Source organism: Archocentrus centrarchus, chromosome 8, assembly GCF_007364275.1.
Source record: "Archocentrus centrarchus isolate MPI-CPG fArcCen1 chromosome 8, fArcCen1, whole genome shotgun sequence".
NCBI lineage: Eukaryota > Metazoa > Chordata > Actinopteri > Cichliformes > Cichlidae > Archocentrus > Archocentrus centrarchus.
The window spans coordinates 4,903,004-5,047,182 of record NC_044353.1 but is presented as its reverse complement, the minus strand read 5'-3'; the positions used below and the strand labels follow the sequence as shown (position 1 = coordinate 5,047,182).

At 40.6% G+C, this 144,179-nt stretch overlaps 3 protein-coding genes across 3 annotated transcripts; all 3 read left to right on the top strand.

Moving 5' to 3' along the window:
- Positions 1-15,389: 15,389 nt before the first annotated feature.
- Positions 15,390-34,064, top strand: LOC115784263 (protein shisa-6-like). The gene is made up of 5 exons (XM_030735424.1): positions 15,390-16,069; positions 20,697-20,854; positions 27,533-27,628; positions 28,071-28,139; positions 33,904-34,064. Exons 1-5 carry the CDS (start codon positions 15,501-15,503, stop codon positions 34,062-34,064), a joined length of 1,053 nt encoding a protein of 350 aa, XP_030591284.1. The 5' UTR covers positions 15,390-15,500.
- A 21,729-nt stretch (positions 34,065-55,793) lies between these two features.
- On the top strand, positions 55,794-120,541 carry LOC115784262 (protein shisa-6-like). The gene is made up of 7 exons (XM_030735422.1): positions 55,794-55,896; positions 82,372-82,434; positions 83,343-83,363; positions 85,808-85,936; positions 91,823-92,418; positions 119,948-120,023; positions 120,279-120,541. Exons 1-7 carry the CDS (start codon positions 55,794-55,796, stop codon positions 120,539-120,541), a joined length of 1,251 nt encoding a protein of 416 aa, XP_030591282.1.
- A 9,720-nt stretch (positions 120,542-130,261) lies between these two features.
- Positions 130,262-131,524, top strand: pirt (phosphoinositide interacting regulator of transient receptor potential channels). The gene is given in 4 exon segments (XM_030736276.1): positions 130,262-130,487; positions 130,983-131,131; positions 131,133-131,328; positions 131,331-131,524. Coding segments are annotated over 4 exon segments (459 nt in total). The 5' UTR covers positions 130,262-130,447; the 3' UTR covers positions 131,405-131,524.
- Positions 131,525-144,179: the final 12,655 nt, after the last annotated feature.

Here is a 144,179-nt window from a genome sequence, read left to right as displayed (position 1 = left end):
GCAGAGAAGTGAAAGAGCCTGTATAATAAAACACAATAAGAGCAGCTGCAATGGAAGCAGCTGAGCTTGGAGAACGACTGCGGTGAATTCTGTACATTAGCGCCTGCAGAATTATACACTAGAGCATCTCAGTGCAGAGAAAAACCTCTGAGCCAAATGTCTCCCACCACATGCTGCGTGCTGCTTCACAGTATTTCTTAATGAATCCTCTGTGATGTCCTGAACTGACAGCATAGAACTGTGCAGTTAAGCTATGTGCTGTAAGCAGAAGCAATGTTTGCAGAGAAGTTTGCAAAAGAGAGAATCATTGCTTAAACTGAACACTGTTTTGCAGTGGGTGCCTAGAAAGCATGATGAAGTCAGCTGGGCATAATGTATTGTGTAAAAACGTATAAAATGTATATATATAAAAAAAAAACACAACCCTCCACCCCACCCCCCTCCCCCCACCCGGGGGGCTCAGGAGCTGCACAGCCCTCTTTAAACGTTCTCTTTAAAGAGAAAAGAAATAACACCCTGTGATCAGAGCTACACAAGGCTGCATCCAGGTGACATTATAGTGAGACAATATTACATAAACTGAGTTACACAGCTGCACTGTTTTGCAGCCCGAGACGGGCTATAACATTTTTGAATGATGTCAAAGAAATGACTCAGACTGAGCATCAGTCGTATCTTTAAAGAAAATGACCAGAAAAAAGGCTTAAGAGATTCCTCTTCTCATAATACGCGTCAAGTCCTTATTGCCTCTAGGTTATTAAAAGTAAATGTTATATTGACATTTCAATCACTCAGCCTTATTGCTTTCTCCAAGACACTGACGGCGAACACTTGCATCGGAGGACATTTTCTCTGGACTTTTGTTTCAGTTACATGCAAAGCTTCTGCTGTCTAAGCAAAGGTCATGTGCAGAGTTGTTGAATGTTGCTGTAAAACCTCCTTTGCCACGAATAACTAGGTTTTCGTGATGACTAGTTCTTTCCCTCTGGACTGTCTTTTCAGATTAAAGCGGCCTGCTGTAAATTCCAGCTGCTGGTTTTACTGCACATGTACGGCATTGAAAAGTTTAATGCAACAATGTGGGCAGTGAATTTTTCATTTCCTATTTTCTGCCACTGCGTAACACATCCAATTGCAAGATGAGAGTTTAATTGGAAATATGTCACTTTTTTCACCAGCAAGAATCTGTTTATGAAACCTTGAGCATCTATGCCATCCTTAATAAACCACCAGTTCCTCTCAGTCTCTGCCCAGTGACTGTTTCCAAAGCTGTGACATTTATATCCAAATGGTAATTGATTCAGAGGAAGCTGTTAGTATGCAGCTACAATTTAACAACTCTCCTTTTTGGGGGGGGGGGGGGGGGGGGGATCAAGCCCTGGAAAGCAAAGAAAGGGTCCTTTTTTTAAAAGCTATTTTAGGTTGTTGTTTTCTGTGTTTAAGTCAGCCTACCCACCCACCATCTCCACCCAGACCCCTGAGAAGGCAGAGAAGACTGGAAAGAGAGAGGTGGCTTGTTTTCCACATTTTGCTTCCTAACTTGACACACACATACACACAGATCGTGCGGAGGGATGCTGCTGAGGTTGTTATTGATTGGATGCCACCGACAGAATGGACTTTGTCACAGGCAGTACTCCCCACTCAGGCTGCAGGCTGTGTTTACTGGTGCGTCTTACCGGCGAAGTCGAGGCACCAACACCAACAACAACAACAACAACAGCAACACAAGGGACAGACAAGCAGCAGTAATCCTCCCCCGATATGGTAAAGCTTGCTGAACAGAAATAATGGCATCGCATCCAGCGTGCTGACTGCATCCAAGCCCTGCAAAATTGCCAGAGCTGTCACTCATGATTACCACTCCTGAGCACTAGCTACGGACAGTTACAATTATGACACACTTAACGAGAACAAATGAAGCGATGATTGGCCGTATAATGTGACCTCTAGCAACTGCTGGCAGAGTTCATTGTGCGTCCTGGCCGTGCGTTTTCATTCAGCAGCTGCTAACACAGATGAAAGTAATTACTTATCATGAGCTGGGCTGTTAACAACAAACACCAAAAAACTTGGGTGCATCTGTGGCCCTTCTCGCACTCCCAGGGACATTTCCCTTCATCACTATCCAAGGGCTTCGAAACGAGCAGTCGCTGACCAATTTGAGGTCAGGTTAGAACAGAGGGAAAATGAGTTTAACACTATAATCTTGGCTAAACAAGACAAATGAATTATAATCTTCAGTTTACTCCATCTAATTTACCCGCCCCCCCATTCATTAGTGTTGCATGAGTGATGAAAAGAAGGAAATCATCAGCTCTCTAAGTTGTAAGGTCTCTGTTTCCTCGGGCTTCTTTTATTACGCTCCATTTTCTCTCAGAATCAGACGACAAATGTTGTTCAAAATGAGGAAACGTGCTCTGCTTGTGCTTGGTCATGAAAATGGGAGCAAAGGTCGTTGCCTTCTAACACTCAGAGTTTGTTATTAACCCAAACCACAACTTTTCCCTGAACCGGACCTGGCAGTCAGATGCTTTCCAAATGCTTTTGCGTGGTGGTCAAAATCTTCTGATACTCTTCTGTGTTCATAATTCCATAAATTCTGATCCACAGCGGTACCGGCTAAAATGTAGCCCCAAAGCCTCCACTGTGTTTTAAAGATAACTGTAGATGCTCGTTGTTCCTCCTGAACTCGTCCGTTTAATTTGATCCAGAAATTTCAAAATGGGACCCGTCACTCTATCAGACCTGTTACCACCTATTTTCAGTGCAGTTCTTATGCAATTTGGCACACCTCAGCCTTTTCTCTCCTTTTCCCTTCCTGACAGTCTCCCATCCACTGAGACCATTTCTGATGAGGCTTCATTGAATTGGAGCGCTGTATCTCTCAGGTCCTGTGTCTGGTCTATGCTGGATTTCTTCCAGCTTCTTAAGGACGCAGCTTTCAGATGCCTTTTGTCTGCTGTAAATAGCTTTTTAGGTCTGCTGCTTTTTTTTTCTTTTGTCTTTCACTTGTTTCCTCAATTTTTTTAAGGACACATTGCACACCATGCCAAAATATAGCAAGTTTTCAGCTAATAACTCTTTGGGAATCACTTTGTTAGTGGAAAAATAATATTTTATGCCTGTCAAACTCTGTTATCTTTTGTATTAACCTTTTTTGGGGGCATTTTTTATAGATTCAAATGAAGAAATAAAATTAAAAATGTGTATTTTTGTCACAGGCTGCTAGTAACAAAGTGCCCAATGATACAATTTATAATTAGATCTTTGGTAATTTTTCTGTTATTTGTAGACCCAACACTGGTTCATCCCTTGAGTTAGGTGTTGGTTCTTTATGCATGAACTGAATGATTCATAGGTCAGTGTCAGTGGCTCAATAATCAGAACATTGGTCAAGTTCAAAGACTGGACTGAAAATGAGTAAAAAAGCAGCCAATGTATGTAAAGTCTGTCTGCTTGGAAGCAAAATTTAAAGAAATGAGTGGTGGCTCTAGACTTTTGCATAGTAATATATAGTTCATTATGGTCTTCAAGAGTACAACAGTACCCTTTAATTACATTAATATTTGTTTCTGTGTGGAGCAGAGGTATATTAGTGTGTTCCTCTTGCAGACTGGACTGCTCGATGTTAGAACTGCACTTTATTTTCCCACCAGCTGATGGCCAGATGTTGTCTCATAAATACTCATTTGATTGTCACAAAACAGCTGCGACAGTGTGATGCACACACTCACATGCACACACACGCACAGCTGCTTCTTGACTTCGTGTTTTGATTTTGACTTTGCAATCATCGATCTCGCCTGAGAAAAATCTCAGCGCGGTTTTCTCTCCTTCCCTTCCCGCATGTGTTTTTCAGATGTTAGAAAAGCAGGTTTGGACTTAAGGTAAAGAGCAAAACAGAGGCTAAAAGTTTTAATTTCCCTCGACCCTACTTTGCATTCTTTAGGAATTCATTAAGTATTCTTTAAGGTGTGACTCATCCAGTCGCTGAGGTCCAAATTAGAAGTTTTAGTATAGCTTATAATCCCCTTCTATGCATCATAGAGCAGTGAGATGTGTCAAATTGAAACAAATTGCAAGAATCAGTGCACCAAGAAGTCTCTCTGGCCGTGCAGCTTTACTTAATTTGATGAAAAAAGATGGAAACGCACTTCTTAAATGTTCTTTCTACTGTTCTTTGTGTTGGCTGCTCCTGCTCTGTAGAAAAACTCATGGAAGCGTGGAGCTCCCGTTAAAGAAAAAATTAACACTCATTTAACCTTTTACAAACACTGTTATGCTATAACTAGTTTTACAGAAAGGTATTAAATCTATCTGTTAAGGTCAATGTCATTATCGTCACTTGCTTAAGGCTTTTTTTGTGTGGTGAAAAATTATTCTAGCTAAATGCTCCTGTGGGGCCCCAAAAAACGCCCACACAGGTCTCACTCCTGATTGGTTACATTTAGAAAAAGTACCATTTTTTCATTGTTTACATGTCCTATCACACCCCAACAGAGGTGCAGGTCTGTTTACATCCTCCATCGAGTGTTGTCAGAAAATGTAAAGCTCTTGTATTTAATTGGCTTCAGCTGAGTAGATGTTCCTCGGGTATAACTTTGAATGCCATGAGCAAAACGTGGCATGTTCTGTCTTCCATGTTTGTGTAAGTCAAAGCAAGGACATAATTAACCATGTTTTGTCCCAGTTTCAAAATAATTAAAGTGCCTGAACTGAACTCTGCTGTGTTCTTTTGACTTAAATAAGATGTTCAGTCATTCTTTTTTGGATCCACGTGCTATCAAACAAGATGAAGAAGGCTGCTTCTCTCTCACATACTCCGTTCCCTTGTTGTTGTCCTTTTGATCTGACATAACACATTATCATTGAAATTGCAAAAGCATTAAAACCTTACTGGGTTGCTGAAACCTACAATGTTATAGAAACTGAAACGGCCAATCAGAGGGCAGCTTCTCTAAACACTAATTCCACTGTATGCTTGTCCAGAGTTCCTCAAATGGGTCTAATGATCCGAATTATTGATTTCATTTCCTTGCCAGGGTGTTAAAATAGTTCAGCTGTTTAGCTTTTTTTTAAACCATGCATCTATGAAGTGGTTTAACAGTGGAAAGAAAAAAGAGGCTTGGTAGGCTAACATCCAATGCCCTGTATAATTTTCAAGGTCAAGCATCTCTCCGTCTCAGGCTGTGCTAAACCAATCCCTCGTCATCAATCTGTTTGTGCTTTCCATGGATTGGCTCCAGCTGAATAACCTCTCAGTGGTATCTGATTTTTTTCCCCAATATTGTGATTGCTATTGCTTTCCCCACCAGAGTGTGACCTCTGATGGCCTGCAGCCAAGTGTAAAGCAGTAACCTTTTGCCCTTTCCTTATTGTATTCTCTTGACCAACCATAACAAATTTGATCAGTCTAGATTTTCAGGTAATTTCTCCTGGAAGACACTCTTAGTGCTGCAGCTGCTTGTTCATGTGAAAAAATGACCAAAACAGTCGTGTCAACAATGAAAAAAGACAGCGAGGGAGAGCAGTTAAAAACCCCGCCCCCTTTCTAACACCTGGCTGATTGTTCATTGGTCGTGAAAATTGGTTTGCTGGGTTTGGAAAACTGAAGAAATAGTTGGACACGGTACTGGAACTGTTTGTGGATCCATTTAATTATGGAACAATCCTTTTTGAAAGACTGTATTACAAGCGCAATCCATTTAGCAACACTGGTTCCTTCACTCCTTCTGACATGGGAACATCCCTTCAATCTGAAAAATGATGGGATTGTACATCTGCAGTTTTTTAAATGCCCTATTCACCCTCTACCTCATTCCCCCTACACCCCACCCACTGTCTCATTTATTTGGGACTATGCAGTTTAACCATGACTAAACAGCATAGCTGAGCAACAAGGAGAAGTCCTCTGTATAGTTTTTTTTTTTTTTTCTGGAGGTAGCCCCAGAATTTGGTATGGTTCGATGGTTCCATTATTTAACTGAAAAAAGTCACTCCTAATAGAGCCTTTTGGAACACCTGTTTGGTCCACAAGGACTACAGTAGTCCTTAAGGACATCCTTGCTACGTGTTGCAATTACAGAGACAATTTATTTATCTACAGAGTTGCTGCTGAGTGCAAACCTGGTTTCATAATTTCCATAACATCTATTGGATATGAAAGGTTCATGAAGGAAAGATGGAGACTGACAGGAAGCAGTGATGGTGAGGTGAAAGTTGAACATACCAACTGATAAAATCCATCCCTCACATACAAGTTTTTACCAAAATAAAATGGATTTCGTCTTGAGGACAGGAGATTCTGAGAGATATTTATTCCATACCAAATCTTAATATGCTGACTTAACTAAAAATCATTACTCAACAGTAATGTGCAAAAGTCTTGAGTAACTCTTCTTTATAGTTTGCTAGAAATGTAGGACATGGATGCAGTGATTTATTGAAACATCTGCAAACATACATGGAAATACAATATAGAAGACAAAAGGTGTGTACAGTTCTAATGAGCTTCAGTGTCAATATTTACAGTATTTGACCACCTTTATTCTTCAACACAGTCTGAGCTCTCTGAGGCAGCTTTCTTGTCATTTTTATAAGCAGTGTTCAGGAATAGTTCTCCAGGCTTCTTGAAGGACATTCAAAGCTCTTCTTCGGATGTCGGCTGCCTGTTGTTCCATTCATTGTCGAGATGATCCCACACAGCTTCAGTTATGTTTAGCTCTGGGCTCTGGGGAGGCCAGTCCATGAGCGATAGTGTTCCTCTGTGTGTTTCTCTGCAGGTATGCTTTTACTGCATTGGCAGTGTGTTTGGGATTGTTGTCATGTTGAAAAATGAAGCCGTTGCCAATCAGATCCTTTCCAGAGGGTATTACATTGCAGATCAAAATCTGATGGTACTCTTCAATGTTCATAATTTCCTCAGTTTTGACAAGATCTTAAACACCACCAAATGACATGCAGACACAAACCATGACAGATAGGTTCTATAGATGGCTGTAGACACTCACTGTGGTGCCTCTGTCCTGACATACCGACGATGATTGGAACCAGAAATTCTAATCAAATTGGGATTTATCTCTCCATCAGACCTGTTAGCACTGATTTCAGTCCAGTTCTTATGTAATTTCAGCTCCCTGTTTGCCATCCTGCCACTGAGGCCTGATGAGGCTTCAGTGAACAGTAGACGGATCAGCTGAAGATCCAGATCTCTCACTTCTTTCGTTGCCCTCAACTTGTCCACTTTCCTCAGATTTTAGAGGATGCACTGCACACTGTGCCAATCACAAAAAAGAAATCACAAGAAAGTCTGACTCCTCAGAAGCTAAATTTAAAAAAATGATGGGTTAGCTATCTACACATTACACAAATGATCTGCTGGGCCATGGAGACCAGTGGAAACCCATGGAAACCAATGCCATGAAACTCTTGGCACTCAGCTTTTGTGCAGATGTTAATGCCAGAGGAGGTTTGGAGTTCTGCAGCTGTTGAATCAGCTGAGCGTTGGTGACTTTTTACGCACTGTGTCTCAGCACTCAGTGACCCCATGTCTGAACTTTGTCACTTTGTGGCTGAGTTGCTTCCACTTTGCAATAAGACCACTTACAGTTGACAGTGGTATAGCCAGGAGAGAAGAAATTTCACAAATGTATTACGGCACCATGCTCCAATTCAGAGAGCACTTTAGAGCAGACTATTCTTTCACAAATGTTTGTAAAATCAGAGCTCGGTGATGATGTTATACACCTGTGGCAACTGGACTGGAAACACCTGGATTCAAGGATGAAGAGGTGTGGTCCAATACTTTTCTCCCTGTAGTATATGTATGAGGACCAACAACTACACCAAGAAAACTTCATCAGTTTTCTCAAATTGATGTATTCCCTGCAGGGCAGAAGGAGCACTAGTTATGAAAAAAGGGCAAAAAAAACTTCTGTATTCCTCATTTGCATAATATTTGGTAAATAATTCATCAGATCATCAGGATCTCTTCCACATGGGAACAAAAGTTTTGATGACAGTGTGTCGATGCTCTCTGACTGAGCTCACCCCACCTGTCATCAACATTATCTGTTAACTGCACTGTTTTATTCTGCAGAGGAAAGGAAAAATGTATTATTATTTTTTTTACTGTTCATCTACTGATTATAAAGCTACAGTGTGTATCATAATTGTTGCATATTTCATCAAAAATACATCACGTCTTCAGTTCAAGCAAATGTTTAGTGAGATGAAATAAAAAGTTAAAAAAAGAAATGTATTTTTATTTGAGAAAAGCTTAAAGAAAGACATTAGGAAATATGCCACTGTAAAATAAAACTGTCTTTTTATTCATATATTATTTAGTAATATACATCATGAGATAAAATTAACTTGATTAGTTAATAATTTACTTATTTACCAACACTTTGAAGCATCACATCAGCATTTTTTATATTAACTGACTGAATATAAGGAGTGAAATTTTCAGTATAAACTGATGACTTCAAATTTGTGGATATTTCTAATTATTACATTTGAAGCTGTTTTATGGAAACTCAAACACCTGCCAGGTGGGTACATACGAGCAGCCGGCTCTTTGGTGACACACATCAAAACAGCTTTTAAGTGTTTGCTTCACATCCGGTGTGGAGCTTTTGAAACATGTTGGGGCTGCCTGGCTCATTAACAAAGGCAACAGAATGGACCCTCGAACAGGGCCGATGTCAAAGGAGAGCAATTCCCCTCTGCGCCAGAACTGGGGCAGACATTTTGGATGGTGCTCTGATCTCAGTCAAATGAAGACCCACATAAAATCCCCTGATTGAAAGACAAAATATAGACCAGCTTGATGCTAGAGAGTGAATATGGAGCAAATATCTGTGATGCTAATCAACATAACAATTACAAGGTGAGTGCTTTCAAGATGATTTCTCCTTTGGGGTGAAAGGCAATAATTTTTACAGTGTGATTGTTTAGTGCTCCTCAGGAGCTGACTCTGAGCTTGAGATCTCTTCTGTGTCATTTATTATTTCATTTGTCTGTAGAAATATGGTCTCATTATTTTTCAGCCAATTCCGACCCGATCGTTACCTGTCAGCACTTTTTGCCGAAACTAGCTTCGCACACTAGAAGCTGTTTAACGCTAATGGACAATCCCTCTTCCTATTGTGCTCAACATGCCATCTGATGTGCCATTTTGACTGACAGAGGAATGGAGGGCCAATTTGCAAATGCCGTCTTCCAGAGCATCCACTGCGGAAAGACATTCATCAAAAGCTCGGTGCCCTTTTTCTTGTCTTCTTGTCATATTATCTGTACAGTGCTGTCAGGGGCACGGTGGAGTTGATCATACTATATATCAAAGCCCTGCATGGGCAGATCACTTGAATGATGTAAAGTATGGGTGGGCAATTAATGTCCACTTCCTCTTCTTTTTTTCCCTCTTTCATCTGGAACTTGGAGTTAGCAGTTTGAGATAAAGTGCTTCAGACAACTGTTAAGTCAAGTAAGGGCAGGGAACTGGGAACCACCACTAACACAGTGTCCACACTAAAGCAAACTTTCAGTAGTTTTAATACCTGCTCAGGTGTCTTTGTAGAAGACACAGCCGAGTGGCTCATTTTATCATAAGGTGTATTTAGGTGTAATCAAACAAGAAAGCAAGCGGCAACTTTTTGGTTTCATCCCGACATTTAAATTTCAACAATATCATTAAAAAAAACTTCAAATTAAACAAATATCATGGAGCGGAAAATGTATTGTTGTTCTTTCCTAACTTGTTCAGAGCATGTCACAACAGATTTATCTGTCAACAATAAAAACAGGTGACTTATAAAACAATGAAACTCCTGCAGTTTTCATGGGTGTGTGTTTTGGGGGATGAGGATATGATTCGCTTTTGGAGCAAGTCTCAGGTGACCGATTGAGCAATGGCAGTATTTTGGCACAGCTAATTTTTTTATGATGATGCTGCATTATTGTCTAATTTACTCTAAAGTCCATCACACTGTAGTTTACAAATAAACATCATATTATATTAAAGAAGACTTGAAGCCAGCAAATGAGATCATAAACTCAGGAAAGTGTTTACTGAGGTCACAGATCAAGTGATCAGTAAGGCCATTTTCTCATAAACTTGTGTACAATTGTGTTTCTTTTTGCGATCAGAAGAGCTGCCCTCTGCTGGCCATCAGAAAGAATGCAGGGTTCAGGTGCTTCACTGATATCATGCAAATCTTACGTACTTGTACAGCTCATGAAAAACTTGTGAAAAGTTCTTTTTTTTTAAAGAATGTAATTCTATTCATTACATATAAAGTGAAATATTAATAAATATATATACCTGCTAACATTTCCTTGGTCCACCATGTGAATTAATCTGATGCTCGAAATATGCTCCGCATGACTTTTCTCTCAGGTCGTTCGTGCCCCACCTGTCATGACCCTGTACCCCACAGTTTGAGAAACACTGTTGTGGGGGAATTTTGTCCCACCCTTCTTAACAGTGTTGCTTCAGTTCATTGAATTTAGCAGGCATTTGTTTATGCACATCTATCTTGAGGTCCCAACACAGTATTTCAGTCAGGTTGAGGTCTTGACTTTGTCTGGGCCGTTGCAACTTCCTCGATTATTTTCTTTTTCAGAAATCCTGATTTGCTGCTGTTCTCAAGATCATTGTCCTGTTGCACGACCCAGTTTGGGTCAAGCTTTAGCTGTCAGACAGATGGCCTCACATCTGACTCTACAATACTTTGGTATAAAGAGGAGTTCATGGTCAACTCAGTGACTGCAAGATGCAGCCCAAATCATCAGCCCTCCACCACCGTGCTGACAGTTGGTAGGAGGTGTTTGTGCTGACATGCTGTTTGATTTTGGCTGAATGTGCCACTGTGCATTACAGACAAACAGCTCCATTGTTAGGGAAGTCTTGTGGTTCTTTTCCAAACAAGCCATACGTGTCCAATCTTTTTCTAATTTTTCTGTCACGAACTTTTTAACATCCTAACTGAGGCCTGTGGGGCTCCTGGGTTTTTTTCAGTTTCTCTGGCCTGCCCTTGGGGTGAATTAGCTGGGCCGTCCACACCTGGGAAGATTGACAACTGTCTTGAATGTTTTCTGTTTGTGAATAATCTTTCTCACTGTTGAATGATGGACTTCAAATTGTTTGGAAATGGCCTTAATACCCTTCCCAGAGTGACGGGCAACAACAATTGCTTATTTAAGATTGCGATGGCTAAATGCTCCAGACCTGCACACTGTGACATTTATAGAGGTGCTCACATTTACTACTGATCAGTTAGTCAAGTGCATTTGATTAGCAGCACCTGGCTGCTGCTTATCCTCTTTGTTCTCATGGAAGCAGTAAGGGGATACTTAGATTTTTACACATTGTGTACATTTTGGCTTAATTTTTGTTAAATAAATAATAACACTGGGTAATATGTCGTGTTTTATTGCTCAAAAGGTTATAGTAACCTGATTTTAAGACCTGCTGAGGACCAGATGATTTTTATTATGTCCTTATATGTAAAACCTTACAAAAGGGTGTGCTACTTAACTTTATATGTAATGAATACAGAATATTTTTATCTTTTAAATTATGAAGGAAGTATTACTTTGATGAAATAACTTTCAGAGATGGTGTAGTCCATGAAAACACATTAAAAACTGTATTGTTTTGTTACATTTGATCACTTGAACAGTCCAAATATGTCAAATTTAACCTGCTAATCTCTTTGATTACCTCGTTAATAAAGCCTTTAATGAAACATGTCACCATTTAACAACTGTTTGTTGTGTGTTCACCTTACAATGGAACCTAACAAGTAATGCATGGTGATAATAATACTACTAAAAAAGCACCAGCGAGATCAGTTTCATAACTTAAGTGCATTAAATGTTGCAAAGGACCCCATAAATATCATCAGCTTGTTATGTGAAATCTCTCTGCTATAAAAGTAATAACAGCAGACCTTGGTCAAACAGCATTCACCTTGATCAAATGGCACTCAAGCTGGCTGAAACAAATAAATCTTGGCAGTAGTTTTTGTCTGCACACCAGATGGATGAGCTTTGACATGCAGGATAATAACTGAGTGAATCAGGACAGCAGACTTCATGCAATGACAGTAGAGTATTTGAAAGTCAATTTAATACGGTTTTCTTTTACTGTCAAATTACCTGTCTGGATGTTTTAATGTGGTAATGCTCCCCATCTGCTGTGTCAGATTTGGCCACAATAAAGCACATTTTTAAAATGATTAAACCTTTGAGAAATTGAAAGAGGCTGTGTTTTCTTTTCTTTTTTTAATGCTATTAACCATCCCCCACTCCCAATATTTCTCCTTTCTGTGATCTGTAGACACAAAATGTTGGCTAAATAAACTTCCATTTATGACAAAAGAAGACATTTGTAGTGTATTTGTAATAGAAACCTGCCATTAGCACATGTAGTACAAGTAAAATCCATTAACTGTATATAAAAGATGGGCATGGCCACTGTAACAGTACCCACCGATTAGTAAAGTCTCACTGTGTGTTGGTGTTTTTAAACTAGACAGAACCAGACACAGGAAGGATCTTACTGAGGGGCACTGTATGGTCCACTGTTTTCTATGGCAAAGGGGGCAATAAAAGAAGTGGAGAGGTGCTTTTCTTTAGTTTTAAGAGCTCTTATTATGGCTGCCACTAATACTTCTAGGGAACCTCACCCATTTAGGAACCTTCTTAAGCAAAATTGACCATCTGACCAGAAATGGGGACGAAAGTGGTACCCTCAAAACACAGAAAGTGGTGCATGATTAGATGTTATAACTTAAACCATGATCTTTACCTAACACATTTTGGTGCCTAATCCTGTAACATTATGTGAAAATTAAATTCACACTAGGTAAAAGTTAAACTATCACCCCTTTGGCCTCCTTGAAGAAAAACAAATCCAGAGAAGAAATTCATAATCTGAAACTAATCTTACAGAAAAGCTAAAATTTATAGACCAAAACCAGAATTTTGATAGTAAATTTCTAATTTGGTGAAATAAAGCAGAAAACCTATATATGTGATATGTGAAAAATCTGGAATTAAATTCATGAAGCCAAAGTCAAATGTATGAAAAGTTTCTTGACTTTCATTTACGCAGAATTTTGAAAATAAATGAGGAAAAATAGTTGCTTTTTAGGAAAATCTCAGCCTGAAATCATAATTCAACAAGTTCTATTTTTTAAAACATTCTCAAGTCTGACTTTTAAATCATAATTGACAAACCTGTAAGACAGATTGTGAAATGATAGTTTGCATTTATAGATAATATTTTCTTGGAGCTACGGTGAACTAAGAAAATATCATCTTAAACAACCCTTTTATTTTGCTGTAAACTGAAAACATTTGGGTTTGACATCAAGCCTAAGCTGTGACATCACCTCCACTGTGTTTCACAGATGAAATCGTATGTTTGGGATCATGAGCAGATTCTTTCTTCAAACTTTAGCCTTTCCATCACCTTGGTAAAGGTTCATCTTTGTCTCATCAGTCCATAAAACTTGTCCCAGAGCTTCTCTCTTTCTCAGTAAATTCCAGCCTGGCCTTCCAGCTCTTCTATCTAATTAGTGGTTTGCATCTTCTGATGAAGCCTCCGCACTTAAATTTATAAAGTCTTCTGTGAACAGTAGGTTGTGATCCCTTCACTCCTGCCCTCTGGAGGTTATTGCTGATGTCACTAACAGTTGTTTTAGGGTCTTTCTTCACAGCACTTACAATATTTCTGTCATCAGCTGCTGTTGTTTTTCTTGGTCTTCCTGCTCAACATCTGTCACTTAGAACACCAGTGACAACATTCTTCTTCAGGACTTTCCAAATGATTGTTGTATGGCCAATGTTTGTGCAATGGCTCTGATTGATTTTCCATCTTCTCTCAGCTTCACAGTTGTTTGTTTCTCACCCACAGACAGCTCTCTGGTTTTCATGTTGGTCACTCCTCTAACTATAAATTCACAGTCTGCACAGGCAAAACCCAAATCTGAAACTGAGCGCAGACATTCAGCGTTATTTATTGTTTGAATAATCAATGTAACAGGACACAGCTGGGCAACAAAACACACCTAAATGCAGTCCTTTCCCTACATTCAAATTTTACTGAACGTCAAATCAAAACTTCCTCCCTGGTCCAAGATATTTCTACAGTGCCTGAATCCTTTTCACCTCCCCCGCCACGTGGATGGGCTTTGATTTATAATGCTAAAGTAAACCAGCTGGGGCATGTTTGCATAGACACACACACACACACACACACACACACACACACACACACACACACACACACACACACACACACACACACACACACACACACACACACACACACACACACACACACAGAGCTTGTGTGTGCACTGATGCGTGAATATACACCAACAGCAGCATTGCCTCTACAGACAACTTCTAATACACTGTTATCTTGGTGTTTTTTCCAACTCGAGACTTATCGAGTGCAGCTGGAGGCATATGACCAAAGAAGCGGGGAGCAGAGATGATTGATAATTAAGTGAAGTACCTGTATCGGTGACGTGGGTGGATGAGTGAGAGAGAGAGAGCGAGAGAGAGAGAGAGGAAAGGAGGCGGGCCGGAGAGGAGAGCGAGGTCTTGCCTCTTGTCTTGCCGAGGCTCTTTGATTCAGTGGCAGTGGCTGAGACATCCCTGTTACCGGCCACTGTGAACCGGGTAAGTCCTCATGTTCTTCTTATCTCTCTTTAAATCTGAGCATTTACCCTTTGTCTCGTTTTAGAAATTAGTAGAAGTTACTTCTTAGCTCTGGGAGTCGAAAGAAATAAAGTTGAGGCATAAGATGGAAACAGATGAGGCGACAAAAGGCACCACAGCCGCATATTTGAGATCTCCGTGGAAGTCGAGATTAAGAATGAGCTTTTTTTTTTTAACCAGAGTGACCAAAATTGGTGTTTTAAATTATATGAATATAGAAATATTTTGTACTTTCCCGATGCTGAGGCGCTCCAACAAGCCAAACGGAAACTTGGGCGCTGTCCATGGTACTGAAAGTGTTCGCGTGTTTAAAGTCGATCCAGTTGTTGCAGCTTATCTCTATCTGTATTGACAAACTTTCTCATGGATAATCCTTCTCTTCTCCACAGTGTAACTAAGAGCCCTGATCATGCTCGAGATCAGCAGCTCGTGGCAAAGAAAAGACAGATTCCCCTGAAGGACTGAAGTGTCTTTATCGTGTTTCTGTGTCCAGAAATTAAACGAGACTTTTGGTCAAATCGAACTTTCATAAGAAAATAAGCTCTTTATTTGAATGACCACAACGTGTGAAGATGCACTGTGTGCCCGTTGAGCTCAAAATCTGGCAGTCAAAGTCCGTGATCAAGAGCTCGGCACAAACAGGAGTACCCGCGATGAAGAAACCCGCACGAAGCTCCACTCGGTAAGAAGTGGAAGAGTGTTATTCACTGAAGAACGAGAAGAGAGTGGGGGCCAGCAAACAAACACCAGCGCGTCATCAAATGATGGGGATAAAACACCTTCTGCTTCTTTTGATTTACTTAGACCCTCTGAATGTCCTGTGCACCGCCACCGCCAACAAAAAGAGCAAACATCCGCCGAAGAGGAACTCAAAGGTGAAGGAGGTCAACGACAATACCACCGCGGTCCCCCTGGCCGCAGCCGTCCCGGGGAAGATCACCCAGGTCCAGGCTCCCTCGGTAGGCGCGTTCCAGCACGACACCTGCATGGGCTACTACGACGTGAGCGGGCAGTACGACAAAGAGTTCGCCTGCAACAATACCGACCACCGCTTCTGCTGCGGCAGCTGCTTCCTGCGCTTCTGCTGCGCGGACCGGGGGAAGCGGCTGGAGCAGAAGAGCTGTACCAACTACAATACCCCGGACTGGATCAAAACTCAGCCGCCGTCACCCGCGCCAACGGGTGACACTTACGACCCCGAGCTGGACCAGACCAATACCACGGTGTACATCACCTGCGGGGTCATTGCGCTCATCATTGCCATTGGGATTTCTGCAAAAGTTGCCTACGATAAAGCCACGAAGCCCCCTCAGGAAATGAATGTGCACAGGTGAGATCTTTTTGTTTTTTTTAATGTTTCCCCACGCTAATGTGGGGAAATGAGAAAGTTTGAAAAAAAAAAGTCCTTAATGTAATTTCAGTTTTACATTTGTGTACCTCTCTGTACTTGTTTGAGGACGTTTACTATGTATATATATATATATATATATATATATATATATATATATATATATATATATATATATATATATATATATATATATATATATATATATATATATATATATATATATATACCTGAACCTGTGTTTCATGTAGAATTTTGTTGAATAAGAATTTTAGAACAATTCTTAAAACCAGTTTACGGGTTATCTATGATCAAATATTTTAAAGACTGACAAACTCCAGTCCACATTCAGACTTTTTGTTGTCAATTCCCTCCAATAGCTTTAAAAGAAAATCTATAAGGCTGTTCTCATGGGGAATCAATTAATCCATAGCAACCTACATAACTTACAGCTGCAATATCATGGGTTCAATCTACCCCATGACCTTTTAACATGTGCCATTACTCTCTTTCCCAGAGCCTTGCTTTAAAAAAAATGTCATAGCTATCTTTACAGAGCACACATCCCATTCTGTGGCAATCCTTGAGGGGCAGTGATGGTATTTTATGTCTATCAAACCTCCAGGGAATAAGCCAAATGCCACAGAAACCATTATAAGTGATCACGTTCATCCTGATGGGAGTGGCCTCTTCTGCGATCACAATTTATCTGAATACTCAAAGCACCAGTAGTTGTCACTGAATTGCTCAGTGAATCTTAAAGCCACCTAAAAACACATCCTGTAGCCATTTCAGTCACAAGCTGAACAAATTGCTGTATGATGCAGAAACAGGCCGAAGGCAATGTTTGTTTTCCCCTGATCATCATCAGAAAGCCAATTATTTGATATTTCCCATGCAAATAACTGCTGTTTCCAACCCTTATGTTCTGAATCAGACCTCTTAGACAGTTTTTTCAACTTCTAAGTTGTCTTTGTTGCCTAAAAATAATTCAGCTTACTAAATAATGGGCATAATTGAGCATTTGGAAGAGTGCTGTGGTTTAGATAGCTTTGTAAAATCTTGCAATTTTCTTGATAACCTGAAGTATTCATGAAAATCTGCTTAAAAGTGATGGAAGAAAACTTTCTTAGATTATTTCAGTTAGACCTTTAATAAATTATAAAGAATAACTGTTTTTTTCAGGGCTGTATTGACTGCAGCCTGGAAGCAGCCACGTAACTATGGATAGATTCATATTAGAGTACATGTCCGCAGGATACGTCATTTCAACACTTTCCATTTATTTTCTATGCAGTGCATTCTGGTAGCACTGCATTGCATTTTAAGTGAGAGAGCATGCAGGGCCCTGCTCACTATTTGTATGAAATTGAGTTACTTTAAGTAAATCACACACACAATCTCACACCTTTCACAATTTCTTATTTTAATTCAGCATTATAGCTTTGGCATGCATTGTAGTGAAACTAAACATAAAGGGATTTTCCTGCTTTCACGGGAACATTGGCATTAAAAATAAAAGCAATAAACTCATTCTTCTGTTCCTCAGATTCAAGCAAAAGATAACTTGGCCTGCTCTGCTCGCAGCTGAAACCTTTTAGAGTTAGCAGAAGAAGACCTGATTAGGCAGACATGGTGACTTTGCTGAGGTCATGGTACAGGGTGGTGATTGTATAGCTATGACATCATAATGTTACAGAAGTTTTTATAGCTTTATATATGAACAGTTTTTTTTTTTATTTCAGCTGTGTGCATTTCTCAGAGGAATGACTTTCATAGCATTTATTTAGCACATCAACCTTCTATTGTTTTGAATTTGGCTTCCACCTTAAATTTTTTTTTACTGTTATTATTAGATGAGTGTTCTTCCACAAGGAGTACAGAACATGTGAATTGGAAAAACCACAATCTGTTTTACTGTTTGACAGACTATCCATTATGCATGTAGCTGCAATCTCAAAATGTATCTGTTGGCATTTTCCCATGTCTGATGCGTATTCATCATCACTGAAGCAGGTATTAAAAGAATAAATGGGTATTTAATTAGGCTTCGGTTTGACTAAAATTTCATTTTCCACCCACAGTTAAAGAAAATTTATAGTCAGTCAGTCACTGCTGTTGTTCAAAGGCTCTTGAGTCACCTCCTATTAACCACAGTTGATTTTGGACAGAGCAGGGGAGGACGTCTTGTTTCTCTGCCAAAGCACAGAAGAAGACTCGATGATAATTGAGCATTGTTATGCCTGGGTCATGAAACTTCGTTGCCTTCTGATTTGAAAATGTCGAGGGAGATTACTCAGCTGTCTTTCTCAGAGAAACGAGGCAAAGGGTTCTTGATAGAAATTGTCCAAATTCAAGCTCTCACAAACAACACAAAGAAACCCTTTCAGTAAATCAATTATAGATTCAATTTAAGCTTGAGTGTTGGCTTTTTCCTTTCAATAGCTGGCACAGCAAGCTTTTAATATCCATATTGACTTTATTATACAGTATTGTGCTTGAAATCGACACAAAAATAACAACAAATATAATTTTTTTTCATTCTCCACCCTGAGAAGTGAAGCAATGTTTAGATTTATGTCTTCATACTGCTTTTCCATCCTAGCCATGGGGCGTACATTCAAGTGGATCTGCTTAATGTCACCACTTCAATATGAGGGCTGGCATTGAGAGTTTAGAGAGAGGACAATTAAACGAGGAGGCACGGCCTGCTGGGTGCTCAGTAGCATTTCCCTTCTTTTTATGATTTATTTATTTTCACCAACCATTTGGCACATAGAGCTGTTGTAATGATGTCTGCTGGAATAGACCTCAGAGGCTGGCAGCAGACATTCATGCTGACAGCCGTGACCACAAAGAAGTAGTGGAACATGGGATTAGCTTTATATTTGGCAAGGGTCTGCTCCTGAAAAGTGTGAGCGTCTCTCTTAATTTCCGGTGCTTCTCTAAAGTGATTTAGGCTCCTACCTCTGTGACTGAGGGAGGAATGTGAGCAGAATATTGAGCTGTTGGCAGACCTTTTCTGTTTGGTCTGTGACCTTCACCGAAACACAAGAAATGTGAGTGAGAGCTAAAGTTTTATTGATCACTTTTCACAGAAAAAAAATGAGATACACTTTATGCCAGCTTGTGTGTGTTTGGGGCAACCTGTTTAGCATGCGGTTAAAACAAAACCTTATCTACATGTAACCCTAAGACAGGTCACCTGGAACCCGATGGATGCTCAGAGACAAATGAAAGGCATCTTGCAACAGTATGACTCAGTTATGTGTACATAAATGGGCAACACTGACATTAGAGGATTATTAGAATCTTTTTATTTCTGATTCTTTTCAAATGCGTTTGTGACAATAGGAAAAAAAAAAAATGAAATATCACCATTCCTATCCTTTGAGAAATTTACACTGAAATTGTTACATATACACTGCTGCTATTACATCCCAGTCGTAATAACAGTGAGTGAGTTTAACTGTGGTGTTCCCCAAGGACAGATTCTTGGCCCACTTTGCTTCCCATGGTAATCATGTTTCTCAGTCAGCTAGAGTCTGCCTTAATTTTAAAATCGCTAATACTCTTGCTCTAAAATATAACCAAAATTTTTAATGGGCAACTGTGAAAAAGGTCTTCACAAATAAGGTTTGTAGGCTCCATATTTTTCTTATTGCATCCTAAAAGATTCATACTTAGAAAAGATTTTGTAGATATTGTATAAAGCCTAGCTCTCGTGCTTATGGGACCACTGACATATAGTTCATCTGAACTTGTAACCTAATTTTAGGACCTTACTTATTTTTACTTGTAGTGTTTTCTTACTTACAGAATCTTTTTCTTAAATAAATGTGTAATAAAATTTACAAAAGAGTTAAGCATATTATTATATTATAATTCTGTATAAAAACAGTAATAGAATTTATAACAATTGCTGTTTGTAAGAAGCTGAAACTTTCTTCCTTAACAATTTGTTGTTTTGTCTTATAAGATACATGATGAAAGTTGGGCCCGTTCTTGCAAACTATACAGGATGTACTCCTGCTGCACACAGCGAGGTATCAACTGGGACAATGCAAAATCAGGTCGCTTCTGTCTGTGAAAACGAAACAGCCAAAGTGTGCTCATCCTGGAAGGGAAATTCTATTAATATACAGTATATCTCCCAAAGTCACAGAGTTATGGAAAAGTGGACTGTGTGGTTCCTTTAGGTTGACATTGACACAGTTACATTGCCCTTTTCCTTTAAGAAAACCCACTGCTGGCACCCCATGGTGTAGACAGACACAGAGCCTCCAAAAAGTTGGAATCATTATATTAGTGGAATATCACTTTTATTTGGTGGATCCAAAGAAAAGACACTGACTTAACACCTTGTAAATAGGCCTTGAGTCTGGCACAAATAATAATCCGTATCTTGTGTATTGCTTTATTGACCATCTGACTCCCTTGTGACTGTGGATGTAATTAGGATTTCCTTTTTGCCTTGCTCCAAACCTCTGTGGCTCAAATTGAAGCTGCAGCTAAACCAATTAGGAAGACCTAGGAAAAGAAAATATTCGTAATTGGAAAAGAGAACACATCAGTTTCTGTTTTTAACATCGGTGTGATTTCCTTCCAGAGCCCTGGCTGACATTCTGAGACAACAAGGACCAGTTCCGATATCTCAGTATGAGCATGAAAACATTGCAGCGATTGACGGGTCCCCCAAAGACGAGACACCAGTCAGAACCTCGAAGAATCATTACACACCTGTGCACACTAAGGCAGCGAACCACGGTAGGTGACACTGCTTTGCATTTATAGGGATCAATGTGTGTGTGAAGGCTGGAAACTGTCTTTATGTGTAGCTCTCACAGTGTGTCCATTTACAGATCCAGCTTTATGTGATGCGCAGGCATTAAGCAACGTAAACACAGATTGTCATTAATCTGCCACAGCATCCTTTGATTGGCTTCCACTGAAACAGATCCTTTGCTCTGCGTTGTTCTTAAGAGGCAGTGTATAAGGGGATGCATAAATAAATTGCAAGGCTTTGTCTGAGTTCTCCTCTTACTCATGCTGTGCTCCCATAAGCCTACTCAGCACTGGCTAAAAATTGAGATGCAAACTATTGTCTTCTGCAGGATTGCGCAAGCTTTTTGTCGAGAGAGAACTCTCGTGTAAAGCCGTTCCTCCTACTTTTAACTTGTTGGTCTCCAGATCCCTGCTCCAGGGATGGGCTTGTTTGCTAAGTGGCCTAGTATGGTGTCCCAGATTCAGCAGTGTAGTGTTTTACTCTGGTGTCACTCTGCCTTCACCGTTCTCTCCATCAGCACCACCACCCAACATGAAGCAAAGTGTCAGAAGAGAGCTCATACTGACAGCACTAAATAGCAGGATATCAGCACATGACTCATTTTTCTGCAACAGAGTGGCTTTATTTTACTGGCATATATGACTGAAATGGAGCTGTTCAGACGGGAGAAGCCATAATGGCCCATGAGTTTGTGTGCAACAAAGTGCCAAACCTTACCTAACTGTAAAGTAGTTCTAGCTTAAACCCTAAAACCAAGTCTTAACCCTCAAACAAACAAAAATTAAACCAGTAGAAAGAAAGTTTTAAAGCAGTTTTAAAGCTGATCCATCTGGATAAAACATCAGCACTTTGACACACCTTTCAGAATAAGCTTCAGTGGCTCTGTTTGTCACTACAAACACTGAGTAAGGACTATTCCCCCGTGTGATTCACAAACTCACACATAATTTTCTTCAGTATATGGTAACACCCACAGAAAAGATGTCGGTAAATTATGAAACCTCAGTTTTATTACCCGACTACTGCTTGCTGAATGAACATGAGCAGGACCTCCCAGTGAAAGTGTAAATGCTTTTGAATGGAGAGCTTAAAGAGGAGGATGAAGGGTGTTTAAGCAGAGATGGATGCACAGCAAGGAAGACTTGAGTCACATATGACAAATTTTGTACAGTAATGGGAATTTAAAGTAAAACCTTTCTCTGTTAAGTGTTGCAGTATTAGTACCAGACATTTCCAGTTTTTACACATTGTACTGCAACATATTATTCCTACTACTCCTGTAAAATTGTTATTCCATAAGTTACAAAAGAATGAGTAGATTTTGTTTTTGCATGGCAGCACATGTTAGCAACAATACACTGCAGTCATTTTAGAGTAAAGAATGAGGTTTTGGGTAAAGAGGACTTATTATGTTTATATTTCAGTTCTATATTTTTATTCTTGGACTCTACTAGCGTCATTTACATGATTCACAGTTAATTGTGCAGCTCCTCAGTTCATCCACTATCTGTTTCAAACTGTGGATGAATTTAAATTTCTGTTTCACACCTTCTTTGACCCCGTGGTGTTTACTATTTAAGCCAAGGATAAGGAGAAAAAGGAAGAAAGATGTAGACGATCCCACAGGTGCAGTATTTTTTTGGCGGTCTGAAACCATCCTCTGGATCACTGCAACAAATCAGAGTTAATGGGCAAAGAGAATGAAGACAGATTTGAATAGACTTCTGTGAAACACTGATATACAACCATAAAAGAGAATAAAATATACTCAGAAGAAGCCACATTCAGTGGATGGCTTCTAAGTGTATGAAGCTCACTCTCTTCTCAATCTTTTTTTTTTATCACTTGTCTTTATATGCTGTGATTAAAAAATAGCCCTTCAAAGAATTATAAGCCTACAAGAGCCAAGTCATATCTCCCCAAAAGGACAGCGTTAGAAAAAGGGGAAAAACTCATTAAAAGAGGTTTATGACGTGTAGCAATAGTTGAGTTCTGGATATGAACTCAAAATATCAGCAGTAAGTTATGAACAAATCGCACTTGCTGTTCCGGAGGAGAAACTGTATTATAGCCCATGAAGATACGATGCTGATGGAGTGTGTCTTCTGGTGAGGGTAGTACACCTCCAGAACTGTCCCAGAGCGAGCATTATCGCTTCAATTTCCTGGAGTTCAGTTCTCTGCTCTCATTTTGTCCTCTAAAGTTTCGATGTTGCTGCGAAAATGGGCGACAAATGTCTTCCACGCTTTCCACACAGAGAATGAAATCATCTTTTTAAGACACTCACAGCAGCTGGGTTCATTTTAGCTTTGATGGAAAAAGGAAAAAAAAAAACACTATGGGATAAAATTTTCAAAGGATGATGTCACTGTCATCCATGATCATAAGGCTGGATGCGTCAATATGCTTGTAGAGCAGCAAAGATTTTTTTGTGTCTGTATTTATTTGACTAAATGCTATTTTAATAACTTGTACTCCTCAAGTTAACTTGACATTCAGAAATCATTATATATGTGAAGGAACACACTGTGGTGAACACAAAAGACATTAATCCGCTGCTTTAACAGCTTTCACTCCCCCCCAACAAAACCTTTGCACCACATTTTTAAACCTGGCTGGAGGGATTTGTTCTCATTCAGCCACAAGAGCATTAATGAGGCCCAGCACTGATATGGGCTAATAAGGCCTGGCTCACTGTCAACGTTGCAAAGGTGGTGCATGGGATTGCTACCTGACAGAACTGTCAACGCCTTACACTCGGTTTCCATCCTGAGCCTGGCATTGCCTTCACTCTAATGGATTTCTGTAGGTCAGGGATATTTGATTTTTGGTGCTGATTGGCTAATTGTTCGTCCTCCTGCAGCACTAATGAGGCCAATCACTTTTTCGAACTAGAAACCCCCTGTGCCATGTCAAGGTGCCAAACGAATCAGTCATCCTGGCGAGCAGGTCCAGAGGCTTTGACCCGGAGGAGAGAAAATATTTTCTGCGTGCAGCTGGTTTGATGCGTGGATTTTGTCATGCTTCAAGAGGAAAGAGAAAAAATGCAAACTGCCGCTCCAAAGCTGCAACAACACAATTGTTTAAAATATCATTTTTAAAGGAATAGTTTGTTTCTGGATATTAAATTTTTGTTTACTTACCAATTAGATCAGGTGACCCATATCAGTTTCAGGTGCATATAGGAAACACAGCTCTGCAACCAGCATTCACAGGGTGGGTGTGGAGTGTAGTGGGTGGGTGGGGTGGGTGTGGGGGGATCTGGAATGTGTCCTAGAACTCTGTGTATCTGGAGCATGACTGGAAGGAGAAAATTGCAAGAAGTTTAGCTGCAAATGAAGCTTGTCTGCTAACTTATAGCTAACATTTGTATATGTTGTGTATTGGCTGTGTGCAGCCAATACACAACAGGACCTAAAGGTGAACTTTACAGTTGAAATGTCACACCTTACACAGTCCATGTCTGGTTCAGGAATGATTAACAGTTATAAAGAAGTAAGATACTGCTGTTATTCCGGTTGCACAAATGTGTGGGACCTTTTTTGCTTTGTTGATGCTCACATGGATCCTGCTGCTGTATGCAGCCCTATAAAGCTGCAGGTACTTTAAAAACTCAGAGGAAAGAATCCTACAAATGCATCTCTATGCTATACTAAGTTATTCTGCTTCTGGCTGTAGTTGTACAGTACTTTCCTCTGCTGAAACAAAAGTACATAAAAGATATATTTTTATAAAACCATTACACATGCCAATGAAAACTTTAATGAGAAGGGAAACAGTATAATTGAAAGAACCTGAGCTGAGACTGTTTTGTCAAACTGCTGTTTCTAAATCTGTAGGCAATATTTACTGTAGGATGACAACAAACTGAACAGAAATGTTAGAGTTTTTTCTGCTACGCAGAGTGGATAAGGCAGTGTTTGGGAACAGTTCCAGAAAAATAAAAATAAGGCTCTATAGGCTCAGGCTGCTTCATGGGAGCAATTTATATCATGGTCACTGTTTCCAGCGACATACTTTTAGCCAAATGGCGTTGTCCTTGGAGTGTACAGAATTTATGAATCATCTGTGTTTCACTCGGTGAGAGGCAAAACATAGATATAGTACAGCATCCATACCTGCACAGACAGAGCACTCATTGTTAAAAATCAGTCACTAAATGCAGTGAAATATGTTAACTGCCATCCTTGGATGGTTACTGATTTCTTCGAAGGTCTCAAACTAACAGTGGTGGTCAAAGTGCGACAGTAATCAGGTTTTAGTCGTCCTCTGGGTTTGATAAAAAGAAACAAACGAGCTGTGTTGCTGAGGCGTCGGTGCCAAACTTCAGCGTGATGAAGACCAGGCCTAATGGTCCCAGGTGTTTCTTCTCATTATGATAATTTGAAATGCTGTTCGATCTTGGCTTCCCCTGGCCCAAAGGCCTGAGTGATGTTATTGACTTTGAAGTGGCTCTTTGGAGAAATAGACGTTTAACTGTTTGCTAGTTAATACAGAGAGAGAGAGCAGAGAAAGGAAGGAGGACAGGCTGTTTGAATCAACTCTACAAATTTGGAATTAAAGAAAAAATTCTGTTAAATAATGCTGCATTTTTACATTTTCTTTTAAGGCTCGCTTGTGACAGACAGGACCACTGAACATGGCCACACTGCTAGCAGACACCTTGTGTTCCTCCTTTGTGTTCACACTGTGCTCTCAGCCTGAAGAGGTGCAAATGACTGATTACAAATCTTTTAACACAGACGGAGTCCAATGGGGTGTACAACTAAGGTTTAACAAATTTCGTTGTTACACATATGTCTCCAGCAGCCTTAAAAGAGTTCAGTTTATTCTGAATGATATAATATCTTAACCATTTCCCCTCTGGAGCCAAAACCACCAGTTCTTCTTCCACTTCTTTAGTTACCTCAGAGAAAGAGACATGGGTGAAAAACAAACCCCTAAAATCTGCTGATTCTATTTACCACATGTTGACAAGCCAGTCAACCCACCTGAAAGTCACTTTTTTCACCTCGTTTAGTATTCTTGTCATCTGCAGCTACTCTTTTACAAAATGGCAGAAAGGACCAGGAATTCACTGCAGACACTGCTTAGTTCAAAAGTGCAGTTCAGTTCTTTCCAGCAGAGTGGTTTCAATCAGTGAATTTAAGGTCAGGAGGGGGTCAAAGAAATCCAGGTGGGTTAAACTTTGGTGAATGTTGCACTGGTAGCTGGAAACAAACTCACAAGAGTGAGACTATGTTTGAGCATTTACCAATCCAATTGATCTAGTTTCATTTTAATTATCTCAAGTAATGCTCCCATTTTGTCCAAACGTTTGGTCCAAAATAGGTCATTTAAACACCATTTCAGTGAGACTCACTAAACTGAAACAGGTCTCCAAAGGTAAATGTTTTTAAGAGTTGCAGATTTTCCTCAAAATTAAATTGAATTTTAAACTTAAGTATGGTTTTCTTTGCAGAATTATTACAAACATTAAACATATTTTGTAATTCTTTTGTTCATATTTTGAACTGATGATGTAATCAGTGTGGCAGGTTTTCCACTTGTGAGTCTCATAATGTTATCTACAGGGAAATGAATGGGACTTCAGAGCACAGCTTCATGCATGAATGCTTAGATGTCACCACTGCTGTGGTTGGGTCTCCCCATAAGATGCATGTTTTTAAATGCCAGCTGTCCTAAAAAAGTGCACAATAATCCAAATTGTTTTTACTTTTCACATAATATATGACAATCTCATAATGTGAAAACTTCATCTCAGTAAAAATTGGAAAATAAAATGTGAAATGCACAAGCTTTTTTTGTCATTAGGTGCGTCCCACAGAGTGTCAGAGACCGTAGGCTTTGTGTATGCTTCCTGGGTGTGCCGAGCACAAAGATACTTGCTAGAAGTGGATCAAATGTACACTATATTGCTAAAAGTATGCACTCACCCATCCAGATCATCAAATGCAGGTGTTCCGGTCACTTCCATGGCCACAGGTGTATAAACCAAGCACCCAGGCATGCAGACTGCTTCTACAAACATCAGTGAAAGAATGGGTCACTCTCTATTCCTGTCCCAACATGACTGCACACCAGCACACAAAGCAGGTCCCTAAAAACCCGGATGAGTGAGTTTGGTGTGGAAGAACTTGACTGACCTGCACAGAGTCCTGACCTCCACCTGATAGAACACCTTAAATGAATTGGCGTGGAAACTGTGAGCCAGGTCTTCTCTCCAACATCAGTGTCTGACCTCACAGATGTGCTTCTGGAAGAATGGTCAGAAATTCCCATAAACACTCCTAAAAATTCCCAGAAGAGCTGAAGCTGTTATAGCTGCAAAGGGTGGGCCCACATCATATTAAACCCTATTGATTAAGAATGGGATGTCACTCAACTTCATACGTGTGTGAAGGCAGATGAGTGAATATTTCTGGCAGCATAGTGTATTAAGAGATCAGTAACAGCAGGGAAGGATTTGCTTAACAGAAGTCAGTCTTACAATGTTTAGGCTACTGCCTTGTTTAAAGTTGTGAAGTAGATAATGTCAGTTTAGTTAAGTCCATATTACCAAGTGTGTATCTCAACTTGAGGCAACATAAACAGAATGTCATTGAAACTCTCAAATGTTCTCCTGAAATATTAATTTTCCACAATCTTTGTCTCACCAGGACATTATGGGAAAGAAAACCTGCGCAGTGGAGGCCAAGACATGCATAACTTCATCTCCTCTGGGTTTGTCACACTTGGACGTGGCCACTTGAAAGGTAGTCCATCCTCATTAACTGTTTTTCACTTCACAGTACAGTGAAGTGCAGAATAACAATCATTTCACTCACTGTGCCGTGCTGTCAAGCTCTCTCTGCCAAATGACTGTGTGCAGGACTGTGCAGGAAAAAAAAAAAGTCCAAGAATGTGACTTTTGTTTCAGCTCGGTGGAAGCTGGACGGTACAATTCATAATGGCTTGAAGTGACATCTTGCAAAGTTCCCCCCCACACACACACAGACACACATTTCTTATCTATGATTAAATCCACACTTCCAATGACAAAGTAACACTTGTAAACTCTGTAGGCAGCCCGTGTGAATGTCGCATGGCACAGTTGTAGATTTCCCTCCTATTGTCCTCTGAAATTCTAATAAATCAAAAGCAGCATCATATTAAACGAGAGGCGCCATAAACGAGAGGCCTTTTGTGTTTCTACAGCGCAGCACTCCATAGACGAATCGGGGCAGATGTCCTGGCAGGGTGATCTGGACATCCCCATGTCCTACGGTATGTTCCCTAAATGTTCCATTTTCCAGCTACACAACCTGTTTTCTGCTCACACCTGATAAGAGGAGTTGCTCACACTTCACGCACACACGGATCAGTAGAGTGCCCTTGGCTGATAATCACAGCTCGGTGGCCGGGTGTAGAGTGCCAGAGTTGTAATATTTTATTTATTCTTTAGTAGGTGGTTCTCAGAGCCAACATATTTCTGCTGGTGGCTGTTTGACAGCAGCTCTGAATGAATACGTTGGTCGGCTTTATTTGTATGACCTCTATGCACAGGTGAGGATGTCAGACATTAATAGGGCTGCTCTAATGCTTAAAAGTGAGCGTCTAGCCAGCGGATAAACACTTTTCAGCAGTGTGGAAGGTAAGTGAAAGGTTCTCGGTGTGTGAGTGACCGTGTGAAAGAATCTTACTTATTAATGCATGGAGGTTATGCTGTGAAGCTTGCAGATCTGATTGATTAAAAAGGTAAATTTTGTGGTTTGACATTGTGAGGAGAATCAGGCTGAAACATTGTATCACAAATGAATCATATGAAGAAGATTCTCTGTATCAAACGTGTTGTTACCACTGGGAAAAACTTAGTTTGCTGATGGCAAAAGGTGGCGCCTGGGCCCAGAACAAAGGAGGCATGACACCCACTTGCTGACTGTAAACTGTCCAGATAATTACCTGCTCTATTTGCACCAGGGAGCTGGCAGGGTAAAGTCTGCTTAATGTCCAGCGTGACTCATTCGGACATTTGGTTTCTTGCACACAGCTCTGCTGGGTAATGTTTGCAGAAGATCAGGGCTGTGGGACATGAAAAAAGCTTTTAATGGTGACATCTTATTCCTTGAAGAGTTACTGTATTTGTTTGTTTATTGTAAATGTCTTTAGTTTTCTGTTTTATTACTGGATCTTGAATCTGTTATTGAATCCTTTCAAATTCCTTAATCTAAAATGTGTGGTTGGCTCTGAAAAGCTCACTTTTAACAATGTAACTGATCGAAAATCTCAGGAGACTGCAGTTCAGACCCACGAAGGGCAGTTTGTTACAAGCTTGTCTTAAAGACAACTGTCACCACAGAGACACTAAGAGCTGTCTCCCCTGTGGAACGTGTGGTGGCAGGAGGCATATTTTGTTGAACTCATGATTGTAACCTGACAGTTTTATTTTAGAGTCCCAGTGGCTCCAGTGGGAAAATGGCTTTGTGAGATTAAAAAATATGTCTGGTGTCAATGAAAAGAGGAGAACAGTTCTGAACCGTTCAGCTTCACACAACCTGAAGGAGTTAAACTTGAGTTCAGCAGCTTGCAGTCCTAACATGTCCTCTCTGAAACCTCTGCAGCTCCTCTCAGTTATCGCTGCTTGGGCTTTCTCACCGAGCTAAAACTCAGTGAATGAGTGTGTTCTCTGTCTGAGAACCATTCACTTCGGTTAGATTTGGATGAACATTCACTGTAAAATGAGCAAAAGCTCAAGAAAGGACTGTTGGAATTGTTGTATGTAACTTTATTCTGGTTTTTATGAATTATCATTTGTTTTCTATGTTATATTGTTGTCCTTTTTATCTTGATGAGGACACACACACACACACACACACACACACACACACACACACACACACACATACATGATTACATCATGTGAAGTGAGTGATGTTGTTACCTGAGCTTTGTGTAAACATACGTGATTTAATCATGTGAGCGAGTGAAATAAAACAGCTGCGAAGGAGGTCGTCCTTCGGAGGTCTTTTCCTCTTCGTTCCGAGAGAGCTTAGAAGATGGTCCCCCTGCGCAAGTAAAGTTAAGAGTTGCGTGCTTTGTTCCATGTTTTATAAAATGATCTGAACCTATCAAGGACCTGCTTCAAATTGCAGGATTTATGTAACTTCTGATCTATGTGAACAATTATCTTTGAACCTTAACGTAGACTTTTTTAAATAAAAGCCAAAATGAGTGCAGGGACGTTAATTCATACATTTCTAAAAAGGATCTTTTCTAGTCTTACTAGCCACTGAAAGGTTTGTACATTACTGTGCAAAAGTCTCGAGCCACCCCTCATTTCTTTATATTTTGCTGGGAAAATGGGAAATAGGTGCAACACGAAATCAGTTGAACAAGCTTGAAAGTGAATATTTGGTATGAGCATGTTTATTCATACACAGCCTGAACTCTGAGGCAGCTTTCCTGTAATTTCTGTAAGCAGTCTTCAGGAACAGTTCTGCTTCAGTAATGTTGAGGTCTGGGCTCTGGGGAGGCCAGTTCATAACTGATAGTGTTCATTGCGTGTTTTTTAGCCAGACATGCTTTTACTGCATTGGCATTGTGTTCGGGAACATTGTCATACTGAAAAATGAAGAAGTTGCCAATCAGATGCTTTCCAGATGGTATTGCATGGCGTATCAAAATATTAAGGTCATTTTCTGCATTCATTATTCCATCGATTTCAATAAGATCTCCAACATCACTGGCTGAAATGCAGCCCCAGACCACAACAGAGCCCCCACCGTGTTTTACTGATGGCTGTACGCTCTCACTGTGGTCGCTCTCTCCTGACCTCCTCCATGCATACTGTTGATGATTTAAACCAGAAATCTCACATTTGGATTCATCACTCCTTCAGACCTGTTGCCACTGATTTTCAGTCCAGTTCTTGTGTAATGTGGCATACCTCAGGCTTTTCTCCCAGTTTCCCTTCATTAAGAATGGCTCCTTGACACCCACCCTTCCACTGAGACCATTCCTGATGAGGCTTCAGTGAACAGTAGACGGATCAATTGAAGGGCCTGCTGCATCTCTCAGATTTTTTCCCAGATTTGTTAAGGGCATGACCTTCAGACACTGTTCATGGGCTGTAGATAATTTTTAAGTCAGCCACTTTTTCTTTTGTCATCCATTTGTTCAGATTGCTCAATTTTTTTGGGACCCACTGCACACTGTGTTGATATATGGCAAGTGTTCAGCTCACAGCTACTGCAGAATCACTTTGTTGGTGCAAAAATACTATTTATGTTTGTCAAACTGTGATATCTTTGGCATTTTTTTGTAGATTCAGTTAAAGAAATGGGAACAAATCCTGTGTTTATGCAACAGGTTGCTAGTAAGAAAGTGCCTAAAGATACAGTTTAAAATTGATTCTTTGCTACTGGCTGTGTCTGCACATACTGTAACACTGATGTAGTTTAATAAGTGGTGAGTCCCTTGATTTAGGCGTGTTTTTAATGCTTGAATGATTCACAGGTCACAAAATGAACCAGTGTTCAAAGAAAGACTTTGAAACACCTTCAGAAAGCCTGGGGAACCACTGCTAAAGACCGCTTAAAAAAAAATACAATAAAGTCTGGCTCATTGGAAGCAAAATATAAAGAATTGAGGGGTGACTCAAGACTTTTGCACAGTTCCATATCTCACATTTTCACCTGCAGCTAAGTTAAAATAACAAAGACTTTCCCTGAGGCAACAAAACTAATGGCTGCACTGCTGCACTGCCCATATACAAAACAGACAGAGGATGAAATGCCACAGAGTGCTTACATGCTTTTCATTCAACTCTTTTAACAGACACAAAACCCCCTTAAAAGCTACAAGAACCACTGATAATGGATTTGCTGACATTTGCTGTTGGGAACAGGTAAAAAGCTCCACCTTGAAGCTCCTTTAGGGTAATGCACTGAAGAAAAGATCCCAAACCAGTCTACAGAAAAGGTGAAAGCTAAGCTAACATGCTTCATTTCATGTAAGCAAATACAGCAGGTTTGAAAGCAGTAAATGTCAACTTTCATGAACTGGATGAGTCCCTCTAACTAAAGTCTAACACTTCAGATGCTGTCTGAGGCAGCAACCCTCTCCTGACTGTACCTGTCACCCTCTCCCTGCACCTATTAGCTGACACGCTTTAGCAGCCTGATGGCGGTAGCTGTCACTTCAAAGCGGAGGTCCTGTCAGCTTCCATCGTACATGTCTTCGTTTAACAGCTGGCTGTCGGCAGGCTTTCTCCCCCCCACACTCCCCCAACATACAGCTACTGTCAGGAGGAAGCAGACTGACAGATGTGCACGTGTCACAGCTGACTGCATCCTGCCCTGACTCCAAATCTGCTCAACAAATATTTAATTTTTTTTTTTTTTTAGTAACTATCATCCACAGTGAACATCTGCACAGGTCATCTGTTCCAGCCAGACATCAAGTCCTTAATTCTGGTTCATGTGAAGAGGTGGAAAGTTCATTTACTCAAGTTACTGTTGTAGTTAAAGACCATTTGGAGGCATTTTGCTTCAGTGTTTTCATCTTTAACTTGCATATTTTATTCTTTTCTTTCATTTTCATTACATATTTCTTATATAGTTCCATTCTTCTAACTCTCACTACATTTATCTGATGCTGACTACCCTTAAGTCTTTAATTTCTTCCTGTTCTTACTTCCTTCCTTTGCCTGACCCGATTTTTTCCATACATTTGCCAATGGATTTTTCCTTCCTTTGTCCCTTACTCCATTTGTCATTGCTTCTGTTCTTCCTGCTTACCTTTCAGTTGATCAGTTAACATTGAACAGTGGTGTTCAACACATCATATTAATGAAATAAGAAACTATTTCATTAAAGGTTATTTTCTATTCAGGGACATTCTGACTGCATTTATTGGTCATAATCACTCTTTTAAAGCCATATCTGAGCATGAATGACTTTGACCTTACGCTCAATTGTGTATATGTGTGTGTGTGTGTCTGTGTGTGTGTGTGCATGTGCATGTGCATGACCAACCACTTTTTGTTAGTGTGGGGGTGCCATAGTGACAGGAACAGTACAAACAGTACAGATTTGTACGTCAGTCCTACCAAGCTGTTAAACAAAGATCCAAATAATGCCATTAATATTCATGCACCTGTGACATAACGTGACACTCGGAGCATCGAGTGCATCCACAGAGACACAGGAACATCTCTGGTTTGCCTGCAGGAGTGCTTGGTTCAGGTGGTACAGTGACTAAGTGGGGCCAGTTGGTGCATCTACTGTGTGATGGATTATATGGATACCAGTTTTTACTGAAGTCAAGCAGTTGCAGTCAATAAGTTACCAGCTTTGTGCAGAGGCTTTGTTTCACTGTAAGGACTGGATATTAAAAAAAAAAGGGAAGGGAAAGGAAAGTGAGATGAGGTGAGGTGGTTTTAAGGCCAGAGGTAACATCTTTCTATTGATTTTTCTTATTCAGCTACATCATAATTACAAAAGGGTCTGCTATTAAATGCTTTATTTGGAGGAGCTTCCTTTAGTAAAAACACTCGGGCTGTCTTCTTCAAGTCAAGGAAAGTCAATTTAATTAAAGTAGCACAAATTTTAAAAGGTTCGTCTAAGAACGTGTTCCCAAAGGAACCGAACATTTAAAATAAGACCTCCTCTTTGGTCAGCCTGTTTCTCTGAGCTCAAAACTGAGTTCAGTTTGACATCAAAATGAGATTTAGACCGTTTAACTCAAACGCTTAGCTTTTATTGTCTGAAATAATTAATCAGCAGTGCTTTAGATGACAGTAAGATACAAAGAAAGCTCGACTGTCTTCTGTATCAGTATCAGGAATTTGCCTCAGTAATGAAATTAAAGTCTCAGCTTTGTTCTCAGAGTTCTTAGATCTACATCTAAACTTCAGTTTCTCACTGATGTGACACAAATCTTTCCAACTGGTTAGTCTGTCACATACTTTTCAGTCTGTGTCTGTTTGGATGGAAGTTTTATTCACTTTTTTAAATTTCAGACCTTTTGAAATCACTGATTCTGTCCATAGCTTTAGAGGGCCTCCTCTTTGGTGGCCTCTGGATCACCTCTCTGATTTCTGCAGATAATGTGGTTCTTTTGGCTTCATCAGCCATCGGCCTCCAGCTCGCACTGGGGAAGTGTGAAGTGGGAGAAATGAAAATTAGCATCTCCAAGTCTGAGACACCATAATTCTCAGCTGGAAGACGGTGGAGTGTCCACTCTTGTTCTTGTCCACTCTTGCCCGTTCTTGTTAACGAGTGAAGGGAGAGTGGACACCCCAGGGCAGACCCAGGCCACAATGGAGAGATCACCTCTTTCAGCTGGCTTGGGAATGCCTCAGTAAAATAAGGAATATTTTTCTACTAATGTAAAATACTTTCAGTGAAGAAAATCAGCCACGAAATCAACACAGTAATACAGCAGAGCCATGTTTGAGAAATAAGAACTAGAAGCAGACTAGCTGTTGATTCACTGTAACTGTAAGGCTAATGTGGAACATCTCTGAAAAAGTCTGAGGTTAAACAATCCCAATGTGTGCATTTAGTGAACATCTCCCAGACATCTTGTGAACAAACATTTCCTTCGTCCTCGGGGCTTTTTCATCTCTCTCCTTGCTTTCCCCGCCTGTGGCATCCACTGATGTGCATCCTGCTTAATTACTTTTTCATGAGTTGCTCCCTGTTTTCATTCCAGGGGGAATTGTCTTCCCACTTCCCCAACCCCACCCGGCCTACCCCCGCCCCCCCCACCCCTGTCATCCCAATCCACTTAAGGTGACCTTGTCTTATTGGAATCACTGCTGCAGCACTCCCACCTCCCCGTGCTTTAATCCCTCCTGGCCTGCTGTGTGTCTGTGCCTATGCATGTATGGGGCTGTGTAGCTGAGTGTGAGTGCAAACGGAGGGGTGTCAAATTGTGCCAAGTAGGTTTCACTTGCCCGGTTTGCCTCTGTTACCGAGTCCTTATGAGTCTCCATCTTTACAGGCGCTCACAGCGGCTGTGAATTAGACACTACAGTAACTGAAAACTTCAAGCATGAGAATCACTGATCAATAAAATCCTGTAAGGTGACATCAGCTAACTGCATAGTCATGTTCACAAAACTGACTATGAACCTTTATATTGATTCAAAGAGATCACTGGTGCATCAGGTTCCTTCTGGATCGAGTGGCGACTCCCTGCTGTTGCTGCTTGAAATCCTTTTTAAAGTTTGAAACTTTATCTGCGCAGATAAGAATGTGTATCAGCCACCAAGATTTTATTTGTTACAGAAGATCATTTCCAGAAGGATTGGATTCTCCCCTCGGTGTGCAGCCGCATTTTGGGATTGAAGCTGATAATGTGAAATTATTTGGTGATATCTGAGTTTATGTAAACTTAATGCTTCCTTGATAGTCTGTGTACAAATATCCAAATACGACTGAATGGAGGTTGTAGTCATAGTCATTTCAATACCTCTTGAAAAGTATGCTGAAATGCATGTTTTCTTAGAATAACTATACTTTCTTTTTAAAAGGAACTGCAGTATTTTGGAGTCTAAAGGGGAGACTGTTGATCTAAAAAGAACGAGCAATTAAAGAAAGTGATTTAAGGAAAGTAGCCAATGAAATCAATGATGTGTACGTGGATGTGTATGCCTATGATTTTAGTCTGTTGTTAGGTAGTTGTCAGGCAGCATGAATATCATGATATTGATGTTTTGTGAAGATAAATGTTATCACAAAATTAAAATGATACGATGCTCTTATAGGTGAATAAATGCTAAAAATTTGTAATTTAAGCCTCTTGATAGGTGGTTGCATGTAGCTGTGTGCGAAGTTTGGTTGATGTGCTCCTCATCGCGTTGGGGGAGTTTGTGAAAGTAAGATTAAATCAATGTTTGGTCGTTATGACAGCCGATGAGCGGCGTGACCTTAAGTTTAAGGACCTCAAGTGCAATATTCAAGGTTCATGTCTGACGGTGTGGTCAGAGATCTGTATCTGAGCTTTTCTGATAAGAGCTACTGTTCCTTTCAACCTTTTAAAATGTATATGTAGTCTTCATATTTAACATTTTCAAAAGATACAGGGTCTGAGATGTTCCATGGCCTGTATATACATCACAGTTACTGAGCTTACAGAGCTGCAAGACTTCTATCAGAAGGGCAGGGAAGTCTGTGGTAGCCCTGCTGTGTTCTGCCCACACAGACCAGTTCCCATCCCAACACTTATCTAAAACCAGCAGGACTAGAAACAGCATCTGATGTATAGGCTTCACAGGTGGTGAAATGGAGCGCAGCAACACTGCTGATTTTCTATAGGAAAAATAATTAAGTAAAAAAAACCAAAAGGAGCTGTTTTGTTTTTCATCAAGTCTTGCCTTCTACACACTTACAAGCCACGGCTCATCTCCCAGCTGGTCACATCTCCACCAAAGCAAATGGCAGATGCGGTGTAGGATCGAGGCGTAGCCGCGGAGTCAAACCCGCAGCATTAAGATGATCAAAGCATTCAGAGGGCTGAGACTCAAACGCCAGGCAGAATCCAAGTGCTTTATCCCTGCAGGTTTCTGTCACTCACTTGTGAACACTTCATCCTTCTCTGTACTACATATGAACCTAAACACACACATGTTGTAAAGGCAAATGGCACTACACTCAACCATCAGACACGAGTAAAAGTCTTTTTTTTCTGCAAAGGAGGGCAGAATAAAATATTCAACAAGATGTCAGGGTCATGCGGCTTTTGTGCAGTTGTTTACTGAGATGAGAGGAGCAGGTGGTAACAAGGTTAAATGGGATATTTTTGCATTGTGTATTTATGCAGAAAAATGAATCTGCTTTTATTCCAAAGAGTAATTGGTGCATTTGCATAATATTGCTGGGCCACAGTGGGATTATATTGTCATAGGAACTCCAGTTTTAAAAGAAGAGCCCATTAAAAACATTTGTCCATGAAAAACACTTTGCTCCTAAGGTGGAAGCAATACCCCGACCCTGCTAAAATCTTTGCCAGAAACAACATTACACTGTCAACTATTGTTTTCATTCAATTTAAGTACATGACACAATATTTAGATGTTGGATAAAGAAATAAAGTAAGAGCTACAATCACCTGCAGTGAATGAGGAGGTAAATTTGGATCAAGAATGATTTAAAGTCAGAGGGACATATGATGTAAAATGCTAAATTACTTTAAAATGTGACATTATACATAAATCTAGAGTGACTTTTAAAGTATAAATGCCAACTGTGTTTTCAGTGTTCAAATACTGTGGCTCTAGACTCAAATGGTGCAGAACCATGCTAGATTTAGAGGAGGGCAACAAATCTCTCAAAAAAACAAACAAACAAAAAACTGAAAAATGCTTATGCTTCATCCAGGTCTGAAAGGCAACAACGTGAAATGCCAAGATGGCTGCAGTTCTCCAGGTTTTATTGCCATTGGCATCACTGAAACTAAGAGCAGGAGTTCAAGCCTCATGATGGTCAGTGTGAGGGAGTGCTAAGCTTGTCATTAAAGTTGAGAGGTACTTGTATTCAGCATGAATTAAATCATAAATCTTTAATTGGATCATAAATCTTTCTGCAGTTTTCAAATTACATTAATATAAATAATTAATATAATAAGATTTTATTATTAGATATCTGTTCAAAATTAAATATTTAACTTTGAAAGACTCAGCGGAGACTACTCTTTGGTAAAACGGTGCATATTAGGCCCCAGTCACACAGACCCAGACACCGGTTGGCGACTGCCTAGCAATCACCAGTTGCTAGGAAAAAAAAATTAGCATTCTCCAACTGGTTTGCAAGCGGTTGCCCGAGGTTGCTGGCAGTTGCTGTAAAATTGCTAAAGCCCAGCTGGTTGGTGAGCGATTGCTGGCTGTTGCTGGGTGAACTTGGTCACAAAGAGGGATAGTGGTGTTGCACCAAAAAGGTCCTTGTGATTACTTTAGTTGCTAACAGATTGCCAGCAGTAGTTTGCACGGAAGATGCCAGCTTATCTGCAAACACTCACCAACTACTCACTAAGTGGTAGCGAAACTGTGAAGAGCGTGACACAAAAACCAGAAACTGAGACCATTCGCCTTCAAAGTAAAAGCAGAGGGTCGTTGAGAGGTCTCTGGGCCTGTGTGACTGAAGCCACATTCTTGTGTTCTACAACACTGCCTATTGCACTTGATTCTGCATAGGGATATAAAATTATACTTATGATATGCATCAAAAAAACAATGTACACAGAGACTTCAGTTTACAAACTGCAGCTTCTCTTGCATACTTTTTAGAGCTAGTGTACACAACAGGGTGATGCTGCAATACTAAATTCCCCAAGACATAATGTCTGAGTGTTTCTGTGCCAACTGAGCAACAGAGTGCAGTGCCAAATGCATGCAGATGGGTCTAGCAAGTGCATCGAATGTCTTCTACGCCAAAATGCAAGCACAAAGTTGGCTGTTTTATGACTTTGGCTGAATTGAATTAAAGACGTGTAATTTGATGTTAACTCGAAAAGACATCTTATCAGGCAAAATGAGCAGTGACCATAACAAGTTGTGAAGCCTTTTTAGAGCAAACCTTTGAAAATATTTAACAATGATAAATCTTAATAACTGAAAGGGCACTGGTAAAAGGTTTTTGCATTCATTCCAATGCATATAAAATAAAACCTTAAGTGGTTTAGTTTTGGTGCAACTTATCATTGATGTAAACCAGAGGCCAGCCTTTTGTTAGCTGTAAAAACCTATATGAGTGTTGCTAGGGAATTTTCAGGTAGCATCAAGTCTGTGATTGGTCTTTATCAGGTCATTTCAAGTCAGTGCAGCATTTTCCTGAGCCATACGTTCCCCCTTCTTTCTCAATGAGCATGATTTCAAACAGCAGGGAGACAGTCCCCTTGCCGTGCACAGATCTGCGGCCGCCAAACGCACAATATGAATTGATTCGTCTCCTTATCTCGCTTGTCCATTAAATAGGAGGCTAATGAACCTGATTAGGGTGGTTAGATGAAGCTCACACTCTGAGACTCCCACAAGCCTTTCCAGCCACATGGCCGAGAACTGAGAATTGAGATTCATTCATGCATCCTGACACACACACAGATAGCCTCTTAACACCTCGTCTGATCCAGCCTCTCCTCATGAATTATGTAGTGCATGTTTGTACACTGAAATAACATCTCAAGAGCTCACCAAATGGAAGGTCAACCGGAGCTCCCGCTGTATCTTTTCCCAACACTTTTTATCTAAAATTGGAAATTCATATTGTCCTTTTTCATATCGAGGCTACCTTATATCTGTCTGAGCATATTTGTGTTACATTTTGTGTGTCCCTATGAATTCTGATATCAGGTTTAGTATTTACTATTTAAATGTAATAAAATATAAGTGGAAAAATGATTATCAGTCTGTGATGGAATATCCGTGTGTGTATTCTACTGTAGAGATCCCGCCTCAGATAATTTAACCAGCACTCAGGCATATTTATCTTTAATTACAGATTTTCCCTACATGTCATATATCTGAGTCAAAAAAAGAAAAGAAAGTAAAACATAAAAGGCAAAGGAAGGGAAATGCATTCATACAGAAGGGCAGTTTCAAAGTGATTCACAAATATTTAAAACAGCAGAAGCTGCAGAGACTTTAAGGCTGTTATGAAAAATGTGAACAAGTATCCAGATTTAAATGTAATCCTAAAGACATCAAGGTAAAAGTTACACAGACACTTCCTGCAGTACAGCTGTACTGAATTTCATCACGCTCCGTTCTTTTATCAGTGCTGTGTGCTTTGAGTGCTTTGTGTCTACTTATTTTGTAATCTATTTGGAAGTCTGAATCATGCAAAACTACCATAAAGGGGAATATAAATATGGAGCTGGTAAATAGGTGCCTTTTAAACAATTACTTCATTAATGCCATGCTGCAGTTTCATGATATGAAGGAGGTCACTGCGACAGGATGTGAGCTCACGTTCACTGCAATACTGAAGGCAAAAGGTGATGAGGAGGAAAAAAGAGAAGGAAGCTGCAGGGCTCCTGCAGTTGAAGTGGCACAAAGATGACCCGACAGTGACTGAAGGACACGTGGCAGCAGGTGGGTGTGGAGGTCATATGGAAAGGTAGACACCCACTGAGGACAACAGGAAGGGAATGGCTGTGTCTGTAAGAGTGGCAGTAGAAGGGGAACAAAGAGTGTAAGATTTCAGGAATATACTGGCTGTGATCATTATAAATTTAGGATTTTCACACGAGGCTGGGAAAAGGAATAGAATCAGTGCTTTACTATTTTAAATTGTCATTAAAAATTATGACCTTCAAATCAAAGATAATTCTAAATGCCATAGACTGGAAATCCACAAAAATCCATCAAAGTGTTGTTTTCCTTCTGAGCAGTGATTCGATCTTGTGAAATTAGAGATGTGGATCTTAAAGGTAAAATAGCATCTCTCATTCATCCAATAAATCTTGCACTGGTGCATTTTCATGACATGCATTTTTATCATGAGTGTTAAAGGGCCATATGCTGAGTCCAATAAGCATTAGTTCACCTGCTCAGACAGCAAACCTGTGAATGAATCAGGCTCCACTTTCACATCCTTGCCTCTGAAGGCCTTGGGCTGTGCCACCATAATGCTATTAGCTCCATAACAAAGTTGTGAATTGAATGCCGTGGTGACGAGAAAGCGCTCTGTGACATGTAAAATCCCATTAGGATGCAGATTAGTGTTATCTGTGCTGCACCTGTCAATATCTATTATGAGTGGGGGGCAAGGACACAGCAGAGCTGGACATAGTAATGCTTCTGTCAGCACACCGTCCACAAGCAAATACCAAGAGGACAGCTTGTATTGGTATTCAAAGAATTAGCTATCGTACAGTAGGCGAGCCAGCCCGAGGCGGCATTGTTTTTATCATGCGAGGAGTCTTCTCCCTTTGCAGTGATGAGGGATCGCATTGAGACCAGAAAGCTGCCAGAGCGATAGAATAATTAAAGAGAGAGGAAAAAAGCTGACGACCAAGGATAAAAAAAGAGTTTCGGTGTTGTGAGGAGAGGCTGAATGTTAATGTCTCTGTTGTGAAGGACAATATGCTCATTTGGAAAACAAATGGGACTCAATCTTCTAATAGTTACTCTCATTTGACCAACAGAGACACGCACACTGACATTGCAATGATGGGTTTTTGGCTAAAAATCAAAACTAAGCATTGGAGAAACCTCCGACTGGCCTTAGTCGAGATGAGAATGACGTGTTTAGAATCTTGAGAACGGCGCCGGGACGAATAACAAAAGGGTGGAAAAACTAAAACCTCTGTAAGTAAATGAAAAGCAAAGAATTAGAAGAAAAAACTGAGGTGAGATAAAAAAAAAATGTAGGGGATGGATGGATTTTAAAAAAACAAGTGGAAAAAAATTATAAATTTATCATTAAATTCCCTCGTGATTAGCATGAATGTAAGAAAATGTACATGTGAGTGAATGTAAAAGATTTGAGGACTGTGTAGAAACATGTGCACTGTCTTCTTTTTGTACGTCTGCTGTAAATATGCTTTTTAATACTGTAAATTTGGGTATTTTAACATGGGAGTCTAATGGGGATTCACCACCAGCCTCAAACAGCCATTAAAAACACTTTTATTGAGCTGCTTTATGCATCAACACAACAATATGGTTGTGCTATACACTCTACACCAAATGTATCTCTACCCTTAAAACCATTTTCTCCATTTGAAGTGCAGCTGTGTCTCAAATCGCACACCTCCTGATGCTGTTTTGGCCAGTTTTGTACGACTGCGTGTTACATTTGATGATGAGAATTTTCCCCGTGCACCTGGGGAAAAACCGAGCCAACGTTCAGATTCTCATAGTGAACAGCTGAGTCCGACTCACCTCAGGACATTCTTGGGGAAGCCTTAGAATTAAACTTGGAATACTTTCAGTAAGATGTGTGTTAGATTTAAATATTAATATCCTTCACAAGTTGAGAAGTTATGCCTACTTCTTAAACAACATCAACTACTTTATTCCAAAAATCCACCAAGTTGTTATTTTAGCCATCTTGAGATGCATAATTGGTCCAGGACAGCGATAAAATGCAACATTGGTCGATATATGAGCACAATAATTTAATCTGGAGTTCTTCTCATGTGCACTCAGACACATTACACATATGACTGAATTAAAGCCCACCGAGCTCATCGGAGACAAATACAATCCAAACAAATCAGCATCCAGTTGGGTAGAGATGTGATCTGTGAACACTTCCCACTCCTATCTTTGCTGGTGCGGCTCGTCGGATTGCAACTAGTGGCTAGCTTTCACTCCATGCACAAATTGATGCTAATTGTATGTAAAAAAATCATCAGAAATTAGATTTGTAGCTCATCTGCAGGAGTCTTCTGCTTTAAATGCTTCATTAGTGAGTGCCTCTGAATGTTTTCTGTGAACAGAGCTGCCCACAGGTTTCCTGCGACCCTTTGGGCAAACCTAGCTTAAATGACTCGAATGATGCAACCCACACACACACACACACACACACACACACACACACACACAAGCATGCACAAACACTCACTCACAGACTAGGCTTCATTCATAAATCCAACTCTTTAAAAAGCACAGATGTGAAGCAGTCTGAGTATGAAAAATTCAGCTGCCGTACAGCAACACACTGTGACAGAGAGTTCAAGGATTGCAGGCTTACTACACAGCGAGAGGTGTATAAGCTGTGAGTGGGGAGCACTGAGAAGTCTGTGATTAGTATCATCCCTTGTGTGTTGTCCTGGAAAAGCAACCAGCACACACAGACCCTGTGTGACGGAAAGGCTAAAAGGCAAGATGAGAAATGTTAAAGAAGGAAACCAAAGGGGAGCAGGGTGAATTCAGTCCTACTAAAGGTGTCCTTTTTGCCCATAATGTGAAACATCTATCAGGGATGTTTCAACAAGCTGTGCGGCCACTTTTTCTGAGTGCTCATTAGAGTCGATGCCAGCTGGGTGCCTGCAGGAATGCGTGATGGTTCATTATAATATTTACGGATGTTGGTCTCATTCATCATTGAGTGTAATGTGGTTTGCAGAGAGCTATCAGCATTAGTGTTAATTTAAGTGCGTACCACTGAGCTGATGCGCAGCCCATGGCGTCACGGTAAAAAGGTTGGGGACAGGCCCAGCTGGGGTTTTCTTTGGATTCAGGTCCTGTTAAATGGAAAGTGAGCCCAATGTTACACTAGAGCGCTGCCCAGAGAGTGTCCTTGTGCCTCATGGGTAGGATCCAGTGACATCTGGGATAAGCAGCAGTATAGAAAAGGGATGGATGGATAGACACAGAGGTTCTGAGGCCATATCTGCATTTTTTTTTTTTTTTAACCAGCAGTGCAGATATGCTGAGCAGAAGTGAAACCAGGTCACCCTTGAAACAAAGTCTGTCTCGACTTGAAGGCGAGCAGTTTGCATATAGACTCAAGTGTTTTTCAGTGATTCTTCTGAAAGCTAACCACTGATGTAAAATCTATCTCCATCCATCACTCTGCATCCTTTTTTTGTGCAAAGTTTTCTGATCACACACACTCGCAAATCAGTGGTTACACAAGTGTGAAGTTCTGTTTGTCATAGTGTGAGTGTTGCTGATACAATGCAGTTGCAGTGATTAAGAGTGCAGCTGAAGACCCAAAGCCTGTCCAAAGAAGTAAATACAAGTGTAATTCAGTTTGCTTTTTCCAAGCAGAGCTGTCGTGGTGTCTGATTTTCACTTCATGATTATTGTGGCAAAAGAAAATTCACAATATTGTTGCTATCCCAATATCTATAGATATTTTCCCAATGACTATAATTTAATCAGCCTCATTCATGTGTCACTCTGTTCACTGGTTGGTTTTGAGGCAGAAGATTTAAACGAGTGAATTGCAGCAGCAGCAGAATGTGTAGCTGCAACCATCTATGCAAAAAGAACAGCTGCATAACAATAACAATTACTAATTTATTATATCATGTGTGTCTTATTGACACATTATCTATACTTAATTCTCAAATACCAATGTTATTGCAACACCCTGGATTCAAATGTTTAATTTTTTCAAGTCACTTGTTACCTGCTAGAATCATAAAGTATAGACAGAGGTGTTAGACTCATTCTAATAAAGTAGACCGTTTCATTTTTGCCTAATCTGCTTATTTTCTGTACCTTAGTATAGAAAAACCCCTCAAGCATCAGAAAATAGTTAACACAGGGAGGCACCTTCAGTGTGTTTAATTGGCCAAACAGTCCAAACCAAAGATTTTCTACATGCGAATCTTCACATTTGTGAAACTCAAATTAGTAGATATTTGGCATTTTTAATAAGTTGCAATTGATTATCAATATTGCTGCAAATTCCTTTTTGTCCAGTAATCCTTGCAGCTCTGACACATTTGAACTTTGCCAACACCAGAGTCTATGTGAAGCTGTAATTATGCAGTGATTTCTTTATCGACCAATGCCACCAATACCCCTTTTGCTCATAGGTGTCCTGTGAATTTAATCATTCATAATAACTCAGAGCAAACGATTGCCCAATCAGAGCCTAGTAGTCCTGATGAAACCAATTCTGTGAGACCGTGTCAGCGTATCGAGCTGATTCGGGCATTTGCAGTGGTGCTATTCCACTATATGTGCTCTGAAATGTTTGTGTTGCAATGCAGAGTTTAACTTGACCTCCAATCATGTCTGAAGCGGTCACTGTTGTATTTATTTACAATGGAGTCCAACAGCTATTTGATCCACGGACAGTGAGTTAGCTCCAACTCCTTAATGAACTGCATTTTTTCCTCATAAATTCTAATTTCTGCTGTATGAGATGGAAAAGAGATGTCTTTACAGAGCAGTAATGATGCATGAATCCGTCTCATCTCCCCTTATCGTCGTGATATGAACATTAATATGCTGCACAGCCATGGCCCTATCAGATCAGATATGGCTCTGGGCGATTGGAGCCTTCATGGGTGCAGGGGATAGAGATGAGGAGGAGAAGGAGCTGAGCGGCTGAGCGGCTGCAGCTCTGGGTGCATCATATTCCTCCCATTTTTCTCCAGTTCCAGACAACAGGCCCCGGTGAAATGACTGTGGGTGCCGCCAACTGTGAAATTAATTGAACTTGTGATCTGAAGGGTAGAGACCAGCATCCGGCCCGAGGAGGCGAGTGTGCATCCGTGCTTACATTAGGAACAGCCAAGGCCAGAGGCACCGAATAGATCTGCGGTCAGTTTCCTCGACAAGATGTCTCAAGACGTGGCTGAGCCACTCTTGACTTGTATGACATTGTGGCTGATCGTGTGCGACGTGCTGCCATGCTGTTGGCTCTTGTTAGAGGCATTATTTTGGAGAGAAATTGAATTTGTTCACAGATCCACCATGTCAAGTTGGTGATGAGCGTGTAGATAATGATTCTGCGTTCGGGACAGATTTCTTGGCCAGAGATCCAGCTCAGATTGCCAAGATCCAGAGTAGAGCATTTTTAGAGGTGGCTCTGCTTTTAACAAGCAGGCGCAGACTCAACTGCAAAATTTTGCCACAAGTTTTAACTCTAAATTATATGTATATACGTTCAGAGTGGCCAGTTAACACATGGTTTATGAGAGTGGTGACACGTGCAGAAGCTTGGTCAGAACCACTTAGTGTCACACTTAATGCCCCTTTAGTTTCATTTCCACTGTGAAACATAGTCTGATAGATTTTAATAGAAATCACTCAATGTCTGAAACACATGTCATGAAAACTGTTAATAGAAATGAAAAGAAAAGGAGCTCGTTGCAGATGGGAGAGATTTGCCTTCTTACACGTGTTTAATATTGTGAAAGGATATAGCCAATTATTTTTATTGCATAAAACTGACCTTGCTCTCAGTTACCTTACCCTTTACCCTGATTTATGCCTCCACCAGCCCACTGTTTTGTCTTGCAGGATTTTACACTTCCTGCTTTCAGCACCGACTGCTTCCAACAGTCCTTGAGAACCTTTGTCCGGAACGTGTAACTTTCTGAAACAGTCTGTCTCCTGTGCACTGTGTGCCATGGTGTGAAGGCAGGCATGGCTTGGACTTCTTTCTCAAGCTCTCCTTTGTAATCTTCCTTATTTCTGGCTCTTCGCTGGGTACAATTAAGTGCAGCACAATGGACGGCTTTGACAAGATGGTCCGACAGCGTGCACGGTTGCCACCTTGCTCTTCAACTCTGTAATTGAGAGCAGACTTTTGTGATGCACTCAAGTGTGACTGTTTGACCAGGTATAAACATGCTTCACACAATTGTGCAATGACCTCATCTGAAGCGTACTGAGGTCCTTTGATTTGTCCTGATCCTCAGAGTAAATTGGACTTTTATACTGTTCACAGAGACCACAAAATATTTCACCCTGACAGCAACACTGGCAAAAAAGTTTTAATCTAACAAATGGAGTGGAGGTATTATGGCCTTTGGTCACATCTATGAGATAGTTACATAAAAAGTTTGTGGTATTTTCATGAAGACTTCCTTCGTGCATTTATTTTCATTACATGTCTGACTCCATTAAAAGACGGGTTTTATGGTTTGTTTCGGTTTGTGTAACCTGCCCGGGGCTGTTGCTGTATACATGCACCCTCATTAAGAAGGACCATCACAGGTGAATGTAATTAATCTCATTTAACTTCTGGTCTCCAGTCAAAAACTAACAAACACAAATTCATGATGTTTTCTAAGATTTATTATGAAAGCCAATATAACACCAGGATTAACTATTGAAGTCAACTTTAATTTGCTCCCGCTGGTGACCGTTGCCAAAGGGGCAAAATGAATCAACAAAAACCTGACAAGTATGCAGGTAAAGTAACTGCTACCTGTACGCTCCAAATTGTTGTAATGTACAAGTTTTTGTTTCATGAAATTTGATTATTTGGCATAATGAAGCAGCTACATGTCTCCATTTTTCCATTTAGCCTCAGACCAGAGGCTGGGCTGAACAGACTGGAGACTGGTGAGAGAATAAGGCTTTCTCTGTAAGAGATCTGCTTTCAGCACTTTGTGTCCCTGAGGTTTCCCAGCACTGTGGTCCTTGGCCCTGTGGATACAATGCAATCTGTGCTGCCCCACATTAGATAAGTCTCCTCCAACTCTCATCCAGGTCACATTGCACCACAGAGTGCAGCAGGGCTTCCAAGACTCTGCTGCTGCTGCTGCTGCTGCTGCTCAGGTGGAGAAATGGCTGCATACGTGAGAACGAGCTTGTTGGTCAGAGTGTTTCAGGGCAGCCGAATCCACGGCTCTAAAACAGATCTGATTTCACTGGTTTCTTTACCGACCAGTCACCTTCAGGTTCAAACTAATTTAGTGCAAATGTTTAGATACAAGTCTGGCATGGTACCAATCTCCGATGTGATTGAGGTTCCTGCAGAGATCTGTCCAAATCTGTCAAACATAAAGCTAGAAGCTGAAATATTTCAACTTTATGCCTTTAAATAGCAGATCTTTTGTTTTTTTGGCATGTTTTACATGATGTTCAATCACATTTACAGAATCTTGAATTTTTGAAAGCAGATCTGCAGTCCAAGGTCCGAGTGCTTGAGCATCCAAGTTAACCCCAATAGCAGACACCTTTTGGCCCAATCCGGGCTACTTTGGACTCTTGTGGATAAGCTCCAGTGTTGGCAAATATTGTGTGGAACAAATGTGGCCCAAAAGTCAAAAAGCTGGGCTTGATATGTTTGTTTGTTTTTTTTTTTTATTTGCCACAACACATGTGACATTTGGCCCATATAAAATGGACTAGTGGCTGAGTTGAGACAGAAGAACTCACTATGGGTGCCTGGGTGGCTTAGTGGTGAAGCCGGTGACCACATATATATGCCGCGTTGCGGTGCGGGCCTGAGTCCCGGCCCGTCGCCAATTTGCCCGCGTGTCTTCCCCTGTATCTTTCCCCCATTTCCTGTCTCTCTCCACTGCCCATAAAAGCCGCTGTGGCAAAAAAAAAGAACTCACTATGAGCAAAATGAAAATGATTATTGATATCTGAAAAGTAATTTTCAGCTGCTAATTAGCTCTCGAGTCCTTAACGGTGTAATGTCTAATTTAGAGGATGGAGTAAAGGAGGAAGCACACAGAGAAGGTTCACAGATGAGTGAAGGAGGACGTACAGAGGGCTGGTGTGACAGAGGAGGATGCTGGGACTGGGTGAGACGGAGGCAGATGAGCTGCTGTGGTGACACATAAAGGGAGAAAGAAGAAGTCTTAATCAGTCACATCCTGTCCAACGTTGTTCAACCAGCCACATCTTTTAGATATTGTGCATATTTTTAACTTCAGCTGTGGTTTCACACATTGCACTAAAGAACTTTGCATAACAACTTCACATGCATCCAGTTATTATCACATATGTAACGTATGACTCCCTACTTCATACACTGATCCGACATCAGTATGGTATCAATTATCACTATTTTGAACGATAATTGTATAGTGTATACCACCACCCACCTGTATGAGTAACGCAACTCAGGTGTGACTCACAACATGGCGCCTTTTTTCTGTGTGATATGACACAGCAAAAATGCTCAATGAAAAGATCTAGTGATTATCATACTGACATCATACCAGCAACATTATGTAACCAGTACTTTTATGTATTTTATATAAAATTTCACTGCTTTAGCAACTGAAGTTACAAAGGAGAAAGTGGAAGCTATGCAGTCACAGGAAACTCAGTGTAATCATCTGTAATCATCACGTGATTTAATATGATTGTTTTAAACACATTTGTTGGCCCTTCTTAGTGAGAATACCTGCACACGTCAGTGTCACAGAGCAGGGATTGATCACTTGAGGTCTCCAGATTTCTGCTGTGGAAAAGATGCCAACAGAGGGAACGCATTAAAACATTCCTGCCAGCAGACTACATTTATTCGCTTTAACCAGAACCCTGTAACTAAAGCCACATCAGCAGAACTGTAACTATTATTTATACTTTTCCAAAAATGGAGACTTCATAACAGGCTCATGAGAGATAATGAAGTATGCATGAGAAGCTACTATATTCTATAGATGCATGTTTTAAATTTAAATTAATTCATATTTTCAACCATAAATGTCCACTGTTAGAGCTGAATAAATCTAAATCTAGACCTGAGACCGCACTCAAATCTTTTCTTTTCTGCATCTTCTCGCCTCTTTCACACATTTCCCTGTTTGACATTCTGTCTGTTTGCATGAGAAAGAATTACAAAACTCATGAATAAGTTATGAACAAAGCGCCTTTAAATGCGAGTCATGCTTAACGCATTTCACAAGAAACTGCACAGAGCATGGAATAAAGAAGTGAAATGATTATTTTCAGACTTCTCGTGCTGAAAACTAGACTGACGTTTCTGCAGAAAAAAAAAATAATACATGCCAGACACTCTGATCTGAAGCATATTCAAGGCTCTGCTCTGGCCAGAGAGTCATCCAATTATTAAATAAAAACCCAAAAATTGTCCTTTAACAGATAACCATCACACTGAAACCTTGACAACAGAGAAAGATCTTGAAAATGGAGTCGAAGGAAACAGTGCTGTTTGAAAAAGAACATGTCCAAGGTCCCAAGTCGCCGGAGAAAAGGTCATTTTTCCTTTTCCTTTTTGCACCTTTTTTGTCACAAGGTAGCACACGACATGTTTTATATGTTATATTGCAGCATGCTGTCAGTGATGGGCAGATAGTACAGACACCACATATGGCTGGATGTGCGTTCATGCTTGGAATGACTCAGACCAGCTTCAATTTCACACCGTGTCTCGTTTCTCTGTCGCAGCCTCCCGGTCGCCTCTCGCCATTTGTTTCTTTTTTTCCCCTCCTCGGTCCCTCTGAAGGATAAATTACAAATGATAAAAGTGTGTTTTGCAGCCAATCTCCCTAACACAATGCTGACGCCTCCAGTAATGAGGTCATTATTATGCATATCACACATATCAAGAGGAATGAGCTTAAGAGCTTACACGTTTAATTGATTAAGGCAAGCAGGCAGCCATGTTATTCGGTAACAAAGACAGCTGTTTTATTTTTTTTTTGAAGGTCATGATATTTGAACAACATATCCAACAAGTTCTAATAACATACTGCTCTATTTTGACTGTATAAAAAACATAATGGTGCTGCTGAGGTTCTTCCCTGAACCTCGAGTCAGGATATTTGCTGGACAGCAGTGATTGATGCATCATCTGTGTCCGTGTTTCCAGTCAGTTTACATGTGGAAGATTAAAACATAAACTGTTTCAATAAAAAAATAAATAAATAAACTGAAGCTCTGGCTTTTAGCGTGATGGCCATCAATTTTTTATGAGTATTCTTTTTTTTAAATACATGATTCATGAGATGTCTGAATTGATTTTTGGAGGGGCTTTGTATTTCAGAGGTGGACAATGAAGTTGCAAAGACAGAGCATTTAAGCTTCTTATATTTTATTTGCTGTGAGACTGAAGACTCTGTAAAGTTGTGAGACCTGAAAGCATAACTGTTAACGTGCTCTGCTTTCAGCTGGTTAAAAACAATAACAAGTAGCAGAAAGTAACCAAGCAGGAGAGAGGTCCTCGGAGGCTTGAGGCTTTTATGTTGAAATATTTAGCCTGTAGGACCTGCAGCTGTTTCTACACAATATTAATAGAGATCTGAAAGCCAAGACAGATGTATACGCACTTTCTCAGGGAGTATTATGAATAGACTCTGAATTGTCCTCAAGTCCTCTAACTTGGATGCATATGAAATGACTTGGTTTAGGTCATATGAACCTGAAAGGACAACTTCATGTACCCCAAAAACATTACTTAAAGAGACTTAACGCCTGCTCCCACTGACCACATTAATACACCAAAGTACTTTTTCATCAGAAAAAGGGTAAAACAACACGGTAGTTAAACAACTATTGTGTTGTGCATTTAGATTTAATGCTGATATCGTGCTGAGGGCGTCCACGCTGGCCTGAATCAGTTGATGAGTTTGTAAACTTGTAGCTTTTTTCTGTATTTCTTGCTTTATTTATTTTTTGCACACAGAGAAAACTCCTGCATGTCTACAGTACTCTGATATATTCCAGAATGCAAAGCATTGCTGGAAGGCATTTAGCTCGAACACGCAGCGAATACCTGGTAGTGGGGTCGGATAAAGTGTCATGGTTCTGGGCCTTATGCCCAGCATTTTGTGTTTTGTTCTGTTTTCACTGGGTTTTGTTATTTTCTAGTTTTGTTTTGATCTTCCTTATTCATCTTAGTTCTGGCCTTATCAGTTGTGGTTTTCTAGTTCCCTTTGTTCCTGTCTCCCCTGTGTCTGTTTTTCTGTATTTTATGTTTAGTTTTCCTCTGTGCCAGCCCCCTGTGTTAAGTCCTTGTTTGGTGTTTCCTGTTTTATTTTGACAGTCTTGTGTTCCCTGTGTGTTGTGTGGAGTTTTGCTTCCTGTGTTTCATTTGTATGATTTTGTCCACCTGTTTCTCCCCAGCTGTTTCCTGTTTTCCCTTGTCATTCCTGGTGTATTTATTGTCTGCGTTTCCCTTTGTTCCTTGTCACGTCCTTCCTCATGGAAGTGTGGTTTTGTTCCAGTCTGCCATCTGACCATTTCTTCAGTTATATTAAGTTACCAAGTTTGTGTGTATTTTTGGATCTTTTTTGTAAATAAATCTTCACCTACATTCAGTCCTGTTTTGGAGTTCTGCTTTTGGGTCCACCCTACGTGCCACACCACCCCACCGTGACATCAAGATCCAATCACATACAAACAGGCCGACAAACATGAGCGATGGGAACAGGACAATTGTGCACTTTGACACCTTTTGTGTCGACTTTCGAGCTTTCAGTCAGCTCCAACCTGATTGTAGCGATTGTAGACATGTGAAACCTTTCATGGACCACAGTCAGTCAAGCCTTGGTCTGATAAAGAGAGCTGGTCTCAGTCTGGAACAAACTGAACTTGGGTTCTTACAGCTTCTAGGGTGAAAACATTTTTGCCTGATTCTGGCACTACAGTAAAAAAAGGCAGGCTGCCAGAACCCCACCCCCAAAAATTAATAAATACAAAGGACCCGCTGTAACAAATGGGAGGAAGGAGAAGACTAAGTTTTTATTGGAATATCATCGAACAATGTTAAGACAAGTTTAAAAAAAAAAATCATAAAAAGGAATTTTGCAGGTAACCAAAGAGGGGATAATCCAGGCATCGTACTCGCTGGACCCATATCAAGATCTAATCGCTTTCCTGCAATTTCCTCCAGACCAATGCCTTTGGACAGGATTTTTGTACCTCTCTGTGGACTGTTTGTAAATTCAGGACACTGCTAGAGACTGTGGTCTAACCTCAGTGACCTCTGGTCCCAGCCCACCACCCTTCCCCACTGAGATCGTTTAAGAGCTGCCACTCCACACAGCGGCAATAACTTCCTCCAACGGTTCATCACCTCACCACCACAGACCTTTAATCAACATGAGACTGACCCGAGAGCAGTTTGACCCCAAATCCGCCAGCATATTTTGCACCATAATCATCTTTTTATTTATTTTTGGGGGGCTGGCAGCGCAATTAAATGCTCACGCTGGGACATTAACAGAAGGCACAGTCTACCGTTGAGGTAATTCAGATACATTTTGTCACATACGGTGGCCAGAGTGGCCCACTTTCAAAAGCTTGTATAATCCCATAATTTAGTCTTCAGTTAACTGCTCAAAGATCTTTGTGATCTTCATAAAGCATCGTGCTTTCATTTTTGGTGTCACAAATCTCCACATTAAAGTGCATCATCATGCACCTGTGTCGTAATTCTCAGTGTCGTAATTCTGGCCAGTGATGCGTACGCCATTGGTTGCATTTCTCAACTGAAATCCAGAGAGTGATCTACAGGTTGCATAACTAGATCATGCATAAGCTGCCCTCGAATACTGGTCTCAAATAAGTGTTCAAACCTCATAATTTAGGAATAAAAAAGTCAACATTAACGTGAGGAACTCAAACTTCTCTACTTCGGTTTGGTAAGAGAGACCTCATGGTAATTCATCCATCCATCCTTTTTCTTCCGCTTATTCTCTTCAGGGTCACGAGGGAGCTGAAGCCTATTTAATTACACCCATTTAAAATGTTAGAAAGCTCAATTTTCTTCCATCTTTCTATCTAAATGTGAAATAAAAGGATATGTACATTTTACAGGCACTTTTTTTTTTTTTTTTTTTACTTATGTGGAGTTTTTGATGTTGGTAAGAAAGTTCTGTGATCCAGGGGAACTTAAAGGTTTGATTCAATAAAAATAAACTGCATCTTTCATCTCAGAGTGAAGCGTTTGCTTTATTAAAACTTCAAAAATGCAGAAGCTCTCATAGAAATCTGCTGTGGGATCTGCGGTGACACTAACCTCCAGTCTGACAACCATAAAAACGGTACCACTTGAGAACTGGTGCTGTGCAGCTTCAAAACACAAGCAGAACACGGAGTATTCTGCTTTCTTCCTAGAAAAAAAAATAACATTAAAGAGCGAACCTGCATGTACAGTAGAGAATAATTAAACTTTTCTCAAGTTTTAAAAGGCGTACTAGGAGTGTTTGCACAGGTTGTTCCTAATTTAAGAGCATCTCCCTGCTGTTTGTCTGTGATTGCTGTGGTTGGAAAATCTGAGTGTAATCCTGATCTGTCAGTCTTTCTGAATGCTGCAGTTGTTGTCCTGGCAGGCTCGGCTGCTGTGCACAGATGGCGTTTCCTCTCTGACACCATCAGGGATCCTCGTTGGCAGTGAAAAACGGCTTTGTTTGTGTGATTTTTAGACAATATAACTTTCACCTACTCTTTATGGTGCAGCTTGTCTGTGTAAATTCAGGGAAACACTGCGGCTCATTAACCTCAGCCATCAAATCCCCCCTTTCACAGTATTGACAACAGTGACATTGTTTGACTTTAACTTGCTTTAGGGATCAATGAAAAACTGTATCACCGAAAAGCTCAAACTAGTTGACTGGAAAAAGATTTTTACATATGTTTTTCCTTCTTTTCTCTCACCTGGATGCTCATATTAAACATAGCCACAGTTTCAAATAATGAGGGAACAGGTAATCCCACAGCAACAGTAAACAGTGCAAATAATATAGGAAACTTCCTGCTGCATAAAATCTTATATATAGTATAAACTTGTATAATCCACGCAGTATGATCCAAGAAGCTTGGATGCTGTGTTTTCTTGATGTAATAGGATTCAGTCTAGCTCAGGATATTTTTGTAAGGCAAACTAAAACAGCTGAAGATATCGGTACTGCTGTATGTTTCCAATAGGAATTATGAGCCATGTTTACCTCTAGTCCTGCTAATCAAATGTGAGTGATTACCTGATCATCAGCAAGTGTGAGTACCTTTATAAAAGCAGACAGTTTACTGTTCTAGGGCATTCAGATGTGTGTTAACATAATACGGAGACAAGGAGACGAGGAGGAAAGACATCAGCAATGATCTTAGAGAAGCAATGGTTGCTGCCCATCAGTCTGGGAAGGGTTATAAGGCCATTTCCAAATGTGGACATCCCAGTAAATTCACCCCAAGGTCAGAGAAACTGCTTAAAAATCCAAGAGCTCTGTATAAAATATCACTATTTTAAAGAGAGCCTGGTTCCCAGCACCAGAATCAAGAAAACTAGTTTTGAGTCTAAAACAACACAATCGCTGGCACAGTTTATTTTGCAGGATAAAAAGAGTTTATGTTGACAAAGACAGTTTAGGATAGTTGGTTTTTATTACCAGAAAAACTCTCCTGCTGGTATTGGAAATCATGTCCATCCAGGTTACAAGTCAATAGTAGACCTGTAGTATATGTATATATATATATATATATATATATATATATATATATATATATATATATATATATATATATATATATATATATATATTTTTTTTTTTTTTTTTTTTTTTTTTTTTTTTTTTTTCTGCTTCTGTGTTTTGCCAGACTAATACGTTTTTTCACTAATACAGTAAATTACATATTGAAAAAGGAGCACTATAATGCATGTGTTTTGATCCCCACAGCCTCAGTGTAATTATTTTCTCCCCAGGTGTATTACAAAGAGCTCTGTGCAGAGAGTGATGAAGGCTTTGTGTGACCAGCAGCCACATGTGCGACACGCGCACTCGATCATCAGAAACGTCCTGTGAATTAATGTGTTTGTGATTTTTACAGTGGGCACATTGATCTGTTTTCTTCTCAGTAGAAGTGAACCATACTAAGCACGTCATGAGAAAATAATAAAGCTCATATTTGTGGTGCAGTTAGGAGGGCGAGTTCACCAGCTTCACTCTCGGCCTGAGAAGAGAAACTTCTCCAAAGTCTGGTGGTACGGCAGCAGATATTTCTGTGTGACTTGCCAGATGGCAGAAGGGTGAACAGGCTGCGGCTCGAGTGGGTATTAACATGAGTATCCTTTGGGCTCTCCCTCACCGCCTCGATTTATCGATGTTAAGACTCCGTTGCCTCAGTGTTTGGTTCAAAAAGAACATATGATTGTAATTTATCACATAAATCACACATCAGCTGCAGTTTTCTAATTGTTCTTTGCTTACCTTGACAGTAAGACAAACTTTACAAATGCAAACAACAGCCAAAGAGCAAAAAAGTGGGAAAACAGTTGAGAGATTTTACACAGGGATTGTTGCGGTGCTGCTGACACTGTGCTGGTCTGCTGTATTGAAGAGAGCGCTGAGCAATGAGGTGAGGCTGTCAATTTACTGGTCAAGCTACTTTTCTACCCTCACCTATGGTCACAAGCTGACCATAGGTTAGTGACCAAAAAAAATGACCTTCTGGAAATGAATTTCTTCTGAAGGATGAGTGGGATTACCCACAAAGACCTTCAAAGGATCAGAAGCTCAGTGATTTAGGAGAGGCTGAGAGGAGAGGGGCTCCTCCGCTCCATCAAAAAGACTGTGTTGAGGCGGTTTGGGGGTCTGACCATGCTGACCACGCTGCTTCCTGGATGCCTCCTGAGTGAGATTGGGTCTTGCGTGGCTTGGGAACTCTTCAGTACACCCCTGAGAGATGTGGAGACGGTGGATGGTGAGACGGCATCTCTGCTTGGACAAAACTCAGATCCACTAAGCAGGAGAAGATGGATGGATGTACAACCACAACAGGAAGTAACCTGGAAAAATATATTTTTTTATGATATTGGAAACACCACCATCAGGACCTTCACCCAAAGAATCTACCTTCTCTCATTAATTAAGAGTGCATCTTTGATTACCATCTTAAGTTGGCCCTAATGCTGGGAGATCCACTTAATAAAAGAGAGACATAGTTTAATGATAACATTTATTTTATCTTATTTAAAAATCTAAAAGCACTAAAAAGTACTATGACCCTGGAGATCATACCTATAAATAATATTAAATGTAACATAATAACAAAGCTATAGAGATAAATGGAAACCAAGAGGAGACTCACAGTCCACTTTAGAATGGCGTTCAATCGATGCAACCAAAAACCATAAATACTAAACACACGTAAAAGCGAGCCATGCAAATGAGAAGCAAGAAAAACTGAAAGCCACTTATGATAATGCACTCTGAGATTTAAAATAATTGTACTCACCTTTAGGAGGATTCACTATAATCCAGCACTTAAAAATCCTTCCTGGAATAAATAAATTTAAAAAAGCAAAAATGTGAATATTAGCAATCAACTATCAAGCAACGAGTTTAATAAAAACAGACAGCATTACAATAAAACTGCATTGTTGCTGCTGCTTTCTGGTTTTACCATATGACACAGTTTTTCACCAGCACAGCTGATCATTTAATATTAATTCCACTAAAATGGCACCTTGGCTGCCTGTATCCACCAGAGCTCGTGACCTTATGGTTAATCACTGCATATATCAGAGAGGTTTCAGTGGAAGAGGAAGTATCAGGATTGGTCAACTAGTACTGCATAAGCTCGAGGTGGGTGTAACAGGCTGCTGGTTACAGCGGGATACATTTACAGCTTTATTTAAGCAAAGGCATCTAATGACTTTAACTCTGACATTCAACACCTGATCCTTGCAGAAAGCGAAACAAAATCACTCTAAAAAAGTGTCAGAGTACGCTAAATTTTCTTCATATTTCTTCTGTTGACTCTTCTGAGGCTTAACAAGACACTGAGTCATTAATATGAGACGAGATTTATTCACTGAACACGGATCCTCCATATAAAACCACCTTGAGACGGTGCAGACAATCCTGAAACACTCAACGCAGCACACAAAGCTCCATTAATTCTTTAAAAGTTTCCCTTTGATAAAATGTGCATGAACATTTAATAAAACTGCATACTCCATGTATCACATGCACTGAGATCAGTCCTTTTACATTCCTGCTAAATCTCTCAGCTGAACGCCAGCCTCTTTAAATATTCACTAAATATCTCCTTCCTGCTCCTAGACGTATGTTTGCCTCACAAACTGCGACTAAATATAAATAAATATTCTCCGTTTCTGATATCTATCATGATCGACTTAAGCGCAGATGTGTTTCCATGGAGGAAAATGCAATTAAGCGAGCAGTCAGTGGGGATCATATATGAAAAGTCACATCTTTGACGAGTTCATTAGATTTCAGGGAAATGCAACAGAGGAATGCACCGACGGAGCGCTCCTGTATGTGCGGCTAAGAAAACAAATTGGGCACAGAGTGATTGAAACATATCTGAAAAGGGATTAGAGAAGGTTAACAAATGCTCTATTGGCTTTTACAAGACCAATGAAACACTTCATTTTGTATCGGAGGCTCGTGACAGAAAAAAACGTCCTCTAGGTATCGTTGTAATTGACTTCCTCATTTCACATCAAATCTTAGCAGCTGTTCTGTCATTATTCATTTCTGTTTGGTTTGCAGACGGCTTTGACGTCCCCTTGTGATTATTTAAGTTAATTGTGATGATTCACTAACTGGCGGCGTTTATACGAGCAGCTATTGTGACAACTGAAATGTCACAGAGAGAGAAAAAGCTTAAGAATACAGACGTAGATGAGAGAGCGAGATCAGAGTGGAAGTGAAATTCACTCTGAGAGGCGGCATATTTAATGCTTGACCTCATTATGGAGAGCGAGCAGAGAGGTGTGCCTCTGCTTTTTTGGCCTTTGCACTGACGATGTTCATTTCAGAAAATTACATGATCTTTGGCTGGGATTGGTGGCCTACTTTCTGCTGTGATAACCACACTGTCAAGATCAGACACTGAATTAATAACAAGCATACTTATTATATTGCTCTGAAATCCTCCGCTTCCTGCTATATTAAATCTTTTTTTTTTTTCATATTCTTTTCTAGATTTATTTCAAAATGTAGCCTCAACACACGAACATTGTTCAAAACACTGTAATTCATTGTCTAAAGCACTTAATCAACCTAAGAATTTCAGGAAATTAGTCTAAAAAGTGATGGGCATTAGTTGAAATATTATTCTCTGAAGTACAATCACAGTAACAAGGCATAAAAGTAAATTATGTCTTTAAGCTTTTTTTTTTTAAATTTAAGATGCTGAATCTGCAGTATAACTCAGTATGACCTCAGAGATTGAGTATGCTCTGTCCATGGACATATTTGCTACTTTGTATCAGATACCGGGAATCGTTCTTACACTGCAGAGGTAATACCGCTTGGCCCAGAGGTTCATGTGTTCATGTGCTTGAGAAGGAGCAACATGAAGAAAGCAAGAAGGTAAATGGCAAAAATATCCTTGAAAGGTTACAAACAAAAGTTAAGTGGGAGAAAAATTGTTTTCCTCAAAACATAATTGAGAACGGAGCGTAGCTGCACTCACAGGACACAACAGAACTTTATATTGATCAGTAATGACAAACAAACCAAAATGACCTTTTATTACGTGGTTATAGGTCAGAGCAGTTATGTTTGGCCTTAAAAGTTAAGTGTGCACAACTGATTCATTCAGACCCTCGTGCTTGTTTACATGTACTAATGAACACAACTTTTTTCTTAAATGACCAAACAGTTGTTTTCTCTTTATGGTTAAATTATAATAGTTTAATTAGACACACACACACAGGATAATATGCTGTCTCTACCAATACCCTTTATTTACTTTGCACACTAACAAACTGCTGTGAACGCAGTGGAATACTGTAAACCCATTTTTATCATTGTTATTCTGCATTGAGACTCTGATTGTTGTGATGTGATTTCCAGCGTCTGTGTGACTGAGAACAGTGTTAATAATAACTAAGACTGCTGTAACTAATAAACTGCTTATGGAAAATACAGTAGGAGCACTAAAATAATAATATGGCAAAGAAACAACTATACAGCACAGCACCATCAAATTTTACAGCAAGAGTGAAATGTCCACCTGAGTAATGGCCAGTGTGGTTTTTTTGTTTGGTTTTTAACATAAATAAAAATAATGTTACAATTCCGATTAATAGTTTTAATGCTCAATTCAGCAATTTAATACTGTAGCTGGACAAAGTTAGCTGATTTACTTTATGCAATACATTTTACAGTTAACAAAAAATATCTTATTGATTGTGTTCCAAGAATTTGCAAAATATGACGTAATCATTCAGCTGACAAAAAGCATTAGTTTGTTTTTGCCACACAACAACAAACACTTCAGGGCACCACAGAGCTGAAGGGAGGCGCAGGCTTGGATAATAATTATGAGCATTTGTCAATGTGTGCGACCCTTTCACAACATTTGATCCACAGTTCATTTGGAAATATTATTTATTTGATTTAAAATGTCTATTAATTCAATGCTTCCTAAATGATTCTTTAACAGATCGTATGCTGGTCTGTATTTTGTAAGCATTACAACTCAGGTTTTGTAACTGGATTAGCCTGTAGTGTGTAGAACTGGAGGAGGAGGTTAGCTATGACGCACGCACAGTGTGATACGGACACGAGTTTCAAGCTCTGCGTGCATGCTAATGTCCCGGCCTGGCTGGAGATGCAGGGTGGCCCTGAGGCTTTCTGTCAGTCTGCCTGTTGACAAGCTGGATTCTTATGGACTGAGGGGTAAAAACAAACGTGGGGAGGTGAGCATGGCTCCCTCAGCACCACTGCAGAAAATAAAGGTTTCACGGTCAGATAGTTTTCTGTTGTTTGTGGCTGGACTTACCTGGCAGAAGGGGGGGGGGGGGGGGGGGGGGGGTCAGGTTGAATTGCTGAGCAAGCTGCTGTCCTCTGAGGAGAGTCTGGGTGGCTGAAAATGTTAAATGCATTGTGAAAAAATACCTCTGGGTTTAATGGAAATGGGATGAAGTGGACCTTTTTAAAGACCATAAAAGACACAACTTTAAATCTAGCAGTCGATTTCTACACACGTGGATAAATGACCCCAGGTGAGTCAGGAACACAACTGATCCTGGATTTCACTCAGTGTGAATACAGTTCACCTGTAAACTGTCAGTAAAGCCATTCTAAGGGTGCCAGTGTTGGACATTTTGGAGAAATGTGTTCTTTCCTGCCTTTAGTGAACCTCTGTATCACCTGACTTGAAACAACTGGAAGAAAGAGTCCACATCCTAAAATATTTCCATGAAAACTTTCACTTTGTACGTTCATGTGTAGAGTCTGCCACATTGATTGCTGGTCCCAGCCAATTAGCCTTGAGTTGAAGCAGGTTATAACACTGAGTCTACACCTATGAAGGTTTATTAACCACAGGTGCAGCACCTGCTTTGTGTCAGATACGAAGAAAACTCCACACACTTTGTTTTCCTTGTCCACTCGTAATTGCAGAAACTGAGTTTGGGTACACACGTGTGGGCAGGGCCTAAGACAGATCAGTTTGGCTGGCTATGACCTACATAAACTGTGTGGTGTTCCCAGCAGTTTAGCTGGAATAGCCTAAAAGCTGGAGTTACGGAATAGTTTATTCATCGAGAAAGCTGAGATTACACCAGCCTTCATTTAAATATTATTAACGAGGACATTTAAAGGGATGACTGGGAGTTTAGGAAGTTAATTGAAGACAGAGTTAATAGAAGCAACACTATTGTTTGTTTTTCACAGGCTGAATGAGGCGGTTTGGGCAATGATTCAGGTGCCGGGCGAGAACAATTCCATTTGAAGTCTCCAATTAGTTGAATTGATTCCATGTTAAGCTCGGTCACCAGAGACAACCAGCACAAATAGAAAAGGAGGTGATTGTGCCTTTTAATATTTGGGTCAGTTCTGCCGCGACTCAGAAATAAAATATATCTGTTCCATTTCAGCGTTTTTTTTTTTACATCCTTTTGTTGTATAATTGCCTTAATCCTAATATGAATGCTTTCAGGGTGTGATGCATACAGCAAAGAATCAAAGGAAAGGGATTGAAAATAGCTGGTGTTGCATTGTATAATGCTGACCATTACCTGTGCCTGCAGGAGCCAAAGAGACTATCATGACTCACTTTAGATTAGACCAGGCTTCTTTCATTGTTCCCCAGGGCAACATTCATCTTGTGGCAGTCACCAAATATTGACTGTAATGGTGACAAATGTGGTCTGCATAGTACAACGCTTTACAGCTCCTGTATAAGGCCGGTTCATTACTAGAATTCATTATATGTGCAGGACAGACTGGGCAATGCTGCGAAATTTGAAAGGCACCAATTTACTTTTAACAATATGCAAGGCCTCCCTAATCCCTCGCTATGCACCTCATCAGTGAAACGGATGGCTGTGAATATAGAGCCCATGAATCTTTAACCACCTCTGCTCCTTTCATTTGTTTTAGAACACCCCAGTTGTACAAGTTGCTTCGCTGGCAGAGCTGAAATACACAGTATAAGTTCTGGAGTTAATCCCCGGCTGGGTGCTGTACCTGCTCAGTCATCTGGGTCGCCGTGCAGCAGGTGGCATTTCAGTCCCGATCACTCGCAGGGCCCCTCAACACTCCCTTTCATTATCAGGAGCTCCAGTTAGCTGGATCCTGCGGTGTCTCGTGTTGGTTTATGTAACTCGTGGACAGGCTCGCCATACAGCGTGCTACACCCCGAGCCTCTTGTGCTGCCCTATTTAAGGGGGTATTTTAAGACTTCCCACACGGGTTCATTTGCCCTTATCTCCTTTTCAAGTTCAGCTTTTTCCCTCTTGAAGCATTCTTCAGTGTCAGAATGCAGGAAGGAGCCCAAGATAATTTCCACACCACTGTTACAATGACACCATTGTTATGAGGACCTGCGTGTTAAAAATGGGCCGAGTTTCCTGGCATATTGTAAAAGCTGCTCCAACAAGTCATCAAACAACAAATAGGTGATACAGGCAAAGGTTGGGCTGCATGTACGCAGTGACATTGTCATGTTGTTTAAGTAATGGCGAAGGATCACCATCAGTCTTAAACATGATGATATTTGTTGGTAGGAAATGAGGATCCCTCAGATCCCTGTTCTCATTTCGGTTTGGTCAGAGCTGCTGGTGTCCCAGATATGCATACAAGGTGTCCTTCAGTATCAGCAGTGTCAGGGATAACGCCTCCAACTCTTCATACGTGCAGTAGACGTTTTATCAGAGTTTTGTGGATTATGTTTGAATCCGCTGGGTACTCTCCTACACCTAACCAAGTCATTTCAGTGTTTAAACCTTGTGCCCATCTCACTGTTTGTGTCACTTTATTCTTTCTTTTTTTTTTTCATTTCCTGTTTTATTTTGAAGCTGTGCTTCTCACCTGGCTTTGGCCTCGTCTCCATTGTTCTTTCTCCAGCTCATCTGATTGAGTTCCTGCTGTCTGCATTTAGTCGGCGTATCCTCACTCCTGAATCTTCCCTGGTCCTTGGACTATTCAGGTCTTTGTTTGCCACCAATTTTGAGCTAAGTCCTGATGATTTGGCACTGTGTGAAAGACTGGACAGGCTTGTTCCACTGGTGCCCACTATTCTCCGTGGTGTGGGTGGTTTTTGCTCATTGGGAAAGGTCTGCTGGGGAAACCTCGTCTGTCCCTGTGACGCCACTTGTTCCCGATGGAACATGTTTGTCTTCCTGGGACAGGCTGTGTTGGCTCCATGTGTTGTTTTTTTGTTGTTCAGTCTGCAACTGTATGATGGATTAAATGTAGAATTAGTTTGAAACTTCAATTTTAGATTTTTTTCCTCTGATTATTTTACAGATTGATTGTTTGAGGGTCACACAGTCACACGTTGGATTAAATCGGTTATCCGACCGTGACCGCTGGTGTTAAGCAGTGATCATGTGATAAAGCCAATGATTTGCTTTCGCTTCCTTTTCTTTCTTCCTTCCTTGTAATCATTTTGTTTCATCCTTCCTTTCTTTTCTGCATTCGTTCATTCTTATCTTCTTTTCAGTCTTTCTCCCTTCACTTCTCTATATCTTCTTTTCTTTCTCCTTTCCCTTTTTTTCTGCCTTTATTCCTTCCTTGGTCATTTCCTCTTTCCTTCATTTCTTTCCTTTGTTCATTCCCCTGCTCACTTCTTTTCAGCTTTTCTTCACTCATGTCTGTTATTCTTTCACTTTTCTGCTATCCGTCCTTCATTTGTTTCTTCTTGTCTGGCTTCCTTCCTTCCTTTTGGTCTTTCACCCTTCACGTCTCCCTTTTGCCTGTCTTTTCTGCCTTCCTTCCCTTATTTGTTCCTTCCCACCTTTTCCTTCCTTCCTTCCTTCTTTCTTAACTGTAGTCCCTCCCTACTGACCCCTGGTCTGTGTACGTATAATCTTGTTTACTCTTGTTTTGGACCATGTGTGAGTAAAGTTTTGTTTGAAAAGTTCTCTTTATGTAAAAAATATATGTATATATATATATATATATATATATATATGTGTATATTTGTATGTATATCCAGTTCAGTGAGGAGGGCAGTGAATCTTGGATGTAATGATGTGGCCCGGCACTGGCTCAGTCTTTTTTTTTTTCCTATAGCCATTTTTATCTCTTGATGTTCTTCAGATGAAGGCAATTTCAATAATGTGCCACTCAAACAGCACTGAAATCATTTTAATGGCTTTTGCTCAACTTTCAGAGAAATTTAATTAGCAGAATATTATTTGAAAACACATTTCGCTCTGCGACGTGTTATTTGGGTCTCTCTCTACAACCTGGTGTAACAACTTCTCAAACTGACTTCTCTCACATGACGATCTCCAGCCGGATTTCATTCATCACAAACAGCGCACTAGAAACTAATGATGAGCTTGAAATGTTTGTGCTTGATTATTTTAATCTTGCAGAGATGATGATCGGTTTCTGACCCCGTCAGCAGTAGAGGGGACGTGCCTGCCGGTTCATAATGGAGCCTCTTTATTTCACATTGTGCTGATCAGCATTTCTGGCAAGTTGGTGGAGACCTTTTATGACTGCATTTAAATCTCCACCTTCAGCTGAGAGAGAACCTTCAAACTTATTGATTTGTCAGATAGTTTTGGCTGTAGAAACTGACTTAATTAGACAGAACTACACTCTGCTTCAGTTTGAGTCTGACTCTGTGTGAGTTTATAGGACATCATAAACACATCTGTGGCCTTGATAACAAAAATTAGGTGGCAGGAAGCTGATTACATACACACATGTTTAAGTGTGTAACATTACGCTGAATTTACACTAAATAATAACAATCAAAAGCACGTTACTGTCTGTAAAGACAAAAGCACATAAAGTTTTGAATGAATTCTGGGGTGCAGAATAGGGTCGTGTTAACAATCCATTTGAATTTGGTGCTTCTCGTTCACCTCTGTGAGCTGCAGACTGCTCTACATGCTCAGTTTTGTTTCTGCTTTTGGACTATATCATTTTATGGAGAAATTCCTCCACAAATAGTGACACAGCTGCTGCAGGACGGTGATTTGACTGCAAACTAGCGCAGGCGCTTGCCAACCTTGCCTATAGGAACATAACCAGAAGTTGGAAACCAGCTGAGTTGAGTCCTTGTTGCAAACAGATGGGTTGCATGCATTGCGTTCAAGGAGGTTGCTGTCCTATTTTTACTTTAGTGTACCTGAGCCATTACAGGGAGGGTGACCTCAAAGGCAGAGGAGCTTGTTTCAGACAAGTGATGTGTCCAAAACTTTTGAGTGGTACCATATATGACAGAACATAAGGAACAGCATAATACATGCTACTGTAAAGGCAGGCGTTCCATTTATTTCAGGCTCCTCCACCAGTTGTTGGAATCTTTGAGCTCCCATTTACACACAGAAGCATCAGTGACCTGATGAGTCTGGGTTCCAGTTCATCTGAAAGCCAGTGGGTGTGCCTGTGGTCACCAGTTACGTTTGTCTACATCAAACTTATGGACCTGGTTTTGATGCTGAATCAGAAAAAGGGTGTTCCCCAGACTGCTGCTACAAGGTGTGTGGTCTGGTGTTAAGATTGCTAGTGCCCGACCGACTGAAACACACTAGAAGTAACACAAAACTGTACTTTTTCCAAGAGTACAGTTTGAAAGAGTTTCAAGCTAAAATAAAATACCCCGCTGCTCGCTCATAGCAGCGACCTTCATCATGGAGCAGTTAAAAATGCAAGGCATTGGCAGGAGTTCATTAGTATCAGCTAATCAATCCCCTGCAGACACTCTGATTTATGCTTGATATATTTTACTCTGTGGTGCAGCACACTGGTGCCTCTACCCAGATTTGAACACCCTCTCATTTATCAGCAGCAGCTCTCATGCCTCTAAAGCTCTTGTTTTGTTATTGGGTTTACTTGTCAGGAGCACCGGCAGACACTGACAGACACCTGAAGCTCTACGTGGATTCCAGTCATGCAATGCCCACCAGGATTTCATCTCCAAGCAGTCATAACCTTTGCAAGCTCACAGACAGATGTGTCTGGCACCCAGAATGAACAGAAACAGCAAGAGGTGGAAAAACGAGGCACTCTGAGAGCTTGTTAGTGCATCACTCTGTCTTGTGGGAAGTGCCTGGATGTTGTTTGTTCCCGTATTCACAGAGATGTGCGTGTGTGTGTTTTTAAACTCCTTTACACCCCAGTTCCTTGAGTCTTTTCATCTTTCACTTTTGTCTAGGTTCAGTTTTTATTTAGTTTTCTTCTATCAGGCCCTCAAAATGCAATTTCCTGTTTTTTTTTTTTAATATATATATAAATAAAGTGCTGTCTGTGCTATCGTCACAGCGTATAATCCACAGGCCCATATTTGCAGTAAACGCATAAAGAATTCTTGCACAATGCAAATCAGTCTTACAAAATGTTGCTTGATTTTTTTTTCCTGTCTTTCTCTTAATTTCCAGCTTTGAATGGATAGTCTTCATCATGCTTTGTTTTTGTGTGACTGCACACTTGGATTTCTGCAATAAGAGCGGAGCGTGTTGAGGTGGAAGTCTTTCCATTGACTCTACATTGGAGGCATTACACTGAACAAAGTGAGGAGCTGTTTGTGAGGGGAGGAGGGTGAGGGCAACAAGACTTAGTAATGGCTTTGCAAATGTCACTACAGAGAAAGGCATAGATGTTTTTCATTTACTACTGCTCAGGAAAAAAAACGCCTTCACAGATGGATTTGGTGTCTCATCGATTCAGTGACTAAAAGTAGAAATACGATCCACTGAGGAGCGCTGGTTTTTTTTCCTGTTTGAGGTTTTGGTAAAGCTAAAATGTCATTCAGAAATCTGAGGCTTTCTTTCATTGTATTGAGAATATTTGTGTATTTGGACTGTTGATTGACCAAATCATGTTCTTTGTCACCACAGCTTGGGAAAGTTATAATTTCCGGGCATGTTGCTAAATTTCCTTTGTATGGACTGATAGAGTGGTCTTCACCCAAATTATAGAGCTCACTAGATAAAAAAAAACCTAGTGCAGGTCTTTGGATATTGAGCAGCGCATCAGCCACAGCATAAACTCCAAACTCCCCCTGTGGGCGCCACGCCTACATCCCTGGATTTCCCTGAGAAAACAATGTGAGTAAATCTGAGCATCATTTCTCTAGTTTGAACAAAAAGAGCAACACAAAAAAAAAGGTGCAACTCTATTTTGCTGCTCTTCATCTTCACCTCTTTGATATTGCCTAGGTCAGAAAATGTCTCACATCCCTTGAGGGGGGGGGGCATTGCATCCATCCCCCACTCTCACCTGTATTTTCCATTCTCTTTGTTTGGCATTGTGGGATTTCTTCACCTGTGCGTATGACAGACCCTCCCATTCTACCCTTATCTGTTCACTGACCCTTCCTTTTGTAAGAAGCAGACATGTCTTCAAAAGCTCTGACACAAACTTTCATAGACATTCATTCTCTTTCAATCCTTCCTTTCATCTCTGGCCTCTCACCTGCTCCTTATCTCTCCTTGTTTCCTTTACTTCGTATCTGATCTCAGCCTTTTGAAATTCAGCCTTTCAGATTTGGGTAGAAAAGTATTTTGATTCCTCGGGAATGTTCTCTCACTTGTGTCCGGCAAAATAAATATTTTTGTGCTGTTAAGATGTGCTGATTCCACCTGTCTTATTGTTGTGCTGATAGGTATCACTTTTCATTCCCTTTGTATCTTTGACACCCACCTGCCTCAGGTCGATATCATATTTCAAGCAAAAGATTATGCATGGGGAAAACACATAAATAAGCATTTTTAAAAGTCAAGTTATATGGTGAGTCATTTACCGTTTCACAGTACGCATCCCTGCTGTGGTCTAATTAGTAGTCACTCCTGCAGTCAGCACTGCAGGGGGTGCTTTGAGTGTGGGGTAGACAAGCAAACGCTGTGGAGACACAGAGTATTAAAAAAAGACCTCCCTGAGAAAAAAAGTCAATTAACTTGCTTCATAAAACGACTGCCATGTTGTTACTTGCAAATGTAATTGTGAAATTGTTAATGCCATATGTTTACCTTTGTAGTAGTGGGGAAATTACAGGGTACAGACTGCTGTTACACAAACACTGAGCACAGTGAGAAATGCCTTTTTTTTTGTAACACCATAACTCTTTTCACTTCAGGAAACCTCAGTACAGTTGATGCAGTGGATTCAGAAAGTATATATTCAGGGTTTCCACACAGGAAATTGTTAAAAATGACAGTTTTGGACATCAGTCATCATTATATTCCCCACAGCACATATTTAGAAAGGTGTGGTGTCCAGGCCACTCAAGATAGGGTATTCATTTCCTTTTAGTGCTGCGTGTCAGCTCTGAGAAATATCACAAAGTTGTAGGCCGAGGAGTCACACTGGATTCACAGACCGAGCTTTCATGTCTGAAAGGTAGAGCCAACTGGGAATGATGTTCATTTTGTATGTTCATATTTACAGTGAAATGGATTACAAAGCAGGACCTGAAATACTGGCTGGATTTCACTTTGCAAAGGCCCAGATTCTAGATTTGGCCACATGTGTTATATGTTGACCAGGTATGTCTCAAAACCTGAAAACAAATATGCACTAAAGAAGAATTAAAAACAGGAGATGAAGACATTTAAAAATAAAAAATTACATTACCAAAAAAAGTGATTGCGTGCTTAAACTGAAAACAAATATGCACCGAGCTGCATTTTCATTTTCTTAGATGTTGCCACCACGGTCGGGTTTATTTACCTCTTTGAAATTCCTGCACTGAGATTAAGATTTTTAGAAGGCTTGGCACACTCAGTGTTCCTAATACTAATACTAATAGATAAAATGGATGTACCACTGCTGTGATTTATGTTGCATTATGTTGCAGTTGAGAATATTTGGATGCATCAGTGTCACTGACTCCCTGTAAAAAGTCACCGTGCTGATTTTGAATTTTGATCAGGCAGAAGTCAAACTCTCTCTCATTCTGTCCAGCTGAATCTGTTCAGTTTGTGCTTACAGTTATAGAGATGCTACTGATAAATGAAATTGCAAAAAATAGCCTAAGGCACCGGGAGTTAAGGTCAGTGAAGATCACCTTGCGTGTTTTAAATAAAGCAGCGTTAGTTAAAGGGTGAGAGAGTCGTCATGTGTGGCTTACATTCAGCTCCTCTCTAAGGTATCTCTCAAATTCAAGGTAACAGGTCACATCACTTCTACCTTTGTTACTGAGCGAGAGGACAGGCAGTCATGAGTCAGGGGGCTGATGGGTAGGAAAATATTTGAGGACGGTCCCATACTGTTATTATATGCATCCTTATATTTAAATGATTTCTCACAGTAGGGTTTACTTACTTTTCTCCTTTGTTCTCCGTGGATGAGGAGCGTGTTTCCTAAATTTGTGTCTGATTTTGCAAAACTGACAAATTAAAATGAGCGAATCCGACAAATATAATTCAATGTTGTCTTCTAATTAGCCACTGAACTCATCCACACTGTTGCATCTAGTTAGGAATTAAAATATAAAAGAGCTCAGATGGAAACAGCATTAAAGCCATTTTCAATCAAGTAATGACTTTGCATAATAGACCTACAAGACTTTTAGCTCACTTAATGTCCCTATATTAAATAAAAGTGGTGAAATAATTCTAGTTGAAAGAGTTTTTTTCCAGACAAAATCTTTTCCGAGTCCTTTAAACTCATATTCAAGGTGTGTAGCTTTGAAAAGCATGCTAATTACTGTTTTAGGCTTTACAAGTAGCAAAGCTTTTCCCTTCATTTAGCATTTAAGCTGCTTCAGTTAAAGTCTGCTCTCACGTCAGGACGTATTAGGTTTTTATTAAATGTCCCATACTACCTGAAGTGTAATGATAAGCATTCCACAAGTTTAAAGGCTTTTATTCACAATTACATGAAGTTTATGCAAAGAGTCAATATTTGCAGTGTTGGCCCTTCTTTTGCAAGTCCTCTCCATTTCACCCTGGCATGGTGTCAATCAACTTCTGGCCCAAATCCTGACTGACAGCAGCCCGTTATTGCATAATCAATGCTTGGAGTTTGCCAGAATTTGTGAGTTTGTGTCAATCCACCTCTTGAGGATCGACCACAAGTTCTCAGTGGGATTAAGGTCTGGGAAGTTTCCCAGACATGGACCCAAGTTTTGCTCCCAGAGCCACTTACTTATCACTTTTGTCATATGGCACGGTGCTCCATCATGCTGGAAAAGGCATTATTCTTCACCAAACAGTATTTGGACAGTTGGGAAAAGTTGCTCTCGGAGGATGTTTTGGTGCCATTCTTTATTCATGGCTGTGATCTCATGCAACATTGTGAGTGAGCCCACACCCCTGGATGAGAAGCAAGCCCACACATGAATGGTCTCAGGATGCTTTACTGCTGGCATGACACAGGACTGATGGTGGCACTCACCTTTTTTTCTGCACCATCATTTTTCCAGATGCACCAAACAATCGGAAAAGGGCTTCATCAGGAAAATGACTTTACCGCAGTCCTCAGCACTCCAGCCCCTGTACTTTCTGCAGAATATCACTTTGTCCTTGATGTTTTTCCTGGAGAGAAGTGGCGTCTTTGCTGCCCTTCTTGACACCAGGCACCAAAAGACTTCACCTCACTGGACGTGCAGATGCACTCACACCTGCCTGCTGCCATTCCTGAGCAAGCTCTGCACTTATGGTGCCCTCAATCCTGCAGCTGAATCACCTTTAGGAGACGCTCCTGGCACTTCTTCACAACAATTGAACCTCTGTCCTTGAAGTTCTTGATGAGCTGATATATGGTTGATTTAGGTGTAATCTTACTAGCAGCAACACTCGTGCAGGTAACTGTGGTAAAAGAGGAAGAACAGTGATTTCAAGAACCACCTCCTTTTAAAGCATCCAATCTGCATTCAAACTCCCCATCAACACTCACACCTGTGTTAACAAAAGTATCACTGAAGTGATGTCAGCAAGCACTTTTGTGACAGGGCTGAAATGACGTGGAAATGGATTTTGTGGGGTTTAGCTCATTCTGATGGCAAAAAGGAACTTGTGTCATTCTCAAAGCTTTTGGCCACGACTGCATACTGTATGTTCAGTGCTTAATGTTATTCTCATTCCTCAGGGTGGCCCTTGGTGGAGCTGAATTTGATACCCCTGGTGTATAAAATCATCTCGCAGATATGAGATGTGGTACGCCATGATACTCAACAGCTCAGGAGTGTCAGAATTATTACAGTATGTCAAAGGAAATGAAGGATAATTTTTGACCTGAGGTCAAACCTCCTACCAGACATGTTTTGCACCTGCAGCCAACTGGCAAGCTGCCGGCATGTTTCAGTTAAAAAAAAAAGAACCCAGAAGCTCTTTGGGCTCGAAGCCAAAGTTTTAATAAGTAGTCTGACTAAGTACCTGTTGAGGCGCGACCTGACTGCAGGGCATGTTTGACACAAGGCTGCACGGGGTGAGCAAATGGTCTCTTCAAGCAGGGGCAGTAAAAATGAAAAAGCACAACAGGGAGACGGCACCGAATTTTGATCTGAAAATTATGAATGCACAATCAAGATATTGTTGCTCGTTGTTATGAAAATGGGGTCTGTGGCATCTATTTAAAAAGGTCCTCCTGTTTTGAAGCCATTTGGGTTTGTCTTGACATTTCCAAAAGTCCCACTGCGCTCAGATTTTAACGAGTGCTGGCATTATCACTCGAGTGTTGATTTGAGATTCTTATGAGGGTGGTCGATATTGTGGATGACAGCACCTCATCAATTAAGCCTGTGGCCTCTGCAGTCATTCTGAGTCTACAACTGAGAAAACACAACATCTGACTCCTTGTAATCACAAGTCTTCGAATAAACACTGTTAGATGCCATAGTAGCGTCTCTCAACACATACAGCCTCACAGCCTTCCGCTGTCATTAATTAGCGTCATCATCTCCAATTGTTTGCTTGTCGTGAATGATCATTTAATTAGGTAACTTCAGATGGAGGATCCAAATATTATGGATAGATTATAACAAGATCAGTGCCAAACATCTCCGGCAGCAGCTTAAAGAAGCTTATGCTCTGTAGGAAAAATATCAATCACATTTATATGTAAATAGATGTAATTATCTGTTGTAATCATCACACATTACTCAGGAGGCAGCAGAGAAACGGGCGCTTGTTGCTTTAATTCTGTGAATGTGACAGAAGTGTGAAGGAGACAAAGCAACTCAAAGACATGCAGGGAGACAGAAAAGCTATAAAAAATACACCCACTTCCACCAGAACCGCCCAAAAAAAGGAATCTCTGAGTAGCCAGTAAAGGGCAAGATACTTATGCTATTTCTCTTTTGTTTCCTCCAAGAACATTGAAGTTAGCCTTGGAAATAAATGGGCAAACATACACTCTATATCCAAAAGTCTTCGCTCCATCATTGAATTCAGGTGTTCCAATCACTTCCATGGCCACAGGTGTATAAACCAAGCACCTAGGCATGCAGACTGCTTCTACAAACATTATGAATGTATGGGTCATGAATACTTTTGGCAATGTAGAGTAAAAGTCTGCAGAGTAAAAAATCACACAATGCTAGTGGAGAAAATGCATTAATATAGTAAAATATTCATTTTCCTTCTGACACAGCATTTATATCATGACAGAAAGAAAAACTGTAATATTTAACTGTAATATTTAAATATTTAACTTCATTAAATATTTAATATTTAATGAAGGTTCACTGATTGATATCAGCAATGGATGAAATCATGTGTACTTTAAAAGGGGTTGCTTGTAATGACAAACTATAGAGATGAGTTGAAAAGCATCCTCGAATATTATTAAATTACTCTATTTCCCTAAACTTTCTGGGGCTGTCCCCCCCGGATCTATTTTCAGTGAAAAACCTCTAAAAAGCCATTGCAGTCAAAATGCACAGCAATAAACTGCAGCAGAGTTACTGGTGAACATAAAGCAGCATAAAGAAGCTGAAGAGTCAGTGTCATGGACAACTATGTGGCAGGCAGGGCTAGGACCCCAATGCAGTACTCAGAAGACAGGACTGAACTCAGAAATATTCAGCTTTATTTGCTGGCAAACAGACATGGCTGGACTGGAGCCAGATTTAAAAACTAAGAATCATGCAGAACTTGAGATCACACAGGAAAAGTGGAGGACACGACAAAGAACAGAGGAGCAATCTACACGAGGTAATCAGGGAGATAAGACACACCAGGGAACACAGCTGAAACTCACTGTGGAAACCCAACACAGGACTCTAAACAGGGTATATTATAAATGACCAAGGAAAATAGCAATCTAACTAATATTACTAAAAAAAAAAAAGCCAAATTTAAACACAAGACAGCCTCAAAACCAAATAAATCACAAAATCCACAAGGAACAGAAAAACCCTTCGTCCAAGCCCCAGAGACCACAGTGAGATACCGCATCAGAAAATGAAGGGGACCAAAAACAGAGCTAAATGGAGAGATAATATTAAACTTAATGTCATCTTTCTGTTGAATATCTTAATAGGAAGATGGCTCACCTTATCACCTTGCTTTAGATAATAGAGCAGCACTCCCAGCCTTCTGCTGGCCAAACCAATCCTTTAATCACAACTGTGATAGACAAAACTGAGAAGATGTGTTTTCGTCTTTGTGATTTATTCTGATTTTGTGTTTTGAGGCTGATTCTCAGTTCACAGTGTTTATTTTGTCACTATCCATCCATCCATCCATCCATCCATCTATCCATCCATCCATCCATCTATCCATCCATCCATCCATCCATCCATCCATCCATCCATTTTCTGCCACTTATCTGAGTCCAGCATGCAGGACAGTAGTCTAAGCAGTCCTCTTGCCTCCTCCAGCTCTCCCAGGGGAATACCAAGGCATTCCCAAGCCAGCTGAGAGATGTATTCTCTCCAGCATGTCTCGGGTCTATCCTGGGGCCTGGTAGGACATGCCTGAAACACCTCATCTAGAAGGTGTCCAAGAGGCATCCGAGCCAGATGCAACTCACCCAGCCTCTAAGGGAGGACCCACCTTTGGGGAAAACTAATATCTGTAACTTGCATCTCATTTGGGTGTTTAACGAATCTGCTCGTTGTCACCTACAGTACTGCACAGTAAGACCCACTTAGTATTCAGTGGCTTTGTTTGATTAGTTAGAATTTCTTGCATCATAAACATTTATGGTAATTTGTAGCAGAATTACAAATTTGAAACGAGCACCCACTTTATGAATAATCCTCACTAACCACCTGTAATAACTTCAAGGCCCCACAGTTTGCTGTGGCCCACACTTGGCTGAAAAGAGTAGCCACATGTTGACGATGTGATTTAGATGAGATTAAATCCGTGTAATTAATTAGAACTGAATGATCTTGAAGCTTTAATCTTGAATTTAAGTGCCTTCTCCAAACAGCCAGAAATAAAATTAAGCAGAAGAATGAATCATTTAATTTACTTATAATGTGTTATGTGATAAGTAGAATACAAATGGGAGAGTCTCTTATTGAATAGCTTTAACTCCTCGTGATATCTCACAAAATGCAAAATACAGAGCACATGTCCTAAACGGGAGCACAAGCCTGGAAAATGAGGAAATAGCTCAGTTTTGTCCCTCCACACCTATGAGTCACTGCTCTTCGACCCTGCAGGGTCTGTCAGTATTTTCTTCTTTTTGTTAAAAAGTCACAAGGTCAGACGGAGAGGGGAAAACAACGGGCTGTGCCTCCTCTTGACTGGAAAAAGCATGTCAGGCGCACATGATGCATCCAAGAGCTGTGACACACAATCCCTAATCGATACTGGAGAAACAAAGATCCTCGGCCTCGGGGGCCCCTGGTGGGAAGCCGTCACGTAATGCCAAGACAGTCGTCTCGGTTCTCCGGTCTGTTCTTTTCGGCAAGGAGGGAGAGCTCTCTGAAAACACACACGCACGGATCTGTCAGAACCGTAGGCATGACTGAAATAGTGGCAAACAGCTAAAAAAAACATACTAAATCACTGGAAACGGTGACTTCTCTCCCCTGTTTTTGGAGTACTGAAGTGCACATCAGAGCCTAAACAAAGAGCACTCTCCAGTTGTTTGTTCGGTGTGGTTTTCTAGTTCACTCATGACTCTCGCATGACGCCTGACCGCGCAGTCGTGACTGATGAAAGAACTTGCACAAACTCCAATTAGCTGTAACTAAAATGAAATGCATTCCCAAACTGAAGGGAAAGACATAAACATTTAATTTTAGTATTCTGTGAGTTCTCTGTTAAATGCCAATGAGCAGATGAGCCTGCCTCATAATTACAAAGTCATTAAAAGATCTCAGTTGCAATTTTCCAGTTTGTGGTGTCTTGACAAAACCTGACTTTTCTCCTTCGTTTCATCGTTTCATCAGCCTGCTTATCAACAGTTGCTTGGTGCAAACGACCAATGTAATTATGGGAAAACACGGAGCGCAATTATGGAAAATAACTAACTGGAAAATTTGCTTTTCGGATGCTCTCCTGTCTTTCCTTTACATCAAATATGATGAGACTTAAAATGCTCTGGGAGTTTTCACTGATTTGCTTCTGTTCCTGCCATGAGCCTTATTAAATTTATGTTTTGTTTTTTTTTTAGCTTTAATCTGCCTTCATAAAACAGGCTGTAAATATCCTATTTGGGATAAAGATTCAACAAAAGATCAACTTGTTATTCAAAAACCGTGTGGCGCTGCATATGTAGATTAACATTTTTTGAATTTAGCTGCAGGAATTTACTTAAATTCATTTAAAAATAAAAAAGCAGGAATCAGGTCTCACCAATAAATCTATACAGAAGACAGAACTTCTGAAAAGTGGAGCCAGTGCAGAAGTGCCTTAAAACTCTTTCTAATGACAAGCAGAGAGAAACTCCACGGAAAGTTGTGTAGAAGTCTGTGGGTCACTTGTCTTTTCATAACACTGTACCTGTCTCATCACTAAGTAATACAACACAATGTTCATTTAGTACATTTTGGTAGCATGAAAGAGGATAGAGCCGGTGATGATTTCTCATATGACTGAGAAGTTGCTTGTCCATGTCTCTTATTCTCAGTTTGGGACTTTCCAAACCAACGAGTTATGTCACAGTGGCTACGTCCATCTTTTATATACAGTCTGTGAGTCTAACAATGAAGGCTGTGTTTTGACTAATTTTGGCACTCCATGAAATGAGCACATACTATATGTATGATCTTCCAGTTCTGGGGCTTTCCTTCCACGTGGTGTGTTCATAGTCTTCAGCAGCTTGTCTATGATCTCTCTTCTTTGCCTTCAGCCTGCCTAACATCGCACAGATAGAAGACACCAGAACAGAAATTCCTCATAGCTCATTAATTACATACATCACCTCTTGTTACCTGACCACATTTAATGAGACCTACTCTGAAATGAATGCAGAGGCTGTGGGCATTTTGGTTTCTGAGAGTGTTGATGCAAAGCAGAAATTTTAATAAAAAGAAATATTTTCTTTTTACTGAGGTGAAGCACTGAAATGTGGCTCAGGTAGTTAGTTTCAGTTTATTGCTATGCTGACACGGCATACCCACTTTTATTAAAACATAAGCCATCAGCGACTTGATGGTGCTGCTAACTTCAATCCATTCCGGTGACACTGCTCCGGCTGCACTGGCCCTCAAAGGAGCAGTAAGTATCATAACTGTGGTGTCCAGAGTTCAGTGTCCATCCCCACGAGGAATGAAAAGGTCAGAGCATAGTTTCCAAATATCAGAAGCTGTGCATTTTCTACATTCCTATTATAATCCATTACACATCAAATAGCTGATTTAATGTCGTGTCTCCTGTAAAGCTTGTGAGCCTTCTTGGATCTTTTGGTAAAATTGATCTTGGAACATTTTTCATAATTATATCTGCACTTTAAACACTTACACTAATGCCGGCCTTTTGTGTATTTTTTTTGTGCTACATTTTTTTTTTGCTGCATTAAGGCTGGACGTTCTGTTGGATGGGGTGAAGGTCGGGGCTCTGTGTGCACAAGTAAAGTGGGAAAAGCATTTATTTACAGGGTGGCTTTGTTTAAACGGGAGAAACTGTTAACAGAGAGACCCTGTAATACACTGGAGGCTGCAGGAGAGATTTCTCATCAGTGGAGCAAAGGATGCTGATACTAAACCAAGAAAACAGCACTCTATAGTATGCAGAAAGGAGTGTCAAAGTAGCAAACTTTTGGTAATTTTTGAAAAATAAGAAAAAAAAGATTGGTTTGCAGTCAATTGCAGTTGCAGGCCATTTTCCAGAACCTGCACTTTGGTCCAACCCCACCTGCTTACCCGGATCCTTCAGGTTTCCTGTCTGTTTTCAGCCTTCCGGTTCACGGAGTCCTATATTTCACGGCAAGGATAACGGCAGCTTTGTGTGATGTGACTTCTGGCATATCGAAGAAGACATCAGATAAATCTGTGCTTATCCTTGTTAGTAATTCACAGACTCCAAGAATCCGTGCTCCCTGAAACACCGTTGGTCAAGCGCACGGCGGCGCGTGGGTAAGGCTCAGAGACTTTGTGTGGATCGCTGCTCTCTTTTGTTCCTCTCTGGAGATGTGCTTATGTCAGAAACCAGCATTTAAATAAGCAGGATGAAGCAACTGTCACTGCAGCAGGATGTGAGATGGAAAATTAACAGATTTGTCATCAGCAAAGTAAATCACTGGTGAAACTGTTCTGTTTTTTTCCCTTTAAATCCCAGTCTTTACAGGATGAGATGATTTCAGTCAGATGTTGTTTACATGTAGAATGAAATAAGATTAAGTCATGTGCATAGAGAAATGCTTTAATTAGGGCTGTGTGCAGAAAGTGGAAAATCATACTGAGAATTTTCAAATACCCAGTATACTGAGATGAGCTATAAAATTCCATAAGCTCATCAAAGAAGGGTAACAGCCAATAAATTGCTGAAAGCATCAGTTTCATGCCTTAGCAAAAGTCGTTCCTCTTAATGTATTGACTCTTTGTAACTTCATGTGCATCCTCCAAGAAAATGTCTGCAGCAGGTCATTTTTTTGTGGTGGTGAAAGAAAGAAGAAGGTAACAAATTGTTTGCAACACCAGCCGGTGTCTTGGGACCACGGACAGTATAAAAGATGGATGTTGCTTCCGAGTCTGAAAAGTGAAGACAGGAGTGCAGGTTTAAGGCAGGCGTGCCGGGGGTGGCGCCTGTGGTTGCACCTATAGAAGTCTTCACCTCTGTAAATACTGTTTATAGGCTCAATCACTCATTCCGGGTCACACTGAACAACACACTAAGTCCATTTTGTAGATTATGAGTCAGAAAGGAAGATTATCCAGGGTATGCATCAGATTTACCCCCTTGCTCATACTGTCTATGCTGGGACAACACGTTCCTGGGCCAGAGCCTAAAAATTAACAGTGGCTAAATTGCTAAAAATATTTTAGAAGATTGATTATTGGCAAACACAGATGGGATTGAGCTGAACTTAAGAGGTGTGGTCCAAGATGACATACAGGAAGTCCTCATCATTGTCAATCATATGTAGTGAAAATGTTTGAGTTTTATTATTGTAGGAATTTGAAGGTTTGACCTTTTGCATTGCTGATTTTTTTTTAATTGTATATTTTCTTTTTTCACCAATGTCCACAAACAACGTGTGTGTTGCAATTAAAAAACTCTCTTTTCATATGTTTAGCTATATAATTAGTCAGTCAGCTTCACTATTCTAGCTCAAAAAGTCAAAACAAGAGGAAGGAGTTCCTCATTATTTATGATTACTACTTTGAAATAAAAAAAATATACAAAATATTTCTAAACTGCTTATTTTCAGATAAACATGGAATTTCTCGACCTGACATTGTTAATTGTTCTGTTCTCTTGTTTGTTAACTTAGTAGTAATAACTCAGTTGTAAATTCATGCATCTTTCTCAGATACATTAGAGGTTAAAGTCCTGAGTAGCTCCAGTAATGAGAAACTTTTCTGTCTTCTGTCACCTGGCCTCTCCATCACACGCGCATATGTAGAAGGGCAAAATGAGGTGATCTGTCCCGCCAAGTCCACATGGTACTTCACACTCTGCCAGCATAATGGCATTGCACGGGCTCTCTCGGTAGCCAGCGTCTGTCCATCAGCTTCCCCCAGAGCGAGGCGTTTAAAATGGATCTGGGTCACAGTGGGATCCCCCTCTGTCCACCCGCTGGAACCTGGAAGCATTTGGTTCATTTGTGACATATCTGCCTGAATTACTACAGCCAATCCATGTGACACACTTTACTGACAGTGAGAGCTGCTGCATTATGCATTAACACTGAGAAAGTGTGTTCCTTTTCCATGTACTCTGATGCATTTGAGATCCCAATGACTCGGTGTGAACGATAAAACTGACATTTGCTCCATTCGGTACTTGGATGACTGCAGTTTAACACTTTAGCATCAGCTGCTGCACAAGGTTTTGGGGAATTTGGCTCCAGATTCTGTTAGTTATTTATGTGGGGATTGTGGGCAATAAAACCACAAATATATTTTTTTAAAATGACAAATGGATTCATTTTTAACTTTATAATTTTTAGACACGTATGAGTTCATGAAGGGAAGATTAGTCTTGGACAGCGGTTTGATTATTTCACCAAACCTGCACAGAATTGTTGTGTGTTGTGTGTTGGAATGTCAAAATGCAAACATGAGACACTAAAATGGCAAAAGTAGAAAAAATCAAATGCAAAAGACATTAATGATGAACAGTAAGAGAGTCATTGTTGCGACCAGGCTCATAAGCAGCAACATAAAGTGGAGGCTGACACCAGAGTTTCTAGAAACATTGGTTTTATTTAAAATACTAAAAATGACAGCCTGGACAGCATGAAGGCAAGAAGCTGCACCCCGAGTTGACCTTGGGCTTACTTTTATCTGTACTTTGTCAGGTGGAGACAACTCACAATTAAGCCCTGGCAATACCAAGAGACTCTTGCACTGCCACTGCAAGGTGAGTAGGGGCTGCAGAGGACCGTAACACACTATAATAGAGTCGAATAACACAATGCTCGCGCCATGTGTGAAAACGACAAAATATTAGATTGACAACACTAGATTGTCAATCCAACACTAGTAAACATTCCCAAACCTGCCCAAGCAATGCAGAGCAGATAATCTAACAACACCCGCTGGCCATGGATGAAAAATAATGTTTGTGTTTTCATAAGCCATTAAATACATGAAGGAGTGTAGTGTTCATACTTTACTTGCCAGTTTCTGTATTCATATTTCATATATTGAGTAAATGTTATTTCTGTAACTTCTGTAATAAATTCTTTTGTCTGTATTATTCTCTTATTGTACCTTTTTAGTCTGAGTTTTTTTTCCCCCCATTTTGGTGTGGAAGAACTCGACTGTCCTGAGTCTCAGTCTGAACCTCGTCAAAAACATCCAGGACGAGCTAAAAGCACCGACTGTCAGTCAGCGCTTATCATCCAGTGCTTCAATGAGAGCAAATCTTGTTTTTAAAAAGAAAAACCTGATGGCAAATCCTTCAGATTGGTGAAGGCTGTTCATTATTCCCATGTGTCAGTATATTTCTGCAGTGCCACACATTTTTAAGCATCATCTATGTACTGAATCTGTATTGCATCTGTGCACTGCTGTTGCAACAGACTGCATAGCCTGAAGAGTTTCAATATGTTGTCGTCCTGCTGGGCTTCAGGCTTTGGTAAAAGAGGACGTCTTTAAAAAAATAAATCAGATTCTGGTCTCGGCTTCGCATGATGCAGTTGGCGCTCTCTATTGGTGAAACAAATGAAGAAAAACAAATGAAGAAATAGATAAATATTTGCATCAGAGCACCTTCATTTCACTCTGTATGCCCATGACTGTTATCATGTAACAGGGTTTTTTAGCTCTTAGATTATTTTGAAGGTAAAGACTTACATTTTTGTGCATGTTGCTGCAGCGTTTTGCTTCCATTTGATATCAGATGTTGGCTCGCTGACCAAACACAGCTAAAGAAAAAAAAAAAAGTCTCCAGCCTCATGAATAACTGAACTCGGTGTGAATGTGCTCCCTGCTTTTACGTGTCATGTCTGAGACTAGATCTTATTTTTTATTCATCTGAGGATTAGTATTTTTTTTCTACAAAATATGCTTGGTCTAGTACCAGACTGACTGCACAATATTAGTGATACCATTCAAACATATAAAGGGGAGACTCAGCTCTCACACACACACACACAGACACACACACACACACACACACACACGCTTAACTGGAGATTACCTCAAAGAGAAACCATCCTTGCTGGGTGATAAACTTTTGAACCTTGGTTGAACACTTGTGGTACATTTTAATGCATGAAATTCATCTAGCAGTCGGTTTCTTTGCTCTGGGGGAAAGAAGCAGTTTCTCCAATTATGCAGATAGTAAAAGGTTGTTATTTATTTGGTACGAAACCACTTTCATTTCCTGTTCATAGAAGAGTAATTTAACTGAGTTTTCTCTAGCCGCTATAATTGGTCCCTTGATCAAACCTGTGCGATTGGAAAACAGAGTACAGCTGCGTGGAGGACGGACCAAAGGCGTGCTTCATAACAGCTACTCAAAACCATTAAACTGGCAAAGTTTTTCCATTCAAAACATCACTTTCAGTCTAAATTTAAAAGGATTTCCACCAACACCACATTAAGGATATTAGCAAAAGTCAACACTTGTCAGAAATGTCATGCACTCCTGCTGGGAAAGTGACATCATTGACCTACAGGCACCAATCTTTCAGAGCTCACACAGTACAAGCTATCAGCAGCATTTTCACTGTCTTTAGTATTCTTGTTGAATGATGGATGAACATATTTAAATGGAGATAAGGCACAACTACTACATGAGTTGTATGCTGTTCAGAGGGGGAAAAAATGTAATTGAATAAAAGCATTATTTTCACTTATTGGAATTCCCATTTCTGCTCAGTGATGGAGGTCTCACAAGATGCTGCTTTGTTCTGTACCCACCAAAACAACACATTACAATATTAGTGCAACATCGAATGACACATTCACTGCAAAGACGGATCACCACGAGGTGTAGCTGCTTCCACGCACCCGGACAAAGTGGCTAGAATCAATCATACTGGTAAAGTAGTGCTAAAGAGTGGATTCTGTCAACTGGAAGAAACACTTACAGGCTCATAAGTGAGCAGTGGCAGTTTACTGCTCATTTGAGACACTGAACAAATCAAAGCTTTCACATCTCGGGATGTAGCAAATACTGACTTGACTAGATGGAAAGGCTGAGTGATACTCTGAGAGAGTAACATTTGTCACGTTATTATAGAAGAGCCCGTAGTGCTGAACTCATAGAGGTCAGTTTTTCACTACTTCAACACTGCGGCATAGATAATGCCCAAGGTGTACGGGTCGTCAAAGCAAGACAAGGTTATTTATATTGCACTACAGCTACAGACGGCCTGTATAACATGGCTGTATGATTTATTGAACAGGACCAGCTAAGCTAACATTAAAAATTGCTCTCAGATTCAAAAGACTGAGTTCTCTAAAAACTGAATTTGGATTTCTTATTGCATAAGATACGTTAACATTGCTCACAAACCGTTTTCAAACTGGCACCTTGATACTATGAGGTTATGTTTTATTTGGTTGTATAACATGTTTTTGACTTGCTGCTAACCACTTTTAACTGAGTCAGGCCAGTTACGTGTAAAATTTTTAATGCTTTTAATCTTTTCCTGTATATAATAAATGAAATCAAGTAAAAAATCCAAAAAGGCATCTGCAACTGTTATTAACCAATTTTCTTTTTGTCAGTTGAACCTACCACTTTATTTCCTTTTGCTCCTCCCATAACAGGAAACCACCACCATGACTACCAGCATAGCCACGTGGACCTGACTGCACTGACACCTAAAATGGGTAAGAAACTGTTTGACTGCTGATATGTAATTACAGGCAGAGCCATTGACTGTGTAAACCTAGACTGATAATGAGATCTACTCTTTTTTTTTTTAGTTTAGCCTGATGTCACGGGAGCCACCGGCTTCATTTTCCAAAATGATATGCATTATTATCTCTAAGTGATAGAAAGCCAAGCAATTTTTGTGATAGACTATTTCCAATTTTAAAAACAAAAGTATGCCTTTCACAGGTAATTTAAAGTATGAGGAGCTGATAAAGAAATCCTCAGAGAAAATGAAAAGCAAAAAGTGTGATAATCAAAGGATCGTCTGTGCGGTTTGCTCAAGTTATTGAAAACCCAGTTGCTCTTACGGCATCCCATCTATTTTTCTAAATGCGATTTTCTGTGAAAGGGGAGCCGCCTTTCACTGTGGAATTACTGAATGGCTCTGCATCTAAATGACTGTGAAATGAAAGCGGGAACCTGGATTCTTAATTACGTACAGAAATCCTCTCTGTGATATTCTGAAACTGCAGAGGCCAATGTTTTGTGTCAGTGTTTCAGGTTAAAGCTATTGTCGTTGAGTCATTAAACAAAGTTTTTTACCATTAATGGAGCGCCGCCATCCACATCCTGCCCGCGCTCGTCTGCCTCTTAAACAGGACGGCCTTTCATGGGAAAATGGGTTTGGAAAGTGCTTTCAGAACCAAATAAAACTCTTCAAACAGCACTTTTGAAGTCTATTTAGCTTCTGATGAGGATCATAGCTGCAATGCATAATTCAAGAGTTGCCGGTTTGGACGTTTTTGTTAACCCTTGGCGGCATTCTCGCAGTATTGTTTTTGACCAAGGGCAACCTCTAGTTTGAAACGTACTGTGCACAATGAGTGTTATTGATCCTTTCTTTCTCACTTGGATTTGTTAGCCCACAGACAAATGAGATACGGTAAGTAATACACATACACGTGATGTTTATGTGTATCTTTTCATCACTTTTTTTTGCACATATATCATGTACAGTAGAGACTGAATTCCTTTCCTGCACACTGAGGGTCATTATTCTCCTTTTCTTTCCTTTTTTTCAAGCGCTTGTGTATTTTTTGCAGTCACAAAACTTCACGTTGCTGCATTGCAACCCATGACCTTTAGTCCAACCTTAAAATCTTTTCTTCACACATTTTTTTTTTCCCTCCTTCACCCAACCTACCCGGCTCTATCTTCCCCACAAACCCACACACACATACACACACACAGACACACACTTTCTTATTCTGTGAATGTCTCCCCTCTACACCATATGTTCCTTGGTGTTGTGTGTCCCTATCCTCCTTGCTGCAGTAGTCGCCCAGTCCTATTTTTAAATCCAGCACCCGTGTCCCTGCCTGAATCCCAGCCCTTTCCACCCACTGCGCCTCCTGACCCATGACTGGACGTCCTAAATTCTGAAGCCACAGGAGCTCCATGCAGTGCAGGGAGTGGTAATGGTGTCATACATATCACTGATATCCCCAGATGAACTGCTGAAGGCATTCGATAATGATCTGTTGCTTGAGCTGCTTAGATGCAGATGACTGACGCAGTTTCCCGCTGACTCAGAACTGCAAAGACAAATTAGTCATTTCATTGAAGATGCAACTTCAGAAAATGTCCAGCCTTACCAAAGAAACATATACAGTCATTTCTAAGATACTGGCCATATCTACTTATTAATTTTTTGGATTTCCTGGTCAGTTCATCCAAACAAGTTATCTCTTCCTTTAACCTTCAGAGTATGTTTCAGTCAAGACACATCAAGGAAAAACTACAGTTTCAAAACTTGGATCCCAGTCCAAGAAACTAGATTCTTTTAGTTTAATATTGTGGTTATTATCTTCAGTTTTTGAAGGCAGAAGTAACCATATTTAAACATTTTTAAATCCTGGAAATCTTGGTTAGCATGTAGCAGCCATAGCCTGCAACATGCATCCCATAGAACTAGATACGCTATATGGTCAAACGTACTGGGCCAACTACATATTACACCTATAGAAGCTGCTCAGCAATGGAAGCCCGTGCTGTGAAGCTCCCAGGGTGCAGTTTCTGTGCTGATGTTAATGCCAGAGGAGGTTTGGAATACCACAGTCACTGAGTCAGCAGACTCAGAGTATGCACCTCAGCACTCGGTGACCCCGCTCTAAGTTTATGTGGTCTGCCACTTCATGGTTGAGTTGCTGTTTTTCCCAAATGTTTCCACTTCGCAATAATATTGTACCACATACCAGAGCACCATGCTCGAATTAGGGGAGCTCTTCTTTTACAAATGTAAAAGAAGAGCTCCCCTGTGGCAATCGGACTTTTGTCCATATAGCATACCGGCTAATTTGTGCTAAATACCATTCTTCTTGGATGATCTGCCAGTCACTTAATTTCACTGCATAGTTCACTTATCAGACTGTTCCTGTTTGACGAACTGGTTGTAGCTGTTGGTGAACAGAAGCGGAAACATGAAACAAATGATTGCAAAGTTTTCTGCATAACTGTTCATCTTTTCCAGCTGTTACAGTAATATTCCTCTATGCCATCTGCACTGATCCATCAATGAAATGCATGTAGACATGCTTGTGCACTCGTACCTTCAGCCTGTGCTCAGATGTGACATTTTTAGCACACACCATGGTTCACAAGGAAAATAGAGGTGACCATTTGGAGCCAGATCCAAGTTTTTGGCATCCTCATGATATATATGTATACCCAAAATAAGCAACCCAAATGTCACGACAGATTTTTCTTATGGGGATGGAGGCATGTACCAGGCTTAAATATGAGATGGGTGGCAGTGATGTTGGAAACACATTCAAAAGAAAAATGCAAAAAAATCATTTGAAATCTGTGCAACATCATTTCAATGGAGTGAATGGAGGAGGAACAAGGAGCATCTGGAGTAAAAGAGCAGAAACAACTGGGCTTTTCTGTTAGTTTAAGTTTTAAACAGCCCAAATCTGGCCAGCATACACATCTAATATGGTGGGTGTAGTTATAGTGGAAAACTGTACATTGACTATTTGTGGTAAATGAAAACTAGATGCGAGGAAAACCTGTTTAATAAAACAAGGCAAATAACCTCAAATATCTCCCTGCCTGCATTCACAGTTTTAATACTCCAGCATGCTGTATTCAGTGTCTCAGGTGTGCTTATAACCAAAAGTTAAAAAAAATCCAGCAGAGGGTGTCAAACAGCCCCTAAATGCTCTGTAGTCCTGCTCAATCATTCTCAAAGCGCATTTCCCACTGCATCACTTTCCTTTCCTATCCTCCTTTTCCCCCCAAGTAAAGACTCTCAGTGTATAGCCCATGTTTTTGACTAACTGTGTGCTGACTGCAATGCACTACTTCCTCCCCTGTCCCCTGTAGAGCGACCCCAGCGGATGAACAACATCCTGACCTCAGCCACGGAGCCCTACGACCTATCCCTCTCCAGATCCTTCCAGAACCTGAGCCATCTGCCACCTTCCTACGAGCTGGCCCTCAAGTCTGACTTAAGTAAATACTTTGCATAGATAAAGCGAGTGGTCCTTCAGTCGTCCTCCATCGCCATGTTTTAACTGACAAGCTAAAAAAAAGCGTAGGCGATGATGTCACCCTCATGTCTGTGCATTAAAGGGTTGTTAGATTCATCACGCCTGGCCTGATGAAACATCTCAATGTCCATTACAGAGACATGCATCATGATAACTACCTCCAGATGTTTGTTGGCTCATCATACAGATAGTCCTCTCGCTTTTCACCTTTTTAGGGAAATAAACTTCTTAAAATGCACGACAACACGCTCAGAGCCCCCATACTCATTCCCATCGACTCATCTATCGGCTCATAGACTGACATCTAATTGGCGTGTAATTTAGCTCCATCTGTGGCCCATGTCATGTTGCTAATGTCTCTTAATGACATATTAAGAGCCTTTTTTTTCCCAGCTGAATGGCTTCTATACAGCAACCGGATGGCACTTTAATGTCTCACCAATACTACAGTTCATTATCCTCGTGGTGACATTTTCAGTTTCATCATAACGTGGACGCTGCCGTTTTAACCTCCCGACTGGTGCATCGCCCATTGGGTTGTAAAGTGGTTTCATGTGATTATCCAGGTTTTCATTCATTTATTTAACTTTCATTAAAGCGCAGAGTCTCCTGAGGTATGTTACTTTGTGGGAAAGAGCTGAGCTAAATGGCAGTGCAAAATATTTATATCGCTCATTAAATTTACTTTCATTGCACAGTAAGACAGGACATGAGGCATGAAGAAGAAAGCAAATACAAATTCTTGACTATTTAAAAACAGTTACTTTATAAAAACAGGATTTGTTTGGTTTTTTTGATGTGTTTAAATGAGTGATATGAAGCTGCATATTCAATTTTAAATTTATCTTGTGAATTAATTCAAACACAGGCCATTAAACCGTCGCTTTGCCAATTTCTAGGCACACTCTGGGGACGTAGAAGATTGTAAGGGTCCATTAAGTTGACTCATGTATTGAGAGTTTGCAATCAAATATTTAATATATATAGCCTTTTTCATGCTTGGCATTTCTGGGTTATGTATCCACTTGGTTCTAGCCAAATTGAATCAAACTCAACAACTAGGTTGAAGGTACCTAAACACATTTTTAGCAAAATAGATTCTAAATACTGTTCTATAACATTAAAAAGAGAAACTGATTTTGAAATGTAACCACAATTTTGGTCAGGGTCCCCTATACACAACAGAGCAGGCATCAGTGACAGGAGGCATGACATTGATTAAATCTGCTAAATCATAATAGGAGCAGCTGGAGTGGAGGTGGGTTGCAAAGCAGCTAGCAGACCCTACTGCAGCTTGGGTCTTGGGCAAAAAATTGGCTGCAAAGAGGGTTCTGCACCAATGGCAATTTTATTTACATAGTGTATTTCATTATATGTAGCCCTTTAAGACCTATAATAGAAAAACAAAAATATTTCAACTCACTATACGTCAATAGAATCTTCAGAAGCGTAATTATAATAATACGTATGAAGTGTATGAATATGTATGCCATAGCTGTACATGAAAACGGTAACCGTTAGAGGAAGGATACAGCGCTCAGGGACACGATGAATGCACAATAAATCCTCTGGTTTTATATACAAAGAAAATTGTTGCTCTATCGTATGTGGTTGCAATTCTACCACATTTAAAAGCAGTTACAGTCTTAAAGGACGCGATGTTCTTAAAACAGAAGATAAAAAAATTATTTAACCATTAAAAATTTTGCAAGATATAGCAACCATAAAGAGCATATTTAACCAATGATGTCTTACATTTGAATGTAACGGTTCAAATATTTAAATTTAAAGTTACTTTAAAGTGCCAGGAACAATCTTAAGAGAAGGTATGAACAGAGACACAGCCATTTAAACATTTCATTAGCCTTTCTTACATTGCATGTGATGGAAAAACACGTATCAGAGCAATCTCCTTTCAGCTCATTCTGCATTCGTCTTTTAAAAGTTTGCCCTTTCTTTCACTTATCAACTCAGGGGCTTTGCTCTTATCTCGCTGGAGCTCTGTACAAACACAGAAATCACAGAGATGAATCGTGTTGATCTACAAAGAAGCTTTTCGAATTTGAGACAGGAACCCGGCAAAATTTGTCAAACAAGCAAGCAAAGTCATCCCTTGAAGAAAAAGGAGTTCAAGCATGAGTGAGGTCTTTGGAAACGAGCCTAAAAGTAATATAATTAGTTGCAATTTTAATGAAACCATCTGGAGAGATGATGATTACTAAATTAAATTAGTATGGTTTATTTGCAATTTAAAAATTGGCAATTATAAATTATTTTGTGTGTGTATTTCTGTGTGTGTGTGTGAGTGAGAGAGAGAGACACTTCCATTCTCCCCGTCCTTCAACGATGTCAACGAGGCAGAGATTGAGGACGCAGCTCTAAAATAACCCGCTTAGCTCCTCCAAGGAGGCGGCACAAAGGAGGAGAAACCAATCATATTTGGTTCTGCTGTTTTTCACCTTAATCACCCTTTAAAGGGATTAAAACACCTTTTTGAAAAAAAAAATAAGCCACCTATAATCCTCCCAGAAAGAAAGACCTAAATGATATTGCTGCATCCCCTTTTTACATTCCACCACTCCTCCTCCAAACCTCTAAAGATCACTTTATAATTGATGTTCCACCAGTTTCACAAGTGTTAGTGCATTACATGATTACAGTCTTCTGTGATCAATAGCTGACACATAAATACACTGGCTATACTGAAAGTAATCTAGCAGAGTGGGAGCTGGGGTTTAATTAGCAGTTGTTAGCAATTTCCTGTGTTTGTAGCTCTGCTTCACGTTTGGGACCCTTCAGCCTCTCGCAATCATTTTAACAGTAAAGTGTTGCATTTTATCAGTACCGCTGAGATGAGATCAAGCAATTTGCATTGCCCTTCTTAAATCATTTCAGCCACTTAAAGTGTAAACAGTGTAATGTGTACATCCATAAAGAATAGGATCTAAATCAAATGGAAGCAGAGGCAGGTATAGAGAAGCAGGCCTTTTCAAGGGTGGCTGAACTTTCCTCAGTAACAGAACGGGGAAAAAAATGATAGTTTCAGCTGATTACAGGAAGATGCCTCCTTTGCTTTCTGATCTGTTCCTGTTTTGATTTGCTAACTGAGTCTGACTACTGCTAACACAACTCACCACTGACTACAATGTTAGTCTATCCATCTAGCAGCAACCATTTTATAATCATATGTACAACAGGACTTTATGTAGTTCTGAGAAAAACCAAGTACACCCTTACCAGGCACTATTAAGCAGAACCCAGCACAAGACTTCTGCAACAATGTCCTTGTTGCAAGACACCAGTGTGGAGATGTTTCACCATAATGCATAGCACCGCATTAGGTGAAAATCAAACCTAGTATATCAGCACAAACACCTCATATTAGCTGTCAGCATGGTGTTGATGGTTTCCGCTTGTTTTGCAGCCACAGGACCTGGGGACTTTGCAGCCACTGCATTGACCATAAACTCCTCTGAATGCAAAATTTTCTAGAGTCAAATGTGAGGCCATCTGTTCAACAGCTAAAGCTTGGCTGAAAATGGGTCATGCAACAGGACAGTGGCCCTAAATCTACAGCAGAATGGCTGAAAAAGACAAAGAATCAAGGTGTTGCAAAGCCAACCCAACTGAAATGGTGTGGTGGTACCTTAAAAGAGCTGTGCAAAAAGATGTCCACAAACCTCAAGTCACAAACTCAAGCAACAAGAAGAGTGGGCCAACATTTATCCACAAATGGACAGTATAAAAGATGGCCACGGCTACAGTGTTGTCACCTGTTGGTCTGTGAACTCCTGTTTTGAAGCCTCAAGATGATGGCAGATGAATTTCTGCCCTTGTCATCTTGGTTACAAAAAAAGTATATAAGGAGGGGTGAGTCTGACTGTGAAACCGCTAGCTCATTAGCTCTTTGCTAACTCAATGAGCAAGCAGGAAACACCAATATAATCCTCCCTTTTGAAACATGGTATGACCAAAGTTTTTATTCAGTCTGACCCAAAATGAGTGATGAAGACAATAAAATTACCAGGAAACTGTCCGTAGAGGTTGAGTCAGAAAGTCACTTCTCATAGACTTCTGTAGGACAGGAAGTCTTTTTGCATAGCTATCCCCATCTGATGGCCTATAGATAGAATGTAGGTTTAAGGCCCTTCGGTATTGGCTTCATTTTTAGGACCAAGAAGCTACGTCCATCTTTTTACTGCCTATGGACCACAGGAGGTGCCCCCTGGTGGCATTAGAATGAACACCAGTTTAAGACTCTTATACATAATCTTCACACTGAGGTTACACACATCTTTTATATAGAATCATGGCAGCAGCATTTTTTTGGTATGTGTTTTTGTTTCTTATTATTACACATTATTGTCATATTATTATCAGAATGTAACTCTTGAGATCTTATTGACTGGAATCGTCACTTTGACCTATTAACCCCTTAACTGGCAGCAAAAAAATCACCTGACAAAAACTACATAACGCCTTCTGGTCATTATTGGCTCTGAACAACCCATTTCATAGCCTATTAATCGGCTGCGTCTGGTCCGCGGGCCGAATGAAGTGCATTTATATGGCAGGCTAGACCCGCCCATTTTGACTGACACCTCATTCGGCCAATCATGTTAAGAAATGGGTTTCCCAGAGCCAATAATACTCAGAGGGCGTCACGTAGCTTTGTCAGGTGATTTGGTGCAGCCAGTTACATGATTGGCCGAATGACGTGTCAATAAAAATGGGAGGGTCTAGCCTGCCATATAAAAGGGACTACAAACGGCCCGTCACCGGGCCCTTGCCAGTTAAGGGGTTAATAGAGAGATGGCCCACAGCTTGTCAGTTGTGTCTGTAGTTTGGTTGACATTTCCTGTCATAATGTCATATCTAAACAAACCCTTCAGGGAAGAATGATAGACCACATCGCCACAGGCAAGAGTTGGGCTTCCCTCATTAGGAATGCACAGAGTAGTGGACATTAAAACCTCTGAGTGGGAGAAAATAAGGTGACCTTCTGTATCCAGGCATGACATCTCTCCCAGTGAGATTAGCATCCAGACAAACAATTCCCATCATCCCCTTTCTCCACGACCCGGTGAAGCGTGGTATAGTCCTAAAGCGGCAATTCAACCTCTGTGTTCTTCAGTAATTAACTGCTGCAGAGGCAACAACTGCTCAGCACAATAGTTAATCAGACAGCCTCCTTGGTAGCCTTTCCCTTTTTGCGAGCACAGCCAAAAACCAGGTAGACAAAAGTCTGCTGAGAGCTACCTGTGGCTATTACCACGGTAATGATTTTACCATTAGGAGTGTGTGCACAGAGCGGAGCAGCGACCTGCTTTTTGCCAGAGGATTAAATGACTGGTTGCTCGTTCAGGCACCATCCACGCATGAACTCTTGAGTACTGTGGCCTGCTGATGAGTGCTCTCACTGCTGAAGGACGAATACATTGACAAGAGCTTGGTGTTATCCTGTTTTTCATGAAAGAAAAGGACAAAACAATTGAAACTGCTTTTAATAGGGCTGTCCAACTGGTGTGGGATTACATTATCACTTCTTACTGCCGCTGTTACCACAGGGATCATGTTTTTGTGGGCGACCAGTTTAATCTGACACCACAGCTGATCAGGATGTTTTGTTATTTGACTTAATAATGTCACAAGATGCACTGCACAACCGCCACACAAATAACATTAGCCTGACCTTCAGTAATACTAGACAGAGTGCTTTTAACACCCAAATGACCACAGAAAAGAGAGAGGTGGGCATCTTATCCAAGATTACAGCCAACCAGAGTAATGCCAGTAAGACTCAATACTAATACTTCGCTCTGATGATCTTTATCTTCTAACCCCTCAGGTGATAAAGACATAGATGAGTACTACAGCAGGAAGCATCATCCTGACTTTGGTGGACGGGGACCAACCCACATGGTGAAGCTGAATGCAGAACCCCAACAACACCAGCAGCGGCAGCGTCCCCGTCGAGTCCAAAGGGCCATGTCGCAGGACCATGTCCTGTCTCCTCCCAGGACGCCACGACGTGGAGACTATGGCCTGTCTTCATACGGCGTGATGGCAGCCGCAGCATATGGAAGCAGTCGCCACCTCTCAGAGGAGCAGCTGCTTTCAGCAGATCGCCTCCATTCCCAGGATCCGCTGCTGCTGTCCCCAGCAATGAGGCGTGACAAGTTCCGGGAGAAGGCCATGGCAAGGGCCATGTCTCATGCTGACATGCTGATGCCCACCACGCCAGTTATGGACCGCCACAAGGTGACCAAGATGCACTCTCAACCCAGTGCCTCTACCGACTCCTACAACACTCTGACGGTCAACCACCAAGGAACCACGTCTAAGAGGCAGGCGTTTGCTTCCCGACGGACACACACGGTGGACCACCTGCAGTACATTCCTGGCCACCACCACCACACATACCACACTGCCAGTAAGAATGAGGTAACTGTTTAACTCCAGAGTATAAGCATTCCTGAGACCGCCATGAACATCAACAGAAGGATCCTCAACAGAACATTCAGTCTTCTCATCAAAACAACCTCCTGCATTTAGGAAAAAAAAACAAAACTCTTTTGGCTTTTAGCACAAGCTTTCTGTGTCATCCAGATTTTGGGTAAGTAGAATCAACCCTGGCAAAGACATTTCTCTCTTAGAGCATCATAAGGGCTTTGCGCGGCGACACAAAGATCCTTCATGTCGGACGTTAGACAACGTGAGGAAAATATTTTTTAAACTGGACATGGGACTGGAAGGGAATTGTATCAACTTTATAAATATATAAATATATTTACTATTTGTATTTTCAGTCCTTGTTATAGCTTTAGCAATTCTCATGATTTAAGCACTTCAGATGGTGCCTCTTGAATTGTCCCATTTCGATGATGAAGTGGATTTGTGGGTTAAAAAGCACAATTAACGAATTCCCTTTTTTTCGATTAAGTTTTCTCTTTTTTCTTCTTCTTCTGTGAATGGCCAGAACATATCAGCTTATTAGTGAAAAACAAGGCTATTTTTGTTGCATATAATAGAAGATTGTAAATAGGCTATATTAGCAGCATTAACCTAGAAAAGCTGGCCCTCTGGCATTTTTTTCCTCCCACCTGGAATCGTTGATTCCTACGTAAACATTTTGTTTTAGATAAGGCAAATTTCCCCAAATAGCATTATTTCCACAGATGTCTGCAAAATATGTGGATCTAATATATATATGGGGAATATTTTTTTCTTTTCTTACTGTGCTTGTAGCATAGAATGATTGTATATGAAATAACCTTTTACCAGTGTTGACTGGCAGCTTCGATCTGCAGAAATAAATCTACAGGTGAAACTGGAGCCTGATGATCATTGGAATTTACTTAATTTCCATATCCTTGCTTTGTCATCCATAATGCTATTGTGCCCATCCTTCTCAGTTTGTGATTGGCCAGTTGCTTCCATCTCTACACATCAAGTAGTCAGTGTTAAGAGGTGCATAGGGCATGTAATAGTTTGTTGATGTAATGGCTGAAGCGACAGGTACTAAAGAGGACGTCATGTTTGCCAGTCAATGAAACATTGATTAAACTGTGAGATGTTTGAGATGTTTTCATTAAAGCAATGCCTTATTGTATGGAATCCCATATGCTCTTAATTGAACAATCATGCATTTATAACACATCTTGTTGTCTTTGCTTTCTGTGCAATATTATTGATTATAATTTACCAGCAGAACCAGCAGCGAAAACATGTACAGTGATAGATGTTACAGTACATATACCTCAAAATGTCAATTGAAGAAGTCTCAAACTTTGTAGGCAAAACAATCATTAGGTATATCAGCCTTCTGATTCTTGTTGAAAATTGTTTAAACTTTACCTGAATAAGATTTATTTATGGGCTAATAAGCCTTTGAATATACTGTTTTCAGCGTTTTCAGAGTAGAAGAGGTTTTCTTGGTTCCTGCATGACGATTCTGTCCAGATTGTGAGACAGTCGGGGTCCAAATTTTGTACTATTAAAAGAAGTGCGGATGGAAGGAATTCCTGCAGGGCTAAGGTTTTCCAAATTGACTCGCCATAGTATGTCATAATGACTGCCAAAGAGCAACAGTTTTTTTTAAGGCCAATTTCTATTTAAGTGCAGGAAAAATTAAGCGTGCCATTGCACTTTTTAACTGCAGGCTATTCGATGCAGTGTCGTGCTGCTGCTTGATAAAGTTGTTGCTTCAAAAGTTACAAGCAAGTTGTGTCCTGGCTGTCTAGTCCCAATTCAAAGCCCAAGGAAAGAAAATTGACACATGCCTAAAAAGAAATTAGCTTCCTTGTAAAGGCAAGTCCCATCTTAAAATTTAATTAGGTTTTCAACTCTTGCAGTAAACTCAAGACCAAATATTAGTTTTTTTTTTTTTTTAAAAAGCTTGATTTCTAAAGAATTACTTATAAAAGATGGATGTAGCCACCAACTTAAGCATTTCTACTGCTGCCAACTGTTTTTTTAACCAGGCTTCATGAGTGAGGGGGTGTCAGCATACTCAGCTTTGTCATCTATTTTATTAGACATGGGGCCATAATTTACAAGATGATCATCAGATTGTATTACAGAAGGCCTTTAACTAACAGTTGAAACTATAAACTCATCAAGAAAGTGTTTATTGAGTAGGGTCATTTTCTCACAAAATCAAACTTCAGTTTGCAGATTTAAAGCTGCATCCAACTTTTATATTCTAGCGCAGTTTATGGTATAAAGATCCCCAAATTACTATATGTCTTCATTAAAGGTCAGAGTAACCTTTGTAATTCTATAGACTTGCAATTTCTGTTCCAAAAATGTCAAGAAATATGAAATTGTATTATTTAGTGACGACACTGAGCAGATCGGGTTTATGGTACAAGCAAGAGATCAGGATTGCTGTTTCTTTAGATAGTTGAGCTGTCAGCTACTGTATATAAAAACTTGAATGCGATGTTATTTGTGGTTTGAACTGTGTAATTTAAATGGCAGGAAAGCAGCATCTCATTCCATTCAGATCTATGATTATGCTGAAGTACGCTCATATACATTGTCACACATTTTTCTTAAGTGTGCATCGTTTCTTTTATTATCAATTTATAATGGATTTACATTGTGGGACATGAAAGATTACCCAGATGTTCAAGAAAAGTATCTATTTAATTTAATGTGCCACTTTATTTTTTTAATGTCAGATATGCATTTAATGATGTCAGTTTAAGGTTCTCTTTTTTCCAACTTTACTGTCTTTGTACATATGATTTTTTTTCTTCCTGTATTGGAGAGTGCTTGCAAAAATGAGGGACATTTGAAGGAGGCGTGATTAATAGACTGCTTTAGGCAGATATCTGTGTTCATCCAATTTGCTCAAACTAATCTCACAAACTTCTGCTCCTTCTTTTCACTTAATTAATAATGATGTCATCCCAAGAGCCTTTTCTCTGTGTGCAATATTTCTTGTTCATGCAGTATAGCTCTATAGCCAATTACTCTTTTTAAAAAGTAGTGTAGTTCATTCGCTGCCATACAGCCTTTATTGTCCTTTTTATTTAGGACTGTATTGTCTTTCATAGTTGAAGTTTTTTTTTATAATACAGATAAATGTGGTATGAATGAAAACATGTCTGTGTAATTGCACAAATAACTGGAGACAAACTTAAAGGCTTCAACAAACAAATTATGACTGTTCTTGAGCTTTTTTCTGTTTGTTTACAAATTATTAAAGCAAACCATGTGTGTTGTATATATCAGCTAAATAACTTATGCTTTTATAATTTCAAAATAAGTGGTATCCCAACTGAACAAAACACTGAAAAAACTTAGAGGACTTATATTATGCAGAAGCCAAAAACCGCAGTTCCTCAAATGGCCACTTGAGGCTTCTTCCAAAAGTAAGTTATCATGGATATGTCCATCTTTATATACAGTCTATGAGCTTGGCCAAAGGTTATGTTCAGGAAATTAATGTGTTTTGGCTTAAAATGCATTCCTTCGCTACTTAATCCTTCACAGATGGCACGATGGTGCAGTGGTGAGTACTGTTGCCTCACAGCAAGAAGTTTCCTGGTTTGAACCCTGACTGGGTTACTTCTGTGTGTGTGTGTGTTTTCTGTGGGTGCTCCAGCTTCCGTACACATTCAACTGCATGTTAGGTTAGCTGGTGATTCTAAAATGGCCATGGATGTGTGACTGTATGGTTAAATGTAGCTTGCAGTGTAAGGATGCTGAGTAAAACTAGAAAAAAATAGTCTAGTCTGTTCCGTGTTAAAAAATAAAATAAACGGTGCTCACTTAGTATATTTAAATGTAAATCCAAAGGGTTCTTTTACAAGCATCAACCATTTTTAAACATTTGTAATATGTATGTGCAATCACGTGAAAACAGTTTTCATAAGACTCTACGCAGTCCTGTGAAAAATTAAGTAAACCCTTACTGTTTCCATTGGAATTAATAGGGTATGTAGCATCCATGTACAGTTAATCAAATGCACTTGACCATCAACAAGTATGAGCACCTCTATAAAAGCAGAATTTTGGGCGGTTTGCTGGTCTGGACCTTTCAGGTGTCTGTTTACACAATGTCCCAATCTTCCCAGGAGTGGACGTCCCAGCAGATTCACCTCAGGGTCAGACCTTGCAATGCTCAGAGAAACTGCAAGAAAACTCCAAGACCTACATCTCAAGCTTTCTGAGGGCCTCAGTTAGCATCTCTTGTTGGGAAGGGTTGCTAGGAGAAAACCTCAGTCACAGGAGCTGAGCACCTTGCAGTCATTGAGTCAAATGTAAACTCCTCTGTATACCAAAGTTTTCTAGAGTTACATATGAGGTAATCTTTCAGCCAGCTAAAGTTTTGCCTAAATTGGGTAATGAAACAAAAAAATTATCCTAAACATACCGACTTTACAGCAGAATGGTCCAGTCAAAGTTTAGACCCCACCCTGAGTGAAATGCTGTGGTGGGACCTTCAGAGAGCTGTGCATAAACGAATGTCTGCAAAACTCACTGAACTGAAGTAACATTTTAAAGAAGAGTGGGCCGAGATTCCTCTGCAATGATGTGAGAAACCGATAAAGTCTTACAGAAAATGATTACTTCAAGTTATTGCTGCTAAACATGGTTCTGCAAGCTATTGAATCATGGGGTGTACTTACTTTCTCATTAAACTACATGTATGATGAGTTGGGCATAAGAAGCATCTCAGCACTGCCAGAATCAGGTGTGACCAACAAGCCCCTTCTGCATATCTTTGAGACAAAAGAGCAGATTTTGATACACTGATCATTAGAACAAGGCTGATTTTGCCTTCTTTTTCTTTTGTCAGAAATAAAAATATCTGCACCACACTCCAACCTGCCTTTGCATTCGCAGGCTAAAACTTTCTGGTCACTGACACGGTCAACAAAAAGCTCTGAGGCTTATTACTTTTATGACACATGTAATAATACCTTTTCCTCCCATCATGTCCTGGTCCATCTGAAACCCTCTTGAAATTCATAGAGGAGTAAACAGGCCATACATTTTGTACAATACCAGAACAAAACCTAATGGTCACAATAGTGCACGCACAAATAGGCAGATGGCAAATAGCAGTGGTTTCCACTTTCTTCAACACCCATCCATTTGCATTTAGATAGAAAAACGAACAAGGTTATTTGGACAACTGTGGCCCAAATGGAGGAGCAATGGTCAAGTGTTTGGCTATTAAACAATTTAATCCTGTTCTGTGTCCTTAATCAGGTCAACTAATTCAGGTGGCTGCTTGAATGATCTTGACCATCACGAACGGCCACTGGTGTTCAAAAAGGTGATGTTGTGTATGTTGCGACGTGATCACTTTTATTATCAATAAACCAACAGTCAGAAGGAGCTCTCTCTGTGCTTATTGAATCCTAGTGCTAATCCCAACAATGTAAAATAACAAAGTGTGCTCATGAATCTTCCTTTTGTGTTGTTGTCAGTCTCTGGTGTCTTGCTCTTTTTTCTGCTTCTCTTTCCTGAAAGACAAAAAGAAAAATAAACTCGTACAGACCTCTGGGAAGGACTTGAGAACTTTATGATTTTATTTTATCTACCCTGAAATTTGTGAAACGCTGGATGTATCAAGGATTTCAAACAGCTGAATCCAACCTAATAGATCAGCATTGTGATCCAGTCAGAGGCAGAATGAGGGAGAAGTTTTGCTCTGATTGATTCATGGAAGGAATTCAAAGAATGGACAGAAGTCGAGCAAGAACAAAAAGATTCGCTGGTAAAGATGAACCCACAGAAATCCAGCAGTTACCGCTTACTGTACTAAGCTCTTTAGCGAACTATGAACTCAGTGGGTTGTTTTTGTACTGTCCACAAATTTTTGCTCACTCACCTCATTGTTTCCCACTGCAAATAAATAAAATAAAGTTGCTCTATAATGTTTACTTCCCTGTCACTCTATTACCAAAAGTATTCCCTCATCTGCCTTCACACATATAAACTTGAGTGACATCCTATTCTTAACCCGTAGGGTTTAATTTGATGTCGGCCCACATTGTATTTATTTTCACTGTGGCTCCTCTGTGATTCACTTTGACTGCATTTTCATGTCAAATATCACATTTTTATGGCGACTGCGTTGTCTCAGTCCAAAATACTTTGCATTTTGAAGCAAAGTATGTTTGTTGTAAATACTTTGCTTTTCTAATTTTTGATGAATACTGAGAGTATTTGAAATGTTAACTGCGCTATATCAGCTTCAACTCTTCTAGGAAGGTTTTCCACAGGTTTAGTGTTTATTGGAATTTCTGACCATTCTTCCAGAAGCACATTTGTGAGGTCACACACTGATGTTGGAGAGAAGGCCTGGCTCACAGTCTCTGCTCTAATTCATCCCAAAGGTGTTCTATCAGGCTGAGTTCAGGACTCTGTGCAGGCCAGTCAAGTTCTTCCACACCAAACTGGCTCATCCACGTCTTTATGGAGCTGCTTTGTGCACTGGTGTGCAGTCATGTTGGAAGAGGAAGGGCCAATCCCCAAACAAAGTTGGGAGCATGAAATTGTCCCAAATGTCTTGGTATGCTGAAGCATTAAGAGTTCCTGTCAGTGGAACTGACACTTTGCCTTGTGCTTGGTGATGTAAGGCTTGGATGCAGCTGCTCGGCCATGGAAACCCATTCCATAAAGCCATCTGTGCACTGTTCTTGAGCTAATCTGAAGGCCACGTGAAATTTGGAATGGCTGACTCTGCAGAAAGTTGGCAACCTCTGAGCACTATGTACCTCAGCATCCACTGACCCCGCCCTGTGATTTTACGTGGCCTACCACGTCATGGTTGAGTCGCTTCCACTTTGTTATAATCCCACTAACAGTTGACTGAAGTAAGGAAATTTCACAACTGGACTTGTTGCACAGGTGGCATCCTATCACAGTACCACGCTGACCCATTCGTTCACGAATGCATGCCTTGGTTTTATAGTGTAGTATTGATCAGGAGTGGTGACCTCAAAATATTATCTCTTTAAGTTTTTATTAAGGTTTATTAAAGTTTTAGAGCTCTCTTCCTTTGTGTCCTCTATTTGATTCTGTGAGTTCTTGTGTTTTAGTTTAAGCTGCTTTTTTTTTTTTGTAAGCAATTTTCTGATAAAATATCTTGGTCAGTTAATTCCCCATGTATTTATATTGCTGTTCTTTCCAGCCTTTAGTCCATGTTTACTCACTTGTTCTACTCATCCCTGCCTTTATTTTTTTGGTCAGACAATCCAGGAATAATTTGTTTATTCCTGGACTTTTTGACAGTTTACTTACCTTAGTATGAAACTCCAGTCTATTTTCCTGTTGTTCAATATTGAAAATTCACAGTAGACGCTCGATGGTTTTATTCAGTATTCTCAAAAACCCATTTCAGTGTTTTAAGATCTTCATATAATACTTTGATTTTATATTCTCAAGTTTCTTTCATTTTTTCTAAATGCTTTGATTCATTTTTCTCAGATTTTCTGTTTTCTCTTCTTCAGTATCACTTTGTCAGTATTCTGAAGCTTTCAACGACCTCAGACTTTAATTACGGCTAGATTTCACTGACTATTCTCATGTTTGCATACAGCACTCCCAAATTTCCATCCTTTTTACAGTGTAAAGTGATCACTTTTATATAATCTCCAACTGAACAATACATGCCTACAGCTGACACATGAATGAATGCATTGCACTGTTAAGTAGAACATTTACCCTACCATAAAAAGGAAATACTCAAATAATAAATGCTGCTGACCAGCCATCTGGCTGGAAATAGAAGCCATTATCTGCACTGCTATTATACCAATAGCATCCAACCTGAACAGAAATTGGACAATTCCTGTAATTTATGGTTCACGGTGAGAGTTCTCACCTCCAGGGAGAAGTGAATGGATGTGGGCATCATGTAAATGCAGAGAGTTAATAGAGTAGGGGTGCTTAAGGAGCCTGTGTAAACACCATGGCATTCACTGGTGACTGCAGCACCGTGAGAGTTTGAAGATGAATGCAGCTAACGACCGCGACTGTTCTCACTGCAGAGCACACACACATGACTCTCTCATAGGCGGCTGGTATCGATCCCTCTGACACCCTGCTTTGCTGTTGCTTAAATGAGAGCCGTAGCAAAGCTGTGTGTGACCTGGTGTCTAGTGGTAGTTGTTCTTGTTTTTTTCATAGAGTAACAATAATCCTAAACAATGTCTATTCTGAAAATACAGATCATCAGGATTTTTTGTATTCATTTTATGATTGTTGTAAGTTTTCTGAGTTTGAGGTTCTTGCAGTCACAAGAGATTGCATTAAGCATTATAAAAGCAAAATAAGAGGGGAAAAAAGTCTTTGGAAGTGATGTTAGCCTTGAATTGGGTGAAACTGTTACTCATTAACCTTCAGTTAATGAATAATTAAATCTGATAGGTGGCTAATGCATACTACTCTTGAATTAGTTCATTGTTCATGTGCCTGGTGTTACTTCCAGTGACAGCATGTAAATACTTGCTCAGTAATAAAAAGAAATGACATCCCACAGCCCGCTTACACCTTCAACACGTCCTTTTTATTTCTCATCCCTGTGATGCATTCATGGTGCAAACATAGAGATGTGGTTGTAAGCATCTAGCTAGGTACAGAAGAGAAGGGAGCATAAACTTAGTGGTGTTTAAGTGGTTTGTCACAAAAATGTACCCATGAGCTAAATTTACCGTTGCTGTATTTCCCACAGAGGGGGAAGGGGGGGGGGGGGGGGGGGGGGTGACACCGATAGATGGAGAAAGATGTAAGAAAAATGGACAGGAAATGTTCAAACCTAAGCACTGCTCAGTGCATAATGTTTTGCTGAATTATGTTTCTGTGAAATATCTTCCAAATAAACTGAAGGCTGGCTAAACTGGTTAGCTTGCCAGCCTTCAGTTTATTTCTTTAGTTATTGTCCATCTCTGCTTCTCTTCCACAGCAGGTCTTTTGTCCTGTCTCTCTCCCCTCGCCCCCAAACAGTCGTGGCCGATGACTGCCCCTCCCTGAGCCTGGTTCTGCTGGAGGTTTCTTCCTGTTAAAAGGGAGTTTTTCCTTCTCACTATCACCAAGTACTTACTCACAAGGGGTTTTCTCCCTACTATTGTAGGGTCATTACCTTATTACCTAATTTGAAATCAAGAAGCCACCACATTTTTGAGGTTGCAGCACCCAGACATTCCCATCACCGCTAAAGAAATTCTGTCAGTGATGGAAAAAAATTAATAAGACTACCAATGATTATAGGACATCAGAGCTTTTGTATCAGATGTACTGCATCTTTAGTACAGGATGGTTTCATTCCCAGGCCAGTTTCAATTATGATGCCAGAACAGTGCAGACACACCACCTGACCTCACAAGTACAAACAAACACACTCTGCACACTCTGGCGTGGGCTCTACATGGGGTGAAAACTCAATTTTGAAGCCACATCAGTTACTGACATGCTGCACACATGTGGGCGACATTCCTTTAGGTGAAGGACTGGAGGATCCTCCATGACGGCAGAGAGGAGACTTTCCATTACAAGGCAGGAAGCTTAGCTAGCACATCTATTCATTTACCTGTTTACCCTGACTTCACTTGCCTATCCATTCTCATTGTGTTATAGCATAATACACTCTAATAGCAGATATTAGTGAGGTATTATATTAATGTAGCATGTATGCTTTAGAGTATATAAATAAATTACCTTTTGACATCCTCAGGGAATAAATAAACTACTTTAAGAAACAGCAAATGACTCTACCAATAAAATGTGGTAAATATCAGTTACAAGGCTCTCCTGTGTAGAGTGTCTTACCTTCTTGCGGTCTGTGCTGGTGTGCTGCTGTTCCTCGTGTTTACATTATCCTCATTATTTCCTTTGTGCCACACACAAGACATTTTTCATAGAAAATCCTACACAGGATCCACAAAATGATCACCCTTGTGATTTTATAACCCACAAATTAAGAAGTGAATGATTATGAAGTGGATACCTGTAGATAATAATCCATAACTTGGATGTGATTAGACTAATTTCCTAATGGGCTCAGCAAAGCACCGCCAGACCACAGATGGATTAGTTGTATACCTCAAATGATCTCAGACCTCATCACCTTGGTCAATTTTATCCACCAAGAAAAGTTACAGGGCTGCTGAGCTGAGTACCAGAGGTGAGGACTCTGTCCAGAAAATGATTATAATTATCATCATAATGATAATAATAACTGTTATGGGAGTTCTCGCAAAAATCCCTCCTCAAACATCACGGAAACATCCTCGTTAGGGAAGACCAAAGGAAGCCTTGTGTTTATTACAGAAGCTGCAGAGTTTTACAGCAAATAACAGCAGCTGTTGCTATAAACTTCACTATGCATCCAAATGGCCAAGCTTTCACGATTAACGTTAAAATACTTATTAAACAAAATTATGAATAGAAAAGGTCAAAACAAGAAATAAATCAAACCCTGGAAGTTTTGAAAATCTGGCAATTTCATCCCAAAATCTCCTAAATTGACCATAATATGAGATGCTTGTCTTAAAATTGCTTAAAATATATTATGATATTGCACATAACTACATTCCAAGCTACAGTATTAAAAGTCTGCTTTCTGTGCTCCCCCCCCGAGTGTGAACATTCAATTAAATACAAAGCTTACTGCTAGACAGATATCCTGCCTGCACCGTCTTATTGACAACAACCTTCATTAATCACACACACCATACACACTATTCATTCTCCATCTGCTACCAAGATAACAACGGCAGTGGTTTGCTAAAGTCGCACTCACTGGATTCTTACTCTTCCCTGTCGTCTTTACCAGCTTCCTTCCTGTTTTCACCTTCATTTTTTCATATCCGGTCAAAGTCAGAGTCGTTTTTTTTTCCCCAGCCTGGACTTCAAGTCATGAAGCAGAGCAGATACTCCACACTTTAAGACAGTACGGGTCACAGAGCAGATCAATGTGCGAGAACACCAGAGGCCGGGTCCTCTCCAGAGTCTGAGACCGGCTCATGTGTCCATTGATCAAATGCCAGCAGAAAAAAAGCAACACCTTTCTTATCGTGTAACTAAAATGAAAGTCCTCGGGGGGTTTTTAAAACTACTCCGTTTATTTGCTGTCACAACAGCTCAGTGTTGAACAGACCCCTTAGTTAAAGGGTCAGCTCCCCTCCAAGTTTAAAAAGTGTAAGTTAAATGTAGCTCTGCTATAAAAGAACAGAAGTACACCAATTCCTTGTGTGTGTATATAGTATGTCACAATACTGCAATAACGTTTCATGTCTGATTACTGATTGTTTTTAGTATTTAATTCAACAGATGCCTTTTCAAGATAAATCCCAGCAAAGGATCAAAAGGGGAAAATAATATTTCCAGCAGGCGGCTGGCAGGCAGTCGTTTCCTGATAACAAAAGTTGTACGAACCTTCTCTCATCTGTGAAGAGAACCAGGTACCAGCGCTGGACCTTCCAGTTCTGGTATTCTCTGGGTAATGCCAACTGAGCTGCATGGTGCTGGGCTGTGAGCACAGGTTCCACTAAAGGACAGTGGGCCCTCATGCAACCCTTATTGGGTCTATTTCTGACAATTTGGTCAACATGCACATGAAATCATTTTGTGGGTCAGTTTGTTGCACATAGGAGCAGATACTGGTCCTGCGGCTGGATTGATGCCCTTCTGCAGCCCTTTGCAGCTCTCCTTGTGTAACGGCCTGTCTCCTGGTACCTCTTAAAACTGACAAAACAGACTTTCTTTCTACCTGTGCAGTCTGAATGGGCTGGAGGTACCATCTCATGCTACCAGTTGTGACAAGGACACTTAAAAAAAACAAAACTCATGGAAAATACGTCAGAAGGGACGATATCATGGTCCAGGGTCTTTTTGACCCTGTGTGTTTTGTTTTACTTCATTTTGCCTGTTCTGTTCTGGGTTTCTTTTGGTTGTGGGGTTTAACTGTTATTTCTATCCTGGTGTTCTCTCTGTATTCTGTGTCAGGGCTGTGTCTTTGTTTCCCCCTTCTGTCTTCCTGTTTTATTTTGATAGTCGTCTGGTCTCTGTCTGTTGTGTTCAGTTTTGTTTCCTCTGGTCTCGTCTAGGTAATCAGCGTCACTTGTGTTCTCACCTGTTTCCTCTTCCCTCATCAGTCCTCCTGTGTATTTAAGTCCAGTGTTTTCAGTACCTTTTGTTGTGTCGTCATCTTCATCTTGTTCATTGTCTTAATGCTGTATGTGTCCTGTCTGGTTTCCCTAGTTTAGTTATTGTTGTTCTGGATTTTTGCTGCTGGCTCTGTCCAGTCCTGCCTTATGTTCTGCACTCACCAAATAAAAGCTGAGTTTTTTTTTTTACCTCCGTCTTGTGTATGCTGCGTTGGGGTCCTCCTCCTGCCTGCCACACAGCACAGCGTTCCATGACAGACGAGGAGAGAGCAATAGGCTTTGGGCACCTTTCCCTGAGAATGAGTTTCATTCTCAGGGAATTTCATTCTGTTTCACTGTGAACTGAGGTGTACCTGTCGCCAACTGTAACTAGACTGAAACACAGTTTTTCTGTCTACAAGTGGCCAAGTTGGGGGGGTGTCTTGGTCTGTTCAGTGTGATTTTAACTTTAAGGTTTCCTCGGTTTACTTGTTAGGTGTTTTATATGTTTGCATGGCTCCTAAAAAGGCCACTTGGCACAGAGCATGTTTTATATAACTGTTAGGAATTGCACATAATTTAAAGTTTTGTAAATAAGAATATTGAAAGAGTTGCAGTTGTTTTCTGTTCTGGTCTAATTGTTAAGAGAATTAACTATTGAGAACAGGAAGTGGGTCATCAATGTTTAAGAGTTGCCGCTGTAAAACTAAATCTCATCTCATCAAAGTCTAACACTTTCAAGGTTCATATCTATTATATACACATGACTTTAAGTGAAATCATATCTTAACAAATTTTTTTACTTGGTACGATCTGGAATTAACAGTATATTGTAATTGCAATAATGTTGAGATGGTAAAACCATCAAATTTATGTGTGGGAATACTTGTTCTGAGACAGGCTGGTGACCTGTACAGGGCCACCTTTCACCCTATGGTAGCTGGGATAGGCCCCTGACCCCTCATGACCCTGAAGTGGATAAGCGGAAGCGGATGGATGGATGGATGGATGGATTTCTATGTAAAGTTACATGTAAAAAAACATATTGTCATTGATATAATCAAAACTTAACAGTAGATTGTTGTAATCCTAGAACCATTTACTAGTTTTGCAACAGTATTGTGACCTTTTTTTATTGGGTGGCACATCATTTTATTACATTAAATAAGGATTAAATGTAAAAGATTTTTCACATAAAATGACAACAAAACCCAAATAATACCTTTCTGTAATTCTAAGCCTGATTATTTGTATTACAGTAGTGTTTGACCATATTATTATTAGGTAATTTAGTTGGTTTTACACATGTAAATACTTGTTATTCAAGAGAAAACATCTGCAAAAATACACAAGATATCTTGTAATTTAAAGCTGCAAAACTGCAATTTAATTACAGAAAAGTTCAGAAATTCTATGTGATGGTACATTTCCATTATTTCATGGTATTTTTCTGTTGTGCCAGCTGCAGGAATATTACCATTTATTTATTCTTATTTTATTTTTTTGCACATTTTCTTTACAGTGTAGCTCAATGCATTGATATTCACTGTAATATTAATTGGTGGTCATTTAGGTTTGCGATTAATATGCACTGGCGTGCATGATTGGTTAGCAAACTGCATGGCCTAGGCTGCTGGGGGGGTTCCCATAATGCACTGTTTCTTTTCATTCACCTTATTTACTTTGTTTATACTCCACTCTGCATTTAATCCTTAATTATTATTAATCTCTGGCTCTCGTCCACATCATGCCTTTTGTCCTGTCTCTCTCCCCTCAGCCCAACTGGTCTCAGCAGATGACCCCCCCTCCCTGAGCCTGGTTCTGCTGGAGGTTTCTTCCTGTTAAAAGGGAGTTTTTCCTTTCCACTGTCGCCAAGTGCTGCTCATAGGGGTCATCATGCTTTTTGGTTTTCTCTGTATTATTGTAGGGTCTTTACCTTAAAATATAAAGCACCTTGAGGTGACTGTTTGTTATGATTTGGCGCTATATAAATAAAATGGAATTGAATCCATAAACTATCTGGGTGCTAATTAGTGCTGAGTAAGAGACTAATAAAATGCTAAAATTTTCTCACCAAAACTCAACAACAAAGTTCTCAGATGGTCTGCATCTCTCAGCAACCCATATTTATTGTTTTCAGATACCTCCATTAAAATGCTCCAAAAGGCACCAGCAGCACAAACACGCTTGAGAGGTCCAATTAGCAGCGGGAAGCCTAGCAAACAGCTCTCAGCTACAGCAGCTGATCGGCAAACCTGCCAGTCAAAGTCTTCTAACTTTAAGCCTGAACAAAATTCAAAAGAGTGAGGTATATTGAAGAAAAAAAATACCAATGGGTTGCTTTACTTTTCAGATCCCTTCACTTAGACAAACTACATCTTTCATATACAGTCTATGGATTATCCTCAGTGGCCAGTCAAGGAATTTTTGGCACTTCTTTGCCGGCTTCACTTTTATATCATAAAAGTTTGAGCCTTAGCCGAAACGTACCTCCAGGCTATGTAAGGGCAATTTGATCAAGAAGGAGAGCGAGTCTGAGTGCTCCATCACAGGATACTCGTGAACTGCATAATGAAAGAAAAGCAAAAAGTCCTCAACACATGTAATTTGGGACCTGATGTCTGATAGGTTACGTTAATAAGTGTTACTTGTACTGGTCTAAGTGTAGTTTTGGGTAACAACACAGTAGCATGTGACAGCTACTCTTCACGTTGTGCGAGGATGGGGCTGAGGTGAGCTGCGAAGCTTCCTGCTGTGTGAACATGATGAAACGAGGATGTTCACAAGCCATCAATGAGATGCTGCTAATCCGACTGTGTCCTGCTGAGAACTGTCTGACAGAGGGAACCACCAGCAGAGACCATCGCCTGTTGACAAAGAGGTTTGTGTGTTGCACATGTGTGTTCATTGTGCAGGTTTATCTCTTAGTAAACTGTTTCCATTTTATTTCTTAAGCACCTATGAGGCAGTTGACTTAACACTGACTCTATCTAAAATATTCACATTTTTAGATTTGCTGAGAAGCAAATTAGTGTCACACCAGGCTGCATGCAAGCTGAAACAACCACGTACAGACTTAATCTGGGCAACTAGGCTGAAGACTCCCAGAGGAATTTACTGGAGGGGCACAATGCACACAAAAGAAAGAAAAATGGTCTGTAAATAGCTGCCAGGTGCCTCTATAGTAGGTGGCGTGTTCAAGAGATCATGTAACAAATTCATCAATCAACAGCATTGATCCCGCAGTGGACACAGCCTGCAGCTGAGGACCCTCCAGTGGATCTCTGGGTCCTTTTTCCTTCAGATATGCCTGGATTTACATTAGAACAAGTAAAAATTTGTATATCAACTTGTTGTGGTCGCTGTGCAGTAAAACCTGTCCAGCTGTGCAGTGACATTTGTACTTGTGCTGCTGATTTTGTGGACTTGCATGGTGCCACCCCAGTAATACGAGGTAGATGAACAGCTTGTCTCATGAGGCGAACTGTCCTAGATTTAAAAAAACAGTGTATGACCTTGATTTCTACTGTAGAGAAACCATAGAGCTCTGATTTATTTTCTTAAGCCTAGAGGAAAAGCAGCACCCTGTGTTTGAGCGTTATGATCTGGTGCAGCCTACTTTAGTTCAGGAGCTGAGATAATACCTTACAGCTATTGATACTGACAGTACCTGTGCTGGATTCTGAAAGTAAATAACACTGCTTGATCATTAGTTTTCACATCAACAAATCTGACACACTCTTTAGCTCATTAAATACCTACTCATATATTATGCATGTAGCCTTTAGTCAATCTAGCTTGCCTTGGTTGTTTTTCATGTCCTTATTTATACCTATACAGTAACAACACGCTTACCCACATACACCCAGCATTTTTAAAATAAATGTCTGTGTTCGTTTTGCAGTCAAAATCACCATATTTGGATGAAAGGGTGTAGTGCAATTAACTAGCATGAGCAGTGTGGTTAGGTTTGGTCTCTACAATGTTTTGTTTGTTTGTTTGTTTGTTTATATATCTCACCCTTTTGGATTTTGTTAAGGCTTAAACTTGACTGGCAGGTTTGTTGATCAGCCAGCTGTAACTGAGAGCTGTTTGCTCGGGTTCCCCTCGGCTAATTGGACCTCTCAAGCGTGTTTGTGCTGTTGGTGCCTTTTGGAGAGTTTTAATGGAAGTATCTGACAAACAGCATGTCTTGCAGAGGGATGTCGACCATCCAAGAAATGTGTGCTTCAGTTTTGATGAGTGAAATTCTAGTGAATTAATAACAATATTTCACTGACGTGTGTTTGTGCATTTAACGTGTACAGTTTATGAATCTGTGCTAACCAGGTTTGATAAGACTCAAAGGTTTTTTTTCCCCCCTCAGACTCAGTTATAAGTTGTGGAGCTAAAAAGGAGGTTTCTCATTTTGTGGCTCAAAGCGATGTGGTTCAGCTTATTATGCAAACATGGCTGAGATTTGCTTTTGAAAATTGCACAATAACTTGACAACGCTGCATGGGTCATGTGAAATTTGGGACCTGAAAATGAGGTCATTTCAGAGAGGGGCACAGCCAGGCTGCATGAATTGCCAAATTAAAAGTGCTGCATTTGATTCCAGGGATGTTAAAACCAGGCTAACTGCTAACCTAATTAATATTGTTTCCCTCCTGTGATTTGGCAAATCGGAGAGTGCTAATTTCACCCAGCACTGCACAAGCTACCTAAAGCCTAGAAAAAGTCTCTTTGCTTCTCAGTACTTTGTGTTCATGTTGTTCATTTATCAAACGTGTGGTTCCTGCTTCTGAGTCTTTTCGTGAGATGGGAAATAATAACATAATAAATATGGATATTAATGTAAAAATTATGAATTTTTACATTAAAAGTGTGTTTGCTGTCTTCTGTGGCTGTTCAGGTTGCAGCTTGTGATGTTGCATTGAGTGACACATTATCCCCAAATGTCACAAAGCCAAAAAAGTATCCGGACATATTTCACATGGGAATTTTACAGCTATACCTTAAACAATGGGGCTTTGTAGTCGCAGTTTGGGTTTCTTCCCAAACTTTGTGAGCAAAGCCAGCATCTTTGGAAAGGGCTGAAACACCGACTGTGACTCAGAGCTCTGCAGACATGTTGGACGCCTCTAATGCTGGAGGCTAAAAAGGAGACGCTCCCTGAAGCTAAAATTTGAAAGTTTGAAACCAGGAGATCAGAGGCTTTTACAGCAGTAGATTAATGCCCACTGTTTTGGAATATGTTTTGCACATATGGGTTAAATGTTATGGTATTCACATTTGATGTCATACAGGAAATGTTAACTGGAAGATGAAGAGTAGGCAAAAGTAAAAATGATGTGTGTGACCATTTAAATATGGTCATTTGCTTAATTTACTATCAGCAGGGTGTGAACATAAGCCCACATGATTGTGTTAGTGCAGCGACAGATTAGACTAGACACAGGAAATATATGGAACGCAGGGAAAACTGAAACTTAAAAACTCTTTTGACTGAAATGTTTTCGCCCCCAGCCTTTTTTTGGTGCTCCCTCCCCTCCTGCTATAGCCAACACGATGACTACTAAGTGAAACCATTCCACGCTCCACTTTTCGACAGCTATGAGTATACCATGTCAGTACTCACCATACGCTGCATGTTGTCTTGCTTGTCACTGTGAACACACTTATAGTAGAGTTAGAGAGAGTTAGAGGTTTATGCAAAAGAAAACTGGATTAACTTTCCAGCAAATTACAAGCTATTTAGCATTTTTAGCATGAAGACACTGACTCTCCACCACCTTCTGCTGATCAAAGATGCTAATCTGCTAATCAGAAAATATTATCGTTAATGGAGTCGATGAATCTCTGCTGGAAGAAGTAATGAAACAATTTCTAAAATACCACAATCATCTTTTCTGCATTATGTTATGAAAAGAAAGCGTGCTCATATCGGTGCATATCAGATAACGTGTGCACCAATAGTATTTGTAGGTCAGCATCACCTGCAGATTCATCAGTCAGGCTTCAGTATTTATTCTCTGGATTATGAGGAGCTGCAAAGAGCCGAGATCAGAGAGATTTGACCGAGACTACTGCAACTGTCACTACTATGTTAATGCCATATTGCAAGACACTGTATCTCCAAATTGTTCCACATGTAAAGCATAAATCTTGAGGCTACCAAGTGGGAAATTAATGCAAGAGTTTGTAAACCCACTGCTGCTGTGTTTGTTTTACAGGTTTTATTTCCTGTTCCTTTTTCTTCGTTGACTTGTCAGACACATTACCAGAAAATAACCCTGGAAGCTCCACCATTCAACTCTGCTATCTTTTCTAATTCACTTTCTGTGGAGCAGCTCCTGGCTGTATACCTGATGATATCACATTTTTGAGTCCTCGGTCTGTGGTTTCTGGCTTTGGGAGAATCATTCACAATCGCATATATTGATTTGAGTGTAAGAAATTCTTAAATATGTGCCTCTAACTGAATTTATGGGTTGCCTCTCACTGAACCTGATAAAAGACTGTTGACCTTAACTGGTGTTTACTGCAGTAAAAGGGAAACTGTGAATAGGGGGAGCCTCTTTTGGGAATTGGTGTCATGCAGGCTGTCCTGCAAACCCCTGCAAGCAAAATGCTCCAGAAAAATTCAAATGTTTTGATCTCAAATTGTAAAAAGACTGCCCTGCTAAGGTCAAACCTTTTTGTGTTTCCTCCATGAGTCTGAGGAGGCTGCAGAACAATTAAAATCTCTGCATGACAGTTTGGAGCAAGCGGCAACAGATTCCGGAGAAAAACAGTACACTCATGAATTATTCAAAGCGATTCTCTTTCAAATGTAAGAAAGTCTGCCAAGAATATGTTGGTACTGACAATGTTTGAGTCAATTACAAAACACAAGCGTGAACGTGCAGAAAGCAGGTGACAAACACAATCAGATATAGAGTTTGCGAGTTTGACTGCATAACAAACCTGTTCGAGCAAACAATCGTTTTGCGTGAACGATGGTTTGTTTTGAGTCTTCAGACACAGACGAGCTGCTGTAATTATAATCCTGTTCCTTTTCTGAAATGAAGCAAGTAAAAAAAACCCAAAAAACAAAGAAATCAATGGCTGTCTGAATAGAGAGATGAAAATGAAGGGGAAAAAATCAATCGTATCGATGTAATCTGAGGCAGTAAGTGTTCCTCCGTTTGTTTGTCGGATAAGTACTGAATGAAATCTTTAAAGCTCAAACAGCACGGATGAAGTGAGACTTTCATCATCTGACAGAAATGTCATCAATAAATTACATCAACCAAACATCTAATGGAGCGGCTCCTGGCCACACTGGCTTTGACTGTTTTGTCGTAGTCTCGTAAACAGCACTGAGATCTCCCGCACACTTCGGTGCAAATCCTGATATATTATTTGTGCTCAAATATTTATTGAAGCACTAAATGTAGACAAGTTAGACAACTGTCTATCTGAATAACATTTCCTATAACCTACAGCTGCCAGCTGTTATAGGAAATGTTGAATCCTTTTGAAATATCACTTTAAAGATTTGTGTCTTCACTGTGAAACAGCAGGGTTTGCACTGAAACAGACAGAGCAGAGATGATTTGGGTCAGTTTAAAGATATTAAAAAATGCATGACAATGATATGAGATGATGTAAGAGCCAATGTAAAAGAGCACAAGGACAACACTTGTGTTCTCTTGTTGCACAATTGCATCATCTGCTGAGTTTCAGACTTTAGTCCCATGTCACACTGATGCAAAGAATCACACGGATCGTTGTTCGCAACCCTCTGCAGGTCTTACTTTGCCACCCTCTGACATGTTGGTGTTTATATTGAAACCAGACCTGCCAAGCGAGGGGTTGCCCGAACTGAGAAGCCGGGGGACACAGCTCACTCATACATACTTGAAGAAGTTCCAGTAATTTACTAAATGACTTAGAGAAATGACGCTGGAGGCTGAGGACATAGTCATCAGGAAAATGTTTACTCAGGTCATAGACCAAGAGAGCCAAAGGATCATTTTCTCACCCCCTGCTGGCCATTATTAAGAATGCAAGTTTCAGCCACTTCAGACCTGGCAGATGGCAAATGCAAAAATATAAATATAAAAGATAAATTAACCTTTTCCACTTTCATTTATTCATTGGGATTCCATGGTTTCATCTCTCATTCAAATGCTTGAACTGCCTGGTATCTTGTATAAATAACATGCCAGTTTTCTTGAATATTTTGGTGCTTTGTTGCAACACAATTTTTGCTGGTTGTGCGTCAGTATGACACATAGCTGTGAGTAATGAGACCCAACCCTTTACCCCCAGCCTTGACCACTGAATATGTTACAGCATAAAATATCAAGTGGAAAATAAGTGGACATGAAATGTATACAATATTTCACATGGTGTAAAAACAAAGTATTTATACAGTAGTAGTAAACCAGGCTACCATGAAGATTAGTTTTATGCACCTTCTTCATACACATCTTTAATAAATAAAATGGGCTGATAATTATTCATATTAAAAGGGAAATTTTTTAAGATCTTCTCCTGCAAACAAAGGGTTAAACAAATTCTGAGTCAGTGCAGCTTGAGAGTGTGATCGTGTGCTGCACTGATTCAAAGCGACTCATTACCTCCTCACTGTAAATTTATTTTTCTTTAGTCCAAATGTTATCCTGCGTAACAAGCAATGCAAAAATAATCATACTCTCCTCAGACTGACACATTAATGGACCAAGGAGAACCAGCGCTCTGACTTCATCTAACCCTGTTCCATCTCCACTGAGGGACAAATTAATGAAACCGCCTCATAGAGACAGAAAAAGCCGGAGCAGCCCATCACGCTGACTGTTTGTGAGAGATGGCCCCTGTGGATGCAGTTCATGGTCACACAAACAAACAATGATTTTACATCATGGAAGATAATTTAAACTGCATTATGTGAGGTGAACCTTTGCCTTGAAAAAAAAGAAAACTTGGTGATAAACAATAGCCTTTTTAATACAGCGAAAACATGAAACTGCTCAGTGATACATACAGGCTTTCAAACTGTTTGTTTAGGATGCTCTCTGAAGCAGAAATCCTCATTGTCCTCTTCCTGTCTAAATTAGGTATAACTCTAAACTCTCTAAATTACTGAGAATGAGTTCTTTGTCGAAGATGGAATTTTATATCTTCCATGCTCAATGTTACAACCACTCAGGCAGATTGGACTTAAATGCAGGACTCTGTAGTAAAAGTTTAACAAGTTTATTTACAAGCATACAAGGGTAGCAACAGTTAAGACAAAAGGTCTCAGTGAAGTTCAAGGTTCCAGGCAAACAGGCAAAGCCACAGTCCCTTCTCTCCTCAGAATTTCTCCTACCAAACAAATCCTGGCTCTCCAGTTTTCAGGCAATCTGCACAGATGACAACAAGGTAAGTTTTCACAAAGAAAAGCCGAGCAACACAAAAAGCAAAGGAGCCAGCTTTACTGACTATGGTTAGTTCAACAATCCAGTGACAACTGAAAACTGAAGTGACTACCACCTTTTGAAATGATCAGGTAACCCAAGATAAGTCCTGCCTCTGAAACACAAGGGTGACATCAACTCACACACAAATGGGGAGGAGAGGAGTGGAGAGGAGAGGAGAGGAGAGGAGAGGAGAGGAGAGGAGAGGAGAGGAGAGGAGAGGAGAGGAGAGGAGAGGAGAGGAGAGGAGAGGAGAGGAGAGGAGAGGAGAGGAGAGGAGAGGAGAGGAGAGAGAAAGTGTTAAGCCAGCACAGGAGGACTAAGGGACCATGACACTCAATGTCCAGCTCTGACTCATCTTCACTCTGTATTTAATCACAGATTTTTTCATACTAATATTTTTTTAAATAATTCTCCTCCTCCAGATGGGCACACTGTGGTCATAAAGGGATGGACATGGTCTGCAACAATATTCAGACTGTAACATTTAAGTGATGTTCAGTTGGTACTAAGGGGTCCAAAGTGTGCCAAGAAAATATCCTTCACACCACCCCCACCAGCCTGAACAACTGACACAAGGAAGGATGGATCCATGCTTTCATGTTCTTTATGCCTAATCTGACCCTAACATTCTGAATGTGGCAGTAGAAATCAAGATTCATCAGACCAGGCAACATTTTTCCAATCTTCTGCCTGGTGCGTCGGTGCAAATTCTTTCCTGTTCTTAGCTGACACAAGTGGCACCCAGTGCGGTCTGCTTCTGCTGAAGCCCATCTGCTTCAAAGTTCGATGTGCTGAGCATTCATCGATGCTCCTCTGCACACCTTGATTGTACTGAGTGGGGTGCTGGAGTTACTTTTGCCTTCCTATGAGCTAGAAGCAGTGTGGCAATTGTCCTCTGACCTCCTCTTTTTGTCCACAGAACTGCCGCTCACTGGATATTTTCTTTTTTTCTCTCTTATCACCGATGCTCCCCATCTCCTGTTTTCCTACTGGCATACACTGCATTGAAACATGGCCTGAATCATTTTCTAATCCTGAGCTACAGGAAACGTCCCTTGGAGCTGAAATAGCAGAATCCAAGCAGTGGGGAGGGAACTTGCTAATTGCTGCTTATTTTCACAGTCCTGAACTGTTTCCACCGAGTAATCTAAAGTCTGTGAAGCCTAACGCTCCACAGGGAGTTTCTCCAGGTAACTCAGCGGGATGACCATATCGACTTTTCAGCACATAACAGAAGGCTCCCATTTATCTTGATTAAACCTGAACATCTGTACAGCCTTGGCCATCAAGCGTCATTGAACGTTAGCCTCGGTTAGCCTGCTCAGCATCCACACAAAATCTTGGGGTTTCTGAAAGGGGAAAGTGAGGGGGGGGGGGGGCATAAAATACTAATCTATATGACTGCAGATTGTCTCCATACTCCTGATGGGCATGTGGATCAATGTCATTGATCGGTCCCACTACTGAGGGGGGAATTAGCATTTAAAAGGAACTCCAGCTGCAACTTGCACCCACCGGAGGGTTTCTCCATCAAAGGTGGGACATGACTAAGCTCTGACCTGTGATCTCTGTGCTTCAGGAGAGACTGTACCAAACACTGTGCAGCTTTACAGCTTCGTTGCCATGGAAACCTCTGCATTATGGATTACTGATTGTGAAATCTCAGTCATAAATACAGGCAGGGGTAGTGACCTGGCTGCACTGCCTTTATCCCTTTGACCCTGGATAGATTGCTCTTATTTCCCACGGTTCACGACGCCAAGCCCTCTTGATATCTGAATTAGATGTCAGAGTCTCTCTTGTGAGCAAGAGTCATAACTTTCTGTATATTGGTTACTTGGTTTGAAACCTTGGCCGAGTGCTTTCCAACTCAGTCTCAGGGCTGACATCATTAGAGTTTTATTGCTTCCAAAGCGAAGATGACTTCCTGCAATAGACAGTGATAGCTGACTTCAGAGTTTTTTTGTTTTTTTTTAATAGGTTGCAGTTTCCTTCTTTTTCTCTCACTTTCTTTGAGTTAGAGTGTGTTCAATTTTGAGATTTGTCTAAAATACTAAGAATATTTTTCATCCTTCTTGCATTTCTCTGAAGACAGACTTATGAGTTCAGGGACAGCGTTGGTATTCACGAAAAGGGCATTCACACTCAAAAAACCTGATGTGATTTTATTTGACATCCTGAACATTTGATATTCACAGCACAGTTTCAGCTGCTGGGTGCTGTGCCCTTTAATTACAGAAACACAAACAGCCAGGTAGAATCGCTGGCCCTCCTATTCACGTTTATTTTTATGCAAGCAGGAATTTCCTTGAGTTTGAAATCTCCTTAACAGTGGCGTTCGAGCCAAGATAGAACATCAATACAGGGTTTAAAGAACCCACAACAAACTCAACCAGTGTCCTGAAAAGAAAACGACCACAACCCTCCATTTTAATACTTTACTTTACAGCTGACACCTGTTAACATGTTACAGAGTCCTTTAATCATGTCAAGGCTCCTTTTTTATTCCAACTCTGTTAACAGTTACTCTAAGAAATGTAATAAGAACGCAAATATATGTATAACAAATGAATAAAATACTAGGCGATAAACTGAACATGGCTCAGTTGAACATCCTGCAGCTGTCACTAGGTGAAATCAGTCACAAAAAGGCTGCTTCACCGAGCACCTCCTTAATTGCTGCAGTCACTCGTTATCTGGAACATTCACCATTTACTCTCCGAGTGGTAGCGAAACTTTAAAATGTGCAATGCAAATTTGAAATGGAGAATGTTCAGGTTCAAAGGAAAAGTTGTGCAATCAACACATTTCAAAAGGCACGACCTTTACTTTGAAGGCGAATGATTTCCATTTCCAGTTTGTGTCACAGTTTTTATAGTTTCAGTTCTGCTTGGCAACCAAAACAATTATGGGGAGGTGTTTGGTGCATGAACTGTATACCTCTTTGGCTACTGCTACCACTCAGCAACCTCCATCAACCTTTTGCCAACCATTGCAGAATACAAGCTTTTCTCCAGTGACCAGTAGATATCCAGCATCACTGACTGGTCTCTAGGCCTTTGTATGGGGGCTTTAGTAATCTATTTCACTGCAACTCCCACCATTCTACAACCTATCACGCACAACTGGTTGGAGAAAACACATTTTTCTTGCACAACTGATGGCTTCACTGACTGGTTTGAAGGCCTATGTGACTGGCTTTACTTAGTTGACTTCCTCTTTTATTTTTGAAGATCATTTTCCCCACGTGGCTTTCTGTGTTTTCTTTTCCTTCCTGTTTGCCTGTGCATTATTATCCTCCTTCCTGGTGTGGATTTAGTGGGTTTGTCTTCTATCTGTCTTTGATGGACAATCAAGTTATCTCCTCATGTTTCCTGGCACTTGCTCCTTGTAGTTTACTGTTGTTTTATTGTTATTTTACTTACTGGAATTTGAATTTCATCTCTAAGCTACATCTCTAAGCTTTTTTCCACATCTGAGTTTTAAAATAAAAAGTTCTTTATTTTCCCTTAGCCAGTGCTAATCTTCTCTAGTGTCTGCCACATCTACCAATGCACACACAAGTTATAAGTAAAGGTTACATTGAACAATAAAGTACAACCTAGTTTCAGATATTTTAGGTTTTCAGTGGGAGTGTTTGCAGTGAAGCCAGCGAGGGATCAACCCCTTCTGCTTTGTCTACTCTGCTCTCAGACCAATACTAGCAAGGACGGGACTTACCATTGGAAATTGGTTTCCAAATGGAAATGTAATGTGAAACATTATTTTCAGATGATGCTGTGACAATATTTGGCCACTTGGCATGCATTACTTCACTTACAGGATGGAAATGCAGGAAAAACTACATTTGAACATAGATCCCTTGAACATTATATTCCTCAGCAACAAATTTTTGTGCTACAAAGTTACAACTGTTGACGAGTTTTGTTTTTCTTTTGTTTTCCCCCTAAGCTTTTGAGCTACACACAATTGTTGAGGACAAAGCAGTGAACCACATTTATTTCTTAGTCTCACCTTAATGCAAGCAATACTGTGACCTTCATGAAAGTCTTGAGGATGGATGTTTTTAGCTCTCTTAAACCACAGCAACACAATTAGCTCCATACTTGAACCTACTTAAAACACTTTAAGGTAGTATATATTAACAGAGGAACCACAAAAACACTTTGAGAGAGCCCGTGTTAAAGGGTTATTCAGAGTACCCTATACACTCTACACAATCTTTTAAATAATTGCTACCCTGGATTTTAAGTGCATTGAACACAGCTTTTATCCTTGATGGTTTTTGTGTAGGTGCTGTCTTCCACATAACACCTTCTGATGCTCTTTGATGAAAGTTGTATGGAGTCTGAATTCCATGAAAGTCTCAATTGAAATATAGACGCTGCTATTTTTAGACGGAGCGTTTTATCATCCACTGCCCCCTTGGCTACAGACTGACAAATATGTTGAAATCAATCTGACCAACATCAACACAGAAATGGTACAAGGTGTTTGGGTTCTGTTCAGCAATTTTAAGAGTTTCTGTACTTGTTTTTTGTGAAAAAGACTGCTGGCCCTCCCTCCAGTGCCTTTTTTTTTTTCAAAGTCAAAACGAGACGAATGCATGATTCACCACGACTCATTCTGAGATAACGTGTTAGAAATAATCAAATTATTCATGCCAAGTGTGAAAATCGCTCTTTGAGTGTATTCTTCTGCCCAGTGTGGTTCACCCACTGAGATTTGCAATAATATGCAAAGAACAGGGTCTGTCAAAGGCAGAGTGGGCCTGTTAATTCTGGCTGATTTCTCACCTAAGCATCATATTCATGCAGACTCTCTGTGTCACTGCTGAAAGTGAACTGAGATCTTTGGGTCACACCTTCTCCTTTAAAGATCCATCAAACAATTTTTTTCCACTTATCTGATTCAGGGTCACTGGAGCCTAATTCCAGCTGCCACAGGGCGAGTGGCAGGGTAGACCCTGGACAGGTCAACAGTCTGTCACAGAGCCAGCGCAAAGACAGACACAACCATTCACACGCACACCTATGAGCAATTTCAGAATCAGAATCAGAATCTTCAATTACCCTAACCCCACCAACCGCATGTCTTTGACTGGAGTACCAGAGTACCCACAGACATGGAGAGAACACGCAAACTTAAAGATTCCAGCCAGATGATGGATTGGAATCATTACTTTTGTCAGTTTCAAGTGATTTCAGTGATCACTGTGGGTTTTTCTTTCTTTAATGAAGCGTACCAACAATTTTGTCCACATCTGTATAATGTAAATAGCATTGGTCCTAGCACAGTACCATGTGGAACTCCATAATTAATGTTAGTGTGCGATGAAAACTCTCCCATTTACATGAACAAAAGTTTTGGACTTTCAAGTTCTGTTTATTATTTAATATTTTCCATTTGATTCTTAGTTTGCCTTTTCAACTTAGTGTATTTCCTGAGCGTGTTTAATTTTGAGTTCTTAGTTCTTGTTTGCATTAGAGTTAAATTTTTCCCTCATTTTTTCTTCTCAGTTCTCTTGTGTTAAGTTCATGCATTTCCCAAATGTTTGTTATTAATTCTCATTTCTTGTTTTTTTTTTCTTTGGTAATCACTTGTCTTTTGTGTTTGACATTTCTTTCCCCCCTCTTGTCTCATTGTCTTTGATTACTACCACCTGCGTCTCCTTTCCAGTTGTGTTCACTTCTCCCAAATTGCCCTCTTGTGTATAAATAATCTTCCCTCTTTGTCTCAGTGTCTGTTAATCTGCTTCCTGTAATCTCTGGATTCGGTTTTGCCCGTTGCTTTGTGGATTTTATATTTTGGGCTCTTTCAGCAACCTTAAAACTGGCTCAAGATTATTTCAACCCTCCATCTTACCTCAACAACTGCTCAGGACTCTGTACCCCAGTTTCTCGGCTCGCATGCTGTCTCTGTCTCATCTAGATTGCTGCAGCAGCCCAACTCCACATGTTCATAGCTGCAGCAGTCCTGATCGCCATCTGCTTCTCCATTGATAAGGGTGAGTTAGCTCATCTTTATGCCAGCCACTCGCTCACCAGTCCCAGTGCCAATCACTCCTCTGAATGAATCCTCTCTGGCAGTGTAGTTCTGTCTCTACCAGCACAGCAGCCACCTCTTAAAAAGAGGAAGCATCATTCCCAGTGGTGGAATCAGAATTGCCAGGCTGAGATCAGTATAACTTCCAAAGAACTGGCTTCCTTTTAATAGACTTGGCCCTACTGAACTACTGAACCTCACCAAGAGCCACTTCCAGACTCCTCCAACACCAGCTGCCAACCAAGCTACTGGAGGGGTCCCATCCCATCTCTTCCCCGGCTGGCCTCATGCCTGGGCTTCAGAGGAATTCCATCTCTGCTGCTGGCCTTCGGTCCTGCTTCCTCACCCCCTGAGGGGGTCCCATCTCCTCCGGCCCTCTCCTCTGCCACAGGACAAGCTCATCTCCTCAGCCTCCAGAGAGGTCTGTCCATCACTGCTGCTGGCCTCCAGAACTGCTTCTCCTCCGGGTTAACCCCATGAACTGTCTGTCTGCTTTGTTCTGCCTTGATGTCGACCCCCTGAACTGTTCTCCTGATGTTCTCCATAGCCACAACCCTGTGAACTGTCACCCCTGTTTCCTGGTCTGTTCTGCTCCCCGTGTGTTTTTGTTTCAGTTTTTAGCATAACTGCTTGCATCACTTTGAATTGCTTCAATCTGTGGCTTTGCTCATGTTTTGTGCTTTCCCTAAACGATGATTTCATGATCTGACTGAAGTTTGATCAGATTGAAGATTAGCACAGACAATGATATGACTTATGATGATTACCTCTAGCTAAAAGTATTTTTTTAAAGGTTCCTGCCCCTTTCACAGTTTCCAAAGATCACTTTCTAGATTGCTCTGTGTAACAAACACAAGTGACTGCTAAGTAAAGGCAGCAATGCATACAGCTTAGGAAAGCTCCTCTCCCATACCTTTCCAAAGTTAGAAATGGGTGAGACCCTGTCTAATTCCGCACTTTACTCCATGGTTGGGCAGGTTATTCACTTAGTGCAAATATCGATTTTTTTTATTTTTTTATTTACAACACTTCATGCAGATCAGCTCTATCCTGGCATGAATAGCCTTAATTATGAGTTTAAGACTGAGAAAGAAATTGCACTTATTTTTGTGAGAATGTGTCCTCCCTCTCACTAAATGTGCCAAATGTTCCTTGGGAATTCACATAGAATAAATGAAGGGATGACGTTCTCTTCTTTCCTAATATAAAAAGCATCAAAATAATGAAAAACACTGAATGATAATCAGTAGCACCTCTGGGAAAACACTTAACCTAAATTTATCCTGTCCAATGACAAACATCTTACAAAAATCTTACAGGTATATCTACTGGCCAGTTTCAGCGCCTTCTGGCGTCTCCACCCTGAACTGAAACAGCCGTGAGCCCAGAGACCGCACACCATCAGATCAGCAGGAGCGCGGCACGCTTTGTTCTTTCTCCAATTATCAGAATGGGAAAACAAATCTGTCAGAAATGAGACGTGGCTGAGTTATTGATCTGTTTATACAGTCCACATCTTTTTCACTTTCCCACAGAATCTATTAGCACTGCTTGCCTTTCTCTGTCTCATGCCGCAGCAGGGGAGAAACAGTGCGAGCCATTCACATCATGAAGGCCCAAGGACCACTGAAGGCCAGATACCTTTTCTCTTTATTTGAGCTATATGAATAACCTAGATTACCATATACATTATAAACATAAACAGGTTGTTCATTAAGAAATGGTGCACAGAGTGAATTAATTCGCTCAGATCATTTTATTATATGTAATTTGCTAGTTGCCTCCAAATTTGTATTACTGGGCTTTGCTTGATTCACAGTTCAAAATACTGGGCTTTGGTGCAGCCCTACTTCTTTCTCTGTCTCAGACAAGCTGCTTAAGTTCCATTTCCCTTCATTTTAAGCCAACTTTCATCTGACTGGCTGCACCTCATGGACAAAGGATTTGAACAGCAGGTGGGTGGTTGCATCTGTGCTCACAGTCAGAGCTGTAAACTTCCTTGAATCTTGAATCATGCTTTTTGTTCAATAAATACCATCAAAATGACTTGAATGAAAAAGGAGGGGTGTGCTCAAAATGTCCCTGATTGTCCAATTTACATTCTGAAATCAACTCGGGGGGCGGGGGCTGTGCCTTAAGTGGTAGAGTGGGTCCTCCACCAACTGAAAGGTTGGTAGATTGATCTCCAGCTCCCACAGCCCATGTGTTAAAGTATCCTTGGGCAACATCAGACAAAAGATTAAGGAAGACTGAGCCACAGGGCGTGTGACATCATCAAACGTATGCCTGACTGAAACTAGTATCTGCCATGTTTGTTTGTCTGCTGAAAGCACACCACCACATTTACAATGCACATTATTATTGTATGAAATCTATGGTTAGCCTTAGCCAGCAGTTTCCTTCTACGTCACCTGCTCTGGCCCCTATGTTCTCCACTCCATCAGATTGAACTCCGCTTCCTGTCTTTGGTGGTCATACTGGCAGACATTCAGGAAGCTATCGGACACTCAGTTCAAAACACACTTCACCAAATGCAACATAACAGACAAACGCAAACCGCAGCTTCGAAAGTTGTGGTCACAGGAGCACCATCAGTATGTGTATGCATGATAAAGAAAGTGCTGTGTGAATGTACTGTACTGTGAAGTGCTTTGAGAGATCAATAAGAGTAGAAAAGTGGTATAAATGCAACACGTTTATAACATACTGGCCCAGGGTTCAGTCTGTGAGTTAGCATTTTATTAATGCCTGGCTCAATGGTCCCCCTGAGTGCTGCTGCTGCAGTCCAACCACAAGAGGAAAACCACAGAAATGGAAAATTTGAGTAATGAATCTTTTATTTTTCTTCATCAATCAAATTCAACCCAAATCAATCTGAGAAACAATTATGCATTTTTGAATATATAAAAAATTGATCATGAACATTTCAAAACCATTTTTCATATTATTTACTTTAATCCAAACTGAACAAAAATAATGCTGGTTTGTTCCCAGGATCTGAAACAACCCAAACAGCATTCCTGAAATGATGGGTTCGTGTTGGGAGGAAGGTGGAGCAGTGCAGGCACAAACTAACCTGACATTTACAGCCAGGAGATTTGACCTTCATTTTAAAACCCACTCACTCTTTAATTTTTTTTACATTTTTACTTATTGTTTGATTAGGTTTAGGCACCCAAACTATTTGATTGGGGGCAGGAAAAACATGGTTTGGGTTAAAATACTCTATTTACATGTTAGAAGGCTCTGTTGTCTGGGCTCCTTGGTGCCCTCTTCCCCTCCATCTAACTGTAATAGTAAGTAGTTAAATGTTAAGTGCCAAACATTACAGTTCCTCTAATGGCCACTTGAGGCTCGCCACAAAAGTGAATGAGTCCCCTCAGACAACCATTTTAAAATACCCAACTTTATAACAGAAATAAACATGTTTACAGACTGGTACAATTAACAGTTTGGGTTTTTTTGTATGAACAACTTTGTTGCTGTAGTTTTGCTGAGCAGAATTCTAGGTTTATATTTGATTATTACTTAGCACTTATTAGTAGCTGTGTATATCTGTGCATTGTATCCATAAAGTTTATGGATGCAGCTTGCTAATGATGCTAGATAATATTCACAATCCACCATCTGGTTTAAATATGGGCTCCAAAACACCAGCGCTGCAGCAGCCACTGCAGTAATGTTTAGGCTGCCACCAGTGCTTAAAGTCATGCTGGCAACACGGATCTTTGATACAGTCTGTGGTTAGTCCTTGATAACAGATGCTGAAGCAATAATTTATTAGTCCCTGCTGGCTGACATATGAGACAAGATTGCCTTTTCTTCAAACATTAATTGTGGTAATTGTAAACAATTGTTATGGTTGAAGATGCAAAGCAGGAATAGGATAATTTACCATGGCTTGACATTGATAACATACTACCACGTTTCAGTTAATGTTAGGCAACTTTACGCTGTTGCTATTGTTATGAGACACTATCTGCCCTTATTTCAGATATTGTTAGGACTCTGTAAAGGTATGAAATTTACAGGGCATAGTTTGGTTTCAGTGTATGAAAATGTGAAATGCTTTTTGCAGGTAGAGAGGGATTAGATGGACCTTTTTTTCCCCCCTAAATTTCAGTGAAATTAATGCAGTGGAATCACTGAAATGAGATCTGGACATCTGCATCAACACCTTATGGAAAAGTTGCAGTGGATACCAGTTTGTACAAACTGCAGTTTATGTGTTTGCTCTCAATCATAAACTTGCAAGGAAAGATGATGCCTCTTGTTAAATTGAAACATAACAAAGAGCTAAGGAAATGAAGTATTTGCTGGTTGGGAAAGTGGATTCATTTACAAAGTAAATGCTTACATTTTATCTAAATGCACTTAGCATTACAGATCACTGATTTCTAGTAGAGTGTCAGTGGCTGCTGTTTACCTTTCAGAGAACAATGAATATTACATTTTTCTGTGTATTAGCAAGGGTGAAAGAGCCTTTATGCTACAGTTGCTTGCATGCCTCAACCTCTGGGATTACTCCACGAAAAGCTATAAATATGCAAAGCAGATTAATTAGTTTTCCAAGGTGACCTGTACAAAGAAAGGGCTCCATGTGTCAATAAATCAGTGATGTACTACCTGAAATGTAATTTGTCTGCAGAGGAATGAATATCTGCACAAGTTTTATTGATATTTGCTCTGGAGTTAATGAGGCTCTGTGCGAGGCTTCATTGGCCAAAAAGTATTTCTGTTTAATCCACAGCCTTAAAAAACTGCAAGGGTTGGAGTTGTTAGAGCATCTTAGTTCTGGTGGCTTTAACCAGAGGGCGTGCGCGCTGCACCTCAAAGTCCACAGTTCATTTGAATCCCAGCCTCAAGCTCCTGCCAAACCAACAAACTCAGCGTGCTGACTCAAGACGAAGCTTATTAGCTCTAATCCCTGGCAATGCTCTCTGTTTGTATTATCAAATAGGATTAGACTGATACCTGTACAGTATGTTGCTTTACCAATATACTGGCTCAACTTTTAACTTTTCAACACTAGTAAGTCACATAATCTGTCTGTGATATGAGCGGTGTCTGTCTGACCACGCGTCTGGGAACCTGGAATTACATTTTACCTAAAATTGCACGTATTATTTTTACATTTCAGTGTTATTAAAGAATGCGAATGGATCTCAAAATGAAAGGAAAAACTGACATAAAGAGCTTCACCACCTGCAAACAGGGAATCCAGGCATCACACTTTATGTGGGACTGCATAGTATCTGTATCCCTTGCACCACATACTGAGTCAATGTTCCCCAATTTAATTGGCTCTAGTTTTGAAATTCAGCACTGCAAAGCTAAGTCTGGCTTTTATCCAATGGCTATGAAGAAAGCAGAGAAGGCTCTCGTCATGGGTCAAGTGTAGGTTAACCCATCCTGTCTTTCACTGCCTTAACTACACACAATGGAAATCTTCACAAGGTCACAAGCTATGCAGACTACAGCGAAGCATTATGAAAAATATCACACACAAAAATGCAGCTCCTACAAAAACTGGGAAACTGTTTAGAAGTGAGTGAGGCAGTTATTTTTCACATAGCTGAGAAAATGAAATGACATGACACAGGACACGTGAGGCTGAATAAGAGATGTTCCACAACAAAACAGCAGCTAAAAACAGTTAAGAACAGTTTAGCTTAATAAAGAAAAAAAGGTTTTTTACAGAAGTGGGTTTTTTTGGATATGTTTTTCATGACTTTATTCATTGGAAATTGCTGCAAAAAAAAAAAAAAGACAAAAAGCATTTGTAGATAAAATCTTCATTTAAATAAGCATCTAAATGTTACAAGAAAAAAATCCTCTTTTAAACCTTAATTATTTCTTCAATTCATATTTAAAAATCTGGGGGAATTACTCCTCTTTAATGCATCCCAAATGGGGGAATCATGTACTTTGGCTGGGATATTACTTGTGAGCTTAGCTTCAGGCCTGACATTGTCCTATTCTTTCCTCAGATTGTGTTTTTTTTTGTCCTGCAGCTCCAACAGTGCAGTAATTCTTTTCTCTTGTCTTTCCCCCGTCTTGTGCTGTGTTCTCTGTATAGCTGCCACCTCTGCATCAGCAGCTCAACACAGTATATGTTACATTCGTTTTACAGCAGCAGCTCATTTCACCACCAATCCATAGACATACTATGAGTCACTTAGCCTGAAACCTGTCTGTGGATGTCGGTGTGCAACCAAGAATTCCAACTATAACAGAGGGGTTGTCGAGGTCAGTTGTTGGTCCACTTCTGCAGCATTTCTGACCAGTTGTTCTGCACTGATGCAAATGCTGAGCATGATTAGATTCTTGCAATGGTGTGTGAAAACTTCCTGCATTGTAATTACTGGATTTGCAGGAATCAGTTATGTGCAATACCAGCAATCACACAATGAAATTCAAGCCCAGTTCAAGTTTAATTTTGGTATCTAAAAGTAGAGGAAGCAGGGTGGGGACAAAAGGGGGGCGGCTCTCCCATCACTGAGGGCGAGCTCGCTGAGGTAGCAGGGCCCCTGGAGTGGATGAGATTTATAGAGGGCTCAGGATGTTGTAGGGCTGTCTTGGTGGACACACCTCCACAACATTGTGTGGAGATCTGGGGCAGTGTCTCTGGATTGGCAGACTGGGGTGGTGGTTCCCATCTTCAAGAAGGGGGACCGAAGGGTCTGCTCCAACTATTGGTGGATTGCACTCCTCAGGCTCCTCGGGAAGGTCTATGCTAAGGTGCTGGAAAGGAGAGTTTGTCTGTTATTCAAACCTCAGATTCAAGAGGAACAATGCAGTTTTCATCCTGACCACAGAGCACTGGACCAGCTCTTTAATCTCTCAAGGATATTCAAGTGGAAATGTGCCCATCCAGTCTTCATGTGTTTTGTGGATCTGGAGAAAGCATTTAATTACATCCCTCGGGGTATCCTGTGGGGGTTGGAGGAGTATGGGCTGTCTGGCTTGTTGCTACAGGCCATTCAGTCAGAATCTCATCTCTGCTTTTTACAGATGATGTGGTCCTGTTGGCTTCATCAGGTGGTGGCCTCCAGCTCGCACTGGAATGGTCCACGGCTGAGTGTGAAGCGGCAGGTATGAGAATTAGCACTTCCAAGTCTGAGGTCATGATCCTGGAAAAGTGTGGACGATCAGGGAAAAGTTGCTGCCCTCAAGGGGAATAGTTTAAGTATCTCAGGGTCTTGTTCACGAGCGAGGGAAGAGGGGACCGGGTGGATTGACAGACAAACTGGGGCTGTGGCTGCAGTGATGCAGGTGCTGCATCGATCCATGGTGGTGAAGAGAGAGCTGAACATAAAAGTGAATTTGTCAATTTACTGGTCGGTCTATGTCCCTACCCACACCTATGGTCACGAACTTTGGGTAGTGACTGAAAGAACTAAATCACAGATGGCACACTGGCAGAAATGAGCTTCCTCCAAAGCTTGGCTTAGAGACAGAGTAAGAGTGCAGTCATTTGAAAAGTGCTCAAAATAGAGCCCCTATTCCTCCACATTGAAAGGAGCCAGTTGAGGTGTTTCAGGCATGTCCTACCAGGAGGAGGCCTCAGGGCAGGACCCCAAGACACCCTGGAGAGATTATACCTCTCAGCTGGCCTGGGAATGCCTCAATGTTCCCTTGGATTAGCTGGAGGAGAGGGAGGTCGGGGTTTCTTTGCTTAGGTTGCTGCCCCCGTGACCTGGTCCAGGATCAGTGGAAGAAATGGATGTATCTAAAATGTTTACCCTGTTCAACAGGATAAGTGGATTGATGGATGGTGTTACTAATACAGGGTTTTTAAAGGGGAATTTGGGAGGTGGATGAACCTTAGGGTCCACTGTGGTGGTCCAATAAAAGAAAATTATAATTTATATTATGGGTGCCAGGGTTTCTTTGTGGATTGACTATATAATTAGCTGATCTGTGCTGCTGTGCCTCTAAAGTCAGGACTAAGCATGCCAACATATAATTCCTGACTTTGAATCGAGGCAGAAAAATGAAAAAAAAAAAAAAACTTAACAAGAATAACATTTGTAACTTTCAGAAATTTTTAAAGCTTGATTAAAATTTATGACCCCTGAACCTGGACTGCTCCTGCTGCTGTCTAACAATCAATTAACAGTAAAACACTGACTCCAGTTGAGATGACTCAGTTGTGCAAAGCAGATTTTGTTTTTGGCTTGTTATTCTTCTCTTTCTGTCAACAAAACTTGTAGTTCTGAGTATGTCGTGAAGTTGCAGCTGCTGTGCGTAAATGTGCTCAGCTTCCTTTCTTTGGAGATGCACATATGGATCCTATGAAGCTGGAAGAAACAGAACCTCAGTTCCCGTTAATGTTTTGTCCACCCAGGAACAGCTTACATTAACATACGTCTCAGGTGCAGACAGGTAAGACGTGCCTCCGTGTGCCTCCATCAGCTCAAACACATAAACTGGATATGAAATCAGAAAACAAGAAATCGTTTAATGATCACTGTAGTTTGTCAGATGCTGTAGTAACTGCCATTAACACTTAAACTGTGAAAGGATGTGTTTTGAATATGGTGCGATACTACTTTCTGTTTTCAGTGAGTATTTTCAGCTGTAAGGAATTCAAGGCAGCTGCACCTGAAGGAAAATGAACTTGAATGACATTATTATGTGTGAAACTGCCAATCAGATTTATTTATCCATAAAGTGAAGGTGCCAGGAACACTTGGATCATTACAGCCCTCTTCATCCCCATCCTCATCACCACTCAACCTGTAGCAATTGCAGTGCTAGAAGAGTGAGCAAAACTGGGTTACTTTACTCAGTATGGGACAGCTTTATAGCTCAGAAGGTTGTTTAACATAGGAATTCACCGACTTTCTTATAATGCAGCTGTTATTGTACTACATTTGCTAATGACTCGTTCTCTCAATGCTAGCTCGACACAACAAAATGGAAAGCGGCACCACCTTGTGGCTCTATTCAGTAATTACAGGTAAATTACAGAATAGCACTGCACAAACAGCACAAACAGACAGCATTTGGCCGATCACCAGTAGCTTATAGTATATTAGTCCAAACCGTCCAAACATGTTAGGGCTGCAAAAATTTACTCGCTTTATAAGTTGATTTTGACCTGTTTTCAGCATCAAACCCTTTGGCACTTAATGTTCATAAACATTACATGCTACCAAAATGTTTAAATGAGATCACAGTTCTTAACTTTTGTCTGACATGACATATTAACTAAAACTCACATCACATCAAAACTGGAGATCTGCAGGTGGGAAATACGTTCAGATGAATGATCCAATGAATAGGATACAACCCACTTAATTGGACGTTTAAGAGAATTAGGCACTTCATGAGCACAAGCACTGCATGGGATGGGCAATTAATTCCTCATATGTCACTGCAAAGTAAAAGAACAAGCTAGGTTAATTGCTAAAACATTGAATTAACTGATCAATTAACGGCTCGTACTGTTGAAAATTTCAGTAAAGTTAATGACACAGCAAACCGGAATTCCACAATTGGCCCACATGCCGAGCCCCATGGCAGCGCTGCCCTCTGCGGGATCATAGAGCTCATTGCACGTATGGGCAGAGTTGATCACATCACCGTTGAACCACATGATGGTGCATTTTAAAGAGATGACAGCAGTAATCTAATGAAACCAGGGAGGAGGTTCAGTGTTTGCTAAGTACAAGCAGCAGACCTGAAGAGCCATCGTCTCAGCTCAGGAGCTCTCTGTAGAGTCTAATTGTGTTAATGTGTGAGCTCATGTTCAGATCAATGGCCACACGGTGACACTTGTCTCTCCAAAAGAGCGCACGAAGCGACGCAGACACAAATGTGATATCAGGCCTGTTTAATGGCAGCAGCAGTGTCAGATTGCAATAACATCCCTCTGACGTTCTCCCCCGAGGCACGAAATCTTAGACGCTCAATATTAAGATGACAAAAGAAATCCAAAAATTTGACCAAATTTCCGAATGATTTCCTTTATTTTCAGAGGGTTAATATTACTGTACAGATTTCACTGATCTCATGTCCAGTGAACAACTTGCAGATAATTGCTCCAGGGTACTTTGAGATCAATACTGTACCAACATAACCGTCACTGTTGGAAAAGCTTGCTGCATCAATCTGCCTATAACAGAGAGCCATTTCCTGCCCTGCTCTTCTTTGTATGGAAAGAGTACAAGCTGGAAAGACAGATTTTTTTTTTTTCCCCCTCTCATTGTCCCTGTCCTGGAAAATTTGAGGGCCATTTTTCTTCCTCGAAAAAAAGGCATCACCTGAGCTGTTTATTGAAGTTTTTGTGAAACCGTTTTAGATCCCAATGAGCCTGAGTGGTTTTGGGGGAGTCTGTGGATATCCTCTGGGGAAAGAAGGGCAAGCACCTCACCCTGGATGTATCATCAGGACAGACCGCCTGCAATGGTAGATGATGGTAAGGGGATGGTGGTTACAGGGTTCTGTCGAGGAGGTGGAGATAATGCAGGAGGGTGGGTAGATGGTTGTTGAATCTGCATTGCTGCATTTTACTGGGTTCTCTGGTCAGACGATGGTCAGAATTTTTGTCAGCTTCTCTTTCACATTTCTAAAGGATTTGTGATTTTTTTCTGTGTAACTTATTGTTGAGTCTTGTAAAGTGCAGCCAAAGGGACCTGATCCAGAATCTGAAGGTAGGTGTTTGTTTACTCGTTTATTCCTTTCCTGGGTGTGGACTGTTTACATTCAGGAAAACAAAAATGTGTAGACATGACATCCTCACGATCGCTGATTACAACTTTAACTTCCTGGTTATACTTATGTGATACAAAGACTGTTTTGCTTATTGCAGAATGTTGTAAGCATACTATAAGATCATTAGTAACTTTCCTGTATAGAAAGAGATACATCCTCCCTTCCAGATTGATTTTCTTTCCGCATTGCTTCCACACAGTCAGCCAAGAGGTCATGCCAGGGAGCCCTGAGAACATCCCCCTGGGAGAGTGCCACGCTCTCCCAGTCCAGGGACCAGCTCACACCCCGAGCCGCACTGCGAGCACCGTGTTCAGCCTATCCCGCAGTGAGTCTGTCTGGACTACAGAGAAACTCCCCCAAGAAGTCTGAAGTCTTTTGGTTCCCCATCCACCTCATGTCCACCGGGGGCAGCTTCCTGGCATGTGGCATCATCATCAGTGGCCTGTACTTTGCCGGCCACTGCCGGAAAGTCACCAACATCCTGGGACCGGCCCTGCTGTCCATTGGATTGATGGTTTTTGTGGTGGGCGTGGTCCTGATTCCTATTACAAAGAGAACAGGAAGCGGTCTAAGATGAAGAAGCCCGTCAGTTACTACAGGCCTCCGGCATTCAATCTGTGATGACGCTTTCAACAAAACTTTATGTTTGGACGTAATTCAAAAGAAACTTGAAGAACGCACTGAAATGAAGTCAATAATTTCAGCTCTGTGGAAAATAATTATTAAAAGGCTGTGTGGTAACATGTATGTTTATCTCTGCGGATTGATGGCGCTATCTCAGTCTCAGCGTGCATGACAGCGTTTCATTAATAACTGTGGCTGCTGAAAACAGGATGAGAGCGCATGGACGGGAATGTGCTCCAGGAAATGCAATTATTTACACTTTCACAAACAATTTAGCAAGAAGATGCAAGACAGCAAAGTGTCCTTATGAATATTTGACAGCTTGTAATTGTCACTTTCTGGTTTACTGTGTCCAGCTGCATGTGGTTGCAAGTCTTTGTTACAGTGAAGCACGAGGGAGGAGGCTTGAATCTAAATGCATTCATCCCTGAATTATGTAAAGAGTGATGATTTAACTAGTGTGACCTGAAAGCACATTTACATAGATTTCAATATTAGGCAGCAGCCAGTTTAAAGTAACCTCTTCACTACCAGCTTCTACTGTAATGAGAATTAAATATTAATTCCTTCTGGTCATTGAAAATGCACTCTTTGGGCTGGCAGAGTAGGTCATATTTAAAATTACTCTGATCAATATTTGTATATTTACAAACAATCATGTGAGTGCTACAGAAAGGAATCCCTCTTTGTAACGAACATACAACAATTATCATCAAACTCCACCCTCCCCCTCGGCCCTGTGAAGCACTTTAGCCTCTTTAAGCTCCAAAGACTGACTGGGCCCTTCCAGCATAACACCAACCACCACAGGAACAGTCAGACGCTGGCTGGGTGAACGCAATGAAGTCTTTTGCAGCCATGCAGCAGGTTTTTAATGAGAGCAACGCCAGAAGTAACAGAAGAGTAAATACTGGATACAATAATCAGAAACTAAAATAATTCACTGACTCCAAAAAGATGAAAATGTTACAGAAAACTGAATATTCAGGTAGCAATGATTTCATTTGGCATTCTGTGCTCTATTTAATTAGGAATATTTGAATGTACGGTCTTGATAACGATACTCTGCTGGATTTGTGACAATGCAATATCTGTAGTTATTCATGCAAGCTGTTAATGTGTCAATCTGCTACTCCCAGGCGGCTAATAAATAAATAGTTAATTAATTTTTAACTGATAAATTATACATTTTGACATACAAGTTGCCAGGTGGCACAAACTGGCACAAGACCAGCAACTTATCAAAAATTAAAGTTAAACATTTAAAAATACTCATTTACATACACGCACACTTAATGATACTGCACCATGCAGCAATCAACATAAATAAAGTCTAAATGTGCAAAATAACAATAAAACAAGTCAGATTTTATTGATAAAAGAAGTGCAACTTAACACAAGTGTATTTATCATATCAATAATATATTTGTAGCTTTCTTATGATGGACAGTCAATTCAAAACTGAATATTCTTACAAGTTATGATGATATTAATAATCACAGGTTTATACTGAGATTATTAGTCATCCTCTGATCCACTGAGAGTTTTATCTGCTTTATCTGCAATCAAATGATTGCAGAAAGTAAAAATCCCAAAACATCTGTGTTTCAAATGTGTTCACGTTTGATATTAATTACTTTTTGATTTCAGACCGGGGTTATCAAAAAAAAAAAAGAAAAAAAAAAAAAAGGTTTTGAATGTGTCACCGTTTTATGGAGAGAGAAAAAAAAGATGAATTCATGCTGAAACAAATCATTATCTACAGGCCAAAAACGTGCAGTTATAAAATCAGACACAGGTTTAAAATGTAAACAACAGTCTTCATTTAAATAAGTGCCTTTGACTTAGTCTAGTTTTTGAAGTTTCTGAACTTTATTAGGTCATCTTTACTTAGTAGTCCTGACACTGAGGAGTTGTGCATACTTGTTGTTGCTGTTTTAATACAGTAGAGAACACTTCTGTAATGGCTCATGAGACTTTTATTGTTTCATGTAAAATCATATTTAGTAGTGTTTTGATCAACACTTCAGTCATGCTGCATTTACATGTTGAGTCCTGTGAATATGTAATGTGCTTTCCAATATTTGTGTGTAAAGGTTTTATTATTATTATTTTTTTTTTTTTATACCACCACAACTGAGACTCCCGTTGCGATAAATTACTCCCAGTCAGTGTTTGTGTTCGTGTGCAGTGTGCAGCTGCAATGCAGCGAGAATTGAGAGCTCTGTCTCTTAACACGTGATGTAAACAAGTCTAAATACTCCACTATTAAAATTATGATCACAACACTACTAAACTTTATCCATCCCTGCTGTGCATGCCGGTTTGGAAGTGTCCCAAAATCAAATAAAGAGGATTACATCAAACAAGTGCGTACATGTTCATGCTTCTCACAGTGGGAGCACAGAAAACTTAATATAAGTCGACCTGAAAAACCTGCCCAGTTAAAGTTAAGTTAAATGCAGCACTTTAAGTGTTTGTTTTCACAGTGTAAAGGTTTTACTAACTGAAGATTTTAATGATCTGTGTCATTCGCAAATGTGGTTAAAACAACTATAAAAATAAACAATTGACAAATTCAGCCTGTAGAAAAAAAATAGATATAGAAACGTGTGCTTTAACACACCTAAAGAGGTATCATCCAACATCAGCACTGTAAACACACTGAAACCCGAGTTTTTCCCGATATTCACTTGCACTGTGGGAGGTTCAGGGAAAACATGCACGCTGCATACATCTGTTTCATTTGACTGCCAAATTTTATGCTGAAGCCTCCTGTGAGTCCTGCATCATTTGTACTGCACGAACCAGCCTGTGACAAACAACAATCTTGAACCTTCAGTGGGTTTGTGTGCTCCTCTTTTCTGCTTCCTCATGGTGCAGACGGCTGCCCTTCCCTGAACCTTGTTCCGTCATTTAAAAAAGGGGGGGTTCTTCCTCCCCACCATAGCCAAGAGCTTACTCGTGAGGGCTTCTTCAGGGTCTCTATTATTTTAGGCCTTTGAGATGACTTGTTGCGATGTGGCACTGTAAAAATAAAACTGAACTGAACTATTCTTGGATTGTTCTATAAATTTGCACAGGAAAAAATAATAAAAACAATCGGAATCTGCATGTGTGTGCGCATGTTTTGAGTGTACAGTGAATACACCTGGAGGAAAATCCTGTTTATTTCCACTTTAAGGCGTGGCGTCTCCCCACAGGTGCGCAGCCTCAGCTCAGGTATAAAGGATGAAGCATCTTGCCGTTACACAAGCGTAAAGCAGCTGTAATCTTTCCAGGATGGATGTGATCAAGTGCATTGGAAGCTGTTTGCCTGTATTTCTGATCGCCGTCGTTTGACGTTATCGGTCTGGTCCTGCTTCTCGTCGGGATCTTCGCCGACCCGCGCCTCGAAGGACTCTTTTATGGCGACTTCTTGATCTACAGCGGCTCCCTGATCATCTTCGCCAGCGTGGCCTGCTGGCTCATGTGGTACGTGGGAAACGTCCGGGTGGATGACGACTTGAAGAAGAGGAACAGCATCGTGCAGCTGAGCAGAAAAATATCCGAGAAGTTGAGCCTGAAGCTGAAAGGAGGGGAGGACCGCGTGAAGTGCGTCGAGGATGAGGAGTGCAGCCAGGTGGGATCATCTCCGCACAAAGCCGGCAAGGTGACATGGGGCCGATCCACCGCTTACTGCAATGAAGGCTACGATAACTCATCGGACACCCATGAAGTGGAGAAGAAAGTGCTCGACGATGACACTAATTAATGTCACGATGAGTACTTTGATGGTAAAATGTCCATCTTTGTGCCTCTGTCTGGAGCCTCCTCTACACTCTTTGGGGAAAGAAGGACGATGCTGCTGCAAATCGTGGTTTGCAGGTTTCTCAGCCAAACCTGGATGGACCTTATAACTGGAGCTGTTCTGTCCAAAATGTTTAAACAGGTTGTAGATCAAAAGTTTAGAAATACTGAGGCACAAGGCCTGTTTTCACTCTATCCTTTCCCATTCGGCCTTTTCTTTCCTTTTCCGGTCTGTAATTTCATATTAATGACTTTACACATTTCCTGCAAAGAATTTGCTGCCATGTGCAGGGGAATAAGAAAGGGAGTTCACTTGAGGCATTCTCAGCTAATCAATTCAAAATGAATTAAGAGTCTTTTCAGTCGGAGCGCAGCAGGGCACTTAAACCTGAAAATGCGTTAAAGGAGAAACTTTCTTTGTTCTTCCCTGAAAACTTTAAAAAGAAATGATTAGAAAAGGTGGATCTATAAGCTGAAACATTACCTGTTGTGCTGTAACTGCTTCAGCCCCCCCCCCCGAACCTCCTTGGCCCAAAACTCTTTAGATTCTTGCACCTCTTACTTTGCAGTAACCTTTAAGAAAGACTTAATGAATCATCTGCATTATAATCTAATATTGTGACCTCATTCTTGTTGAGACTTCTGTTTCTGTGCTTGTGTTGCACATTTAATAAATAAGATTCTGCTCATGCAACGTAAGGCACAGAATTTAGGAAAAGGCTGAGTTCAGTTGGGGCCTTTAGCAGATTAATGCAGCCTCGCTGCTAGAAGCATAATTCTGCATGCTGAATATTTATTTGTGAATTTTTTAAACATATGTTAGCACACACTTTAATCACCTGTTAATTGTAGAATTAGCCAGACAAATGCGAAATAAATTCCACCCGACTGACCCTGTTTAAGCTGTTTAAAGGTGTGCACAGCCAAACCTCTGAGCCACGAGTGCAAGGCGAAATGTTTGGTTAGTGAGAGGCTTCTATTATTTCACCTTTTCCACTTTTAGTTGCTACTAGACACAGTAAAGATGGGTCATGTTTGCTGTTTGCTTTGCTTTGCTGTCAGTGTAAGATAAACACTGGTCAGACTGGTTTGACACAGCAGGGCGGTGATGGTACAACAAAGCTAAAAAAAAAAATCCTCAAGAGAGGATCGTGTGACATAGGGCACTTTATAGCATTCTCTATACACAGATACACATGTATGTTTAAGGATGTATGTAGTATTTCTCATAGAACATTTATATTTATAAATATGAGTTGGAATAGCAGCTTCTGTTTGATCCTGAGATTGAAGTTCCACTGACGGCACACCTTATGCAAATGTGAGCTCTGCAGGGTTGGGTTGATCAAGCACTGAAATGGCTCCTGACAAACAGAGTCAGTGTGACTGACAGCTCAGCTCACTTTAATCAGAGCCGTGATGTTACAGTAAATAAAGCCGAATCCGTCTCCGCCGCCACGCTTGCTCTAACAGTAGGCGGGATGGCGAGTCAAAGCCGGAGACGAGACAAATAGCAGCTGCGTGACTGGTCAAACAAGGTGCTCACAAAGAAGTTTCCATTACGTGCATTCGTTTCTTTGTGACAGTCACTTTATAATACGTGTCACTATTGTAGGGCTGCATGAAGCGTGAAATATTAAATATTTAAGGAACACTTTCATGCAGTGTATCCACCCTGCAGAGCTGCTCTCAAAGTATAGGGGAAAAAAAGGCAGAGTATATCTCCTGGGATAAATCTCCATACGCCGTCTGAGACTGAAGTGACAACGAGGCTCTGAACAATCTGATAAAAGATGCAACACCTCGAATCACTTTGGTTTCATTAGCTGAACAGAAAGATCAGGGGTCCCTGAATAATTACAGCAAGCTTATCAGCATGTAAACACAAGCTCAGTGGCAGCTGATTATCAAATATATGTGCATAAATCTGTCACACTGCTTTCAGACAATCGGTTGAGGTATGACAGTAATGACACATGAAAGGTGCAAAACAAGTCAGCCCTTCAGAGGAATGAAGGTATGCTGTGGGGTTTTCACGATCTGTTAATGAGCAAAACCTGTTGTTGAGGTTGGAGACCAGTTTTGCCACTGAGTGCTATGAAAGAAATGTTCCCCAAGACAGGAAACACACTTCTCTCGAGAGCCTTTTCAGTCACGTCGGGCCTTCAGACGACGTCCGCCTGCCCGTCTCATCCGGCCCGGCTATGGAGCACAAACAGTGCAGCACCCTCTTCCTGTCACTGGCTTTGATTTTAGACATCGTCGGCCTGATCCTCCTCTTGATTGGGATCTTTGCGCCGCTGAGTTTCTGGGACTTTTTTGTGCTATCTGGACCTTTGCTGATCTTCCTGAGTCTGATCTTCTGGATATTCTGGTACATAGCAGACCTCACCGTGTCTGAGGAGGAGCTCAACCTACCCAAACAAGACATACTGTGACTGCAGAGTGAGTGAAGCTGGACTGAGTTGTGTCTGGTTGAGATGCTGGAGTCTTTCCAGCTGATCACACAAGGAGGGGATGAGCTGGTCCAACTGAACTGATTCTGTGGTTCTGTGAAGTTTTACTGCAATGAAGGATGTGTGCTAAATCCAAATCCAGGAAGGACCCAGAGCACCTTTTACTAATCCCAGGAGATAAAGAAATCTCTATTCCACCCTTTGACTTCAGGCTAAAAACAGCTTTTCGGCACACACTGGGCAGCAGTGATTCCCTGGACTTTGATTGTGTGGAAATCATATTTTACAGCACTTTCTTTGTGTCAGGGTGATACATTGTGCCTTATTTATGTCATTGTTATTATCCATATATATTGTGAATTTATATTTCAACATGACTTTGCACATTTATGTAAGCATTTGAAACCAGTAACTAAACATGCTCTGAGATGACTGGTGTGTGTTCTTTGTGGAGCTGCTCCTCAAACTGGCCAAACTGGCACTATGGGTTTTAGTAAGAGCCAACCAGCGTAAATGCTGTCCCACAAAGAAACGAGTGGATGCAAAGAGGCCAGAAACATGAAACAATGACACTCCAGAAACTCATTTAAAGTAGTTTACCTTGGTTTAAAAAAAAATAAGCACAGCCTGAACACTAGATTCAGTTTATGTTCCACAGCAGTCACTAAAGGGAGTGAAACTAATACTGTTCTCCACACCCAATTCTTCCCAGCCTTAATCAGCACTCAAGGCGCCATTAGCTCCCTCAGACATGCGAAGTGTTATTAATGTGTCCATTTGGTTCCTGCCCCTGAGAGAGGAAATGGAGAAGCTGCGTAATGGGTCTCTCTCTCTCTCTGGAAAGAGATGGAAACCCTCCTGCTCAGCTCCTCCTCTCCCCGGGGACGCCGCCTTCTCTGTTATGCTAAAATCCTAAAGTTGACTAGATCATATATGTTGCTACAATCTTAATCACAGCTGTACATAATACAATCAATAATAGCATTTCCCATGTGACATGCAGTTTATGAGTGGCAATAATGGGGCGATAACACTCAAATTTCAGTCCTGGTTGGTTAGTACAATATGCTAAAGAATGCAGCGCTTCAGAGAAGTGTGTGTGGTTTTAAAGAGCTTTGTCCAATGTTTTATAGCCATTAGCAGCTGCTGCGCTTCCTGCAGTGGAAACCGAGCTGACTAACGCTGTGGAGAGTCTAATGAACAGATCAGGAAGGAGTAAATAATCTTGGATCCATAAATCATGAATTGTGACCTAATGTTTCTATCATGAGAACTATCTATTACTGGAAATGTCTTTTGTGTATGAATGTATTATTAAGACAAACATCAGCCCATTAGAAAGTTTATTTTGATATTTTGCACTCTATGGATGCTGTTATTAATAAGCAGATAAATGTTTGTGTTGGCTGTGGGCGGACAAATCTTTCTTCTGGGAGGTGATGAAGTGATCATAATGTGTTTATTATTCTACCTCTTCAGACTAAAAGCTTAAAATGGCTGTTGACTTTATGATGTCATCATTTCAGCACTGGGGAAGGTGTGTGTCTCCCTCTAGTGGCCGGTATATGTTACTGGTTACTGTGAGTGATTAGTCTGAGAATTTTCACACAAAATAGAAAACAGAAGAAAATAAAAGCACAAGATCTCATTTTAGGTGAGGATGGGACAGCGGACGGATGTGAGTGCAGTGAGTTTGAGGAAGTGGCCTGCTATTCTCTTCAAATACTCAGACTGTCTGCTGAAAGTTATGCTCTTGTTCATGAGGTGATACACAACCTACAAATACATGTAACTAAAGCAATGGCATTACTAACACTTATCCAGTTATTACCCTGAAAAAAGGTGTAGATTTACATTAACTATACTGTCCAATTATATTTTTTCAAGTTACAGTCAATTACTGTTTAATTTTATTTAATCAGCTTACAATTATCCATCCATCCATTTATCCATCATCTATCTATCCATCCATCAATCATCCAGCCAGCCAGCCAGCCAGCCAGCCATCCATCCATTTATCCATTGTCCATTTATCTATCCATCCATCCATCATCCATCCATCTGTTTATCCATCCATCCATCCATCCATTTATCCATCATCTATCTATCCATCCATCCATCATCCAGCCAGCCCAGCCAGCCAGCCAGCCAGCTATCCATCCATTTATCCATTTATCCATTGTCCATTTATCTATCCATCCATCCATCATCCAGCCATCTGTTTATCCATCCATCCATCCATCCATCCATTTATCCATCATCTATCTATCCATCCATCCATCATCCAGCCAGCCAGCCAGCCAGCTATCCATCCATTTATCCATTTATCCATTGTCCATTTATCTATCCATCCATCCATCCATCCATCCATCTGTTTATCCATCCATCTATACATCCATCCATTTATCCATCTATTGCCCATCCATCCATTTATCCATCCATCCATCAATCTATCATCCATCCATCCAGCTATTTATCCTACCATCCTTCATTCATCCCTCATTCATCGATCCATTTATCCATCCATCCATCCATCCATTTATCTATCATCTATCCATCCATTCATCCATCTATCACCCATCCATCCATTTATCCATCCATTTATCCAGCCAGCCAGCCAGCCAGCCAACCACCCATCCATTTTCTTCCACTTATCCTTAAAACATTTTGGATTTCCAAATGTGGGGAGGGGGAAGTCAGCTTACACTCACCGGACACTTTATTAGGTATACCGTGCTAGCAGCGGGTTGGACCCCCTTTACTTTCTGAACTGCCATAATTCTTCATGGCACCAATTCAACAAGGTGCTGGAAACATTCCTCAAAGATTTTGGCCCGTACTGACATGACAGCATAACACAATTGCTGCAGATGTCAATTGTTCTATTTTAGTGAGCCCATGCTAATTGTAGCTTCACTTTCTTAGCTGTTCTTAGCTGCCAGGAGCAGCACCCGGTGTGGTCTTCTGCTGCTGTAGCCCATCTACTTCAAGCTTTGATGCACTACATGTTCGGAGATGCTCTTCTGCATACTTTGAATGTAGCGAGGGGTTATTTCAAGATTCAAGTGAGAGCCTAACAAACCATCTAAAGCGGCGGTTTTCAAAGTGTGAGGCGCGCCTCCCCTAGGGGGCGCCAGAGCACTTTAGGGGAGGCGCGGTGCGAGGGAAAAAATAAACCGGGAAAAGAAGCTATCTGCTTGCTGTCTACTGATGTGAGAGAAAGAATGGACAAATTTTTAGTAGAGAAAAAGGCAGGGGAGACAAGCTCTGGCATAAGTAGAAAAATGAAAAAAGGGCGTATTTGCCATACAAAGGCACTGATAAAATAATTAAAATGGGAGGAAATGTTTTAAAATGTTCATGCGTTAAATTTCATTCAGATAAAGTGTCGTTTTAAAAGATGAGATGGTTCTAAAATAAAAGCAATTAGAAAGTGTTTTGTAGTGGCATTTGTTTGTGTGTGGGTTGATTATTAGGGGGGGGGGGGGGGGCCGCAGCAGGCATTGTGCTCCTTGGAGGGGGGCTCACCCTTTCATACTTTGAAAACCCCTGATCTAAAGTATTCTACAGTAACACAGTAAGGTAGTATTCTGTAGAACACAGTGGATATTGCACAGGTAATGAAGTGTATATTGCACATGTAGATTAGCAGATATTGCACCAATGAGTGTTATTTGAAAGAGAAAATATTGCACAATGGATTTCTTTTTTTTTTGCATTTTTTGCCACAGCGGCTTTTATGGGCAGTGGAGAGAGACAGGAAATGGGGTAAAGATATAGGGGAAGACACAGGAGCAACTTGGCGACGGGCCAGGACTTGAACCCGCACCGCCCGCACCGCAACGCAGCATATGTATGTGGTTGCCGGCTTCACCACTAAGTCACCCAGGCGCCCTGCACAATAGATTTTAGTTGTATAAAAACAGCAGCACAGTGGTTTGATTGTAAACAGCCCTTTACTCTGAGTTAAGGGACTCCATCATTCTGACTGTGGCAGGAAAGAAGCTTTTATGGAGTCCTGTGTGCGATGACACTGTCTGCTCTACTTTTCCTCAGGCTGTATGCTCTGTGTTTGGGCTGAGAATAAAGTGGGCAGGGTGATGTGTGGCTCTGATGTGCTTTGCCTTCTTTTCGCATTGTTGCGTATAAATTGTGTCCGTAGATGGAAGTTGAGTTCTGATAATTTTTTCAGCAGTTTTTACGACTCTCTGGAGAACCTTGCTTTCTGTCTGAGTGGTGTTGCCAGGCTACACTGAGACACCAGTGGTGAGGATGCTTTCTGCAGATCAGATGACACACGAAGGCCGGGGAACTTGTGGCTCTCCACTCTCACCACTTCAGTCCCCCTGATGGTGTGTGGGTGTAGCTGAGGGGCTTTCTTCCTGAAGTCGATGGTGATTTCTCTTCTCTTCTATATCACAGATAAGCTCATTCTCCTCTGCATAGGCAAGTATGTTGTCAACCATCACCCTGTATCTGGTTTCGTTCCCACCCTTGATGAGGTCCAGGATGGTCGTGTCATCAGCGTATTCAGTGATGACCATGCTGTCCATGATGGATGCACAGTTGTGGGTGTATAGGGTGAAAAGTTTGGGGCTGAGTCAGCAGCCCTGTGGTGGGTGATCCAATGCTGATTGTGAACTCAGCGGAGACCCTCCCATCCTGTGCCCTTAGAACTCCACTCACTGGATATTTCTCAGACCATTCTCTGTAAACCCGAGAGGTGGTTGTGGAATTCCCAATAGGTCAGCAGTTTCTGAAATACTCAGACCTCAAAAACACTCAAACATGCTACATTCAAAGTCACTTAAATGATCTTTCTTTCCCATTCTGATATTCAGTTTGAACTTCACCTGGTCGTCTACATGCCTAAATATCCCGAGTTGCTGTCATCTGATTGACTGATTAGATATTTATGTTAAACAGGTGTACTCACGTAGTAGCCATTATCATTTTCATTATCATTTTTATTTCATTTCTACTTGCTTTATCTTATTTTAAAAATATTTTTTATGTTCACTGAATTTTCATTTTAATAATTGTTTCATTTTATTTCTACTCCTTTGATTGGTTTTAACCAAGAAGCAATAAAAAAACCTGCAGTTCCTCTTTTTGCCACTTGAGGCTTCAAAAGTGAGTCAGTCCGCACAGACTCTCACATTAAAATACGAAACTTTACCACAGAAATAAACATGTTTGCAGCCTGATATATAACACTTGTCCTTTATGGATTGGCTAATCTTCATAAAATCTGCAGGGATTTGCATCATGGATGTGCAATTTTTTATAACTCATATGTGAATACTGGAGTTAACCCTCAATTATATTATCTGCATCTGCAAATTCATTAGGATTCAAGTGATGTACATTTCATCATGAGAGACAGTGAGTGCGAGGGTCCGTGGTGATGTCCGCATGCCTGCCAATGTTTTGTGACTGCGCAGACTCATCTGTGGAGACTTTACATTACAACCCACCAACTACACATGCATCCCAGGTGGTGGACTTTGAGTAGACCTTAGAGAAGTAGTACAAGAAAGGCTACTTGGCCCTGTGTCTCCAACTGTCTGTGCCTGCAACAGTAACAATAATCAAGCTTCATACTTCTTTGAAGTCTGCTTGAAGTCAGCCGCCTGGGTGCATGCACAGTTGGTGCATTGTAATGTACGTCTCAGTCGCGCAAAGAAACAGGCAAGAACATGAAATTTAGGTGTGAGTGTTTTCACAGCTGCCATCTTGTTTTTTGTTTTTTTAACAGGAAGTGAGGAGCGAGGGGTGGATCTGATTGTGGATCTGATGCTGACTGCACTGGCAGTTCTGACTCACTGCAGTCATTTACCATAACAGATTTTTTTTTTTTTGGACAGTCGTTTTATTTTCTTTTTCAGAGACAATTGGTCAGATTGACGTGATCCAGGAGCCGGTGCAGGCCGTATTTTATGTATGAGCTGCATAGTTCTGTAACTTCAACGGTAGCTCAGATTTTGAACTGCACATTTTGTTTCCAGTTGGAATCAAATGCACTATATATAAATAAAGTTTTGCTTACGTACTTGCTGATCATTTATCAAAGCTGCTCAGCATTAGAATCATATGTGGTGTATAAAGGCTGATTTACTTCTTTTTATCATATTTTTTGTCTTTATCAAACTGGTTTCAGCATGTTGCTTTTGGCAGCCTTTTGTCATTCATAAAATTAGCAAACCTCATAAAGGGGTGAGAGGAGGGATAGCAGATATATTAGGTAAATGATGTTGTATATGGAGCTGCCAGGCAGGAGGAAAAGAGGAGGTTTGTGGATGTAGTGACAGAGGACATGACAGAGACAGTTGGTGTGACAGTAGAGGATGTAGGGATAGAGTGAGCTGGAGGCAGATGATCTACTGTAGCAATATTAAGATCAGGGGGTGAGGGTAAAAAGATATATTGCAAGATCCCCACCAAAAATTAAACAAAGCATCAGAAAAATAAAGTGTAAATGCAGGCTTACAGTGCCAGTTAGACCTACACTTTAAAACGGATCTTCC

What these genes read in the sequence shown, in the direction of transcription:
- LOC115784262 (XM_030735422.1), top strand. Translation starts at nt 55,794, where the DNA reads ATGCTGACCACGCTGCTTCCTGGATGCCTCCTGAGTGAGATTGGGTCT. An exon ending in AGATGTGGAGACGGTGGATG is followed by an intron (nt 55,897 to 82,371) that starts GTGAGACGGCAT and finishes CTCCCATAACAG; the next exon opens with GAAACCACCACCATGACTAC. An exon ending in CCACAGACAAATGAGATACG is followed by an intron (nt 83,364 to 85,807) that starts GTAAGTAATACA and finishes TGTCCCCTGTAG; the next exon opens with AGCGACCCCAGCGGATGAAC.
- LOC115784263 (XM_030735424.1), top strand. Translation starts at nt 15,501, where the DNA reads ATGATGGGGATAAAACACCTTCTGCTTCTTTTGATTTACTTAGACCCT. An exon ending in CACTAAGGCAGCGAACCACG is followed by an intron (nt 20,855 to 27,532) that starts GTAGGTGACACT and finishes TTGTCTCACCAG; the next exon opens with GACATTATGGGAAAGAAAAC. An exon ending in TGGACGTGGCCACTTGAAAG is followed by an intron (nt 27,629 to 28,070) that starts GTAGTCCATCCT and finishes GTGTTTCTACAG; the next exon opens with CGCAGCACTCCATAGACGAA.